This window comes from Melozone crissalis, unplaced genomic scaffold (genome assembly GCF_028551555.1).
Source record: "Melozone crissalis strain CALT ecotype California unplaced genomic scaffold, PUWL_Pcris_2 ptg000012l_1, whole genome shotgun sequence".
Lineage (NCBI taxonomy): Eukaryota > Metazoa > Chordata > Aves > Passeriformes > Passerellidae > Melozone > Melozone crissalis.
In genome coordinates, this window is record NW_026535790.1 from 16,424,878 (window position 1) to 16,566,277 (window position 141,400).

Here is a 141,400-nt window from a genome sequence, read left to right on the forward strand (position 1 = left end):
CTGATAGACTGCTGGCAGCATACCTGATGTATCATTTCAGGGCATCATCTCAGAAATTTTGTCTCTTCCTGCAGAGTGAAGGTGGCTCTCCTTTCTTTCTTTGTAGTTCTCATACAGCTTTTCTGCCTTTACTGCAACTTTGTAGTGCTGCAGAAACTGGACATTAGAGCACAAGAAAGCAGCAAGCAGCCTGGCCCCCAAGACATCCAGCTAAGAAGTTGATTTGTCTTCCACTGCTAGAAGCTGCTGTAATTCTCCCTGCACTGCTAGCACTGGGCTTCCTTTTGAGCTAATAGGAAGACTACAAGTCTTGCACATGTTTAGGCGAGAGGTTTCAGCAATAAAGATAGCTCCCCTTTGTAAAAATTCTTCATTTCTGTCTAATTGTATCTACCTTCAGTGTCCAACTACCGGACGCTTTCCATATTTCTCTCGTAGATTTAAAAAAGAAGAAAAAACATACTTTTCTCCTACCTGAAATCATCTTCTCATGTAAGGTACTTATGGCTGGTGTGAAATGACTACTTAGCCTTTCCTTTGGCTAAGTTAAAAAGATTTACTTGGTCTATAACTGTTGATTTCTGAGTAAAGTTATCCAGGACTAAATCATTCACATCTCCCTTTTCAGAAGCATTTTCATATTGACAGCAATTTTTTATTTAAAGCATTGATTCCAACAGAAGAAATTAATTAATAGTGTTTCAAATGCTACATGTAGCTGCAATAACTTTTCTTTTAATTTATATGTATCCAAAGTCTCTATGTTAGCTCCTGTAATTGTATTAACGTACTGCAGAATCTCATTCAGCTTGTTATGTGCTACTTCTTGAAATTATTTTCTGGTAAGTCTTTCCGAATTCAGTGCTCTGTGACCTAATTACGACTAACGTTTATGGCTTCTAACACAAAAATTTGCATTTAAACATGCTGTATTTGCCTCCAGAAGAGCCAGAGAGCCAGAAATGTCTAACACATTTCAAACGTTGCAGAACTGAACAAAGAACTTCTTGCGTGGGAGTGGGGAGAGTTTATCAAATTAGTAGCAATTACCTGGAAACATTCTGTCCTGGTTTACTTATCTTGACCTAAGTTTGTTTGTTTGTGTGCCTGAACACAACTTCTTGTAAGCACATGAATAATTCTACTTAATGCAGCTCTTTCTATTTCATATTTAGTCAGAATTACTGTATTTATCACAGGGACCATAAGCAAACCTGATTAGAATGATAAGCACAAGAGGCTTCATGCCTCCCAGCCTCCCAGCTAAAATCAGCTAATGGTGACACTTCCTCTTAACAACCCCCACCCTGAAGAAAGTCTGCAGCAAAACAGGATATTTATGAAAAACCCGTAACTGAAGAGGTGGTGAAATGAAAGCCAGAAATACTCCTTTTCTCTTAATCAGTTTCTGAAACGTTGTAATTATTTTACAATTTAATTCAGACAAGGGGAACTATAGACAGGCATAATCACGTGCAAGAAGTTATACATGGATGCTGTTGTCTAGCTTTGTGAAATTCATGACTGGAAGGATATTCTTGGTTATGGATCAGGTGGCTTAATCTCTTCAGTAAAACAATCCTAATGATTACTCTATCACAGCCCTTGCTAAGCATAGGGTTTTTCTTGCACACTTCTATTCAAGACTGCTTCAGATCCTTTGTTGGTTAGAAATCAAAATATTATTCTATAGTCAGGCTATACACACTTGGTCCTGTGCTAATGCTGTACTTATTTTTTTCTCCTATCCTGACATTCCTTCCCTTTTCCCCAGCTTCTTCTGAAAGAGAGATCATGATCTCTGGCAAATTTTGTTTGGTATTGTTTTTTCTTTTTTTTCCTTATAATAACTAACCCAAGCTCTTTTGAGACTGAACATTCCACCCTCTTGTTACCCCAGCTGTAAAGCTCAGTTCAGTGTCTGTGCTAGTCAAGTAGTGCAAACATTGTTCCTTCAATATTTTTTTTTACTTTCAAGAAGCTGTTTTTGTTTATACTGATTAGTGGTCTCTGTCTACAAACTCACTCTAAGTTTTCTGGGTTTCAGGCTCTTTGGAGCAGCCCTCTCCTTGCAGTGGTGTTGGGCTCATTTGCTGTGCTCAGGTAACAGCAAATAATGCAAACTAGAAACATCTTTTTAAAACACTACATATTGCTACATATATCCATAGGTCCATATTCTTCATATTGCATGTTGCCAAAAAATCATCAAATCAGAAACTTTTAGTGAAAAAGTGTAATTTTAAATTAAAACTTCATCAGGAGACAATTCAGAGAATTGAATTTTTGGTTAAAAAGAAAGAGAGTGAGCCCACAATAACCTTGTAGAGATGTAGAGTTCCATATCGTGGAAGATGTTCTTCAAACATCCTTGCATAACCCTTCAGTGAATTGGGATAATGACTAGGCCCTAAGTATTCTATATCTCCCAATGAGTGCTTTGACCAGCATCCTATCTGTTACTCTCTGTGTCCTTTTTCTGAATACGCAGAAATAACGTTGCTCCAGGAGGCCTGTGAGCTGCAAATGCCTGGAGGCTGAGAATGCTCAAAGAGGAGCATGGATGCTCTACTACTATGATTCTCTCTAAGCATATGGTTTTGACTATGGTCAGAAACAGGATTTGGGGAAACATGAACATTGGTTCCAACCCACTGTGGCTCTCTGCTGCTCTTCAATTGTCACAAACCACATGACAAAAATGCAGGAAGAAAGAAAGATAGAACACCCACACCTTCTCCCACCCTTGATAAAATTGCAGGAATTGTAGATTTCCTTTCAAGCAGGTGGTGCTTTAGTGAAAAGTACTATTTACTGCTATGAGAAGAACAGTTCCTACAGAAGAAATTATATGGCTGAGTTGGTGCCCTCTCTGGTTCAGGATCAGCTTTTGTCAGGCTGGCAGAAGTATGCAGCTAACGCTTCAACGCACTGGTAGAAATACCAACAAAATTGGTCTGAATTATTATTCTGTTCTAGATACTATCTGGAATGGGAGGAGTTGTGTGGCCTTTGGGGCTCCAGCTGTGCATTGCTGCTGCGCTGCTCTTTGGTGGAGGAAGAGGGAGAGGTAAGAGAAGATCTGGAATAGGTCCACTGCGCAAAGACAGGCACACGTCTGAGTTCATTTTTCATTCACAGACCCTTCGGTTTGCAATCCAAGGTCTTGTGACTACCCTGTCCCAGGAGCCAGTACAGCTGGCTGACAATGCCGGGCCTAGGGGACTGAGCTAGGACAAGCTGGGCACCAGAAAAAGTGTAGCCACTGCCCAAGGTCCCTGCCCTAAGATCTTACACTCATCTCATGCAGTGAAGTGTGTTACAACAGAGTAAGAACATGATGAGGAAGATCTGATGCAGTGTCAGCAAAGGAAGTACTATCAAGTAATGCATTTATTTGGTGTGCTGAGCAAGGCATCATCCAGTGATATATGAATCCAATTCTGGTCTCCTTCCTCTGCAGAGCTCTCTGGCAGCCTGAGCTGCCTGAATAACTACATGACTACAGTGAGCTGCATATGGGTAACGGAGAAGCCCATGGGCAATGGACCTTTCCACCTGCATTTCACCAAGTAAGAACTGCACACCAAGAGCTGTCTGTGGTAGCCCCAGCTCTGGCTTGGACAGGGCAGTACTGAGAAGCAGAGATGGAGCCCAGCTGTGGGCTTTACTCCCTCCACAGCAGGACACCTGTGGCACAGCCAGCTCTGCCACCCCATCACCCCAGGCCTCAGAAGCTGATCTCTACTGTGGCACCACAGCCTCAGGGGCCACAGCAGTCAAGGGCACATGGCTGCATGGTCTCCTGTCAGCTGTGGGCTCTCCATCTGTTCAGTGAACCATTCTGGCAGGCATCTCAGAGCAGAGAACCTTTCCTTCCTGGCCTCTGGATCCCCATGACCTGGGAACTTACAGAGGCCATCCTTTGTAAAGCTGTCTAATCAACTTCTAATAATTTCTTTCCTTTTTGCCTAGAAATTAAACACCTAATGATTTAATGTATATTATATATATAGATACAAGTCATAATCTTTAATAAGATATTTAGAATATTATCTGAATAATTTTTCCTCCAATAGAAGAAATCAGGGGAATAGTTTGCTAACTGATAGGATAACTTGAGTTTAATGTATTTAGGTTATGTAGAAACATTGACTTGACCACCAGTAACTATTATATGATGGTAAGCCACTCTGAGTTAGATGCCTTATATTCTACTATGGTTAAGTAAAAAATAGCCTAACTCTTATTAATACTAGATTTTAAATCTATGGAAAGAGGGACAAGCTGATAAACTGTGATATCCCAGTTTCCTGTGGGATCACATGCAATGTGAAAAAATTGCTAATGAATGGCTAAACCACAAAAAGGCAAAGCAACTTCGAACATACTTTGCTGTCAGTACTGGTTTGTTTGTAGTGAAAGAGGACTTAATGTACAGCTTATTGTTACCTTTGTGACATGCACTTGTAACCAACTGTCCATCCACTCCATCCCCCAACCCACCTGCTTTCCTGCAGTTACAGCAGCTCTCTCGCTTTCAGAGGGAGCAGGGAACAGCTACCAGATGCTATGTGTAGCTTCTGTGAGATCTGGTGCTCTCAGATCTGGTGCTGTCAGCGGTAAGGTTATAAAGGTGTCTTCTTCCTGTCCTGCCCTGCCATCCATCCAGCCAGCTGGTTTGCTTGCTGTCTGCACTAAAGAGGTTCATGGCCTTCCAGAGTGTGGTGCTGTGCTAAGGTGCCACACATGCATAAACTGAAAAGCACTTAAATTGTATGACTTAAAAGAAACTTTCAGCCTTTTTATTCTTCTAGCCTCTGGTCAAAGGGCCACAACGCCAGCTGCAAACTGACTGCCACAGAGAGCATGCAGAATAAGTACCACTGCGCAATTCATTTAGCCAGCCAGATTTTGGAAACAGATGGTTATAGAGTCTCTCTCCAGGGAAACTTCTTTGGATGTAATCAGACATACGTGGCCTTTCTAGAGTACAATCCCCGCAAGCACAGTAAGTATGAACCAGGACAGCTGAGAGCTGAGGCTCTGCCCAGCAACTTCAGGATAGGTCTGATATGCTGCCTAACAAAGGATGTCTCAAAGATAGCTCGGGAAAACAATGAAACAATCAAGTCTGCCCATCCCCAGAGATTGCACCGTGTGAACTGCATCAGTAAGGATGCAGTCACTGAGTCTCTCCATCCTGACTTTTCCCAGACTTCAGAGAGGCTGGCTCTGGAGCACCATTCAACAATACTTCTCATCTGCATCATGTTTTCTTGTGCCCTGGGTAATTTGCAATTGGATTGCTTCAATTATTTGTTCGTTTTGTTGTTTAATTTTTCTCTAAGAAATTATGTAATGAGGAGTCATGGATTTTAACAGAGTGTCCCATGGTACCAAGGAGAAATTCTCAAAACCTGTCCGTATTTGTGGTATGTTGTAAGGGCAGAATGTGATATCCAGAGTGGTTCTTTGCTTGCAAGATTAACCCTAGGGACTACTGGAGTTATCCTTAATTTATGTCAGATCTGTAGCTGTTCTGATGCTGTAAGATAACTTGGTCTACTGCTAGTGTTAGTATCCCTCTTTAGACTCAGCTTTATCTTCCATTATTTCAGCCACCCTAATATCATGCATTTTCTTTTGTGGCGTCCCAAACACTGTGAAAAAAACCCTATCTCCTCTATTTGCAGTAAAACTTGATCCACCTTTGAACATCCAGAGCAATGCCACTGCCAGCAAGTGCCAGATATGGTGGAGTATGTGGAATGTGCCTTGGTACCTCGCTGAAATTCTCCAATATGAGTTGCAGTACAAGGAGTACAGCATGTCCTGGGAGGTAACTGGATGAGGCATACAGTGATCCTACCTTTTTCTTTGGGTACAATGGCCTTGCCACTGAGCTCTGCCAGCTGGCTTAAGATGGCCTTTCTGGTTTCCCATACTAAGGCTGAGAGATTTTACATTAAACATCAATACTGAAGTTCAATAACTCTCCTTCTTATGAACCCTGCATCATTATTCAGGCCCTCTTCTTGCATCTAAGAAAAGAAAACGTGGAAAAGAAAAGAGAAGGGAAAAACCAACAAAAAAAGAGTATTTAAAAGACCATCCTTTTGCCCAATCTCATTAACAGCAGTGCTTTGTAATACTTTGCAGGTTGCAATGAACAAGACACTGCCCAGTTCACTGCCACAAGTAGAAATTGAAGCCACAGAGCTTCGCAGTGGCATTGCTTATGCTGCAAGAGTTCGCTGCAAAGTTTCTGAAAATGAGAATTCATACCACAGTCAATGGAGTGAGTGGAGCCAGACAACAGTGTTTAAAAAAGCAGGTACAAAGAATTTTCATCTCATTTCATTTTTTTATTTCTTTTAATGTCCATGTTTAAAAAAAAAAAAAAAAAAAGTGGTAAAATGAAGCTTTTCAAATCAGAGCTAGCTTTCTCAATTATTCATAGCCAAATTATTTTCCTTAAGGCCTTTAGCTGCCTGTTTCATTTGCAATCCTTGGTTATTTGGGGTTCTATTTTGACTTCCTGACTTTCTATTAAAAATTTTTATGCTGATTCTATTTCTAGATGTCCCCAAAGTCTCTGAAAAGATTCTAAATGTCAAAACTATGCAGTACTTGTTCATTCCTCTGAGTTTTGGCACTCTACTCTATTTATTCTGGAACTGCAAGCTTTCCTCAAGGTATGTGATTTTCAATAAGTTCCCCTTGATCTTTATGGCCTGAAAAGGGTAAATCAAGAGTCATTACATTATTTTTCCTTCCTGTTTCTGCTGCACAGACTCAGTCATTTCCAAAAGGTCTTCTGGAATGTGACATGTTCCTTGGCTGATGATAGTTAATGACACACTATACAGTCCTTAAGGAGACCAAAATACCTTTGAGACTCCCAAATTTGACTGAAGTCCAAGGATGATGGTATCTTAAAGTTAAAGAAATTTAAGCACATGGAAATATTTGAAGTTTCATGTAGATAAATTAAAAGTACAAGCACACAGCAACCCATAAAGGTTGTTAAACTAATGTCAAGCTACGTGTGATATTCCTGGCAGGAGTCAGTAAGTAAAATACCAATAAAGGCAAAATAAACTGACTCTGATTCATTTGAGACCAAGTTGCACAGAGAAAAAAGTGGTTTTAGAACCTTGGTTTAAAAATCCTCTGCAATTTTTTATTCTGGCAGAGGATAGGTACCTCTTTCTTTTTTACCTTGACATACATTATAATGCTCCATATACACATTTTTCGTAGAGAAACAGAATACATTATGTCCACATGATAAAACATTTTTATAGGATAGACTCCAATAAAGGGGCAAGGATATCTGGCAGAATTTCTCTGTTTAAATGTAATGAAACTAGAACTCTCTAAAATACTTTCAGAAACAGTGGTTTAGATTAAGTAAGCTGATAAACAAATGCATAAACAGCTCAGTGTATATAATGACTAACAGACAAGTATATTAAGTTTGTGACATATTCCAAATAAACTAATGAGACTGTGCTTCAGGTTAGAAAAATTAAATGCATGCACAGGTGGCAAAAAAATAATTGCATGAGAAGTCAGAAATTATGATGAGTGGGCTTCTTGTGCAATCTTACTAACAAAGTGGGGTGGGGTTCATCTAGCCAGTATCATGGAGACAGAATACAGAAAAACTCTATTTATTTAAGTGGTGTTTTCTCACTTTAGGGCAAAAAGCCTCGCCTGCTTTAACATTCCCACGCCAGCTGCTTTCTTTCAGCCACTCTATAGTTTGCACAATGGGAATTTTAAGGTAAGAAATAAATTTCATTTCTTTCTTATGACCTTCCGTTTATGAGAGGAGGATTTTTTTTTCTGGGATTAATAATTCTAGATCCTGAGCAGACTTACTGACACATGATTCTGATCTTCCTGAAAGGTTATAGTTTCTCATTTTGCTGCTTCCGCATACTAGTTAACCACCAGAGCTTCTGCCCAGCCTCTTGCTCCTTCGAAGCAGAACGCCTCCAGTGGCTCCCAGTTCACACTGAATGCAAAAGGTGCACCTTTTCAAAACCAAAGCAATACCAGCAGCTTGCATTATATTCTAGTGGTGTAATCTTGTAAAAATTTGTGAAATTAGCTGCTAGGTTTTTACCCTATTACTCTAACTTTACCTGTTGGATTTGCACTAAACATCTGCGTTATTGTGCCAAAGCTATATAAAGAAAGAAAAGTTATTTTGGAGTAACTATGCAAAATGACCCCAACTTATTGATGCTTTCATTAGGACTGGGTTGGACTGAATGAGGCTTGTAGCCAGCTTGAAAGAGAAGAGGCCAGCAACTCAAGAAAAGTGAATGCAGATAGAGTTTCTGATCTAAACACCCAAGAACTGATTTCCCAAATCTCATATAAACCTACAGGAAGCACAGATGTGGTTACTGCAGAAGGAAACTTTGCATTTGCCTCAGGTCCAAGCCAGCAGTATGTCCCCAGCAGGTACATAAGAGCAGAAGAGATAGAGATGTGGCCAGGACTACTGTTTGCACCAAACCATGCTGATGATACCGTTGGCCCAAAATTCCCTGAAATAATTAAAGACAACCTTGAGAGCCCTAGTGTTGGAAGGAATTATCCCTCTCACTCACAGCATGGAAAAGGTGACTTTCTTATGCTTGGAGAATCTTTGGGGAAAAAAGATATGTCCTTCAGTGGTAGTGACTATTGTACTTTGTGTGACAATGATACCACAGGAGGTTTGATTTCCGCTGAACTACTGAAGCTTTCTAGTCACAATAGTCATGTTAAACATCAGAAAGACCAGTGACCTTCCCTGAAGAATACTGCCTACAAAGTTCCTTGTGCTCTCCTATCACCTCCCAAGTGGCACAAAGGGGGACTATGCAGACAGTTTCAAACATGTATCATTTTAAAACACATCCTCAATTTCTGTACTTCAGAAGAAGATTGTGACTAAGTGCCATGTCCAGCAAATACTACCCCTACAGGCATTCCCTAAATTAATCTCCTGGCTGCAAGATCCAGTAACGCTCTTGTCTAAGAAGGCAGCAGCAGACCTGCTGTTTTCCTCGGGAAGAACTATTATAGTTGTGTGCCTCTTGGAATCAATCATTTTCAATATGATAAACCATGATTTAAATTCCATCCTTTTGTAAAAAATATTCATGATTTTTCACAAAATCGTGAGAAACTATTTTTGCTTAAAAAAGTAATTCTGCTTCTTAATATGATATTGATGAATTAAAGGGATTCCTGATTTGATCAGAATTTGTAATTGCTCTGTTTAGAGATAATCAAACAGTAGGCCTTGTTCTTTATTATCTTGAATGGCTGTTACTTTTTATTTTGCAATAACTAAGCCTCATGTACTGCTTTAACAAAAATTTATTTCAAGGTTAAGTGGCTGGGCTGATTTAATAGAAAAAAGTGAAAAATAAGAACAGCACAAATGACTTTTACTTAATCACAGTACAGGCCAGGCCCACTGCCTCTCCAGAGCTTCTATTATTTCTCCAGAATTCATGAGTCCTTTGCCTATCTGCACAACAGGTACAGCCTTTGTGAGCTGAATCTCTGGAGGTTTACTTTCTGCCCTAGACACAGAAAATCCTATACTTGATTAATAATCTACCAAGCAGATTTTTGGAGTCTTAGTTCCGTCTCTGAGATTTAATGGGCTCAACAGTTTTAGCAAGCATGCTGAGATATGTACATATACATCCAAACTAGCTGACACATCTATATACACAGTCACATACATTCATTCCCTCCTCTTTGGACTGCTTCCCTTGTTACTCTGGTGAGAGCACAGATTAGTTTACACAAGGCAAAGAAAGATTTCATGTAGAAGAAACAAAGTGGGTCCAGACATCCTTCCCAAAAAGTGTGCTAAACTGTTGTGAGCAGTCTTTATCTGTAAGAAAAAGAGGAACAGGTAGAGGAGTTAACATCTGATTTGTGTGATGCCACAGGAGGTGATAGCAGTGATTAGTTTTCAGTGTTGTAAGCAAAGGGCATTTCTGATACCTGAAAAATATCCCATTTCTGGTTCTTGGTGCTTTCTAACTCACAAAAACTATATTCAAGGGTGCTTCTATTACTCCGCCACAATCTAATGGCAAGAGAAGGACATGATGTTGCTGTCATTAACAGTTACTGTTATTTCCCCAGGATGAGAAAATCAGTAAAACAATGCCACATACCAGGAGGATGTTGGTGATCCCAAACTTTTAGACCCCATAGCGCGGTTTGATGTATTGTCCCAAATTTCAAATCTTCAGAATCTGAGGGACACTTTTTGAAATTGTCAGATCAATTGTATCTTAGATTCATCAGTTCTTGGCAGATGAGAACCTCGCAGACAAGGTGGGTTCCCCCTTTTCTTATGAACATGTCTGCACAGAAATATAACCATTTTCATAAAATCTTGTTTTATTAATAAGGTATTCTGTACCAGCTGTATTAGCAAAATGAGAGTGGGAACAATTATATTCAGATATGAGTAAGGAGAAGCAGGTCAGACTTCTATGGAAGGGAGAGTGCATTAAGGGAGTTTTCATTAATAAAGAAGCAAAAGAAAACTGAGATTGAATGTAGCCAGAAATTATTTGAGAGAAATGAAAAGTCAAAGACTGTGCTGCTTGTGTCCATCAGGGCAAGATAGGAAGACTATAAGAACTGAGTCTGCAGATGATGACAGGCTGATGGTTGAAAGGCTGAAATGATATTCCAACATCAGCAGTTCTCCAAGTGAAACCTCCTAAAAACTTTTAGCTACTTCTGCTTTTATGGAATTACTTAAAAATATTAGTTGTTGCAACTAAAACCAAAATGCCTCTTCTTTACAATTAGGTCTTTGGAAAAAGAAAGCCTCGTTTTTATGTAGCCACTGAAATACTACAAATTTTCCAAACCCCCCCCCCCCCCCCCCGCCGCCCCTTTTTTCCTGTTTCCTTTGTTTTTAAAATTTCTTGTACTTTTTTTGGTGCGTCTTTTTTGAGACTGGTATTAGGTTTAAGCTATGGTTTTTCACAGCTTGTTCCAGAATCTGTGATCTATTCTAAGCCTGACTTTTGCCTCTAAGAGTGATACATATCCTTCCAGTGGAAGATAGAGAACAACAGCCTAATAAGGAGACATAATATTGGCTATGGTCAAACCTGTGAAGCCTTTCATATCCTGGGACTACTAAGCACATGCTATTTGTATTACCTGCAACCAGAACAAAGTAGACAGCATTTTCCCCTTTTTCTTCTGTTGAGTTTTGTCAAAAGAAATTATTTTGGAAGATACTTTAGTAGTGCTTGTAAGCCACTAAGGAGCTGGAAGTGTTCTGTGACAAAGATTTTGGTTTAATTGTAGATATGCTTTTTGGTGGTGTGTTTGGGGGTTGTTGGGTTGGTTTGGTTTGATTTGTTTGTCTCACCTGGGACTTCTACTCACATAAACTGCCCAGGGCATGGGGACTGTATTTAGCCTCCATCTAGGTCTGAGGGACACAGCTTGTCTTCAGTTCCGTTTTTATGTCACTTCCTGTATGGCCCCTGCGGGTGGGCTTCAGGTACTTATATTTGGATAGCCCCCTTGGGTGGATGTGGTAGTGTCTCCCCCCTCCCTAGGGCAGTGTCCCCCTCTCCAGGGCACTGTCCCCCCTCCCCAGGGCAGTGTCCCCCTCCCCAGGGCAGTGTCCCCTTCCCCAGGGCAGTGTCTCCCCTCCCCAGGGCAGTGTCCCCTCCCCAGGGCAATGTCCCCCTCCCCAGGGCAGTGCCCCCCCTCCCCAGGGCAATGTCCCCCCTCCCCAGGGCAGTGTCCCCTCCCCGGAGCAGTGTCCCCCTTCCCCAGGGCAATGTCCCCCCTCCCCAGGGCAATGTCCCCCCTCCTCAGGGCAATGTCCCCCTCCCCAGGGCAGTGTCCCCCTCCCTAGGGCAATGTCCCCCCTCCCCAGGGCAGTGTCCCCCCCCAGCCCGGCCCGATGCCCCTCGGCGCGTGGCCGCCCCCTGCTGGCGGATCCCGGACGGCTCCTCCCGCGCGCCTCCCCAGGGCAGCGTTGACTTCCCCCGATTCTCTCCAAATTCATCGCATCTTCCTGAAGGCATCATGCCTCGACTTGGAAATACTTATTCAACTGCATCGTCATTTGTTACATGAAGAATGAAATAAGTAATAGCTGCCGTTCTCCAATTCTGTATGTCATTACATGCGAAAATAGCATTTATTTGCAGTAACTCACTATTAATTCATTACATAAATTCTGGTACCCTGTAGCTCTCACATCCTATTTCAATATATTGCTAACAAACTATTATTTCAGAGTTTGTATTAATACATTCGCTTTCTTTTTTGAAACACTTTACTTTGCACTCTATGTAATTCCATATTAGAGTGTATTTCACATATGTCAAAATATTTTTCCTCTTCATTTTTGTCTTCCCAAGTCACTACAATCTTTCCCAGAAGAATATCACAAATCTTGTACACATACTTTCTATTTCATTATCAAAACTGATGAAAACATTGAATCAGATCAAGTTTGAGCCTGGAATGCTCCTTGAAATGTCATTCCACTTTAACAAGGAACTGCTAATGATTAGACTCAAACACATTATCAAAAAATTTAATAATTCATTACAAGACTAGCTGCTCCCATTTAGGTCAACTAGCTTCCTTAGTATTCCTTTAAAATTGAACTGTGTCAAAAATCTTGGCAAAGTCAAATTATAGACTACCTACCCTATCAGCAGCAAGTAAACTTTTTTGTCAAAGATGGAAGTTATATTGTTTCTCCACTTGGTGTAGCATTATTTTGGGCCTTACTTTTCCTACATTTGAAAATGAGACTCTATCATTCTGAAGTCCTCTAGTTTTCTTGAATAGCTTCTCAGAAATAACTTTTAACATTGCAGAGACTGCTTCAGTTATTTACATTTTGCTTGGTTTTTTTTTCCGTTGGGGTTGTTTATTTGTTTGGTTTTGGTGTTTTTGTTTTCTTTCATTTTCCCCAAAAAATAGTTTAGGGCAAATTTCATCTGTCCCTGCAGAATTTAACACACGTGCTAAGGACTTTAACTCAGATTTTTTGTGTGCTATTATCTTGTTGAAATGAATATTATCTTGTTAAAACTAGATTGTTCACTGGAAGAAAAATGGTGTGCTCTATTCTTCAATCCATTACACATTATCTACTATTCACTCCCTTTGCTGAACAGTAATGGGCCTTTACTCTCCCTTTTTCCCAAAACTGATGACAAACTTGTAGATGTTGTGGTTGTTCCCTTTTCTAACTAATTGTAGTTTCTCAGTTTGTTTTCAACTGAACAAGAGATAGAAAATATCAACAGTCCAAGTTTTCCAGTAGGTTTGGTACCCTAAACCCTGCCAGATGAAGCCATTGGACTCTACAGCATTGTCATCTCAAAGGATTACATATGATATATTGATATTTCATAGCTTTAAATTCTACTGTGTGCTTTATTACCTCTATTCTAAAGGCACCATTTGCTTTTCTAGAAAGGAAAATGTTACAGTTTGCTGATATTAAGCAGCAGAACCTAGGAAATTGCCTATAGTGATGCTGTTGCCTGATTTGTGTTTGCCTTGGCTCATACATGCTGGAATACACATATAGTCTGTACAGATGATCCACAGCCCAGGGGAGCTGAATCAGTATCACATGTGCCCAAGTAAGCCCTGCTGGACAGGATATGAGCCTGCACAGAACTGTCTTGACTGACACACAGAGCTTAATTGAGTAGTCATGTAATATTATTGCAAGTCTGATGTTTTTGGTTCCTTCCGTTTCTTTGTGTTCACAACTCTTGGCAATATGATGTTTGAAATAGCTGTAAACTTGCTGTGTACAATCCACAAATTTTACTAGTTTTGTGATAGTTTCTGAGCCTTATAAAAGTATCCAAGGACATAAACATAAATCCAACTGCTCAAGCAGCCATGTGGACTATTATACTTGTCTAGTTAGACCCAAAACTGTAAAGAGAGGAGAGAAAATTCTTTCGAGATCACATGTTAAAGAATCTGCCTTTTTGCCAGGACAATCTCTTTGAACTCACGTGTGTGAAAACCATCACAATGTCTGTCATTCAGTAGCTACAAACAAAGTTACAGCACTACTGCCCCAAGTTATGCAAAAGGTTTGTGACACTCAGGAGAGTTTGTCTGAGAGGCCTAAAATATGGATAGTCTGAATAGCGAACCTAGGCTTACAATAAAAAGCCACATACACACACACACACTGATCCATGCATCCAACCTACTACAAGATTATGGTCAATTGTTCTACTCATCTGCAGAAGGATGAGAAAACTGTCATACAGGAAAGCTGATTTAGGCCGACTTCTTAAAAAAATCTTTCTGAAAAAAGTGGATTAACCCTGGGACACAGCGATTACCCTTACCCTCCGTGCCACTCCCATTTGAAGCTAAATATCTGTATTTTGTAGACTGTGTTGTTCAGTAAACTAGATGGTCTTTTCCTGCCTCATCCTTTTGAGTAATCCCTCACAGTTCTACGAATTCCTTGACAAACTCAATTTGCTCGCTGCAGTGTTCTGCGCCGCTGGCCCGCCCTTCCCGGCCTCTGCGGCCAGCAGGCTCGCACACGGACTGACAGAAAGCCGTTAACGGGCATAGAGGGCTCGACCGGAAAACAGCCTGTCAGAACCGGCGAGGGACGGCGGGTGTTACGCAGACACGGGGGGTTCTCAGGAGCGAACACCCGCGCTAGAATTGCATTTATGACACACTTGAGTTCCGAGCTGTGCGGAGAGGGGGCGGGCTGACGCCACCGTCCCCCGATAGCACGGCGCGCCGCCGCCGCGGCACGCACCCGGCCGCGAGGGCCCTGCCGCCGGCCCCGCCCTCTGCCGCCGGCCCCGCCCTCTGCCGCCGGCCCCGCCCTCTGCCGCCGGCCCCGCCCTCTGCCGCCGGCCCCGCCCTCTGCCGCCCCCATCACACGCAGCTTCCTGGGGGCGTCATCGCACAGCTGCGCAGCCTCTCGTCGGCTCGGGCGCTGAGGCTGCCGGGGGACGCTGTGGCCTGGCCCGAGTGTGAGTAACAGTTACCGCCACCAATGAGCGAGCACAGTGCGCGGAAGACCCACCTACGGCGGGGGGATTGTTGTGGTGACGTCAGGGGCGGGGGACGCGGGCGCCCCATTGGCTCAGGTTGGGCCGAGCGCCTAGCACGGAACGGGTGAGGAGAGGCCCGGTCCGGGCGGGCCATGGCCAGCACCGGCAGCCCCCTGGTGAGTCCGAGCGCGGGGAACGGCCCGCGGGCCAGGCGGGCCCTGGCCAGCACCGGCAGCCCCCTGGTGAGTCTGCCCGGGGCTGCGGCCCGCGGGGTGCTGGGGGAATAAGTAGGCTCGGGCGTGAGGGCCGGCCCGTGAGAGGTGGCCGCCCGTGCCCAGCGCTCTGGCGGCGGCGGGGTCGCGGTGGGCTTTCACGAACGGCCCCGCCTCCTGCGCCCGCTGCAACAGGGCGGGTGAGCGGGCGCTGCCGCCCGTGGGGCCAGTCTTGTCTCTGCTGCTCGCGGTCATTCTTCCGCCCCCCACTCCTGAGTCGCCGCGGGTCTCCGTTCTTCCCCGAGCGCGGCTCGTTTGCTGGAGGAGGTGAGGCCGATGGTGAAGGGGCCGCACTGCGGCCTCTCGCGGACCTCCGTTTTCGGTTCCGGTACGGGGCGTTGGCGTGGCTATGCCGGGCCGTCTCCCGACGGGAGAACAGGTGTTGTTGCCTTGTGGGAGTTACCTGTCACTCTGTAATCGATTTCTTTTGTAGTAGGAACAAACGCGTGAGGAAGATCGCGAGGGTCACAGTAGGACGCCGTTTCAAACGCAGTTGTTTACGTTAGTCTGACAGCGTAAACTCGGTTTGTGTGCGGTGGCAAATCTAGAAGATGGAGTTGTAACTAGTATACAGACGTTGTAATGGTAAATTTTCTTTTGTGTTTTAAGTTATACAGTTCAGCTAGCATAGACATTCCCTCTTGAAAAGAAAAATAATCACCAGCTTTCACTCGTGTTGACAAAACTACCTGGCAGTGATATGTTCCTTATCCTCGTGTGCATGCTGCTGCGCTTTTGGGTCTTGTGTTCTGTCAGTTGCAAATTGCCAAGGTTCATTCTGCAACACTAAAAACCTTTTCATCAGTTGGAATTGGCTAAGGAGGGTTTTCTGTGGAGAATAGCACAGCAGTGTTGATTCTTGACATGCTGTTTTAGTGTGCTCTCCTCTTCATGCTCAGTCATTTTTTTCATTAGGGTATTACACAAAATCATATTTATTGATGAAGATGAGAAGTACTGTGGGAATAACTCTTCAGAACACATAAATGCTACATTAAGGAGTATGAGATAAACCAGTTTTTGATTATTAAAGGAATTTGTTTTGCTTTCTTGCTAGTTGATACTGCTCTATAAAACTGCTTCTGAGCATCAGAGATGACTTCTGTTTACTTGGACTCTTAAACAGAGAGTATGCTTCCCTTTGTGTTTCTGCTCTTGCTTATTGCCCATCTTTTTGGTTTTTTTTTTCTCAAAAATGCTCGCATTTCTGTTCCTTTTCTATATACAATTTAAGTCCTTGCCCATAAGAAAAACATGCAGAGAGGGGAAAAATTAAGAATGCAACTGCTTCCTATTTAGGTGAAAATCAGGATATTTTGTCAGGATAATTCTTTTTAATTCTTTCTCTTCCATTCTATTTAATATTTTCCTGGTCAGGTGAGTGTACTGACAGGCAGTACCAGATACAAGTGGCCCAATTCAACTAACCTTTTTGTAATTAAGATGAGATCAAATATGGGAAATCCAGTATTTCTGAGACTGAGCAAGTTACTGTTAATGTTTATGTGATGGAGTTAGTGACATAATGAGTTCTGTGATGACTGAATTGTAAATGCATAAGAGGGATTAGGGAGGGGAGGTGTGAATAGAGCACAGCTTTGAAAGGAACATTCTAGCAATTCTCTGCCAAAACAGTTTTCTGTATTTTTGTATGCACAGACAATTCCTAAAATGTTCCATTATTTTCTGAAGATGTGACATAAGGAGGGAGTTGTACTTCTAAGAAGGAAAGTATTTTAGGCTTTAGTTGCGGATTCCAATGTGATGTTAGTTATTTGCTGTTAATCTTATTGTGAGTATATTGGGTTTCAAACCAAGAAGTGCCCTTCCTCTCATAATGAGAAGTCTGGAAGTATGATAATTTACATCTTCATCTGCAGCAACCTCTTCACTGGGCTGTTCAGCTGCACGAGCAGTTATTAGATTCTACCAGTGTTTCCGACCTCATAAAGCTTATAGTGTAGTCATGGACCTGGCTGAACGAAATTGCTACCTTCCTTTTGTTCCCCCAGTGGAACTAAGATGAACTACACTTTTCAAAGAACTGGGCCTGCAGAGCTTACATAGAGTAAGTTTTGCATCTATGTTGAGAATTAGATTACACTATATTAAGAGTTCTGTTTGTAGTTATTTGTACATGTAAAACTTCCTGATACATACGTAGGAATAACCCTTCAAGCCTGTCTATTTAGTGTTCTCTTCTCTTCTCCTTCTTTTCATCATAAAGCCATGACTAGTCTTTATCAGTCATGTATATGCTTTTAACTGGGATAGGTTTTTAGTAAATGTTCTAGACATCAAATTGCTTACCAAAGCAGGCTGCAAGAATAGAAAATAGTAGAAGACAAGGATGTTAAAAAGGTGCTTAAAGGTGGAAAAATCAGAAGTTTTAAGAGGAACAGTTTTATATGCATTCATATTTCTAACATTATACGTTCTTAGAGCTAGTGGAAAGGATATGATCCACAGAATAATCTGAGTATAATAGGGATGTTCTACTAAACAATGGTTCTACCATATGGGTAGGCTTTTTTTTTTTTTAACAAATTTTTCTTTAGGTTATTGATCTATTACAGTGCCAGGAGTAAAGTTTAATTTAGCTCTTGAAACTCTACAGGTAGATTACTGTAGCTGGATGTTGTAAGATACCCTGCAGGCTCAGGCTCCAGTTAGGAGGCAGCATTATCAGAAAATCATGGAAAGGGATGCTGACTATTGAGGTGCTTGCAGGAATTTTTGTACAGAAGGCATGAAACCAGGGGCACAATCACTTTGTTAGACTGACAAATGTAGTCAGCTGGCAAAGTAATAAAAATAAATTTGGTCTGAGTATTTGAAATATTTTAGTAATACCTGTTTTTTAACAGTAAACTTGTATTTTTTTATATGTATTTGTCAGAAAAGCTATACAGATTGGTGTAGGACTAGCACGTTTATGGCATTCAGAAAATATGCGAGTGACCTTAATTTAGAAAACACTATGTTTGAAAGATAAAATCGTTTTTCAAATTCCTCATATTGGACCTTTCCAAAGAATATGTATGATGCCAAGGAATTATTTCTGGTATTTCAGATGGAAAAAACTTTCTTTGCAAGTGGCCAGGTTAGATTATGTATATATAATAAGGAAGGAAAAAAGAGGAATAAGCAGATTTTCCTCCCTTCCCACTTCCCTTTCTGACATCTTATTTGCAGGTAAGCTTTTAGAAACTTACTGTAGTCTAAAGCACCTGAAAGGACTGGAAACAAAGTATGCAAAGCTAGCTATTTGGTCTAGAACCTTATTTTTCACACCATATGAATTCTACTCAAAATTGCTGTAGGAAATAAGTGATTTGCTGTGTGGCTAAATATTGAACTTGAGAATTGATTTCTGCTTTAAAAGACAAGCTGTAAATACTTCACTTGCAAATATTTTATTATTCTTTATGGTGAAAAATTGCAAGGATTAACTGGTTTAGAGCATTCTTCTGAAAAAATACTAAATTCAATGTTTTGTTCTTTAGTAATCCTGCAGGAATTTACATTTCTTGACTGTGCCATGAATCCTTCGTACATACACTCCATCTGTATACTGCCTCCTTGGTGTGTCTGCTTCTCTGTTCTTCACGCCAAGCTGTTCTCTTTTCCTCCTGTAGCTGCTCACAAGGAGCCTGGCATAGGAAACCCCTATTGTGTTTGCTAGGCTGAGCCCCCATCTATGCCATGCAGCACCTGATTATCAGTGTGCCTTGTGAGGTAGCTGGTGGTGTATTCTGGGATCCAGACTATTGCGATCACAGACAGCTTTTGTTTTCCTGTGAGCTAGCCTAGATCTGTTTATGTTAAATTAATTCTCAGTGGTTTGTTTACATTATAGCTGTTTGGGCCCTAGGCTGACTTTAGGTTCTTGGAGATTTGTGTGGTTTCCTGTTTCTGATTTGTTTTGAAGTACTAGGTAGTGGAAGGAGGGCTTAAATAGTCTGTCTCTGAAGATGATTGGAACTTAATGCTTTGCTTAGCAGTAGAGGAGGTTAGAGGGTAACTGGCTGATATGCAGGTTCTTATAAATCTTTTCATTAGCTTTAATCCCTACCTATTTTTGAATTAAAATCTTGGAAGTCAGTGGCAAGAAATACCACTGTATGTAAAGTGGTCAAATTTAGAGAAGGGCATTTGCATAAACTAAAATTTTGGATCAGCATTGCTTGGTATGTGAAAAATTAATTTCTCTAGAAGCAAAAATGATCTTGTGGATAAAATACCTTTATTCCCTAAAGGCCAAAACAATCTAAGAATGTAGAGGTGTTCTCTGTGCTTCCAAAGCATTGAGCCTCTTGGCTATATTTTTGCTAATATAATATGAAGCTGATATCCTCATTAATCACTTATGGATGAACTGTGTTATGGATTTACTGCGCAAAGCAAGAAATGACCGTAGACGAACAGTACTTCTGTTTACCACTACTGCAGAGGTACAAGCCATTTTAGGTAAAATAGTAAGTTTGAATAGGGGAAGGCTTGAAGCTTTCCTTCCATTAATTTGTACAGTCTTTAATCTAGAAATGTATTACCAGGACATGTTTTTTTAAAGCTCTTTTATTGTCTTTTAAATTATGGTTATTTCTATCAAGATATTTTGTTAAGATATTTTTGAGGGAAACAGTTTTATGCAGTACTTCAATGAGTGCTTACCTTTCAGCATTAGAGAGATTTCAAATGACACTGGGCCTGAGGGTGAGCATAGTTGTTTTGGTGGGTTAGAGCCTAGACTTCTTTAATCAGTTGGTATTGCAGTCTGTCTGGACAAGAACAACAAAAACCCACTCCTTTTATGGAGCCAAATGCTTTTGAAGTTTGCGTGGTTAATTCATAAAAATGGTCTTTAAACAACATTTTTTTCATGTGGCAACTTCTGAGATCAAAAAACTTTACCATAGATAGATATGACTTCCAATTCTCTTGCAAAATGAATTTGTGTCAAAATAGGTTTTATAATTGAACTATGAGATTTTAATATGTTCGTTTAAATATAGTAGTTGGTAACCATTTATGAACCTTGATCAAAGTATAGATTTTGACAAATTGTATGACTTCAGACTGTTTTGCTGACTGCCAGTTTCTTCAAGTTATGTGGTGTTAAAGGGTCAGTTTGTTGGCTTATGTGCTAAATTTTAAATTCACTACAGCAATCTTTGCCATTTGATGATGAGGCTTGAAAGAGTGCTGATGCAGCTCTATGTAACATAAATGCAAACCACTGTTACATGAGATCACAAGATGAATGTTTGGTGTTAATGCTTTTTAAATATCTACAAATAACTAATACATGGAGTGGAGTTTGTTTGCTGCAGTTTGACTTACTATTGTCTTCAAAGAACTCTAAAGAAAAGTGTGTCCTGTCTTTTTTGGTTTTTTTTGGGAGGCATGTTTGCTCTCAGAAGTCATGCTGAACTTCTGTCAAGCTGAAATTGTGAGCAGAGTACATGTCTTTAAATTACTGTGATGTTTTAATATGTCTGTATGTATTTTGGTGTCAAAGTTAACCTGTTAAGTGGGTGAACAGTTAAGGAGCTGTGTGATGCACTCAAAGTACTTCTGAGACTTGGCTTACTGTGAGTTTTGTCTCGTTCATTACATGCTTGATTTTATGTTACAGTAAATAGGCTGATAGCATCTAGTGACCTTTTCTAATGACCGTTTTTTTCTCTTTAGGCTAGTATTTTAATTGCCTAAAGGCAATAATAATGTTGGCAGATAGGTGTGCTGTTGAATTCTTGAGATTATCTGACAAACTTCTAAGCATATTCAAAGTGTATGTAAAGAGGGACTGGCATGCAATGGAGTTTCATTAGTCAGTACATTGTTTCTCTCTATACAGATACATGTACAATTGGTTAAGATAAAGAGGATGCTGTTGGTCACTTAGCAGAAAGTCTGACAATCCATTTTTAGACAGACATCCAGAGCATAAATAGACATGAGCATATAAGGTCTGAGAACTGATGTTTACTGCAATTTATGAAAGCACACTATCCATTATTGCTCTGGGTTTTCTTCATTGAGGGTCCTTCGCTCTGGTGCAGCAACAGACTTTATGAAAGGAAAACTGGTGTTAAATATTGATAGGGATCACACAATAATCATTACACTTCTGCAAATAGCTCCTATATGGGATTGGTATTTATTGGTGCAAACTGTACTGTGCTCTCTGCACTGAAATGTGAGGCCTTTAGTTGGATTTTGTTACTCTGAATCAGTGGGTTTGTATCTTCAGTTTCTTGTACCTGAACTACACTGCTTTTGCCTGCAGTCTCATTTTAGGTACTATGAGGCATAGTTTGAAGGCATATATTCAGGCCCATCTAAGTATCTGACCTGATCAGTTGCTTTTTCTTTTGGAATATGCTGGACTGTGTGACTGTGTTACACAGTAACCTTTGAACTGGAGACTGTCACAACTAGGTACTGGGGAACCTACAGAAGGTTAACATTTTAATTGTGGGATATGAGAGGGGAGGAGGCCAGTGGAAAAGCTGTGTGTAATATCTAGTAATTATCCCTTTATCCCTTCTGATGCTTTTTTTCAGATATGAGATGTGTGTCACATGCAGTTGGTGCATCTTTGTCAACCCTCTGAAACACTAGTGTGCCTTGAAAAGAATATATTAAATATAACTGCTTAGCTTTTAGTTTTTTCACTTTAAAACTCTAGGTTGTCAATGTTGAAATTGTAAGCAATACAAAGTAAATTTCACTTTCAGAACTTCTGGTTTATATGACAAGGTCAAGACTGTTTACAAAACAGCTCAGACCAAACCTGTCTAACTTAAACTGCCTTTAGCAGAATCTTGGGTTGTGCCAGTCTTCTAGCTTAGAGTCTCATTACCATTATTTATAATCAAAACAAATGTACCAGTTGAGGTTTAAAGGTCATGTTGCTTTGTGTAAAAAAATACTTTCCGTTACCAAGGTTTGCTTCCAAAAAATTAGCTTTATAAGTAGTTAGATTAAGAGGTTTTACGATCATGTCTGTCCTATGTCTTAATGCAGCTTGAGATTCTGTAATAGTCAGCAGTCGGACTCGGTGTTATCAGACAGCTGAGAGGTCAGCATCCTGTTCATACTGATTTTCTTTGTAATAGATCTTGCTAGTAGAATTTCAGCAATAGCAAAGATGTTCTCGGTCATCTTCAGTGTTCAACAGTGTACAACATCCTGTCACTTAGTACAGACGTAGAGGATATTGGAAGTTTTAGTTAGTTTGGAAGTTTTATTAGAAGCTCAGTCTCTAATCTAATAAAAATATTTTTTGCTGCTGTCAGTGTTGTTAGAATGGTCTCAGGAAAATAGTGTTGCAGTTTTTGTGGTGGGATAAAGCTAGTGGATATGCAGTTGTGGTTGTAGTTGCTTTAGAGAAGTGTGGTATGTGTTTGCATATAAATACATCAATAGTTCTAGTGATTGTGCAGTTGTCAAAATGATGAATTGCAGAGGGAAAAGGTATGAATCCTTTTGGATGGTGGGGAAGGAAGGAAAAACATGATCCTATCTAGTGGGTTTTTTGCATTGATTCCAGTTTACTAAAGTTTACTCTGACTATTTGCAGGCAAGTGAGGAAAAGAACAGTATTAGTACTTACTTCACGTATAAGTAGAAGGAATCCTGTTTCTAGTTATTTAGTGAAAACTACTTGATATAGATTTTGAAATGACTGTTGATCTATAGTGCCACATATATTCAGCAGATTTGTTATTTTCTTCCCTGGAAGATTTTCAAAATCAAGTATGTTGCACTAAGAATGAAACTACTTCTATATGAAAGTCAGTGAAATGGAGAACCCTTAAGGGTTTGGGAAACGGTTAAAGACTAGTTTTTAAAGAGATAACCACTTATCTAGTAATTTTGTCAGTATGGTCTATGGTGATACATGACATGCAATAGGTCAGTCTGTTGTTACCATGTGAGGATCTGTGCTTTCATTGACTGCCAGCTGAGAAATGTTGATAATTGCTAGAAGGAGAGCATCTTCAAGCTTCTGAGAATTGCAGATGCAGTTTAGAACATTTTAAATTTCAGTTACTGACTTTGTATCTCACTAAAAAATGTCTGCATCTGGCAGAAGAATGATCTTAAGTCTGATTTTTACAAAAGAGTAAGGTACAGGGTTACATCAGATAAACTGGCCTGTATTCTGTCTTAGGCATAAATGAAAACCTATATATAGAGGCATATATGGTTTCTGCAGACATGTTTTTTGGAGCCTTTCAAAATAAAACTTAGAAGGTAAATAACACAGGACAAAATACTAAAGAATACATGGAGTGTGAAAGGGCGAGTGTAGGAATCACCTTTTTCAATAAACATTGAGGTGCAGACCTAGTTACATAGTTCTGTCATTTCTTAGGTAACTGATCCTTTTAAATCTATTGCATGTTCCTCTGTCCTCCTTGTTCCTAATCTTGACTTTTCTTTGAGAAAGTCAGGGGACTAATTGATGTTATACCCTGGCCAAAAATAACCTTCTTTTCCTACAAAGTCCATTACTCCTGTCTCTTCCCTCAGGATTTTTCTATACTTGATATTCATTGTGTCTTAGTTTTCAACTACTGCGTAATGAAACACACTGCATCCAGCACCTTTTCCCCCCCTTCTCACTGTGCTCTGATGCTTTTGTGGTGGATTTTTTTCTTGCTTGTTTGCTTTTTCAAGGTGATCTTGCTAGCTGCAGAATCTAATCAGACCACGCGACCACCACCCCCCCCCCCTGCAATGCTACTGCTTTATTTACCTGTAAAACCTCATTTGTGACTGGTGCCAGTTTATAATTTGGATCCCAATATTTAGTCTGTATGTGTGTTTTATTTACTGTATTTCATTTAATGGGATGGTTTTTATACTGGTGTCACTCCAGTTGCTGAGCACTTATGCTTGTGTCAGTCTTGCTGCAGTCTTGATGGGAAAGGGTACAATCTGTTTTTAATTCTAGCTAGTGTGTATCTTTAGACACGGCTGCTGTGTGAGTAGCTGTCTGAAGGAGAAGTGATTCATCTGGGATATGAAAATTCTGGGGACAATAGTTAGTCTGCAGAAGATGTCAGGTAAAATATATGCATATAAGGCATAAAAGGAACTGTGACCTACAGCACATACACTTTAATATGTATGTGCATAATAATAATATCAGTTTTAGCAGTAAATAAAGGCAGCTTTTCTCTACTGCACAGAGCACAGCCAAGTGAGGAATCACTTCTTTGGGAGCTAGGTTCCTTAAGACCATGTGCATAAGTGAGTGCCAGTCCAACTCCCTTCCAAGGTGGTTTCTGACTAAAATGCAGAAAACTGTTTCAAATTGAAATTCATGACGTAAAAAAATTCTTTTCGTGAGAAGTAATTTTTAATTTTGTAACATGGTGTATGTTACAGACTCTCTAACATGGTTGTACAATACATCTGTTTTGAGATTCCATGATTTTCATTTAGTCATAGTTTCATTCTGCTGGATGTATGTTAGATAAAATGGTGTTAACTTTCTTAAATATTTACTCTTGTATGTTTACACACAATTTTTTGTTTTGTTTTGTTAGTGGTCGTTTAGCAGAGCTCTCCTATTTGTTTGTGTTTTCTGCCCAGTTTCAAGTAGAACATCAGAAGCAGTCCCTGACAGACTAATTGTGGTGTATTACCAAAAGGGGCAGAAAGCAGCTTCACCAGGTTCCTTGATCTTACTTAGGGAAAATTGATAAAAGGGTACCAAATGACAATTTGCTTTGTATAATACATTAATCAGTTTTAGGAGTGTGTCATCTTGTATTCTGGGCTATATCTGTTCTTTTTGTTTTGCAATTGGATTGTCTTTATGTGGCCGTATGTAGAATTTAAGTAGTGCAATCTCCCTTGTTTTAAAAGGTCATGAACCAGAGCATTCTTCAAAAAAAGTTTTAGGTGTTGCTGATTATTAAAACCTCCACCTGATCTGCCTTTTTGTGTTATGTCCTTCCCCAATGTGCACTAAAGTGAAATTCTAAGAAAAAAATTAAAAATACGTCCTTTGTCTCCATTAAACTTTTCATGTGTTTGTTTAGAGTTCATTGTAACTTGGATCTCTGAACTAATGTTACTGGTACATACAGGTGTTTATTGTATGACTAGAAATTTAAGGTCATGTTATTCATAGGAGAAGATGCCATGAAATTTGATAACTTGGTGTTAGCAGCATTTTTTTGAGTTTAAAAAAAGCATTCTTGAATTAAAGTGTTCAGATGTTTGACCTATGGCTATATGACAGCATGACCTAAAAAGAGTTATTTATCAAATTGTTGCCATTTCCAACATAAATACTTTTATTCCCTCCTAAAGAGTTTTTTAATGATAACCCTTTCAAAGAAGAATTTTTATGAACTTTGTATGGAAATTAAGTACAGTTGTGCATGGTAATTATGTCAGGTATGGGAATAATAGTTTAATTTTCTCTTTTCAGTATGATGCTGTTCCAATCCAGTCAAGCGTGGTGTTATGCTCCTGTTCATCTCCTTCAATGGTGAGGAACCAAGCAGATTCCAGCACTCCACCTGTCATTTCCGCTTGTGGCAGCAGCAGACAGGCATCTAACATGGAGGGCACAGAACCCGAATCAAGATCTAATTCAAACTCCTTGCAGCAACATACAGTACAGCAGCCTCCACAGCCTCGAAAGAAACGACCTGATGACTTCAAATTTGGGAAAATTCTTGGTGAAGGATCTTTTTCAACGGTAACTTTACTTTTTATAAGAAGTGACAGATATCTTAGATAAACTTGAAAATTTGTAAATTTGTTGTGTAAGATTGATGAGATTGAAATGTGGAGAGAACAGCTTGAAGGCTTAGTGGATTTAAGCTTGACTGTTAAAATTAAGTGTCGTCCTAAATATGGGTGGTGATTTTTTTTTTTTAAGCTCCACTTAAATTGATCAAAAGTCCTGTTGTATCCTAATGACTTGATGCTTGGATGTTTAATCAACATTGCTTTCTATGTAATTGTGATAGCCATAATAGGTTATGTAAAAAATTCGATATAAAGGATTGGAACTGATCTAGGAGCTTGTGGTAAAAAACTATGTGATGTCCGGTCAGTGGCAGGAGGTACTGCCAGATGCTTTCAAAAGAAAGAACACTGATACTTCTCCACTATTCTTGCTCAGCCCCTAGTCCTTGAGGATTTAGTGAGTCACAGTCAGTATGTTTGTGTTCAGTAGCCTTGAATGGTTTGTATCTCACATCCACAGCATTGCACAAAAATGAGTTACATAAGTATTACCTTCGTGAATCCATGAAGCATTTAATACTTTCATTTGATGGTTTGGTACTTTACCAGTTGTAAGACAATAATATTTCTGTATCTTTTTCATATGATACTTGTTGTGTACGGTTTTTGGTTGTAGGTCTCTAAATGTTAGGGTTTTCTGGTTCTTCCAGTACAGCCTACTGCAGTGTTTAGGATGCAGGCCTCTAGTACTTGTCAAAAGTAATTTGTGCTCGGACATGTAGTTTGCATAATTTACAGGTTTCCCTAAAGCATCCAAGAGAGTTGTTGTGGTTTGGGTGTACCAGGACACTTCACTTCAGTAGTACACTGTTCATTTCTGCTTTTGGTCTCTGAAAGTTAATGCCATGTTCCATGTAGGTAAAGAAATTCATAGGGCTTAGCCCAGACTCTGAATAAACTTTGTCCAGCACTCTGCTGCCTGTCTCCCTGGATGGCAGCACAGCCCTCTGATGTATCAACTTCAGAGCATTTGATCTGTGGGGTGTGTATCTTTATGTTGTCATCAAAACATCTTATTAAAAAGCATATGATTTTTTCATATTAAACACAGTTGTAGACTCAGAGATCTGACTGTACTCCCCAAGATCCTCACCAATATTTTAACCTAAAAAGTGTTTATCTCAAAAAATAGGTGCCCTCATATTACCATATATCCAATGACAGCTTCAGATTAAAAAAATATTTTCTTCAAGGTCATAATGAATGTATTCTATTTTCTTGGACTTCTGTTATGCTGCCACAAGCTCTTACTTAATGCCAGGACTGCATTTTAAATTCAACAGAGATATATATGATGTGGCTTCAGGGTTTTTCTTCAGAGGACTCTCCAACTTTGTGGGATTGTATTCTGCAGCTGCAACTTCTTGGACCCATGCCTGATATAAACAAACACACAAATGCAGGGCCTTCTACTTGTTATTCTGCTCTTTTAAATTAATGAGAATCTACTTGGTTTGTAGACAGCTTCAGGCTTCTTTCAGAATAATATCTTTTATTGGTGGAAAAATTGTAATTCTCATGATTGAGGAGGCATGTTGTGTAGCTCACCTCCTTCAATATGTGGGTACATATATATTCCACCTTGGTTTTGTCTTCACCTATAAATGAGGCATTTCTTAAAAACAGGAGCTCTAAGGAAGTGTGATTGTCTGACCAAAACCAGTTCTTAAATGCAGATTTAATCTCTAGCAGCCTGAAGTATTTGTTTAAGTTTAGAGTGGGGCATGGTCATGATGTATGCCAGGTATGTTGGCAGTTACTTTTGCTTTGTAGCCTCTAAGGGTTCTCTGCTCTATCTATGTCCCCTTCCTCTCCCCTTCCTTTGATTTGAGATGTTTAACTACATTTCTTGCCTTGCTGTTGTCTGAATTTGCAACTTATGTGTTTACATGTTCTGTGCATGCTTTTGTTTTTCTGTTCATTTTATGGCTTTTTTTTTTTAAGCTATCCAGTTAATGTCTAATTTCTTTCAATAGAATTTACATTCCTTATTGATATTACTTCTTACCATAGGGTGGATAAGATTCAGGCCCCTGATAAGAGACATTGTATTAATATGTACCTCCGAGCTGTTTTCTGTTTCTTTTTTTTTTGTGCATATCTACTGTGGTTTTCTGGATTATTAGTTAAGGGGAAATTAAGATATATGGTATACTCAGATCTGATGGGTGAGGAAGGAGCTTGAGGGTACCAAAGTAGTCCTACTATCAGGTAAGTGCTCATGTACTTAGAACACAGCTGTTTTAATGTCAGTGTATGTAGGTAATACCTGTGAAATACAATGGTAAAAAGTTGGATACAGTGCAGGACTGGAAGAGAGTCAGTCTTTAGCTTAATTTGCCAAGATATATTTTCATCTGTGTTAGCTGATACCTTCTGCCATCTGAGTATGGTCTCTGTGTATGTGGAGTTTTATTTGATAACTGCCTTTTAAACTGACCTGCTTTCAGAAGCTTTTGTGGTAGATATGGTTGATGAAACCTAGTTATGAAAATCAGAAAAGTTAAAAACATTCTCATTCAGCTGCGCATCTTATCTAGTGTTAGGTGTATACACAGAAGGATCTCAAAAATTCCTTATGCGGAGAGGCAGATGTTAAGAGACTGGTTGTTTGTAACATTTCTAATACAAATTTTCATTGATGAAATACTGTAAATGTCAATGTGGTTTTAGGAGATGAAATTTTAAAGAAAGTTAAAGCTGCCTGTTACTGCTGAACAATTTTCTAGTACTAAAGAGTGCAACTGCATGCACCTCTTTCATCTGAAAAAATGCCTTATTTAGATTTCCTAAATACCTAACATTTAGCATCAAGTGTGTGTAGTAATATTTTGGAGTACTCTGTTGTAACTGATTTTGTAAGGGATTAGAAGCAAGTCCAGTGCAGTGATTAAAAAAGATAGTGTGAAGTTGAGATTTTAGCAAGATGTTGAAATGGGTATAAACTTAAAATGCGAAAAACAAAGAACTGTACTCATCTATTGTTACAAGGTTATTGGTTGCATTCGTGCAAGAAGACTTTTCAGATTGTCTCTAAAATTGCCTTTTATAGAGTTCTGTCTTGAAAATGAGCCTGGTGTTCCTCCAAAAGCATTTCTCTTTAAAAATGTAAACCTGTTTGCCTGAAATTTCATCCTTTGCTTCTACTAATTGGAAATCTTCTGTTCCTTTTATTTCTTTTTCTTAACAAACTGTAAATAATTGAAAGTTCTGTCTCACTTCTTACTTTTGCTCATTGGATAAAATTTATCTTTCAATCTTTGCCATCTGTATTCAGCAAAGTGCTATGACAATTATTTTTGTAAGTATTCCTCAGTGTACTTGTTGCTTTTTGTTTCCCTCTTTAAGAAAATTTGGCAGTTTACTTTGACTTACATTACAATCCTCAGAATTCTTCTGTGAAAAAAATATGCGGTATTTACACTCTTACATGTGTAAGTCTTTTGGCAAAACAAACATTGATCAGCTGAATTGAATTTCTGCAGAAGTCTTGCTGAAGCCAGCATAATATTGAATACATGCTTAAATATTTTGCTGTGTTCCAAATATCTACTGGAAGAACAATGTTAATGCCTGTGTTTAGTGGCCAGTAACAATATGTTTTCTTTCCTCTGACAACAGGTTGTCTTGGCTCGAGAATTGGCAAGTTCTAGAGAATATGCCAGTAAGTATTGACTCCTTTAACATCAACTTTTTGAAAATAAAGTGTCAGTGTAGTCCAGTTATGAAATACCTGTTGAAGGAACAGAATTAGTGGTTTCATGTTAATTAAATGTAACCAAAAAACTCCAAAACAAGATGGGCTTAATTTACTTGTACCTCTTGCATTTTCACTTTCTCTTTTTTTCATTAAGTTAAAATTCTAGAAAAACGTCATATCATAAAAGAAAACAAGGTACCGTATGTGACACGAGAGAGAGATGTAATGTCCCGTCTGGATCACCCTTTTTTTGTGAAACTCTACTTCACCTTTCAGGATGATGAAAAACTATGTATCCTTTGCATATTAAAACTTGCTGTAACACTTTCTTAAGACTAATAACAATGCCCAGTTTTGATTCCTTAAAAAGTGGTCTAATGGAAATGATGGAGGTAACTGAAGGTATTTAAAGTATCCTGATGTATGTGATGCAATTTTTGTAGTCACACTTTTAACAGAAATTAAGCACATGGAATGAGTGGGTCCTCTCAGAGAGAAGAGTAAGTGTCCTGTGAGACAGGGGGAAGCAATTAAACAAATTGTCCATGTGGTAAATGTTGAAAGGTGACTTGTAACAATCCAAGTTTAAAAAGAATTTTAAAATTCTAAATTGGGTTGGGGGCGGGAGGTGGGATGTATGGGAAGTGTTTCAGAAGTGTTTTATTCCTGATGTATATATGTGTGTACGTATATCCATCTATCTATCTTTAGTAAAACACAGTAATTCCTGCATTTAAAATAGGGGTAGCCAGCTATATTTCCTCTGGGCTGCTGTTTTCCCAGCTCTCTCTAGCAGTAATTTACGAAGTGCAGTTTCATCCTGAAAGCTCATTGTTTGGCAGTTGGCTTTGGTTTTTTGGGTTTTTTTTTGTTTGTTTGTTGTTTTGTTTTGGTTTTTTTGTTTGTTTGGTGGGTTTTTTTGGGGGGTTTTTTTTTGGGTTTTTTTGGGGTTTTTTTTGGGGTTTTTTTTTTGGGGGGGTTTTTTTTTGGGTTGTTTTTGTTTTTTAAGAAGATGTTAATTATGTGAACTTCCTCTTAAACCTCCTGCTTGGAATTGGCTGTGCCAAGCATAAAGGTATAGATCAGTCTATTTCTGGGGTCAGTAAGTAGTTTTCTGGTTTTCCCAAAGGCTGCTAATAGTGCTGGCAGGCCCTATATATCATACAGTATGAGCTCACAGGGCTTCTTTTGTATTATTTGTAATTCTTTTGTATTATTTATGTAAACACTTGCTCTGGTACTTTCCAGGTGATGGGACAATTTTTAACTTCTATCAGTTACTACTGTAAATAACTCTGAGGACAATTATGTATGTAATTTGAATGAATTATCCAGATAATTCTCTGGAAAAACTACGAAGTTAACCCTTTATGTAGTTTTTGCTTTGCTAAGAAATTTGGACCCATGTCCTTGGTTGATGATATATTTAAGATATTGCTTGGGCTTGCTACTTGTAAAGTTTCAAATTAACCACCTTCTTCCCTGTTGTTCATGTATTTTTAGTAGTATTCTTCTCTTTGGAATAAGATTGTGGGGATTTTTGTTTTGGAGTGGCTTAGAGATAAACCCTTAACTAAGTTACATTCAGATTTTGGACTTAGCTATGCCAAAAACGGAGAGTTGCTGAAGTATATACGCAAAATTGGCTCATTTGATGAGACCTGTACAAGATTTTATACTGCTGAAATTGTATCAGCCCTGGAGTATTTGCATGGCAAAGGAATCATTCACAGGTAATACAGAGTTGAGACAGACATGCAGTTGATCGTGTAAGAGGTGGGTTTTTTCCTAAAAATGTTCTTTGTGAAACTAAAAGCAAAGTTGGATTTTTGTGGAAAGCTAAAGAGCACAAATTGCGTTTGATCAGCCCTAGCACAGTTAACATCAGTAGTTAAGCATAGCAAACTTGAGGAGGAGAGCCAACCGCTGTTATACCAACTGTTGGAGCAGGAAAAAGTAAGAAAACCTTCTGGCCTTGAATTAACATTACCAAAAGTTTGTCTTTTAAGCTTCTTTGGTTGGCCTGAAAACCAGAAACTGACTTTTTGTTTAACTACTTTTTTTCCTGTGCTGTTATGTTGCAAAAGTAACTAGAATTCTTTTTGTCTGTGGCTTAATGTGTACTATATAATCAAGAAAATTAATCTATATCAGTTTTCACTGAGTAAACAATTTCCACAAAGCTGCACAATAATTAGGTAAGTGGTGAAATTAGTGAAGTTTTGAGAAGTACTTACGAAGTTGTTCTTGATGTAATATATTGTTTGGATGGTAATGATTTGTCATTCATGTTTATTAACTAAAGCTTTAAGTGCTAGACATCTGACCTGCAGAACTTCTTTTTGGGTAAGAAATTTATTGTGTTTAGGTTACCAAGCAGTTGTCATGGGACACTAGATGCTAGTTGGCAAAAAAACTGACTGGTTATAATTCTGATAGCATTATTTCTTTCAGTTATTACAAAAACAGTTTTTTCCTTTTAAATAGAAGTTTTTGTGAAATAATTTGAATCTAAGAGGGATGGATGTGGAGCATACTGAAAGCACAATACTTTCTACAGGGGCAGGGGAAAAGTTCAGGAACTTCTAGTTTCCCTTTGCTTTTATAGTTCATGTGTTTAGGCTGAGAGGATGCTTATAAAATGAATGTGGCATGATTGTCAGTGTTACTAACCCTATATTGGAAACCTCCTGTTGGAGAAGAGCTGCGTTATACTTGTTTTTATATGAAGGACCCTATGAGGAGGTCAAAAAAAACCAGGAAAACTGTGCAATTGGAGAACTTAGTATGAAGTTGATGAGGACACAGCTCTAGGAATGCTTGAAAACTCTTGGGATTTTTTACTGCCTGAAGAAATAGGACATGACATAGAACCACTTTAAGATGTCAGGCTACCCTGGAAAATTTATTACAAATATCTCTATGTATTTATATATATAGCCATAGATCCATAATCCAGTATTAATGTAGGTAAAGGATATATTATATAAACAGTATATATGAAGCATGTATAGAGTACAATATATCTACATACATACATGTCTTAAAAAAGCTCTACACAAAACTGTTAAGGAATCCATTCCATTTATGTACTTTCTACCTCTCTTATAGGACAGGCACAGGAAAATCAACAGGATTTTTATGGCTTGTTGCTCTCTGTGTTAGTTTTCAGACTTTAAATTGTACAACTCATACTTTTCCATAGTAGGGGACTTTAATCTGAAGAAAATAGTGCTGCACAGTGATTGACAGAAACAGCTTTCAGTTTTTACTAGCTTTTTCTTACCAGTCAAACAAAACAACTCCCATGCTCCTAGATTTCTTTATGAGCATTCAAAGATTCGGCTTAGGAGGGAAGTATGTAGGGTTTTTTTGTATGAGCTAAGGAAACTTGATGCAAAGGCATATCATATCAGTGTAACTGAATGCTCTTAAGTTGTTTCTAATGCAGTTCTTGACATCTAACTCTGTACTGCTATCTATTGTGTTTGTGATGCTGTGAAGTCTGGTTTTATTCGGAATCAGAGGCTATGCCTATGCAAATAGTAGGCATGCATTTGAAATGCAGATTATGCGTGGAGGTGATCTACCTTACCTGGTCAGGACATTTAGTTGGGGCTGGGTTTGCCAGTGTTTGACTAACTGGAGTTTTGCAGTGAGGAAACAGATGTAGAAAATCTTAATGCCATATCAGTCTGTCAGATGTTATTTAAATTAAGGCTTTGGAGTGAATGGGCTTGGGGTTTAGTGTGTGTTTTTGTGAGGTGGGGTTTTTGTTGGGATTTGTTTTGTTTTTGAAATTTTTGAATGTGTGACATGCACAGCAGCATAGTTTTGAGATTATTATTTACGTGATGTTTAAAAAAAATGTTAATGGATTTAACAAAATCTGTCTGCAGGTTGACAGCTACATGTTAGAGAAGCTGTTGTAACAATGTTTATAGAATGTTTGCATCATTTGTTATAGCATTATGTACCTCAGTCACTAGACAGTTTTTCAACTTTAATTTGTATGCTGTTTGAATATAAAAATCTGTCTTTTCCAGGGACCTTAAGCCAGAGAACATCTTATTAAATGAAGATATGCACATTCAAATAACAGACTTTGGAACAGCAAAAGTATTATCTGCAGATAGCAGACAAGGTTTGCCATTATTCATTATGTGACACCAGTAATTATATCAAGTCATCCTTTGAAAATGTACATGTGTTTTATTTACCAGATTGTAACCTTCCGATGGCATTACCTCACCTAAATCACTAAAGGACCTTGAAACAGTTTTGACTGTCACTATGTAGATTATATCAGAGGAGTTAGTGTTTGGTGTAGTGGAATACCAGCTAGATTACCAAATAGACTGGGAAGTTGAACTACTCAGGTTGCTTAGTTTTCATTTACAAGACAAGAATGCAAACAAATAGGTACCATGGCTCACCTGATACAGTATGTTTTAACTCTGCTTATGTGTTTAACTCCAGTGGTTGAAAGAATTGCGCAAATATGAAGGTAGTAGAATTAATGTGTCTGCAGTTGTAACTAATAGCCTGTAAATAGATCCTGCAAACAATGCTTGAAAAAAGCACTAGGCTGAACTGAATTCAATTGACTTTTTTTTCTTAACTGCAGCAAACTTGTGTTGGTAGATTTTATAACTAGGTACCTAAATGCCTAGCTTCTTGAACCAAACAGGTATCCCTGAGATTGATTTGTTTCTTCCAAGCAGGTTTTGTGTATAGTTAAAGAAGTTAAATTCTCATGGGTTCTTTGCAGCATTATGTAACTTACAGTGGATTGCCTTTTGGGTTTGTTTTTTTTTTTAAACTGGGTGGCGACAGGGGAGGAAGGGGAGTATTGGCTTATGCATAAGTATATGTTTGCTTATTTCTTTCCTTAACAGCGCGGGCAAACTCATTTGTAGGGACAGCACAGTATGTTTCTCCAGAACTGCTGACAGAGAAATCTGCCTGTAAAAGGTGAGGGCTCTATATTCCAGAACTTTACTGACTCTATCAGGAAACGGTCAAATGGGGAGGAGTGGATAAATCAAGCAAGACAGCTTAGTATTTTAAAGAAACAAGATGCTTGAATATTTTAACAGAGCTTGAAAATTTTTTTCTTATTAAGTATTGCTTCTTGTCTGAGGGCTAGCTTCCTTAGTTTATCTACTTTTTTGGGTTCTACTAACAGGATTAGGTGTTTTTGAGAAGGAGGTGTGTAAGGTGAAGTTGGATTTCTCACCCATAAATAAATCAGACAAATCTGTTATCCAAGTAATATAATTATTTTTATTCCATTTTATATAAGATTGCTCAAATATGGTATTTCCTGCTGTAGGAACAACAGAATGTCACATGCTGTTCCGTTAAGGAGAAGGCTGCAGCTTTCTTTGACTTGTATTTAGATCAACTTGCAGTTATGTTTCCTAAACTGCACTTAGGATTTGCAACATTTTAAAGCTTATCTGTCTGCCTGGTATGAGTGATGCCCTTCAGAAATTTCTGAACTCATTAAAATTGTTTGTTGATGGTATCCTACTGAATGTGTATATCTATTTTACTACAATGATGGAAGAGTAAGCTAGTCGCTGACAAATCAGAAGTTAAAAGGATCATTTAGGTGAATAGGTGTAGTAATTTGTGCTAGCATTTCTTTCTGATAGAGATACTATCAGACTTTTCACATCTTCTTTTAGTGAAGAGCTTTTGACTGTTTTGGCAATGGAAAGATTTAATTAGAATATCATCTCCTTTTAGAAGTTGCATAATGCTTCACCTGTACAGAAAACTCTTAGTTTGAGTAGTTTTAAGTATTTTAGTCTTCCATGAGGGTTTTGAAGCTTTAATCAAATCTATGGGTAGCTTACCTTGAGGTAAAGTAAGTTAAAAGTGTTCTTTCAGGCCAACACACTAAAGCATAACTTTCTTTTGCCTACCACACTAGAACATAGCTTTTCCGTATCATTATAGCCTGTCTTTCTGTTTGTGTCTTAAGAAAAGCTTTAAGTAAAAAAGATAAAAAACTGTAATATATTCTCTTTTTTAAAATCAAATATTAAGAGGAAAGTATTTTGAATCTGAAGGGGCATATATTGAATGAAGTTGGATGCATCCTTGAATCATCATGTGGATAATCAATATTCTTTTCAAAGTCATTAGTTACCCATTATTTGGACTGAAAATTCACCTGTCTTCCACTTGTGCTTGGAGTCAGTTTTTGTGAGACTATTACTCTACAGTTTCTTCTTCTAAGTTGTGTTACTAGCCTATTCTTCTGTCAAGGGCTTAAGTAAAAATAATGTGGAAAATATACAAAGCAAGTTTGTCCACTGGGTTCATGCTGTGTTTTAAGTAGCAAAAAGTTAAGAATTTTTCTTTTAGATTTCATATTAAAGATTTCTTTTACAAAAAAGGTTCTGTGTTTTTTCCTCTTTGCTTTGAAGCTCTGACCTCTGGGCTCTGGGATGCATAATATATCAACTTGTAGCTGGATTGCCTCCATTTAGAGCTGGGTAAGAGATCTGAGCTAATTATTTACATGTGGATCATAAATATATTGCCTCTGATTGGATTTTTACTGTACTAGCAGTTCTGAAGTATTTTTCATAATGCAGAGCTGGTATTAATGTCATGCTGCTTTTATTTGTCCTTTTTGGTGCAATGAAGTTGCTTAGACAGTTATAACTAGAGCTCCTGACGGAGAGATTCCTTTAAGCTATCCTAGAATTTCACGTGTAATTTGTGCCATGATGGTAACTATATAACTGTACGTGAAGAGGTTTATAAGGCATATCCTCAACACTCTCTGTTGAGTCATTTGAGCTTTTGTTGTTATTTCTCAAGTATTTGGTGCTTACAGGATCATAGTACCCCTTCACCCTTGGAAGATTCACAGGAACGTAACTTAACTTGTAGATTTTTTGTTTAATATTTGTCTGGTTTATTCAGGTTAAGGTGAAAGAACCATGGAGAACCAATAACAAGAGTTAATATTTTTCTCTTCTGCAGAAATGAATATCTTATATTCCAGAAGATAATAAAGTTGGAATATGACTTCCCAGAGAAATTTTTTCCCAAGGCAAAAGACCTTGTGGAAAAGCTGTTGGTAAATATTTGTGCTTTTCTTCTTGAATGTGCTATGCTCGTTTTGATTGATTTTTTTTTTTTTTTTAAATAACTGACCAAGTAGCTAAATGCCTAACTTCTTCAACCAAAAGGTATCACTGAAATTGATTTGTCATTAAATGGTTTGATGACATTGGAAAGCATTCAGCTTATGTAGTTCTCTTTTCTGAAAGTTTCTGTGCACTCTTGCAAATCTTATAATACGAACATCTGTGAGTATTATTGACTGTGTAGGGGACTCTCTTGAAAATCAATATCTGTTATTAAACAGCACTTTGATTTTTTTTTAAATCTGAATTCTAACAAGAATTGTTAGAAGGACAAGGAATGTCTTTCTGTGAAATGGAAGCAAACAATTCTAGATACTGTGCATTACAAACAGAAATTAAGATTCAAATACTTAGGCTTACATAGTTCTCAGATTAATTGGTTTTGAGTTGTCTAAGGGATCATTTAGTTAAAAACAGCATCCTGTACGTCACAGGCAGATATATTCATTACAATATAAATCCAGTTGCCTTGCATTTTAATATGCACTTAACATGTCTCAATAGTATCAGTCTAAGAATTACTATGCCTGTGAAGGTTTGACTAGTAGGAAGAAAAAGTAGTTCTGTTCCATCAGTGAGATTATAGTCATGACACTCAAGTGAATATGCAGAGAACATTTTAGGTGTTATAAGCTTTTTTCAGTTCAACAGTCTATCATATTAGCAGGGAATGGGGAGGAAACTCTAACCTTTGTGGATGATGATAAATACAACCTAAAAGGCCTATTAGTGCATTCCCGTGTCCAAATCCGCTTCTATGGCCAAGCCAGCATCTCCTGAATGGTGAAGTCCAGGTTGTATTAACCTAGTTGTATCCTGAGAAGTGTGTCATTTTGAGGTCCTTGAGAGGCTGATGTTTAACACCACCTGTAGTTTCCACAGCTTCTTGCATCACTAGAATGTGATGGTGGACTAAACTTAAAAGGAAGTGTGCTTCATCAGGCCTTCTCTGTATGTTTGTTTCAGTCTTTACAAAGGAGCAAAACCAAAAAATTGTGTCAACTTAAAGAAGTGCTCCTATCCTTAGATCTGTGAGATGATCTAATACATAATGTTGTTGACAAGATATAGTGACAAATAACATCTTTTATTATAAACAACCTCCTTATAGTATAGGTATGTATGGTTAGGGCAGGGTGACAGACTGGTTTTGCATTTTCATGTGGTGCTTTGCAAATGTGAATAATGCTTGCCCTTTCTCATTATTTTATGCAGCTTAACTTAATTTTAATTTGCTTAGGTTCTAGATGCTACCAACCGATTAGGTTGTGAAGAAATGGGAGGATATGGACCTCTTAAGGCTCACCCCTTCTTTGAATCCATTGTGTGGGAGAACCTACATCTTCAGACACCCCCTAAACTTACAGCATATTTACCTGCTATGTCAGAGGATGATGAAGACTGTTATGGAAATGTATGTTTGTCTGCTGCTGTATTCAGCTCTGATGCTGCCTGAGACTTCCATTATAGCATAAATATTGAATACCAATATAAAGAAATAATATAAATACTAATATAAATATTTTTACTGAAACTATGAATTAGTTATATTTTAATTATTAAGAATGTAATAAATGTTGCTGGTTAAATTTTTACTTAAATCAGCATTTGTTTTCTGATAAAGTGAGTATTTAAGGCTGGCTTGCTTTTGATCAATCATACTTTTTTGCATAGAATCCTGCTGATCTATAGGGAGTAAGATGGGATTTGGCCCAAAAGCAAAATAAATTAAAGCATGCTTAAATTAAAAGCCACAGATTAATGCAAAATAAACTTTTTAATAAAAGACATTTAATTACTTCATTTTTTTTCCTCCTTTAGTATGACAATCTCCTGAGTCAGTTCGGTTGCATGCAAGTTTCTAGTTCTGCCTCTTCCCATTCACTGTCTGCTGCAGAGACAAGTACACCACAGACATCAGGAGGAAATATTGAACAGTATATTCATGATCTTGACAACAATTCTTTTGAGCTGGATTTACAGTTTTCTGAAGACGAAAAGAGGTTACTTCTGGCAAAACAAGCTGGTGGAAATCCTTGGTAGGATCTTTGGATGTAGCTAAATAACTTGCACAGCAATAAAGAATCCTGGAAAATAAGTGATTTTGATTCAAATTAATATTTGTCAATCTTAGTATTTTCAAGTAAACAATTAGCAACTAGATTTTTCTTGGCTTCTATTTTTAAAGCAATAGCAGCAAAACCCTAATATTATATTTCTAAAATTTACAAGGTCTAGAAGATGATGTAGAGTGTATTTATAAGATAGGCAGAATGATGTTATCCAGTGCTGCAGAGTCTTCGCACTACAGTCCTAAACTAGAAGAGGTTCCTCCTTTTTTACAGATGCCATAAGTTGTTGGAATTTTTTGCATGATAATATTCTGTGGATATCTAACCAGAATGCCTCCAGACTATGAACAGCATTTCTTTTCACTCTTTAGAGAAGTCTCTCATGTGTGAATTTTGGTTGTTGTTGTTGTTCCTTGGTGGGAACGGGGGGGGGGGGGGGGGGGGGGAGCTAAGGGGGTTTTTTTTTGATTGGTTGGTTTGTTTGGGTTGTTGGTTTCTGTTTGGTTTAGGTTCTTCTGTTTGATTTTGGTTTTTTTGTTTGGTTTTGATTTTGTTTACCCCCTGTCAAATTTTAAAAAAACCTCACTGGTCTGGGCTAAGGAAGAGTCCAAAACTCACGTACTAAAGTTGTTCAGGACTCTCATGGAAAAAGACATGCTAGGGAGTGACATGAAAAACTACTTGATCATTACAGCTGTTTCTGTGAGAGAATTACTTCCGGAGTAATAGTTATTTTTCTTTTTCTAAGGCATCAGTTTGTAGAAAATAACTTAATCCTAAAAATGGGTCCAGTGGACAAAAGAAAGGTAAGGGCTTTTCTTAATTTCCTGTAACAAGATTGAGCCATCAAATTTTTGCACAGCTGCAGCACAGATAAGCAGCTTGTTTTTAAGCTTCCTTGTTTAAACAATTTGTCACCTATAAACAAGTTATTTCTAAAAAATCAGTGTTTTCTTGTGAGTAGATTGATTTTTTTTTTTTTCTTGATTTAGTAATGTGCTCTTGATTTCTTGGAAAAGCCGAAGTAAATCTGCTATTGTTGCTTTCATTTTGAGATTGCAGCAAATGAGATTTGCTTGTCCTCCTCCTCCCAATCTGATATAATCTAATAAACACTTTCTTGGTGCATATCTGAATGTGGTTTGAACCAAAAAATTATCAGTGTTGTTCTCAACTGTGCTTTTTTTCCTGGATCTGACTTTGTGCCTTTATCCTGAAAGAGGCAGAGGTGATGTTAGAACAGCTTTAAGTGTTAATTTCAGCAGCTTACAGAATCAACTACAGATAGTCTGCATCAGCTTTAGTGGAAAGAAGGTTCTCTTTCATCTAAGTTAATACCTGCTTCTTCGTAGTCTTTTCTACAAAATCATGACTATTGATTTCTTTGAGAAATAGATTCTGCTTCACTCTGTGCCACCTGGCGTTTCAGGTTTTGCTAGAACTTGAACATACTTTCCTAAAATAGTACTTGTGTTTCGCCATGTAGTAGAATAATGCGCTGCAACACCCTAAAAAAGGAGTGAGGTCAAATAGGTAAAGTAAAATTAAAGACAGCCCCTGAACCCAAATATACCATCCTAGCACTGAGCTGGTTTTATCCTGCCTGTGTTGTTCAGTTCAGAGATGTGTAAATTTACATTTTTAATTCCCTCATGGATTTTGCTGGGATTTGTTTGTTTGTTTTTGCATTGCTACTTCTACTTTTCTTGTTAGGGATTGTTTGCACGTCGGCGCCAATTGCTGCTTACGGAAGGGCCCCACCTGTATTATGTGGATCCTGTCAACAAAGTTCTAAAAGGAGAAATTCCATGGTCTTTAGAGTTGCGTCCAGAAGCCAAGAATTTTAAGACCTTTTTTGTTCACACGGTAAGTTTATTTTTTGAATTTTCTTTGTAAATTGCTCTAAGGTCCTTGGGCAATTTCTGTAAGTTATCAAAAAGATTTTTCTGAATAAAGTATAGGTTTTTTTTGATACAAAATTTCATAGTCCTAATTTAAAACAAAACTAAACAAAAATCTCAACAACGTCAACCAACAAAAAAAGCACAAAATCCACACCCCCAAACAAAACTGAATAATAACAAAACAAAAAATCACACAAAATCTCACTCTGACATACATGTTTATCACAAAAATACAACTGTATTTTAATTATTAGTGTTTAAATTAGCCATAAGTGGATTTTGGGCTTTGAAGCACCTTCTTAATGACTTAACATTTAGCCCTTCTTGTATGTAGTGAATCATGAGAGGTGTATAATATATTGTCAGTTGACTGCTTAAAATGGTTAATCAGTAATGCATAATGTTATATAGCTGTAATTGAATTTAACTTTCAGAAAGTTAACGAGATAATTCTGAGTAATTATTTTATTGGTTGGTGCAGAATTACTACTGCTTTTTGGTTAAACTATGTTTGGAGTAATCATTAAAATGTTGTTCACTTATAGCCAAACAGGACATATTACCTGATGGACCCAAGTGGGAATGCTCATAAATGGTGCAAAAAGATACATGAAGTTTGGCGGCACAGATACCACCAGAATGCTGCAAAATAGGAAAGCTCATCCAAAATTTCCCAGTTTCCCTACTTGCTGCTAGAACTCCGTGTGCAGCCGATCAGAGGAATCTTTTCAACCCACCTATTACCATCTCAAGGGGAAGCATACGTCTGAAATGTTCTTGGGTTTGGTTTTTTTTTGTTTTGTTTTTGTTTTGTTTTGGTCTTTTTTTGCCTTTTGCTTTTGGTTTTCTTCTTTTGTTTGGGTTTTTTTTTTGGGGGGGAGGTTTTTTGTTATTTTGTTTGTTTGTGTGGTTTTTTGGGTTTTTTTCTTTTGTTTTTTTTGGGGGGGCAGTGGTTTGGGTTTTTTTTTCTTTTAAGAAGAAAAAAAAAGGAAGAAAAGCAAAAACCTAATGGAATTCAGGGTTGCTTTGCTCGCTCTTTGTGCTTCTATTGAGGCTTCCACTTGCATATCATTGCTGTGAAGATCTTGCTTTTGTGCACTTCAGTTCTGTTTCTGCTGCAGACTAGTGGATAGACCTTGCATTACCAGCTTCACTTAAGATGAGTTAAAACCAATCCACACGCACACATGCCGAATCATGTACCAGCCTTGCATTTTATGGGGCTGGAGTTTTCTGTGACTCTCAGATTATCATTAAACTGTGTTTCATCAGGGAGCTTTTATATGCCTCTTCTAAGTACCACCTCTTTGTTTTCTCTTCCTTTCCTCACAGTCCCCCGGCTTATTGGTATATGGCATTTATAGCCAGGTTGGTTGCACCCTTGTGTAATTCCTAACATAGTTCTGGTTGCAGGATTTGTGTGGTACTATAGTAATTATGTGAATGAATCAGATGTGTTTGTCTGGCAGACCGGCTCCAATGATAAAGCTTTTGAGAGAGAAAATGCTGAACATAGCACTGAAATTTCTAAAATTGAAATGTTGGCTTCTGAAGCCTTTTAAACATTAAGTTTAAATTTTAATATAAGTCATATGTGTGATTAATCAAGGGACAATAAACTTACCAGCATGCTTTTAACTAATGCTAACTAAAAGAGAAACTAGTTAGTATGGGGGGGGAAAAAAGGCTACTATTGATATAGTAGATAGTTTTTCACCTTTTCAGCAGATGAGGGCTGGAAGCTTTCTTTCCAGGGTATGCATGTGTTGTGCATTTTAGTGGGGCCAACCTGTTTTCTTGGGTAGAGAAGGAAATGTGAAAACTTTGTACAATTGATTACTTGACTTTTTTTTGGTCTCATTGTGTAATGAGATGTCAATTCTGTTTTTGGTCCTTGGCCAAACCTTCAGGAACTCTGGAAAAATGTAAGGAATTGAAATACAGATAATAAAGTAATCTGGTGAGAAAATCAAAGGCAAATACTGATACAAAGGGGAAAATATATGGTACTTAAAGCATATCTATAAAATGAAAATATTGATCTCCTTTATCCTCTTCAAGTTATGGCTGTTTTTTGTGGTCAAACATTTCTTGTCATGTTACAATGACACAACTTCCTGTGTGCTAAAAAAAAAAACTTCTCCAGTGGTATTTTCTACATGCTTGTGTTCCTAAACCTTGCAGAAGAGAATGACCTAGGTCTGGACAAAGGCATCCCTTCTTTTTTTTAAAAGCAGTATAAACATCACACCTATTTATTCACTCATTACATATACCATTACGTTGCATTTTGAGTTGTCATACTATGATGTGATTTTCCTTCCACCAAAGAAAGGTTTCTCTACAATGTTGAAAAAACTCATAGGCTACTATTCTCTAGAAGCAGTATTTTAAGAACAATGGCTTATAAGATTTCTCAAAAGACACATGAATGTTGAATATTTTCTTGTAGAGGGTGAAGGAGATTTATTATTGATCTCTTAAAAACTGTGTTATGTGGTTGAACTTGATGGCAGTTCAGCTTTTCCAGTCTTTAAAAGAGACAGTGCAGTGCAGTTGCCTTTTCTTTTGGAGCAACTGCATTCCTGTAGTCATCCGTATCCCATCACATACGGAAACCTGAGAGAAGCAAATCCCTGGCTTACTGTGTCTGGTATTAAGGGGGAGAAGGGGTCCTGTAAATGGCTTAGGAAGACATAAGAGTGTTCCCTTTTCATCATGAGAAATTCCGTCACGTACAAAATATACTCCTTGTCACTCAAATTTGAATAGCACACTGTACCTTTGATCTGTGTCTGTAGTAAGCTATATGTGCTGTTCTGTCCAAGATGACATGTATTTTAAGTCTGTCGCAGTGCTATCCATTTGTTCTCCAGCTGCCAAATTTCGGCCATGTATTGTGTCCACTGGAGACAACCCTACCACTTTTGGATTTAGTCTCTGCTATTGAGATCTAGACAGGTGTATTCCCAACTTCGTACAGGAGAGTTTGGCAGTGATGGGGATTCACAGTGCCACTACTGTTCAGCGTGACAAAACTTGGCCTCACATAAAAAGTCTGCAAAATGACCTTCATTGGCTTGTTAACTAGGTGGAGATCTAGATGTGCTTAAACATGTTTTCTGTAATATTTAGATTTTTAGTCATTTTACCATAGCAAATTAATTGTGTTTTTTCACACCTTGAAAATCTTCTCTCAGTAGGTTTTCATCCTGCCCACCAAAAGCATTCAGCCAGCCTTGTAGATCTTGGTAGCAGTAAGCTGTCAAGAAGGTATCTGGAAGGCTGATGTCTGCATTCTATAAATCCTTTTTTTTTTTTTTTTTTTAATTGACAATGCTGATATTGGAAAACTGTAAGCATCTCTTACAGGCATCACTCCACTTGGAGCTTCAGTATTCCTAATCCAGTCTTACTTAGCTACTGCTTTTTTGGGAAGGAACTAGAACTTTCCTGGGAGAGGTATTTCTATTTCTTGGACTATGTGTAGAATCTGTGGGTTTGAAAGGTGACAAGAGTATAGAGTAAGGCATCACAAAGTAATTGTGGATTCAAGTATGTTTTACCAGTTTGTCCACTTAAATGTGTGTTGAAAGGTGCTGCATACATACTATGAAGGGCTCGTACCCATTTAAAATGCTTATACCTGATGTGGGGTAGAATCAGGTCTTTGTCCTGAAGATCACTCCTGTGGTTCATGGGAGTTCATGGAATGAAATGCGCAAAGGAGGTTCTTCAGAGCTGCACATAGGCCAGGTGATTTTTCTGCTTTTAATCCAAGGGGTTCAAAGGAGAAAAAAAAAAATTAGGTACTTGAAGACTCTTCTTCTTACTGCAGACCTACTGAAAACTAAATCTATTGATTCATTCCATCTCTTGAAATTTCAACAGTTGTTGATCATTTATGAAGAATCTGGTCAATAATGTAATTTTGCTTTGCTTGGTATTTGAACTTCAGAAAGGTATCTATTCCATCTTTTTCTGTGGTGTGGAGCTTAAAAAAGGATGAAGTACTACTGCCCAGTCACAAGAAGTTTAGAACTACTTTAATAAACTGAGAAATTAGTTTGTTACCATTTGCCTTTAAGTCCAGTTTTGTAAAGGTTTTGTATTAAGAAAGAGTTACTTCAGATGTGATGTTGAGGCATTGCTAGCAGACTAATATTGCCTATTAGGATTCCATTTGCTAGGTACTTAAGTACTGAAAAGATCAAATTATCAGTACTGTGCTCTACTTTTCTCCTTCTGATGTGATTTAATTGTGAAGTATCTGCTATATATAAGTCTGAAAAGAATTGTGGAGTGAAACAAAGATGTGATTATTCTAATCAGCTTTCATAGTTCAAGATGCTTAATTTAATGTGCTTGATACAATTATTTTTTGTGCTGGGAACTTTGAAGAATTATGGGAATTTTCCACATGTACATTTTCTTCTGAACGATTGAGTAAAGTCAAGACAATTACTTCATTTGGCCTGTGAACAAAGCATTTGATTTCAACACCTTGCTGAGGAGAGAACTTGTGTATTAATAGTTGCCTAAAGATGTGGCCTCTGGATGGATTCTGATCATTCTTTCTACTAGTAAATGGCACAAATAGGTGCAGTATTTATATCTGAAATTTTGCTGAATGTCTGTAATGATTCATGGAAATGTTTTGTGAATCAAATGGAAGTGCTCCTGCAAAGCCTCATGATGCAGATTGTCTATCAGTTGATCAGTTGATCAACTACTACAGACAAGTAGTTCTGTAATCCAAAATGGCATGTTTTCATTTATGACTGATAATTTCAGAATGTTTCCTCTTTCATAGAAGAAATTACTGTTATGCAGCAAACAGTTGGAGAGGTTCTTAAGCACGCAATAGCCTGGTTTTAGAGTAAAGAGAATATACTGAGTTGGAAATGACCCATCAAGGTCATCAAGTCCAATTCTTGGCACTGCACAGGACTCCCCAGCAATCCCACCATGTGCCAGACACCTTGAACTCAGGCAGGCTTGATAGTGTGACCGCTTCCTGGGGAGCCTGTTCCAGTGTTTGGCCACCCTCTACGTGAAAAACCTTTTACTGACACCTAACCTAAAGCTCCTGTGACTCAGCTTCATACAGTTTCCTCAAGTCCTGTCCCTGGTCAATAGAGAAATCTGTCATATCAGCTGAGCCATGAATGTAGATGATTGCCATTTGACAAAGCTTCCTATGGCCATGTACTAACTGACTTGATATGGTGAATGTTCACAATGGTAGCAGAACTGAAAACTATATCTGACAAAAGAGAAAAATTAGGAACCAGTTTTGGTAGTTGTATGCTGTTTTCAGGTTGCTGGCAGTCAGTTACATGTGTAATATGCTCTACCTAGTTTGTAGCTGTAACTGTGATGTACAGAAAAAAAAGAAAAAACCCACCCCAAATAAATAAAACCGATGACCCTCCGTCAACAAACCACAAAACAATCTCCCCTCCTCCAAGAACTCGTGAAAACAGAAGCAAATAATGCAATGATATGATATACACTTTTGTATTTTTATTCTTCTAAGGTTATTTGCTGGCTCTTGTTGGCCTCTAGTTCAGTCTGTGTTATTTAAATTCTAATATATGAATTATTTGGATTGAATTCATGTTCGGGGCCATGCTGTTGTATGTATTGATGTACAGCCTTGAATGTGAATAATTATTGTAAACTATATTTTACACCTTTTTTCTGGCTTTATTATATAAATTTTCTATTGGTCGATGATTTAATCATATCTCATAATTTAATGACGGTTTATTCTCCTCTCGACAGATCTCTGTGCTATAGATGTGTAGTTAGTGACTGGATGACGGATTTCACTTATGCTTGGTAGTCTGTAATAAAGGCATGTAGGGTTCTGCGCGGCCTCCGCCTCTTCCTTCCGCCGTGGGGCGGGGGGCATGGGACAGAGACGGGCCCGCGGCCTCCGGCCCGGCGGCGGCCATGTCGCAGACGTGAGGGCTGCTCCCGAGGCCCCAAGCCGGAGCCGCTCGGGCGGCGGGCGAGAAGGGGCAGGGCGCCGTTCCAGCCGACGCTTCCGGTGGGCGGTGCGCCGAGGGCCAGGCAGCCGAGGCGGCCCCTTCCGGCGGTGGTGAGGATGGCGGCGGAGAACCACTGTGAGTTCCCGGTGCCCCCGGCTGGCGGCCTCGGCGCGGGCGGGCCCTGCCGTCGGTGTAGCTCGGCGCCGCTGCCCGGCGCGGGGCCCGGCAAGTGGGTCAGGCTGAACGTTGGGGGCACATGCTTCCTGACCACTCGACAGACGCTCTGCAGGGATCCTAAGTCCTTCCTCTTCCGCCTCTGCCAGGCCGACCCCGACCTGGACTCTGACAAGGTGAGCGCCGGCCCCGCCGCGCCCGCTCCCCGCTTCGGGCCCGCTCCCCTCGCCACCGCGCCCGCTCCGGGCCCGCTCCCCGCCTGCCGCGCTGAGGGTGCGCTGCGGATGGTGCCCGGTCCCGCTGTGGCGCCTGCCTAGGCGGCCGCCGGCGTGAAGGGAACGCGGGGCCCGGCGCCGCGGTGAGGGGCGGCGGGAACGACTCTGCTGCCGTGGAGGGAGTCTTCCTGAACAGTGTTGCTTAATGAGTGCTGTCGTGAGAAGCAGTTGGGTTCGTGAATACAAAACTGCTCATAAGTACAGCAGACAGCGCAGTAGCGTTTGTACGTTTGTGTAATATTTTTACGTTGTTTGACGGAGTTTAGTTTTAGTGGTTTAATGAAATATCTTCATGCATTGACGTTTTGTTATTTCTGCACTGTCATTATTCTCTTGTTCAATTACAAGAAGCAGAGCAAAGTACTTTTGATAATAATTCTCACTTAGACGTAGCATTCTGTCTTTTCAGCAATTCTTAGAGAAAAATGCATATTCTGCATAGATTGCAAGTAGTGGGTGAATATTTTGGTATTCACTCTGACTCATTTTTAGTGGGGGAAGAAGATTTAAGATTTTATTTGTGGTGTGGTATGTAATAATGGGTATAAAGTATATAGTGCTGGCTCTGAAAGAAATTTTGGAGCATCATGGACAAAAAAGTTGGGGAAAAGAAAGGAACAGCTTATAACCCTATAACCAACAGGTTGAAAATAAGGAGTTGCTTATTATACATAAATTTTGAAGGTTTTTTTTTTTTTTTTTTAGTGAGGTTAGTAAATTTCATCATTTTTTCAGGCATAACTTCCGGAAAGGATATTTGAACACTTAGGGAACAGAATGTAATATTCCTGAGCTAGAAGGAAAAAAAGTTGAAGTGTGGTGGTGTGGGAGTTGTTTTGTAGTTGTCTTTGGTTTTGGTTGAGGTTTTTATGGAGAGCTTAAATTTACCTATAAAACTAAATTTAAATATGTAGGCGACTTGCTGATACGTAAACTGTCTCCTTGGGAGAGAGTAGGAAAACATTCCTCTAATGCTTCCTAAGTAAAAGATAAAGCACTACCATATGCTGTGGCAAATGCAATGGCCAGCTGTGTCCTGCTCTGTTGTCCAGCATTGTCCCATTCTGCTCTTTTTTGGGATGTGGCCTCACTTTGAGTCCTGTAGCCAGTTTTGGGCACCTCAATATCAGAAAGATATAAGGCTCTTAGAGAGCATCTGAAGGAGGAACACAAAGTTTCTGAAGGGGAAGCCATATGAGAAATGGCTAAAGTCACTTGGCTTCTTCAGCTGGAGGAGGCCAAGGGAAGGCTCATCACTGTCTGCGTGTTCCTCTAGAGGGGCAGTATCAATCTCTGTTCTGTGTGACCACTGACAGGATCGAAGGGAACGGCTTGGAGCTGTGTCAGGGAGGTGTATGTTGGATATCAGGAAAAAGTTCTTTCCAAAGAGATCGAACACTGGAACAGGCTTCCCAGGGAATGGTCATGACCCTAAGCCATGAGCTTGACAAAGCTCAAGCACATGGTAGGAGTGTTGGGACTGTGCTGTGCAGGGCCAGGAGTTAGACTTCATCCTTGTGGGTCCCTTCCAACTCAGGATAGTCTGTGATTTTAAGAGTTCCTTAATGCTTCCTACTGTAAAGAACTGCGAGGCTTCAAGAAAGGTAGCACATTGGCCTTTAAACTGCCCTCAGGTACTAATGTTGAGTAGGGCAGCGCAGCCTGTCTCATACTCTTGTCAGGTATGTTTCCACTTGTAATGGGAGAAAGATTAATCTTTGGCACACCCTGTGGCCAAACTAGTGTTGAATGGATTAGGATAGTGACATTGACTTTCTGAATATAGTATGTTTCAGAGTGTCACTTTCAGCTTTAAAACTGTTTGAGAATCATTTCAGATTTCAGCAAATAAATGAGCTGTAGTGGTATATTTACTGTTCAGAATAAGATTTGTTTTCCATGGTACTTAAATCTTGGTTTAGAGATGAATACATAAAAATAGACAGGCAGAGCCTTGCTCACCTTGTCATCATTGTTTAATTTAATGCTTTTACTGCATTACTGGTAATAATTTACATATGTTCCTTGTTTCAGCATCTTCCTATTTTAGATATATACCAGTTTTTTGTTTGCAAACTGTTCTAGCATTCTTTTAACTTTCCCCTAAGAAGGAGATTGTCAAACTTTTGTAATAAGGTTTTGGCAGTAGTATTCATGCTTGATTTTTAATGCCTTTCTGAAGTTGGCATCAAATCTGTCAAAGAAGGAAGCATGCAAGCACTGAGTGTTTCAGAAAAGTCAAAGTCTTCCTGGTAGTGCAACCTTGACTGTCAGCATTAAGAAATATCTAAATTGTAGTAATTTTTTAAGAAGTAACAGATACATTTCATTTGTCTATGAGATTTCTGACTTGTCAGGTGGGTTGTATTACTGATGTAGTTTTGGTAAGTGCCACTAGTCTGCAGACTCTCAAAGTTTTTAGGCCACACGGTTTGTGAAAAATTCACTAGTTCAATATTTAAAAAGCACAGATGATAAGGATGGCAATTATATATAAATCCAAATTTAGTACCAAATACTACTGTGTTCCTCTGCATGTTGCTGCCTTTATAAGAACTCAGAATATGTAAATGATGTGAAATTTAAAAATTATGTAAAATTAAAATATTCCTGTTCAAGCATACAACCTTGAGCCAAGAGCTTGATGGTATGACTTGAGTGTATCCAGATCCAGTATTGATCCCAATGAAGATAATTAATTGGAAATAAATTTATGACATTTCAGCTAGTGTTTTAATGCAGTTCCTGGGGAGATTGTTAAATCTCTCCAAGAATTGCATTAGGACTGGGGAGGCATATGTATTTGGTGCACCTGCTGGAATCCTGTACTGGATCCACAATTCAAGGTCACAGCAGAGCAGTGACTAATCACAAGGAGAAATATGATTTGGTGAAAAGTTTTAAAGAACGAAACTTTTTAATGGCAAGGAGTTTAAGGAGTGACTTCTCAGTCCAGAGGGTATATACATGGAGACAAGAAATCTAATAGAGAAGCCTGTTCAGTCTAGCAAAGGTATTGTGAAATACAGCTAGCAAAGTGTCAAACTATAGATGTCCTTGTTAGAAAGTCCATAATATTAACACTGACAGTAATTATTTATTGGAATGATTAGGTTTCACTGCTACTTTCTAAAAGTTATAAATAAATTGAGTTCTTTGTGTGTTTTAAACTAAGATCAGGGTAAGTGTTCATTATGATTCCTTTGAGCTTCAGTCTCTATAAAGATGGAAGTGAAAACATTTGCAACTGAAATACATGATCATTTAGTTGCTTTGGTCAGTATTTTTCAAAGGAATGTTATTGTGAGCTACACTAACTTTTCATTGGTATGCTGAACCAGGTGATTGAAAATTTAAGATTTCCTCTTAAAATTCCATGGTGTTTGTAACTTGAACTAAACATTAGTGTGGGAGAGTGGTAATAAACAAATGCAGTCTTCACTGTACGTAGGCAATGGTGTCTTCTAAATGGTGTCCTTGTAAATATGCGTGAAAACGGCCTAGAACTTGCAGACAATGAAGAAAAAAGCTCTTCAGAGAAGAATGTAATGCAAAAGTAGAACTGGGTAAAGATACAAACAATCCTGTGATTAGCTAGCAGTTTAGGGTTGGATGTACAAAGACAACAAGCATTTTTTTTGAATTTTCTTATGAAGAATGTCAGCATTTGCAGGAAACACCTCTAAGTGTGGGGTGATATGACTATACTGAATACAGAGGAAAGTTGAATTTCTGTTTTATTTCTAATTTTACCTGCTGTTCTGGTATACAGTAACACCCGCTTCTATAAAATACATCTGAAAGAGAGAGAACTTTGAAACCTTATTAGAATATAGGTTTATCTGACATTTGTGGTATTCACCCAAAGTTTAGGAAATGGCTTCAAAATACCTACACTAGTTGTGTCAGTGAAGATGCAAACTTTCTCAAAGCTTGTAGAAAAAACAATTTACTAGTTAACAGAGGCAATTGCATAGCTGGGACATCAAAGTCCATAATAATTAAGCTAGCAAGACTAAAGCTAGTTATGTACATGCAAACTAGCTACCTCTTTTAATTTTCCAGTTCACATTGGATCACGTTTGCAATTTATTATTTTATCTTACAATAAAACAGTTTTTATTAAAAAGTGTCAAAAAGCTGATTACATGTGATTATACAGTGTGTTTTCATGTACATGTGGATGAAAACAGTCCTGATAATATTCTGAAAGACTTAGGACCTGTATTTTTAGAGTTCTAAGTAGAGCAGATAACTACGCTTCTGTGTCAGCTTGTATTGCATTTATGTTTATGTAAATATCCTTAAAGATCTAGTTTAATCGGCCTTTCTTAGTGATTTCAATATGAAGTGCTTAGCATACACTGAAGGATATTCAGGCAGCTCACTCAAGAGGAGGAGTGATAAGTAATTTTCTATAGGAAGATGCTGAGGAGGTAAATTATTTGCGCCACTCTCCTGTGCCTTATTTGTATATGGTTACAATATTCTTTACTGATCAGTTCATCTCTTGATTCTTGGCTCCCTGGTGCTAGTGTGTAGCATATCTGAGCTGTCAGGTCAGTGTTCAAGACACACATCCTCCTCTTAATTAATGCATATTTTCTGAGTCTGTAATCTGGGTAAGCAACTTTTGCATGAATTTAGATGCTTAAGTGAATCCTGTTGACAGAATTTGGTTTGCACACTGTTAGAATTTAGCCAGAGTTCTTTAACTGTTGATATTTTCTAATGTTTAAAAAAAAATCTATTACAGCAAAAATTATAGGACTTTTGTGTGCTTTTTTTTTTTATTATTTTTCAAGCCACCTTGTCTGAAAGGCTTCCACAGTAAACTATGACACTACTGAGATTTTTTTTTTGTGTGTGTATGACCTCTCATAATGTGAAATTTGAAAGAGAAGAGCTGACATAGCTTCTTCCCTTTGTGGTTTTGTTGGAAGCTTGTTTCATATATAGAAATCAACTCAGAAAAATACAATGTCAGATAATGTAGGCCTTTAAATAAAAGAGTTCAGGCCTTTTGTGAAAGGAGTGAAGTAGCCATTGTTACTTAAATTTCGTTTAGAGCTTTTAATGACTTTGCTTCTGTGACCCACCTCTCTGTCTCTGAAGTGGTGTAAAGCTGACAACCAGTATTGCTTCAGAAGGTGATGTGAAAAGACACTGCAGTGTGAAAAATTACAATCATCTTAATGAAGAAGATTATTTCTAGAGATTGGTTTTTCCTAACTCCGAAGACTTCCAGTTTTGTAAGCCCTGTGTTTCTTAATGCAATTCAGATGATGATTAAGTTCGGGGTTTTTTTCTTGAAAACAGCTTTTTTTTAAATCTGGTTTGGATTTTCCTTTCCAACCTCACTGGTTTCTTTTTCTTTACTGAATAATACTTTTCAGCCTATAATTCATACAGTTGTCAGCTATTCTAATTTCTTTGGGTTGTATCTGTAGATTGCACATTCTTGAAGTGTTTTGGTTTTGTAAATATATTTATAGATTAAATATTAAAATTAGTCTACTTTATCTATCTACTGGTTTTGATGCATAGTCTTGCTTTTGTGAGACAATGAGCTTAGATCAGAAGAAATTGTGATTAGACTTCATCAAGCATTGTCTAGTCTGAGTGTAGGTTAACTGACAGCACATTTTATTATGTTAGCATTTTCTTGAACAGGTAATATTATACAAAATTATACACTCCTTCACTTCTTCTGAAATGACACCGTGTCTACGTGTGTAAAGCATTTAATTGTAATTATAGAAAGGGTTTTGGCTTTTGTAGTTGAGGTCGTGGTCTTTTTACATTCTACCAATCCTGGTTGGACAAGTGCAGTTATTCAGAAACTAAATCTATGTACCTGAAAATACATCCTCCATGTTTTTTTCCAGGAAAACATTTTAGGAACTCTACATACTGTTAAGTAGGGAGAGCTTTCAGATATCACAGTTCAGTAATCAGATTTTTCCATATAGGCATTAATGTTCAAATGCAGACGATTGAGTCAGTAGAGTTTCTTTCTTTCACTAGCAATTATTGCTAGTACCTATGGTTTTGAGGGAGTATGATCCACAGTATTGGTAATGATAATTTTTTTAGTATCTCTTGTAAACTACTAGAATATTAAGAATAAGTAAAAAGGTATTTGGGGTGCTGCCACATCTCTCTAGGATATCCATTGCACCAAACCTCATGTACTAATAGATTAATACAGTCAGTAACCCACTTGATAGTAGAAAGGAGCAGTAGATCAGTTAGAAATCTTTCTATGAATCTTCCTTAAATCTCCAGCCCGCACAAGTATGTCAGTACTATCTTGATTGCAGAGGTTCACATATAGATTCTAAATAACATAGGAATTACCAATTTTGCTTCTTTATCTCTTTGTCAAGAATATCAGCTCTGCAGGTGAATCTCCTGAACTGTTTCACAATTCACAAAACGCTGTAGTCTGTTTGGTAAATGGAGCATTAATTTTCATCTATTCATCTATTACTTCGCTTGTCTGCATGAGATAGGTAGGAATTGCATCTTCTACTTTTTTTTTTGGAAGATGCATGTACAGCCCTTGCTTGCTATACAGCAGTTCTTAGTACTCTGTGAGTATTTGTACATTTGAGCAAAGACAAAAGCAAATGTTTTAGAGCAAAGTGTTGAAGTTAAAAAAAGTTAGGTTTGTTTGCCTGTAATTAAAAAGAAAAAGGAAAAAACTGGTATTTGAAGCTCACTAGAATGTAGCCATTGTTCTGACTTCAGGCTCCCAAACAAGATTTCCTGGTTTTAAGTGCTATTTTTAACCTTAACTTTTGGTGTTCTCACTTACTGCTTAGATCTTTCATGCTAACAATGTTGTTAATCATTGATAAGGGGTTAGGGGGATTGATCAAATAAGAGAAGTCGTGTATTAGATGATTTGATTGATCAGTCTGATACCATGACAGTTGTATTGTTTAATTCCTTTTATTGTCTTTAATAAATCCAGCTTTCAGGGGATGTGACTATATCTGCATACCTGCTTGCTGCAAGATGAATATTAGCTTGCAGTTCCCACTTGGATGTTCAAATCATTGTGAGGTTTTTGGTTTGTTTGGTTTGGGCTTTGGTGTTCCCTTCCTTTGTTTTGGGTTGTTTGTTTGGTTTGTGTTTGTTTGTTTTTCTAATCTAGGATGAAACAGGTGCCTATTTAATAGACAGAGACCCAACCTACTTTGGGCCAGTGCTGAACTATCTCAGACACGGAAAACTGGTTATTAACAAGGACCTAGCTGAGGAAGGTAAGGCATCTCTAAATATCTCATTTGCTTGCTACTTGCTTATTGTTTTCACTTCTTTTGAATCACCAGAATTAACTTAGAACAAGATGGCAAACCTTAACCAGTGTAGCATTTCTATCTGTTTCAAGCAAAACTGATAGGTATCATGCAGTTATAGTTTATGGGTTTATTTGAGCATTTTGAGTACAATTCTTGATTTCACAACCCCCATTCTCAGTTGGAACATAAGTATTCAGACAAGGGGAGATGCCTTTTATTGTGTGATCTTGTATCTTTCCTATGTAACTGTGAAATATTTGGGTTTAGTTCTCTTTAAGCAAAAGAATGCTGCCTAGGAAGCAAGCTTTAGATGTAAAGCAAACTAAAAGTGAAGTTCTGGCATGTTCAGATGTGTGGAATATGCTTTTAAAGACTGAATTCTGTCCCCAGCTTCTCCCTCCTTGTTCCCAGTTTGTATCAATTTTACCCTAATGGAGGATGACTGTTTTAGAACATACAGTAACAAAACTGTATTGATAGCATATTGAAGAAATTTATCAGAGTAATACAGTTTAACAATACTAGGGGGAAATAGTGTGAAATATAATTTCCATGTGAATTAGTTGAGCATAAGTTAAGCACAGTTAAGCATACTGCATGTGGAGAACAGGTAGGCCTTGAACATGTGAGTAGAAACAGTATATATCTTCAAGCTTTTGTTTCAGACTCTAAGATCTCAAATGACAGGAAGAAAAATTTTATGCTTGCTAACAGCTGCAGAGATTTTTCAGTAGGATTATTTAAATTTCTCCTTTGCATTCCAGCCTGAGGCAGGGCCTGAGGTATGGTAGTCTTAGCAGTCTGCTATGGAACGGTATCTGTGCACATTTTTTTGTTTCTTGTCTTGTTTTGTATGTGAAATGGCATCAGTTTTCTTTGGGATATTTTTAGGGCAATTTTTTAGAATGAGACAAACATTGAATTACATGTACCTGAAAGAAGCCAGAATTGTTAGGTTGGTGAACTGCCTTATCATAGAGAAAAGTAAATAATTTTCTGTAGCTGTTGAGAATATAATCTTATGAACTGGTTGGTGATTTTGGCCTGTAGTCTTTAGTTATACTAACTTTGTCTTCCCAAAAACTGTTTTCATTCTAGGTGTACTGGAAGAGGCTGAATTCTACAATATCACATCTCTAATAAAACTGGTAAAGGACAAAATTAGAGAAAGAGACAGCAGAATCTCTCAGGTGAGGCTGTTTTCTTGTGTTCTTTTGATTATTTGTTCTATGACAAGTAGTAAGTGGGTTCCATTTGTTTTTTTATGTATTTCCTGATTTCCCCAGTAAGATGCTGAATGGCTGCCTCCATCACTGGATGATCTGGAACCACTAGTATACAAAGATTAATATTCTTAATTGCTGGCTCCTGCCAGTCTGCTTACAAACTTCACAGATCTCTTTCAAAAACTGAACACATTCTAAGTAATTGTTCCAAAATCTTTGGTAATAGTAGAATTTGTCATGATACCATTTCTGGAAATAGTTATGTTAGAGAACTTTTGTAGAGCATAGCTTTCTCATTGACTTTTAAATGTTCTGAATATGATGAGGTTGCCTAACTATGGTATAACTGCTGTTTATACAGTACGTTTATGCAGCATACGTACAGATGCTGTTTGGTTCCTGTCGTATGTTTTTGTAGCAAAGTTGCTTTCTTTATTTGTAATGCTCTGTGATTGAGAAGGTTGCTTCTTCTCATAGCAGCTCATATTCTCCATGAAAGTGAATATGATGAAGTTTGTTCATTAACTCTGCTACTCGGGTAACTGGTAACTTCCCTGGTAGCTGAGTCTTCATGGAGATACTACAAACTTACATTGTTATTGACAAATTTCTCTTTAAGCTAGGTTGTTGGATCGCAGGGGTGCTCTGATAGCATTTACTATAGGTCTCAGCTAAAATGGCCCTAGTTATTCATTGCTCTGGATGGGTTCAAAGTGGTGTTGCTTACTTACCATTTCGAGAGAGTAAGGGCAACTTCAGACAACTCACAAACATAGTGAATTCCATGCCCTATTGAGCATCTTATATTTCTTCTTGAAGGTGCCAGTCAAACATGTATACAGAGTGCTGCAGTGTCAGGAAGAGGAACTCACTCAAATGGTTTCCACAATGTCCGATGGCTGGAAATTTGAACAGGTAAAAAATTCCAATGGGATATAGGTAATACAGTCTTCTCAGAAATGAGTATGAAGTACCTTTTGTGAAAGAGGACTATAAATTAAATTCCATGCATCTTTTTTTATTCTGTCATTTTCAGAATTTGGATAAACATACACAGTGAAGTTAAAATTTGATACTTGTGTTTTCATTTATCATAAAACAAAAGAAAAATTCAGCTTTCCAGGAGGTAAATTTTGCTGACATTCTATGAAAACATCTGCAATGTCTGAAATGTAATTCTTCAGTGTCTACACATGAGCAGTTGAAGGGTGAATCAACCAGAATTAACTAATAACTTCAAGTTTATGTGAATGATAGGTTAGATATGAAGAGCTCTGGGTAAAAGAGATGAGCTTGGAAGATAAATGTTTGCCAGGCCCAAAGAGTGGTTCTTCAGATAAAAAAACCTGATACACAAAGGAGGGTGGATTTTACCTGTGTAGATATGAAGCTTGATAGCTGTGAGCTACGTAAATGTTCTTGTTCTTTGCAGTGCATAAAAATAGCTTTGTGTGTACATTCAAGAACACACTGTAAAATTGCAAGATCTATCTGTTATCTTTGATAATTTCCGTAAGTAAGAAATGAACTGTGCAGCTGCTTTATCCTTCACATTCTTAATCCAGCAGAGTATTTAAACTGCATTGGAGCAATGAATCTGTTAACTCTGAAACACAAGTGTTCATCTGCTAGCACCTTTTTCAGTGTCTGATGCTTACAATAGGAGAAATTGAAATAAGCACAAGCCCATTATCCTGTGTAGTCTCACTGTAATAACACAACAAAGCAACATTTAAGAAATGTTTATGACACAAAGGTGAAAGAGAACATGTTGTTAAATTTGACAAAATATGTAAGGTGCTGGTAACGTGGTGACAGTCACGAGCAAATAGAATAAACAGGCACAGAGCAAGCTTTTTATGCTTCAGTACTCCAAGTATTACCAGGTCTGTTTGCCATGCCACAAGCTAAGTGTTGTTTAAGTCCCTGAAAAAAACTCACTTAATACACTACTGGTTTTTGGCTAGTGCATGGAAAAGGGTTTTCCAAGATTCTTCTTTGTCAGGAGAAACTAGCTTTCATTACAAATAGAGCTCCTTTACTTCTTAGCAGCTTAAATGACACCATCTTTTACCTATCCTTAACCCTTCAAGGATATTTTATTTGGGAGTAATACTGCTTTGACAGTGCAACTGCTGAAAGACCTATTATAATGTCTTTTATAACTGGAATCATCCAGTAGTTCTCTTGGACATTACATCCTTGTTTCATCCAGCTGTCTCCCTACTTCCTCCCTCTCCCATGTTGAATATTTTTAGACACATAGTTTGAAGTAGATAAACAGAACAGCTGTATGATCTCATAATACTTAGCGTCTCATTACCTCACACTAGCCCATTCCCTCCTTTGTACTCACTTGAAACAGGATTAGAATATTGTGCATAAACAGTTTTATTGTTAATACCTTCAAACGTTGTAGCATTTCTGTAATTTGTTCTAAGCCCATGCTGCTCAGCAGCATACTTTCCTTCAGAAGCAGTCTTTGGGCTGGTACCCACCATGCTCTGTATGTGAAAAAAGATGGACTCATCAGCTTTTTCAGAGGAGTGATATTCTTACAGATTAAGAGTCCTTGTGCTCTGAGCCACATATAACATGCTCAAGTGGTTGGTTTCGAAAAAAATGGTTTTTTACGCTTAGCATTTCAAAATTTTATAGTTAAATATGATTGTATGTGGTTATTAAATAGGAGTGGAAGGTGCTGACCTGTTGGTGCACTAATGCAGATGTATTGATGCCCTTTTCCAAAGAACACATTTGAAAGCTCTGCTAGAATAGTACAATTATGTATTAGTCCCAGTCCAAAATCTATTACCATAAATTATGCTGCCCCACTTTGCCGAGTTATTTTGTAGAGGATTTTTAGCTTCAATTGTTGCCTCTTCAGGCAATCAGAAAAAAAATAGTATTTTGGCAGTACAACAGAATAAAAAACTGTGAGCTATACAAAGTGGCTAAACAGAAATGCTTTAGACAGCAGCAGCATTGATCATGTAAGTTTTAATGATTAATGTAACCTGAGTCTGGCACCACAATTTAGTCGTATGTTCACTGTATGAAGAGGATGGTGTTTAACTGCTGTCTTCAAAATTATTCACACACAATAGCAGGATATAGATAAAGTTACTATTCGTGGGCCTTCTCATCTGTCGTAATCTCCAGTTTACTCAGAATAGGCAATTGTTGTCTAACTCTTCACATATAAATTAAGTTCTAATCTCTCTAAAGTGCACTGAAAAGCTATGCTTCAATTTAAATAGGCTAGGAATTGCCCTGTGTTATTAAGGCAAAATATGTTTTGTAATAAGAGGTTGAGACATTTAGCTGAGGTTGAATTTTAAATTATTAGATGTTTGGCCAGTGTTCTTGGTAGTGATTTTTGTGGAAACAAGACAATTTTTTACATTCCAGTTATTTTCTTGGATCTTCTGTAAATTACTCTTTCTAAAACTAATCTAGACCACTCAGTGTTTTTTCCTCTCATTGACTTCTTATGTTTCCTTAGCTGTATTTTACCGGTAGTTGCAACAAGATGAAGCTCTTTAATACCTAGGCTTTATATATTGCTTTACATAACACCCTCCAGTCTTATATCCATGCTGCCTTCTCCACTTGTCAATGTATGACAGGAGAATAATGGTTACTTTTATAACGCACCAAACTTTGTTTGTTTTTCAGAGTAGTTGGCTACAACACAGTTATATGGGGAGTTTTCTGTCTTCTTATCAGTAATTCTTAACGTCCATTTAAATTAAAAAGGGCTTTGCAACTGCCTCAGTAAATTTTAAGTTGAAATGAAAGTTGTAGCTTGATAGCAACCTGTTCTAGTGGCGAGTAAGTGTTACCTGAACGTTTGAGCTCATCTGCTACTTGTACAATTTGGATAACGGTATGTACTTCAGCTTTACAAAGGTTTCTTTTTGTGTTTTGCTTTGATTGGTATTTCAGCTTATCAGTATAGGTTCCCAGTACAGCTGTGGCCGGGCTCAGCAGTCAGAGTTTCTGCTGATAGTGTCACGGGAAATGAAAGGGGAAGAGAGATGCTTCCAGAAATGCTGCAGTGAGGTGTGTCACACCATTCTTTTTGCCCTCACAGTGATATGCTTGGCCTCCTTGCGTTTCTGCTGCTTTCAGATCATTCCACTTTTTTCTGGATGTACAGTGCATAGTAGTTTGTGTGTATTTGTGACTGGCTTTTATTTATATTCACAGTATTTCATTACACATTATGAATGTCCACATTGTAAAAACAAGAGAAAAACAACTGAACAAAAATCCCTCGGTTATTTAGTTCAAAGTTTTTCTTAGGGAGAGTTCTTACTTCCACCATAACTTCTTTTCCTTAAATTTTCTTCCAAAATTAACAGCCTTTGATCCATACATGTTAAGTAAGAGGTACAATTCAAATGTAAGGAGCCCTAAAAATACACCTTTGAGTTCAAGGATCCAGAAGGGGATTGTTTTGGTAAACTAGGAAAATGATTATTTCATCCACCAAAGTTAAGTTCTGAGTTTGAACCCTTTATTTCTGATAACTCAGAACTTAACTCTTTTTTTAGGTGGATGAAAGATGTTAAAATTTGAATAACGAGTAATGGGAGTTTTTATAAGTAAAATATGGAGGAGTGAGGGGAGAACAAAATAGACAGTTTTAAATCTTGTGTCAAGTTGAAAAAACATGCTGGGTGTTACTTTGGCTTTACTGTTTTGTTGTTTTGGGGGTTTTCCATCTTGGGAAATTTTCTTGAAATCCAAATGGAGAATCGTAGCTTCATTCATTCTCTATTTTTTTTCATCCTTCCTTTTCCCCTTGTTCTGGTTTTTTGATTGCTGTGTCAGTTCCAAGTATTTGTGAGGTTGGGAAGGATTTTTTGCTCTCAGTAACATTAGAGGCAGTTTCTGTTTCTTTAAATATCTGTGCTACATTTTGAAGTGTTGTATGTGAATTTATTTGGGAACCTGGTGCTCTGTAATTTTTTTCATCAACAAAATGCCTGGAGTACTTGTTCTTTTTCTTGCAACATATATGGTTATTAAGTCTGAAAGATGAGTATAACATTATGAAGATAACATGATAGTGAAATGGCTTAATAAAAACAAACCTTTGCTTGTGACTTTATATGTATACATAATTATGCAATACTAGATTTGAAACCTGGACTGTTACCCAGCCTTATAGCAGAATCTGCTTTCAATGTACCAAGCACTCTCTGTTTCTTGCAGTTGTATAGGTAACATTTGGAATGTGAAATGTGGGTGTTTCATACTTCTGGCAACAGAGAAAGACTTGTGGCTTGTAAGCGATGTATAGGGTATAGGCAGAGTGATGTTACTCATGCGTTCATGTCCTGGATAGCTCAAAGTAAAAGACAGCATTATAAAATGCAAGGTGGGGAGGACAGTGAAGAAATTAATGCAGGTATAAAATAAAATAAAAATTATAATAAAAAAAATAACTTTTTAAGTCTGACTATTGCATTAAGAGACCTAAAATAAATATTCTTTCAGGCCTGGTGGCAGTCATCAATGCTGAATTTTAAGAGCTGATATGTATGTATCTTCATAACCTTTTGCAAATTCTTTGGGAAGGCAGAACAAACGCATTATATGTTTAAAAGGCATAGAGTCATTTCTTAGATTCATACAACTTGATTCTGTAAAAAAAAAAATTGAGTGGAGGATTTTCTTTGATTTTATTAGCTGGTAGTATAATTAAAAATTTTGAAAGGACCATTTTTTCAAGCTTTCTAGTGTACAAGGAGTTCACCACATCTGAAATAGAAGCAGAAATATTCAAAGTACAAGAATCTTTAAAATAGTATTTGAGAATAATTGTTACAAAATTTACTTCGTTTTGAGAATTAGAGCATCACAAAATAGAGAAGGAAATTACTAGTGGTGAATAGGAAAGTTAGTTAAAATGAGTAACTCCAGTGGTAAGCCGAGGAAGAAGGAAGATGAAGAACATTGGGCTGCTGTTTGTGCAGGCTGGAGTGGTTATCCGAGGTAGCAATATTGTTGCTGATTTGTCTGGTAAATATATGATATAGATTTTGAATCAATATTATTAAAACAATGCAACAAATCTGTATAGGCATGTTACTGAAATGTGTCTAGTTTAGAGAGCTGTTGTAGTTCAGTTAGGCATGAGATTAGTTCACTTCAAAAATAAGGTTCCTTATTATGAGACAGGAAGTTCCTTCTTATGATTTCTTTTCAGGAAAATTGTGATCTCTATTAGCACATCAAGCAATACCTCTATTTCTTTTGCTTTAATAAAAATAAAAGTAATGTTGCTTTCCCATTCTTTTTTTACCTGTAGCTGACAGCCTACTAGTACGATCAACCCTTATGTCATGCAAGCAGTAATGGATCCGTATGTAATGAATGAGTGATACCCTTATGTAGTGATAAGTTGCATTGGTATTTTCCTGTGCTCAGTTCTGGTGCTGTTGGGGCTCACAGGGATGCTTAAATAGGATCACACTGCTTTAGTAGTGAGTGTAATGAATCAAGCCACGGAAGGAATAAACCAATGCAGAAAAACAGTTATATGTATGTATATATACATATGTGTATATATATAAAAGCGTTCGAATCTATGGAATTTACCATTTCACCATGTTATTTTATCCTTCCTTAAGTTCTTGGTAATTTAAGCTACATGAAGCAAATGTGGCTTCAAAACAAAAACAGTTTGTCCTTTCAGAAAGTCTGAGAAACAGTAGGCTGGATAATCTGAAATCCTTTGACCTGTTTTTCATACCTCAGATTACTCTGATGTGTTGTGGCTTCTTTTGGGGTGTGAGATGGGGGTGTTACTGTGGTGTCAGATGGACATGATAGGGATACCAGTTCATTAGCATCCTTCTTAAAGTGTTGTCACCAATACTGGGAACAGTGAAGTGACTTTTGGAATAGGAGTGCTAAAACATATTTCTGATCTCAGGTCCTGACAGAACAGTTCAGTTCTAATCTGCAATCATTTTCTATTGTTTCTTTTTCTGCCATCAGCCTTATTGTTGATCATTTCAGAAAGCTACAATGACATTTCTAGCATACAGTTGCTACTATGCAAATGCTACATTTTTGACTGCACACATATCAAACTGCCTATGAGAGCATTGTGAGTTGGAGTTTTTAGGAACTTGGGTCTCATTCTGCAAAAGTGACTTTATCAACTGTTCAGTAGTGGCAAAATGTCATTAGGTGTTTTGCAGTCAGCTAAATTAATAGTCCTATCCAACTGGCTAAAAATACTCAATCTGCCACATCTCCTAAAAGAAGACTTACATGCAATATGTTGATTTACATGATTGGATTATGAAGAATTTGTTAGTAGCTATCCACTGAAGACCTGTCAACCTGGTTGAAACAGGATTGATGATTTGGCTGATGTTTGGGTCTTGTATGGTATCTACTTTCAGAGAGGTCAATTGTTTCTTTAGAGTGTCAATAAGTATAGAAGTTTTTTTCCTTCTGGTAGTTAACATAGCTTACCTGATAACTAGTCCTTGCCATTTTCCAAGAAGAGGAGTCAACTGTATATTAATCAAATTGTATGCTTGAATTCTTCAAACTTCAGAGAAGGTGAATTTTGAGTGGCTTTATTTAAATATGTATGCAAATTTTTTTTATGTTTTCTAGCCTTTAAGTGGGTTAAAAATGTTGTTAATGTCCTACCTTTTACCTTAATAATTGGCGCAGTTACTGTATTTGTACGAAATGTTTTATAATTGCTATGTAATGTATAGTATAAACTTTGTACCACTTTGTTGGGTTTAAAGCAACTTAATTGCTATTATTTTCTGAAAATCTGTGCATATTTTTTGTTGATAGGAAAGACAATCAACAAATCATCTTAATATACAAAGTAAATTTGAGTTGATTCTGCAGCTTTTCAGTAGACTTTCTTAGTCCATCTTGTCCAACTAGTTACTCTGTGGGTTTCATGATTCTGTGTTGCACAAATACCTTATGGTGCAGACTGCAGAGTATTCATTGTGAAAGATTAGCTGATTTAACATCTCAAGGTAAATAATGTCTTTATATCCATCGGTGCTTCTAGAAAACCTGGGTGTTTGTAACTTCATTACACAGTTTTGGTTGAAAAAATGTCTTTGACGATAATTTTTGCCTGTGTTCATTGCTCTTTATATATATATTTTGCAGAACTAGTGTGATGTTAGAAGAGGAAGAGGCAGGGAAGGTTTCTGGTGTAGTTAAAAGTACGTAATTTGAGAATGATGAATTTTGATGGGCAGTGCTGCTCGTGGAAAGCTGAGCCTTGTATGCTGTAATATCATCAGGCTCCCAAAATTTTTGACAGTGCCTAGGCCTGACATCAAGTTGATTCATTATGTAGACACACTGCCTACTGCTCTTTGTAGACATTGTCTCTGTCCATCTGTGGAAGTGCTTGCTCCTCTCCGTAGAAAGTACAGTGAGGCTTTGTTTACTTTCAACAGTGCTGTATGGAAGCTACTTTTAACCTTGGACTAACTTCAGTTTTTGTTGGGAGAATAATTTTATCCCTTAAGTGCAAACTCTGGATCAGGATTTCATCTTGACTTCATGCTTTAACAAATCTTTTACTCTCTTTGGTGTTCTGCTAGACTAAGGGTAGCACACTATTTGTCTTTACAGAGGTAACTGTAGTGTTTAGAAAAATAATTAGGCCTTTTCTATGTGGCTGTTTCTAGAGCACTGAAATGGTACAGTGGAAATTGGGAAATAGGGCAGTCTTATTGTATATGTGTGGGGATTTGGTAGATAGATTCAATGTAGTTTGGGTAATGACAAATTGACACAGTGTATCTGTGCAACAGTTTTATTTTTAGGATTTTGATCTGTGTCAGTAGATCTGACATTATCTTGTAGAACATACATTATCTTGTGCTTTTGAAATAAAACTTTAAAATAAATGAACCAGCTACATCTGAATTGAATCTGGCTTGGAAAGGCAGGCAAGCATGTAAAGCTTCTAGCGTATTAGGTAAGTGTATTGTGTGTAAGGTAAGACAATTTCTGCTATTTGATAAACATGCTGCATAAGAAGTAGTAGTGATGTTGAGTATATTCTTCTTTCTCAGTAAATTGTCATTTATCATTCAATGTAGAGACTGTAGAAACTTGTAAATGTGTCACATTTCATTATACATGGCTTCTGCTTGTAGCACTTCCTTAATTAACTTCCTTGTAGCAGTACGTATGAATTTCGGATGTTAGTCTTGATGTCCCACCATACCGTGTCTTGTTGTTTTCCAGTCAGATGCAAATATTGTGTTTATTCATTCAAAATATGTTTTAATAGAAATACCATTCTTCTGTAAGTACTGATGGGTATCCCTTCAGGCTAAAGAGGATCCTGCATGCAGCCATTTACATGTTAAATCATGCCACGTTAAGGTACTGCATATAAACTTTAGAAATTAACTTTGGAGGATAGGAAGGTTTCTAGTAAATAACAGAAAAAGGGAACAGGCTACTTCTTCACTGGCCTGTCTCCACAGTCTTTTCTTTCACAGTGAATCATTAATTCCCTAACTGTTTAAAAATAACCTGTGTGTATCTTGTCATCAGAGTGTGTATTTTCAATGTATTTGTCAGCATCAAAACGTATTTGCATTGAAGTGGAGAATCATGCTTCAGGCACAGCCTACAGTCTGAACCATGAGGAATGTTTGTACTAATCATGAGACTTTGTGGAATTCGTTTTATGTGGAGATACAACTGACTTTTTTAAAAAATTTCATCTTTCAGCTGGTCAGTATTGGTTCTTCCTATAACTATGGCAATGAAGATCAGGCTGAATTTCTGTGTGTTGTCTCAAAGGAATTGCATAACACTCCTTATGGCACAACCAGTGAACCCAGTGAAAAAGCAAAGGTGAGTTACTGGGCATTGGACTAAAGAAATGATGTTGAATTGGTGGGCTTCACAAGTCATGATAAATCTACCTCTGTTCTAGACTATTATTTCATTGTCCTTTTTTCCTCCCTTGTTCAAGACTAATAATGATTCCCTGTCCATTGTATGAGGGACTGTAAATGGTACAATCAGCATGCATTTGTTATGCATGCCTGAATTATTTAAATACAATACTCTGTACTTTTTCAGTACCTGTTTTTTTTCAGGTATTGGCAATTACTTGCGCTTTACAGCTGAGAAACTAGGTTTTGTTTATTATTCAACATATAACACTGGTTCAGTTAAAAACTGTTTTTCTTGCTTGACTTCTGCTGAAGAAATCTTACTGTCGAGAATGGAACTTGAAAGATGCTATCTCCGTAAAACAGTCACATGCAATAAAATGAGGATACTTGTTAACGTTTTTAGGGTTCTACCAAGTTTAATTTCTGTAACCAGCTTTATAATAAGATTGTAATGGGCACAGTATCTCAGCATTTTACTCGGTTGTATTTCAGAATTTGTACAAAGGAAAATGTAAAACCACAGCTGACTAACCATAAGGCAGAGCAGTTCTGTAATGTAAGTGTATTCAGAGTCATGAATGGTGAACAGCTTTTATCATTGTATTGCTGCTTTGTATGAGATGATTACAGACAAACTGGATACATCTGTAGTTGTCTTAAAAGCTTTTGATTTCCCTTATGTAGATGGAAAACAATTGATAAATCATCAAAGCTTGCTTTTTCAAAAATCACCTTCAAAGAAATTGATTTTTAAATAATGCTAAGAATGGGTCTGAGTCTTGGTATTGAGGCCTCAAATAGATAAAACTTCATTACTTTCTAGGCTTTGTAGCATGCTTATGCAGCTACACATATGGAATAATTTTATACTTTGAACTATAGAAATACTCTAAGCTGTATGTTGGATTCCTAGTGAAATGAGTAATTTATGTTCATCCCTGTTGAGATAAAGCTTTCAAAGAGTTGTAGAGGATTAATGTAGTTAGGGGTAAACAGTGACACTGGGTAAGCCATGACTTACTCTTTCAAAACCCTAGTTAAGGTCTGGTTTTGCCAGGATGCTTGAGGAAGACTTTGAAAGTTGACATGTTAGAGGTGTGTGGTAATAATTTAGGGCTGAGATATCTACCTGAAATAAAATGTGGAATTCTAGAGCCTAATAAAAATCTTCATAAGGAATGGTAGTGCATCTTCAGGTAATTTTAGTAGGTGCCAGAATTACGTTGCATCCTTGATGTAATAGAAAATATGGGTCAAAAATAAGTGCTAAAGACAAAAACCAAACGCTAGTTGAGACTGAATTACAACTGTGTAAATGGAGTAGCGCTAAGAGAGGCTGTCTTAGACGTCTTCATTAGTGTGCTGCTTGGTCATTATTTCAGAGAAGAGAGCAGAGCATCATTTGACCACTGTGATGAATAGTAATTACTGTTAATTTTGGTTGGAGGTTCCTTCCTTTTGTCCTGGCAGAGTTAAGCTGTTCCTAGCAATTAATAGGCGATACTTGAAAAGTAATTCTATTATATATTAAGTTTCTAAAAGATCAAATTTTTGTATATAGGTATATGTTGTGACTGGGAAAAAAAGGAAAAATCATTTATTTTTTTCTTGAGAGGTTTCTGACAGCTGTGTTCAGGGGTCTTGACTTGGGAGATGTTGTCTCCATAGTTCCTCTTAGCAAGCATTATCCTCTCGCCTCAGTCGTGTCCGACTTGGTCTTCATGAAGTTCATATGATTGAAATTCTGGGATCCACCTTTATATACAGAATAACATGTTCATGTACTGGGACTGACTTACAAGAAACTCCTCCTATTACTTTTACAGCAGATTGAGTTAGAGAAGAAAAAAAAACAAACTGCCAATATGTATTTTTTATTGACAAGCATTTCAGTTTTAGTTAACAGTCCTGGATTTTCAGAATGGGAGAAAGTATCTTCTGATAGCCATCTAATCATGCTTCACGTTCATTACTTCTTAGGGACTTGTTTCTTCTGTTTTCTTTTTTTAGTTAACAGCATAATAAGTTATAGACAACTTCTGTGTAACCTTCTAATACCCCCAAACAAAGAAAATTCATCTTAAATGGTTCCATTGGCTTTTACTGGTAGCCATGGCACAACCAAAAGATCAGCTGTATTCCCACAAGCAGTATTCTCTTTCAAACCACTTTATGGACCTGATTGTTTGCTTCTATCTGCTGACTTCAGGACGTTTGGAAGAGGAAATTGTCATGATATCTGTTACGTTCCTTCTTGAAATGGTCAGCTGTCATACTTTTTTATACAAAGAGTGGAGGTCCCAGGTAAAAGTAAATAAATGTCATTGCCACATGCTTCAGGTGTAAGTGGAATTTACTTTTTTGCAGCTCTGACTCACTTGCAATCTCTTCTTTTCCCTTCCTTCTTCTATACGTGCTGCATGCTGCATGACACTCAGAGTGAGGATGAAGAAACGGATTACGATATGAATGACTCAGATTAAGTGTAAATGTCATGGTGAGCACTAGCTGCCCTAGGATTTTAACCAGATTCTCTTCTGCCCCATCCAATTCCCACCCCCACTACTGCTGTCCTTCAGCTAGTCCTGGTGGTGTGTGTGTGTGTTTGTGATTATAGTTGTGGCATGGTTGGCAAAGGTAGAATTTGTGTTCTGGATATTGCTTCTTTGACAGAATAATTAGTGTTGCTTTTATAAACTGTATTGTGAGTAGTACCTTTAAAGCTTTGCTGAGAAGGAAAGTTCTTCATGTAGATTCTAGGGCCAGTATTGCTTTTCATTCATTCATTTCTTTCTTATTTTATGTGCACCATCTTTTCTGTCAGATAGGCTTTTTACGTGTAGAGGCGTGTGATACAAACTCACTGTATACAGTTTCAGTAAGTGTCTGATTTGGCAATAATTTAACAAACTTGATTGAAGTGCAGCATAGTCCAAAGGTGGTCTTAACTGATAATTTTGAAATAAGGATTTTCTTAGTAAAGATGTGGCAAGTATAAGTAAATAGTGTGATCTTGGTGCTGCAGTGGTATTTATCACAGAAAACAACTCTGGGGAGGGATCCTTTCCGCTGTAGTTTGACATCTGATTGAAGATCAAGTTACATTAAAAGTCACAAGTGGAAGAGCACGAAAAAAGCTGCATTCTGAAAAAACAACTTAGGCACTTTTCCCAATGTGTCTTTAAGTACTATTCATATTTATTCCACTCTCCAGTTTCTAGAAGATAACATACCATTGAATTTTCAATGGTATGGTGTGGGTGGTCACTTGAGCCTGTATAAATTGAAGATATTTACCATCACATGAGAATAAACTTTGGCTTCTCACCTATACACCTGACCTTTTTAGCTGTAAAGCAGCCTTAACACTTATCTCTGAAGTTTGGACAGTGCTGTCAGACACATGGCGTGATTTTTGAGGTTGTCTCGTGCAAGGCCAGGATCATCACTTAATGATTCTTGTGGGTCCCTTCCAGCTCAGGATATGCTGTGATTCTATGAAGTCACTGCACATGGCTGGAAAAGAACTTATTTTCTGAAATGATGCGAACAGAAGCTACTGCTTTTGCCAGGTCTTCAGGAATGGCTGAAAGGAATCAGTCAAATCTGAAGCTTTATTGAAACAAAATAAACTGGCACTTTGCTGGAATTGAATGTAATATTCTTAAGCTGCCTGAGAGGCAAACAGTCCTTAAAACACATTTCTAGCAGCAGCAGCCTTATTTTGAGTGGGAAGAAATAGTTTTCTTATTCTTTTGCCTAAGAAACAATCACACTCAGGCCCCTAGAATATGAGAGTTCATTCAGCATTGTTTAGAATTTTTAAGCCAGCTTTGGATCTGGTGCACCTATAGGGAAAATAAAACAGAAATATGAAAATAAGGAAAATCCTCTATGCAGCATATCTGTACTAGAGTTGGTACAATTCCCAGTATCAGTACAGACTGGGTGATAGATGGATTTACTGCAGCATTGCGGAAGACTTGGGCATACTGGTGGGTGAAAACCTGAATTTGAGCCAGCAATTCTTGAAGACTAGAAAGCCAATTATCCAGGACTGCAGCAAAAGGTGCATGGCCAGGAGGTCAAGGGAAGTGATTCTCCCCCTCTCTTTTGTCATTGTCATTAAATCCCACCTGGAATGCTGCATTCAGCTCTGGGTTTCCCAGTACAAGACCTGTGAGAGTGGGTCAAGAGGAGAGACACGAAAATGGCCTGCATGCTAGAATGCCTCTCCTGTGAAGACAGGCTGAGACAGTTGGGGTTGTTAGGCCAGGAGAAGACAGCCCTAGGGCCGATGTTACTGCATTTCCAATGCTTAAAAAGCCTTATGAGAAAGATGAAAAAGGACTTTTTTACCAGGGCTCATGGTGACAGGACAAGGGGTGAGGTTTTTAAACTGAAAGAGGCTAGCTTTAGATTGGATACAATGATTAGCATATTCTTTACCGTTAAGGTGGTGAGACATCTGGCACAGGTTGTCCCAAGAAGCTGTAGTTGTTCCATCACTGGAAGTGTCCAAGGCCATGTTAGACAGGGCTTGGAGCAGCCTGGGACAGTGGAAGGTGTCCATGGCAGGGGTTTTGAATGAGATGATCTTTAGGATCCTTTCCAACCAAGCCCACTCTTGTGAGTCTATGATTTCCCTTTCAGTAGAGGTGAAGGTTACAGAAGAAGCATCAAGAAAAGTGTGTTAAAATATTGCCTAATGTAATAGAATTTTCTGCTTTATGTTAGGATTACTGGTTCAGTAAAGTGCACAAAGTTCAGTGTCCAGATCTGACTCAGCTTTATCTTACTGCATGTGTTCCTGATACTACATAAAATAGTTCTAAGGCTATTAATCCTGCAAGTACTCTTCCAGGAATGAATAAACTCAAATGCTTCATATTAAATCGGAAATACTAACAAAATTAATAGATCCAGTATTATTTTCTAGTTGCACAGGTATTTATTTCAGCCATATTTTTGTCTCTGATGGATATGGTTTCACTTACTGACTCCATTTATTGCGTCAGACTGTTATCTTCTGTTGTGGGCATCTACTCCAGCACTTTGTTCTCTGCTCTGACTGACAGCAAAGACTTGGGGAAGGAGTTTAAGTATGAAGCATTTATGATATCTGCTCCTGATATATTTCCCCACCTTCCAGTACAACTCAGTCTGTGAATTTTTCTTCAAGCCTTCGTCTAGGTCATTTTGTGGAAGCTACAATGACACTGTAATACCCTGACTTGGTGTCAGTGGCACTATCATCCGTAAGTTGATCTAGTCCCTTTGGCATGTATTAACGAGCAGTTGCTGAGTAATTTACAGAGCCTGGTTCTTCCCTACAGAATTCACTTTTCTCTTTCCTACAGTTTCATATGAATGCTTTTTGCTTAGTACACATAGTCATGTGTTACATTCATGAATTACCTTCATGAAATAAGAGGGTTTTACTTCTAAAATGTACCTTAAAGCATGATATGACCAGTGGAAAATGACTTTCTGTATTTTGGAAATTTTTCAAAATAGTTGCGCTGACATCTGGCTTCATAACTTCAAAACAATAGTGCTGAATTTGAAATGAAAAAGAACTTTGTATGCACAAAGCTAGATCCAGGTGTAGGAGGGAGTACAGTGAGCAAATGATAAAGTAGATTTTTAATTTTTTGAACTAACACCACACTGCCTCTGAACTGTCCCTGAGCTACACAAGTGGTAATGGGAGTTTCATGAACTCCAGCCTGTAAAAAATCCCATGGAATTGGGCAAAGTAGGTGAGACTTTGCATGTCTTCAGTCACTATGAAAGACATAATGGCCATTTAAGCAATATTAAAAGGAAATCAAATATCTCAGATTTTAGAATTTAAAACCATACTTGAAACTGTTGTGTGAATCAACTGCCAGCCTTTATCGTAAAAGCAAAGAGATTGAAGTGTTTATGTGTGCTGGCAGATTCTGTGGGCTGGAATGTGCTACTGAGTGTTTATTGTAACATCAGGCTACACAAAGATCATAATGGAAGGAAAATCCATCTTGAGAGAAGCTCTGCCATTGTCTAGGGATTGTGCCTTTGCTTTCTTTCAGCTTTTGAAATAAAGAGCCCTTCCCAATACTAAGAAAATTACCAAGAACCAAAAGAAAATGAAGTATCATAAGACTTTTACTTACAGATTAACATTCTTAAGTACTTATGCTCAGTACGTTTGAAGCTTTGCTTAATGCATTGTTTGCCTTTTTCATGATTGGTTCTATAGCCTACTGACACAGTTCTAGAGTACTATTCCGCCCAACAGTTCACCTCAGTATTGCTGGTTGTAATTCAGTTTAGAGCAGCAACATTAAAATTTAGTTGCTTGAACAGTCAGTCCTAAAACTTGGATCCTTTCCTTTCTGGAGGAGACAAAATAAACTGAAACAGAAAAGGACAAAAAATAGTAAAACTGGAAGTAAAATGGATGTTGTTGATTTAAATCTTGCTAGATTGTACTTGGCCTTTAAAAACTTCTTGCATCAGTGCACCCAGTATGACATTTCTGCACATTTTGATTTGCTAGTTCATGTTTTCAGTACTAATTTATGGAACACAGTTTGTATCTGAAACTTCAGAAGGTTAAGGACATTTTTCTGGAACAGGAAAAATTAAGATTAAATTCAGTTCCTAGTAAAGTACCCAAGTTAATTTACCACATAGGACCTCAGGATCTTCTCAACTAGGTTGAGGTGCAATGGCTTACTTTTTGCAATTGCCAACTCTTAAGTCTTATTAATGTATTAATGATTTATTTTAATAATACTCAATTCGTAGCAGTGTTTTACACCTGTTTTAATGGTATTTGATAGTAGACATTGTACATATCAATCTGTCTTTTTTCAGCTTTAAAGCACAGATCCCAGGAATTTCCTCGAACCAGGTCCCTGACACATTACCAGTTATTTAAAGTAGTCATTATGTTGCTCTTTTATCTCCATGCTTTAGGAATGACATTGAGCTAATTTTCATTTATAGAATTTTTATTGGTCTATTTCAGATTTTGCAAGAACGAGGTTCCAGGATGTGAAGACAGTATTGAACGGTGACAATTTTTTTCTTTATTCGAAGATGCAGTGAATTGTCACACTGAAGAGGCTTGGCTGCAAAAGAAAAAAATCTGATTTAGACAATTTTCTGTTGATCTGAGTTCAACCATATTTGCCTATAAGCTGGTGTCAACTTCTGGAAGCATTGCAAGATTACATAATGGGAATAGATGGTGTGGGAATGTGTGTTAAGTTTTGGTTGTAGTGCATGGTTGTGCTTTCTTGTTGGCTTATTGACACTGGTCATTTGAAAAGAAATGACCATGCACTCATATTTTCCTTGGAGACATGTAGCACTTAATGTCTGGTGCTGGATGACCCAATGTTGATCAGTTTGGAGACCTTTTCCTACTAATCATTGTAAACCTTAAAAGGACAATGTAATTGGTGCTACACACACACACACACACACACACATACACTTAGACACACATGCACACACACACACAAATGTTAGCCCAGAAACACAAGTATTTGGGCATACGTTGTTTCAGAATCAGTGTCAGCCCCAGTTGACTGTATTATACTGCACATTCCTTATGGTTCTGTGACATAATCTATTATGTAATAACAGCCTAGGAGATCAACTGAAACTAGCATGTGTAAAAGTTACGCAACAGAGAAAAGATTTCTCTGAAGGGTGTATATATTGACTGGATGTATAGCTTATTTCAATACCCAAAGGGAAGACTAAACTCAGAGAAAATGGCCTTCCTCTGAGTTATTCTTGATGTTCTCTCTGTTAAACAGTCTCCTGCAAAAGTTATGCTCCAGTCCTGGTCACATGCTTGAAAGTGGAATCAAAATTCACTTAAAATGACCAACTGAACATTCTGTTTCTTTGGAGGTGTTTGTACTCATATGTGTGTTTCTGCTTCTATAAAATGCCTATAAGCATTGAACTGTGGATTAGGGTAGAGATTTTTCTAGAGCTGAAGGTTTTACAGAAATACAGCTGGCTAGTCCTAGGTCCCTGTCTCTATGACTTGGATTAAAATCAATCTTAGTGTGAACATAAACTCATCCAGTTGAAAAACCTGATTACTTTGGATATTCAGGATCCCTATAATCAACCTTTCTCTTTCTATACAGTTTCAGCTATGCAGTTAAGAACAGTGTTTGAACAGAATGTGGTGCAGCTTTGTTAGTTTGTCCTTGAAAAAGGCTAATACACAAGACACACACTATGTTTTGAGCAAAATCTTTAGCACATCTTTAAAACACTTTACAAAATGGACAGTATAAAACTTGGCTTCATTGACTCATGGAACCAGTGGAAGGGAGTTTCAAAAAGCTACAAGATGGTTTTACATTTTAAAGACATTACAGTTTTCATTCTTAGTAATTTCAGAATTTATGCATATACTGCATACTGATTTTCAAACACCCAGGGTCTACTTTTTTTTAATTATTATTTGATTTTTTAAAGGACTTAGACATTGATAAAAGTTTGGCAAAACAATTTGTAAGAAACATTTCTACTAAACAGATTAAGCAATGGGCTAAATGTTTTGTCTGTGTGCCTAATGCTTGAAAGGATTTGTAATGCATTTTGTGACTTGGATGTGGTCTGCACGGGAAGCTGCTGGCCTCTCCACAACACATAAAATTTTTGTCTTTTTTTAAGAAGTTAAAACTGAATTTAATTTACTAAAACTGTAATTGTGTAGGGGGAAATGTTTATACTTTTATACTTTTTTAGGTACCCATATTTTATCAGCTTAAATTGAGCACAGACATGTCCCCTAAATAGTGACGGATTATCTTGTGTATCTGAAAATAAGCATAACAATTGTCTGTGTTAACTGCATATTAAAACATTTCCTCTGCTGCAGTAGTCACTGTGTTTTTAAGCAGTATGACTCCACCAAGATCTCTGAGCTCCCCGGCTCATTGCAGCCAATTGCAGCCAACCATGTTACTTGTTGTTTTCTTGATGGGCTCTACAGAGTAATTCAGCATTGATCTAAGTGGATTTTAATGCCTAAAATACCAGTTTTACCGTGATCCTTCTGAATCAGCATTTCTGTTGCCTTGTCTTATTAAATCCAAAAAGGACAGACTATTTAATAAAGTGAAATTTTCCTGAATGACATTGGCAAAGCATGAGTAACAAACTGAGCAATCTGAACAAATTTAGAGTGTGTAAAAGAGTGTTTTTTTTCTAAGTATGGGGGATTTTCCCTAGCAGAATATTTTCAGTTTTAAAACCTGCTTCTATGCTGAGATTACCTGCAGTTTAGTTTATATTGTATCCCTGCCATAGCTAATTTTAGGGAAATGAGTGTTTAATAATTTTTTGCACTGTTTCCAATATCTCACAAAGGTTTTAAGAAGGAAGGAAAAGAAGAACTTTAGTAGGCAGGTACCTTGTAAATTATTTTAAATACACTGTTGTTTGAGGCCACTTGAACTAACTACTTTCCTGTTCTTGCTATTGATTATTGCTTTAATTTTTGTGATCATGCAAGGCTTTCAGATAGATGGAAATGCTCTCTTCAGCTTTTTTCAAGGCATTAAGAATTTATCCCTAAATAAATTTTGTTTCTTTTTGTTTGACTGTTGCAGTTTCAAATAAAGTAATGCAAGGTAATTGCATTAGAGTCCAATCTCCGTGACCAGGCTTGGCAAACATTGCTTCATCTGTTAAGCTCTTGCGAGGAGGAAGCAATGTACCTATACAGTTAAAACTGGATTCCTTTGTTCTTTTTCTGCTGTTTGGAGAGAGTACCGTCCTGAGAATTACCTGTGACTGTGCAGAGCTGAGGGGTTCACTATCAGGCTGGAACTGCAACGCTGTACTGCAGACTGCTTGAACTTAACTCTGGACATACACAGCTCCTCTGTTGTTTATTCAGAACAGTATTCCAGGTTAGAACTTCAGATCCTGAGCTTGAACAGATCATAACAGAAGGAATAAAACAGGAAATGAGAGAGATGAAATTCTTTAAAGACATTTACATGACAGACTTCTTGCAAAACTTGTTTAAAAACAGAAGTTCAAATTTGCTATAGCAATTTCTTGCTTTGAGTTAGGAGACAGCATATTGTTGGCCTTAGGTTTTCTCAAGAGGCTATTTTTTCCTTTATTGGAGATGGTATTTTTATGTTACATGCTTTTGACTTCTTCAAGCAGCAGGTGAATCAGAATTTTTCTACAAAGAATAAGTAATTCTGAGGCCTCAAAGACGTGGATGTCACGTGGCCCATAATAACTATCCCAGTGTATACTCTGACTCAGCAGCTCGCAGCCCAAAAGTTACCTGGTATTTTGTCCTATTTACTGTGGGATTTCCATGGATTACAGCATGTTTTTAATCCCAAAGTAATTTAATTGTCTGTCAAAGACTTGATTGAATTTAGAAGCTTTTTTTGAATCTTTACTAAAGTTTCCATCAATACAATCATATACTCATAAAAGTTGGAAAATGTACTGTTTTTTTCAAACTCAGATTTCTTGTAATGATAAAAGTTCCTTTCATCCTGCATTGTAGCATTAGGAGAAGATATTTCTTAAAAAATGAAGCTCAGTGAATCCATCTGACTTTTTTGGTTTGAGATTTTCTTTAGACACTAGCTGCTCCATTTCTAGCAATGTGAATGCACAGTTAGGATTTATTAGAAACAAGACTATTTCCTGCAGATTCAAAAATTGCATCAATCTCCTCTTTTTCTGAGAGAGGGGTATTATTGGCGTTTTTTTCAGGAGAAAAATGAAAACTGGCAGATTAAACAAAAGACAACGTAATTGCAGGCATGCAACTAAGGGAACAAATCTGCTGAGTATGGTGATAACACTATCAGAAAAGTGCTTCTCATAACAGAACGCTCTCCTGTGAATGTCTGTTGAAGTTGTTGAGAGTTGTCAGTCTCTGTTTAAGCTGTAGAGAGCTCCCACCAGCAAATGAACACACATTAGTTACAAATTTTTATTAATATTACAGAAATGAACTTTGAGTGCAAAAATGCAATAGTATCTGATTCAGTGGAATTAAATAGAATCCAGATTGTAATTACCCAGGTATATTGGAATGTATTCCTTGGGAAATACTGGGAGAAGAGGGAAGTTCTCCTGGGCTTTTTGAAGAAGATGGAAGTGAAATGAAAGCCTGAAGTCTGGGGTTTTGTTCCCTTAAGATGTGATAAAATCAGAAAGTGCCATTCTCCTATTTTTTATTCTCTCTGTCACCTCATCAAAAGTTTCAAGTTCTTCAAATTAACTTTTTCAATCAGTCCTTGAACTGTAGGTCTTTTGAAAAGAGATGAAATTTTGTTATGCCTTTAACAGCGTCTGTTCTCTTAAGAGAGTAGGGTTAAAACTTGAGTGGTCATAGGAACAGTCAGTGTCTTTTCTAACACAACAGTTTTGAAATACTTAAGCCTAAGGATGATGCCTGTTACTTTGTTGTAATTTAGACTGCAGCTGTTTCCAGTTTTGAGGACAATCTTGGGATCTTACTTGGGCTTTGTGTAGAATTAGTGATTCTTTAAATAGTATGAATATTCAGTTTAAAAAAAAACCCCGGAAGGCTCTCTGAACTCAGTGTCATGCAAGTTTTCTTTTGTTTCACAAAAATCAGGAGCTGTCTTTAAAGGCTTCTTAATGAACAGAGGCTTTAAAGGGCTAAATAGATCTTATTGTCCAGTTTACCTAAATGACTGTCAGAAGGAACTCTCCATTTTCAGAGCAGAAATGCTAAGGGCTAAAATGCTTTCCAGGGCTAATTTGAGGTTCCAGGGACATGTAATATCTAAAAAACAACTAGTCTGTTTTCCTTTCAGCTCATGGACAGAAATAATTTTTACAAATGTCTGAACCAATTGCAGATCTAAGTGTTCCTATATGGCTTGGATTTTCAGTATCCAGATCTGATAAGGGCACACTAGAGAAGGCAGGACACCTACCCTCCACGTCATTATTACCTTGGCTGAAATCTGTCAACTTTTATGAACAGCACTGGCAATAGAGAAGCTTTGAGGAAGATTTTGCCCCAGGAAATTGTCACAGAATATTTCTTTGCAACTTAGTTGACATTTACTTTAGTGATGTCTACCAAGACATAAACTTCTCAAAAGTTCATTGAGTAGATACTGCTGCCAATATAGCTTTCTACAGGCATCAGAGGGTTCTCTTCAGGATGTTGTGTCTTAATAAGTACTATAATGAGAGAAACTTTTTTTAAAGGTATTTTGCTACTTTGGGGGTGAGTGGAAAGGGAAGAGGTTCTGTGATAGTGCTCTTCTTGCCTTAGAAAGCTGAGCCTATATTTTGATCTAAGACCTGTTGTGATTTTGAGGCCTCGTCATCTGAAATGAGTGAAGAGTAAGAGTAAATGTATTTATTATGTACATGATTCTTGCTGCTTATGAAGATTTTCCAAAAGCTTCTGCACAACTTTACTCACATTAACTTGGCTCATGTGTACTTGCTAGAATGAAGAAAGTGCCAAGGCACTTGTGAAAGGAATGTTACCAACCTCTCTACTGGAACTGAAACAAGATCAAACAGAAGGAGTATCAAATGGCAGCTTTTTCCACCTGCTTCTGCCCTTATCCTTACCTCAACTTAGCTATGAGAAATCAACTTCCTATGCACTCTTTAGGATCACCTACCCAATTCAACAAATGTTCTTTTTTTTTAAGCTTTTCCTCCAAGTCACTGGTCTCAAAATTAGTTGGGCAGCACCTGCTTAAGTTGTGCTTATACCCAAGTGGCCATACTGGCAACGTGTTGTTTCCTGGATAGTGGATTAGCAATAACACTTTATTTTGTGCCAATTCATTATATCTGAAGTGTTCTTACTGCAGCAAAATTTGAGTTATGATTTAGTTTTACTGCACTTGCATTAACCAAAACTCATAGCACAGACACAGACAAGAAACTAAATTCAGGGAAATTTCCCTGAAAGAATATCTGCTAGGGCTTCCCAAGTAATTTGAAGATGGTTACAGTTAACCACCACTTTCAAAACAAATGAAATGTGTATGGGTATTTTTTTAACTTCCTTTTCATAACACTAGTGTATTGTAAACTGCATGGAATAAACCTGGTTTTTCCCTTTTAAAGTGTGCTGTCTTACATCGTCTTTTCTAAATGCACTAATTGATATTAATAGTGTCATATCCTGTGAGAATTCCTAGTTTAGCACTTCAGATGTAAAATGTAGTTACATATTTCTGTAGTGATTCAAAGCATTAATGCTTTCTCCTTTGTAAAGGAGAAGTATCCTTTACTGCTGCCCCAAAAAACTTCATCACGAAAGTTAGGTCTATTCAGATACATATCAGTTGGGAAATTATTTTCCTTTGCAGTTGCTGTGACGTTCTTATTACTGTAGGAGGAAGTAGTTGTCTCTTTTATGGATATATAATCACATGAAAAAGTTTTAAGTAATCACTTTGCTTACCTTTTCTTTAGTACAACTCAAAAACCACCCTGCCTAACATCAAAGATTCTAGAATCCACTACTTTGCTTTTTAATGTAATTGCTTCCTTTGTTTGAAAAACTAAGCTAATGGAAATTGATGCTTTGTAATAAGGCAAACATATAATAAGTTGCAAAGATAGAAATGGCTGAAGGAAGTAAATTATTTAACTACAAAGTACAGGTTGTTGAAATTATCCAGGAAATTTGACAGCTGTGTCCTCTATAACTATAGAAAAGTTTATAATTGCGTATTAGTATTGAGAAGACCACTGGACAGGTCTTATTTTCTGAACTACTAGTAAGAATTTGAGAAGCTAAGACCCATGATTTTTAAATTCCTAAAGGCTCTGTAGTTACAAATGAAGTGAATTTCATCTTAACAGTTTAGTTGGTTTTAAGTGCAAAGCACATTCTATTATTTCCTTGTATATCCAGCAACATCAGTAAAATTTATTTTACTAAACCAATTTGCTGCATTTAATTGCATTTGAATTTTTCTAAAATAAGTGCTAAGAGCAAACACTGCTGTAGCAATCAAGTACAGCAATTACAGTAATTAAGCAATCAGTGTGTGCATCTGTATTTTCATCAGACTGTCCTACTAAAAGTATTGATCTTTTAGAGTCAGCCAGCATGACTTTCAACCCAAATTCCTATTCTACATATCTGTTCCTGCAAATGTTTTCACCATTTAGGAAAAATGAGAGCACAAAATGGACAAGTGTCTACCCTGAACAAAGGGGACACAAATGACTAAGTCATTAGCAACCTGTTTGGATCTTTTATAACATCTAGGGTTCATTTGGCACTAGTTTTCCTTTCAGTGGGAAGTTTAACTTCAGAAAGATGAAAATGATCTGGCAAATTCACCTTTTAGGGTTGCTGTTCATCTTTCCGTGTGCTGAAATCTTGCCTGGTAGTCATATACACATAGCCCATATGTGTATGACATTCTTAGAGACTGTAATACATACAATTTCATGAGAGAGATCCTTTAAGGCAGGTGTTAACAGTTTCCACTGCTTTTTGTAATGCCACTGGAATTGTATGGAAAGTTACACAGGGGAGTATGTGTTTATCCTCGTCTACAGTGGGCATTTGCTACTGGTGACAGGTTTCTTAGGTAGAGTGATATTCAGCATATATATTGATTAGGGCTGATTGGAATCTAGGTGATTATTTATTGAAATAGTCAATTCTGGAGTTCTTTATTACTACACAGAAAATCGTTCAAGCAACACTGACACAGACAAGCACAAGGCATAGCTAAGCAACGGTTTCAAGACTAAAAATTCCTCAGTTTCATTAAGAAAGATAAGTTCCAAGATGAGAATAGAATGTGATTCATACTCTACTTGCCACTAAAAATGCGTCGTCCCATCCCGTCCCCCCCCAGGAAAGGAAACCAAACCAAACCAACAAAGCAATGGGAAACAAAACCCAGGTCATAAATCTCGTAAAGGTCAGTGAAACCAGCGCGGGATGGAGGCGAACTGAAGACCGCCTTCCGTGCCGCCTGCCGGCTCTCTGATAGGCCCCTCCGCCCGCCCGCAGCCGCGGGAGCCCCTCAGAGCCGCGGCCCCTCCTCCAATCAGGCTCGGCCGGCACAGGGGGCGGGGCTCGGCCCGGCTCGAGTGCGGCCCGCCAGACCTGCGCGCGCCCGTCGACGGACCAGGCGTTCTTAAGTCGCAGGCGGCTCCCACGGCGCCAGAGGTAAGAATTGATTCAGCTTTCCGCCGGAGCTGGCGGGATCGAGAGGTACGAGGAAGTTCTCGGCCTTGGGGTAGCCCCGCGTGGAGTTTTTCTGGTGCTTCATACTCAGGCGTTGTTGGGGACACCTCTGGGTCCTGTGTCGCGGGGATGCGTAACGCGTGACGATAGGTTCACAGACGGATCGGGCCGAAGGACAGAGTAGCGCTTTCGCGCTCCGCGCCGAGGCGAGAGGGAGGGAAACTCCGGAGTGGAGACAAAGCAGCGGGAGCGGGAACATCCGGGTCACTCGCGCGGCCTCGATCCGGGACACGCGCGGCGGCGGCGGCTCTCGGTGAGGCCTGGCCGGGAGTGGGGCCGGGGTGGCCTCGGGGTCGGGGAGCGGAGCGGGGCTGGGTCGGGCCGGGCTGGCGCCCCTCACCTGCGATGGGGCGGGACGGGACTGGCGGCCACGGGCGTGCGGGCCTGGTGGCTCCTGCCTTGTGGCTGGGCCGGCCGGCGCACTACTGTCCGCCTGAGGCTCTGAGCACCGCGCAGGTCTCGGTGGTGGCGGGCAGAGGTCGCCGGGCAGGGCGTGGAACCGCTCGGCCTGCGCGAGCCGGTCCCGCCCCGCCGGGTATATGCCCGGGAACGTCGGGCGGGCCCGCGGTGCCCCGTGCAGGCCTTGGGCGCTGCCCCGGCCCCTCGCGGGGCTGGCGGGACCAGCGGCCCTCCGCGGTGGCGGGCGGTGCTCGGCCCTGTCCGGTTACTTGGCCGTCGAACACGGAGTCCATCGCCGTGCGGCATCTTCTGTTGTTTTATGTGCGACTCTGGTCGCCGCTCGGCCTCTTTTACCTTTCTCTTGCCGCAAGCAGAGGAGACTTTCTATCCCAGTCCAGAGTTAGCGTGCTTTGATTAAAGCTCAGACCGTGGCTTTCTCCACCTTTCTGAAAAATAAAGTTTGTATAGTTCGGGGCAAACTACTTCGATAATAATGTCTTTCTATGTTAGTATTTAACCTGCAAAGTAAAAATGTGAGGCTAGCGGTCTTAACGTTTTGGGGTCTTTTTTCTTGCTGCTTGCAATCAATAAGTCGTACTGAAAGTTCTTGAACCTCAAAGAGCATATTGTTGATGTGTTTAGAGAGTTGTTTGTGGCACGGGAAAGATTATTTGCAAGACGAGCATTTTGTATGTGAAAGTAGGTTGTTCCACTCCATCAGAAAGTCTAAATGGGTAAGATATTCTGTAATGAGGCACACAAGTTTGCATCTATGATGAGCGTGATGGTTTTATTTTGTCCTTTTTCTAAAGCAGGCAGTAACAGCAGCAAAGGCAAGCTAATGAGTAAATTTTGAAGTTTCTGTTAACTTTGAGTTGATGGCAGTAAAAGGGACATTACTAGCTCTTAATGGCAGGGGGGAATTTGGGGGATTAAACTCAAAACGTGAAAAACTGGTCTCTTCGACTTTTGTGGCATGTGCAAAAATAGGATTGAATAGACTTCCTCTGGTGCAGAATTCTTTCTGGTAATGTAGTACATTAATAGATTGGGATATAGAGAATTCATATTGACAGTTTGTTAGCAGATTGCTTTTGAGGGGATGCTTAACTAATGAGATCTTAGTTTGTGAAATGGGATTTCAGTCTTGTTTAATATTTTCTAATAGACTGATGAGGTTCTAGATGCTTGTCTGTTCTCTTCAATGTAACTGAAGTCTAGAAAGCAGATATGTGAAGCCTATTGTCTCTCATATGCACTGAAATTTTCCAGTGCTTAACTAAGTCAAATGCCTCAAGATTTGGAAACCTATTTGTAGAGCATTAGAAAAATCTTTATTGTATTAGGGCACAGTATAGTGTGTAACAAAAGTAAGTAGGATGTATGGTCTGAAAACTCGGGATTCTTTTTTCAATTACTTGAAAAGTTATTGATGTTCTGCAGCAGATCCACTCTTTATTTACTCGGTGAGAAACTGGTATTTCCCTTGAGGTTGTAGGTAATTGGTTGTTAGCCACAGGAAATGTGTTAAAAAGCATCCTGTAATGCCAACCTTTTGGCAGAAAAAGTAGTTGAGTTTGGTGAACTAAGTAAGAATATTTGGATGGTTTATAAGCAAATACGGTTTTCTCAGCCTATGATGAGAAGGTTAGTGTTAGTGCAGTGGACTACCAGGTACCAAAAGCACAGCTGAAACTGCTGTATATGCCGTTCATTTACATCTCTTAAAACATATTACAACTTGCTCACAACATGCTAAAACTTGCTGCCTGTATAATTTGGTTAAGGAAGAGATTTTTTTGTTGCCTTTGGTTTTTGTTGGGGTTTTTTTTTCAGTTTTGCTGGTATTTTTTTTCAATGGCTCTGCATTTCCTGCTTGTGAACAGATTAAAATCTGAAGTCACATGTACACATTCGCTAAGTCCTGCAAGTCTTCTGCCATAATTAAGATAGAGGCGTATATGTTGGGAATACTAGAGGAAAATTGGACTGAACGTAGGACTATTTTTGTGTGTGTGCGTGTCCACTGAGTGTGCATTGTCCCTTTTAAAAAGCTTTATTTGACACTAATTTGGTTGCTACTTTGAAAGTGAATTAGGGAATATGGCTGTCTAGGCAAAACAGGCTTAAAAGGTTGAAGAACAGATTTGAAATACATATTGTCCTAGGAACTGTATACATTGTTTATTCTGGTATTTTTAAAGATCTACCGTTCATATGCTTGTAATAGTAGTAGACTGAATTACTTCCTATAAGTAATCAACATATTGAGTGAAATTCTGCATAATTCTTAACCAGTGTGTAAGGGTTTGTTTTAATAGGGTTGAAACAGCACTTTCAGTCACTCTGTGAACTTGTTAAGTGGAAGCATTCTACTCTTCTGCTGTCAAAAAGGTTTACAAGGTACATGTGGAATTGAGAACGAATTGGCCTGACTTCTCCCATTGCCAATTATCATCTCTTAATTAAAATGTGTGGAAGTGCAGTTATAAGAAGGATTAAAAACCTTAATTGGAATTTGAACCTGTGGCTAGTGAAGCCCTGCGTTTAGATACAGTTTGACAATGAAAAATAAACTCACTTTGAGTACTGTTATGGTGAATGGAGTATCATCCCCTGAATTTGAAAGCACCACGCGTGCAATCATCCTGTTTAGAACTGTTGTTCTGTGTCATGCAGTAGTGAATGACCGGTGCTCTGCATATTTTTTCTGTAGTTGTGGTCGCCATGCTTGGCTACTACTTAGGCAAGCTACTACTTACTAGTGAAGGTGCAGAAATATTCTTCAGTTTGTACTGGAATTTAAAATCTGTCTGGTGGAATGAGCTGATGGCTCTTCCTTAGCTGAGCTCTGTGTTGCTGCCTGTTCCTGCTGTTGTCTAGAAATCTTATAGCCGCATCACTGCAAAACTGAGATGACTTTGTTAAATTCTATATCCCTGTGGCTTTTCTGGGGAATACTGGCTTTCAGTGGGAATTTACCCAAAAAGTAGTATTTCGTATTCCCATTTGCCAGAAATGGGAGAAATGCAGATAATTGCCTACAGAAGAAATTTGCCATGCCTCATGTGGTGTAGGAAGGAGATAAACAGGGTGTATCAGTTGCACAAGTAGGAAGTCTGAGCACTTTTTCCATTACTAATAGTGTTTCTGTTGTCAAGCTACTGTCAGAGTTTATTCCAAGATTGGGTTCAAATATAAAGCAGTAAGATAAGGATGGAATTTTGTTGGTCAAGTCCAGTTACTTAGAACTTGATGGCATGGGAAAACTTGATGTTATTCTTGATGATAAATTCTGCTGGCTGTGCAGAAACATGTGTCTAGGTTATTGAAGTGAAAATGAGAGGTCAAAATTACTCTTGAGTGAGCTGGGCTTTTAAACATAATGCATTGTTTATGCTACAAGTAGAAGTATATGCTAATAGCAATTACTTTTCTTGTAGAGGGACTCTGAATATGTCTGGCATAGCTCTTAGCAGACTTGCACAGGAGAGAAAAGCCTGGAGAAAAGATCATCCATTTGTAAGTATGAAAGCTACTAAATATCTGACTCTGCAATTGTTTCAGTGTTCTGGTGATGATTTTGTCATTACCCTGATAGGATTAGTAGTGCAAAGAGAAGTAACTCTGTGTAAAGATAAAATATGTCACAAAGTATTTTAAGTACATCTTGTAAAATCCTCACCATATGTCTTATTCCCTTGATTCAGGGATTTGTAGCAGTACCTACAAAAAATCCAGATGGCACGATGAATCTAATGAACTGGGAGTGTGCTATTCCAGGAAAGAAAGGGGTAAGACTTACTGTTCTCCTGATTTCTCATTTATGGTGAAAAGTAATGTAAGTTGCCTACGCATTACATTGACAATTGAGAATTTACCTTATGTATAGTTTAATAATGAAGTTTGGATCCTGCTGATACTTTAGAATTAAAAGTGCTGTGGACTAGGAATATTGGACAAAGTATAGTGTAAGCCTGTTCAACTCCTGTCACTTAGCACCTGAAGAATACAAGTTTTCAGAGGAGTGTTTAAGAGTCTTCTGGAGCTTGTCTTCTGCTTCTTCTTGCTTCTTCTGAAATACTCCTATTAATTATTTGGGGGTTTTAATTCTTTCTTTCGGGTCTTCAGTGTGGGACTTTTTTTGCCTTGCCTTTTCTACTGCCTTTTGCCAATTTGCCTAAATACCCTTTTGATGATCTTGTTTCTTAGATTCTCAGAAGAGTTTGTGTGTAGGCAAGACCTGCAGGGTCTGCGATGCTGCCCTAGTTGAATGCTGGACATAATATTGCTGTTAGAGTTAGAACTTAGTTTTGGTAGTAGTGCTCTGGGCGCAGCATTAGTTAGTTCTTAAAAAAGCACAAACAAATATTCTGACACAGTCTAAGGAAAAACTCGTCCCCTTATCTTCTGCCTGAACAAGACTATTCCCCATAACAGTTTATGTACCTTATGGAGGTGTCACTTTTAAATACTTAGGTAAAATTTATACGCCATACAAAATCTTCATGGTATCGCTTTGAAGTTTTGTAAACCGCAAAGTGGAGCGGACAAGGCCTTAAAGCTTTCTTCATGTGTACCAGAAAATGTGTCACACCTGGAAAAGATCAGTTAGGCTGATGTGATTCCTGCTAATAAAAAAATTATATTTAACAAGAAGCAGCATGACTTATTCATCTCTATCAGACCAAGCAGTTGGTCTCTATTCTCTTTGTGTTTGGAGGCATTCTGTACTGCAGCTGTTTTCCCTGAGATGAGTAGTTGAGAACACCAGAATGCTTTCTTGTCAGCCAGATTAAATATTGAAGCGGCGTTAATCCTGGGTGGATTAACGTGAACTCTGTTCACTTATGTGACAGCAAATCACTTGTTAACTACCTAAAATTTGACTCAAAAAACATCTGCAACTAGTCCCATAATGCAGTATGGTCTCGATGATACTGCTGTCATACTGTTAGCGTTAGTAGGGCTTCTGAGTGTCTGCTATCTTTCACCCATAAGGTATGTTGCTGTATCAGAAAAATGATAAAAACTTTGCCAACTGTTCTGTTCTTCTGTGTAAATTATTAAAAGCTGTTTGCCTTCCTGTGTGACTGAAAGCAAACAAAAATTTTATTCATCAAAAACCTTGTAATTTCTAAAGAGGAACTCCTCTGAGAAGGTATGGAGAATGGATTTTTCTAGTTGTTGACAACTGGCTACAGCAATTTAGAACAAGCTCTTTAAATACACTACAGCAAATAGAATAAAACTCATTCACTTCTGGAAGTGTATTATCTTATTGATTCCTAGCATGTTTTTCTTCCTTTTCTAGCTTGAGACTTTGCGTAATGAATACCAATGACAATGAAGTGATTTCTCTGTCTTCGTGTAGGTTTTTTGGATGTTTTGGTTTTCATTCAGCTAAAAATCATAGTTCATATAGGAAATAATAAAAAAATTCCTTCTGAGGTGGTCTTCAAGCGTGTCTGTCTGTGAGGATAAGATTTGATCAGTTTTTGCTTTTAAGATGTGTTAAGTTGTCATCTTTACTCCAGTTGTTTTAGAAAAATCAACCCAACATTTACTTTCATTACAGTGTTTCCATAGCAAGGGGAATTTACAGAGAAATAAATTTTATAGCTATTAGAATATTTTCTACATTTCTGCACTTCTTATCAGAACTCAGTTTGTCAGAAGATGGGCTTTTTTCTCTATGTGTTTTGTATATTTGAGACAGTCTTTTTCTCTATTGCTAGATGTTTTTTTCTTGTTTGTATGACACTTTTGAATAGTGCTGTCTTATTTGGTTTGCTCTCTGTCATGGAAGCTGCTCCTATTAGTGTCCTTCCCAGTGCTGGGTAGGGATAAAGAGCCTCTTAAATTTTCTTGTAATACAGAAAGATGGAATCTGTGAGACTACATTCTACCAAACGCAGACAGGGTTAGTTTGCACTAGTGAATCTCATTAAGTGTAGCAGTTGTACAGTTCTGTCTGCATTTTTAGTTCATTTATGGTTTTATTAACCACATTCTCATAAGGCACGAGAGAAGCCATTTACATTGCCATGCATAAGGGATGTATCCCTCTCCTTTCTTCTGAGACTTTAGTGGGGGTACAACAGCCCCTTCCTTGTTCTACATTTATAGTGTAAAACTTCAGCAGTATCCTGTTCTTAGGTATTGTGAAAATTTTACTTTTATATGAAATTACTGGTGATGACTCTGACTGTGTTGATGAGTTGACATCACTTAGTAGCTGAAGAAAAAAACCCTGTCCTTTCTACTTCAGCTTCTTCTATAGGTAGAATAGTTTACCGTAGTCCAGACAGTGTGCTACAGTGCAGGACAGCTATTTTCTGCCTTGTAGCAGAAGAATGTCTTGTGCTTTGCCTGAGAAGCTGTATTCTTGGTAAACTTTTTTCCACAATTTTGACTTTTCCTTTCTGTAACCAAATTCTACATTAACTCTTGATAGACACCATGGGAAGGAGGCTTATTTAAACTACGGATGCTTTTCAAGGATGACTACCCTTCTTCACCCCCAAAATGTAAGTAAAATTACCACAGGTAATTAAAAATGACAGGTTTATTAGAACAGTGTTGAATTAATCCATGAGCTTCTTACAAATGGTTATTACTTTCCTACAGTTTTGTTTGATTTTGTTTTGGTTTTTTTTTAAAGATACATTGCCTTTTCTTTTTTCCCCACCCACTTGCATTTCATCACAGAAAGTTGTGATGAAATCAGCTAAGTGCTTGATATATCTGAATTGAGAGGGGAGGGAGATTGGTTCTCTCAAAGTTTGGTGAAAGCATCGCTTGAAATGCTTGCTACATTATCAGCTGTCCTTAGAAACTATTATCCAGGCAAGCTTAGACTAAATCCCTGTGTTCTTACTGTTAAGTTGGTCTTCTAAGCTGAGAACTCAGAAGACAGGAACTTGGAAAAAAGGGCTCTGTAACTTGAACCTTTTAATCAACTTGCTCTAAAATATGAATCTGTTCTTTTTCTGCTACCATGTATAACTTAGTAGATCTTCAGATACCTAGTCTCCTTAAGGTTTTGAACTGAATTTTCCTAATATCATCTCAAACTTCACCTATTATAGAAACTTGAAAACATCTATTCCATTGCATGGTTTCTTGGTTCTTGAATTGGATACCCTCTCAGACCAATGACAGTGGTTACAAATTGCTCTTTTGACAGCAATTAATCTATCAACACATTCGCATATTTAATCTCTGTCAGCTCCTGGCTACTCCTTTTGTTTGATACCACCTAAATACATGTAACTCAGGGGCGAACCTCTCTGGTAACTGAAAACATTTCACATTATTTTCTTCAAAAATACCAGTTTTCACATCCTGACAGTGTTAAAGGAATTGTCAAACTTTATTGTAAGATGTATATGTGACTGAAAAAACTTCCTGCCAGTGCAGCTTCTGAAGTACCTCTGAACTTCATAGGGCAGCAAGACTGTTATGTCTTGTGAATACTTGCAATGTCAGATGGATGAGAAAACTGCACTAATATGTACATGTTTCATGTATTGCAAAGGGGAGTGTTCATTACTTTACTGAAGATGCTAGCTGTTGTAAGTCCTGTAAAGATTAAAAGCAATGCCAGAATATAGATTGAGCGGCAAAAGGAAAGCTACACAAGCCGTCAGTTAGTCTTGTAATTTAAACTTGGTTCCTTTGGTTCCGTGCATCTTGATTATACATAGGAAAATATGAAACTGAAAAAAATGCTAAGAACTTAAGTCGTCTTTGTATGAAACTTTCAATATTTTAAAGTGAGGAGAGAAAAGATGAGTGAAGGGTAGTATCTTTCCCTTATAAAATAGTATGTAAAGCTGAAAAGACAGAATTGTTTTTAAAAGGTCTTTATCACAAAGCTACTCTGAATTACTTTGTCTGTTTCCATTCCTAAACCAAAAGATTACCAGTCAGAAAGACAATGTTGGATTGCCTGGATTGATATCACAGATGTGATGGAGTTTCTGTTTTAGGTACAGGCTGAGCCAAGAAGAAAACTGGTATTAATAGCTCCAGAAATTGGTGGGGTTTTATTTGGGGCTTTTTTGCCAGTGTTGGTGTGGGGATTTTTGGGTTTTGTTTTCCCCCAACTGATTTAACCCAACTCTCTGATCTTCCTCTTAGCACTGTATGCAAGTCATTTCCTCTTCTTTATCAGGTAAATTTGAACCACCGTTATTCCACCCAAACGTGTATCCTTCAGGCACCGTGTGTCTCTCCATCTTAGAGGAGGATAAGGACTGGCGGCCAGCAATCACAATTAAACAGGTCATTAGTTGTACTTGGACATGTTCTTAATACTTTTGCTTTGCTTGCTTATCTGATGCAAGTATAAGATGTTCACTGTGTGTACCTAAACTGGTTTCTAAGGGTTTTTCACTGAATCTCTATTAGTAGTAGTCATAATATATGCTTGTTACTTCTATTCCTTTTTCCATAGATCTTGTTAGGCATACAAGAACTTCTAAATGAACCAAATATTCAAGACCCAGCTCAAGCAGAGGCTTACACAATTTACTGGTAAGTGTCTTTGCATATGAGCCTGAAAGTTGTCATATTGCTTCCAAGTGTCTGTTACTTGTAGTATAACATGTAAATGTTTTCACAAATGACATGGGTAATTTTCTTACCTTCATTACTGTATTCTGTGGAGATGTCTAGATTGTGCTAAACTTGAACAAAATAGTAGCTGCATGGCTGTTAGGCTAGTGGAGCTTTTAATAGCAAAGCAGCAGCAATAAGATGTGAAGGCTCCCTATATCAAGATTTTCATCCTGGTTCTAGACTAACAGAGTCCCTTCCCTTAAATGCCAAATAGTAACAATGTGGTGTAATGGTATCACGAGACCAGGAGAAGAGGAGACTGAATTAGGTGACAGTTCACATTTGTCAGTACAGGAGTAACTTACTTCTGCCCAGTGGTACATACCTGTAAGAACTTGTGCCTGAAGGACAAAGGAGAGCTGTGGTCAGTGTAGGAAACATGGCATCTTGGGAAAACTACATTTTCCAGAACAATAGGTTGAAAAGTACAGAATGCCTGTAGCTTTAGCAGAATGAAGTTTGCATTGATTAGGAAAGGAGATCATTTGTGAGCTAAAGAGACTTTTTGGGTTTCTTTGTTAGTTTGTTAGGGTTTTTTTTAGGCTTAGTCTTAAAAGTTTTTCCACCATTAAAAGAGGATATCTGTTCTATAATCTTTAGGGAAGCAAAGCATTTTAAACAAATGCTTTTGGCACTGGTAGCTACTGAAATAATAACCAAGGTGGAATTGTGGGATTACAGTTCTGGACAGAAGGAGGCCTCCAGGAGAGTGACAAGTTTGAAAAATAACATGAAATGTGACTGTACTTGCAAGCTATGTTAAATATGTTTTTTAGGGTCCTAGTGAAAAGCAAACATAGGGATGGATAGTGGGTTTTGCATTTAATTAATGGCTTCACTCAGTGTTATTTTTTTAAAGTACTTACTGAAGGCTTGATGGAGTTGAGTGCATATGGAAGACAGTTAAGTGGCCACAGTTGCAGGAGCCAGGAATGATGAAGGCGGCCTCAATAATATACTTCTATACATGTATAGATAGTCTGTGGTTTATTCTTTTTAATAATCTCCCACGTGCATGTATATACAAAACCAGTCTTGGCTAGTCTTGTTTCTGTTTAAAGTGCTTCCAGGGGGAAAAAATACCTGTTTAGCTTAAAATATTACAAGATTTTTGTTACTTCAAGTATGTATAGTCTCCCGTTTATGCTTTTCATGTCTCTTGGACATGCAGAGTATTTCAGATGGGTTATTATTATTCTGCAGTCTGAGAGTGTCTCTCGCTACTTAGTGAATGTCTGGTAGAAGTTAAACAGAGCAGGATTGTGCACGCATCTGTAATGTTGGCATAGTTGATAAATACTGCAGAAGATGCACCATTGTACATAGAGGTCTTTTGGTCAAGTTGTTAAACTTTCAAGAATAAACATTCAGAATAAGAATACGTATTCTCAGGATTCCTTTGGTACTGTCATTCAGTAACTTTAGCACTCCTAAGGTGCTAGCCTACTTCCTACTCTTCGCTGTAGGCATTCTGTGTCTCCTATGGAAGGCATTCTTCTCTGTGGATTCGATGGGTGCCAGACTTAACAGCTAGGCTATGTTCTCATGTGGCAATGCAATATAACTTTGAGGAAAAAATGTAGAATAAAGTTTGTAAATCTCTTCATGAGAAGAGACAGTCTTCAGTCTCTTTGCTAGCAATTGTTCATTGCATGTGACCACAACTGGTTTCATTTCTTCCCCCCAATCTGTCAAGTTCTGAGGATATAATTTGCTGCCTTTTTTTCTTTCACTGCAGCAAGCCTTGGTAGCTGAAAGTAAGTTTACTGCAAAGCTGTTTGCAAAGTCTAAGCACTCTAAACTATCTCTGGCAGAAGAGTAATGGTTACAAATTTTTGTTTAGCTCAACTCACACTTCTGATGGCTAATACAGAATGGACAACTGAATGTAAATGAATGCTTTACTACGGTGCTCCTTCATTGGCACAAGAACAGAAGACAAAGAACTTGCCCTTTTACATCTTGAGTCAGAGGCTTAGTGACTGGACATAGTTCCCTCATCAGTAGTAACTATGCTACACTTAACTGTGTTGAACTACCTTTTTTTCCCCAACTGAAGATTAGGATAAACCTAAATCTGTGAGTCAGGATCTGTAGATATAAAGGCTGAAATGACCACACCATTGTCATTCTCCTGTTTCCTAGGAGTGTTTCCATTTTCTCTCCAAAGCAGTAAAGATGATAATTTAAAACCATATGAAGTCGACCAGCCATTAGTGAATCGTTATTTGTACTGTTAGGGTATGGAATTTGTTATTAATGACCTCAGGTCTTAATGTGAGTGGGGAGTAGAAAAATTCGGATGAACAAGGGAATGTTTGCACATGAGGTACAGTTGGTCTCGAGAAGAGCAGGTGCAAACCCATTTGAATAGACTGGTACAGTACAAAGTCAGTGCAATCATTTGACAACAGGTGATTCAAGTAACTAGTTGAACAGTACCATACTTGTCCAGAAAAGTCTTTAATTTATTGTAGAGTTCCATGGATTGCTATCTAAAAGGTTTGCCTTCAGCAATGATTTCTGTTTCTCTTCATTATGAAACTAACCCTGTAATACAGCCTCTGATTTTTCCAGCTATAATTACCCTTTCTCTTTTCAGCCAAAACAGAGTGGAATATGAAAAGAGGGTTCGAGCACAAGCCAAGAAGTTTGCACCATCATAAGCATTTGTCACGCAGCATCTTAAAAAGGAAGGGATTGGTTTGGCAAGAACTTGTTTACAAAACTTTTGCAAAATGTAATGTTGCTATGTACAATTAATATCCACATAAGGGGAGGGGGTTGTATGTGTGCCATTTTCCATATTCGCCAGTTGTATACAGTTCTAAATTTGCTGAATTGCCCCCAGTTTTTTCATACAGGGTCTCTTCCTTCAGTCTTTTGTATTTTTGATTGTTATGTAAAACTTGCTTTTATTTTAATATTGATGTCAGTATTTCAACTGCTGTAAAATTATAAACTTTTATACTTCTATAAATTCACTAGTATCTCTAGTTACTTTGCTATCTGATGCAGGCATGCTTTAAAATGTTAGAACTATATTTAGCCTCTAGCTGGCTGTATGAAAAAAAATCATGCCCTCCACCCCCTTCCCTCCCTGAATTTGTTTTTTCTATCTTTCAGAAACTAGGTTGTTATTGCTTAAGAGCCTCTGAGATCCAAAGTTAGCCAGCATCCTTATTCTGCATCACTTTCTTTGTGTTTATATGGCATTCTGTCTGTGTTGCTGTTTAGAGTAAATAAACTGTTTATATAAAGGGCTTTGTTTCATTTATCTTCATTAAAATTATTAAAAGACAGCCATTTAAACGGCTCTGGACACAATTCAGTGCAAGTTGTTTTTAAGACCTGTGATGTTGCGTTTGCCTTTGGTTTAGATGTTGCTTTCATTTGTTTTGCCGGTCCCTGACCTGGAGCAGGTATGTGGCCCGTCCTTGGGCCATGTGTGGTAACGGCAGCAAGTCAATTCTGATCAGTTCCTCAAGCAGAGATCAGTTGCTTACTGTGCATAATGGGATCAGCATGCCGGTGTGACCATGTTAATATAAAAAACGTGAGCTTTAGACTGATACGAACAATAATAGAAGTTGTCCAAGGAATGCTGAGGATTTTCAAATGGCGCTTGTTTATTATTGCTAGAAGTAATTTTGTGCCTCTTTCCATTTATTAATGCATATAGCTTCTATGGAGAGGATGTGCTCTATGATCTAAGTTATACAGCTCTGTTTCCAGATCTGTTTTGCTTGTCTCCATTTGATTGCTACAGCTTAATAATGTAAAAGCATTCCCCCAAATTAGAATAGCTGCTGTGCTCACATGGTTCTCAGTCTTTTGTTATGTTGAAATGCTTTCTTGTCACTGTCTAAGAAACCCTTGCTGAAGCAGCACATTTAGGACAGATTTCATATGGGTGGGGAAGTTATTGAAAAAAACAAACCAAAGGGAACGTCTCCTTATAGAATTAATTTACTTGTCCTTCTTGTTTTTAAAAGGGAAATTGAGTATTTGTACCACCCAAACTGCTGCTGTTACTCCCAGCTCTAGCTCCAGTAGCACTAGTATTTAATCCCTCTAATAGTAGAGGGACAAGAGGAGAAAGTCCTGTGATGTGAAGAACTTTGAGTTGTGAAGGTGAGTCTACAAATTGTCCTTGGTATCTCCAATTCTACTGAATGATCACTAAAGTTTAGGTTTCAGTTGGGTGCCTGAAACTCCAAAGAGTATTCTATTTAAATATATAGAAAACAACTGCTGACAGCTCATTTTCACTATACAAACTGGCAGGCGTTGGGAAAAGTGACCTGAGATACTAGTGCTGGTATGAATCTATCACAAAGCTTTAAGGGCCAGACAGTGTTTATTTCTGACTTGGTACAGTGCCACTTTGAGTGATGAAAATGCACAGAGATAGCACTGATGAACCTGTGATGTGAAATTTCATAGTACAGTTCTGAGTATGAAGTGCCAAAAACACTGTTGTTGTTTAGGACTGATTCTAAATAACTAAAATGAACAATTAAAGTTCCTGAAAAGACATACTGAAATGTTAAAGCAGTTCCAAGAAGTGTTTTTTTCCTTTCAGGCTTAGCTCAGTTTATTCTAAACAGATGAAGTAGTTGAAATACATATGGCAGATTCAAGCCTGCAAAAAGTCAAGAGACTCCCTATGTGGTAGGTACCATGAACAGCCCAATAGCATAGTCATGTTCTCCTATTGAAATATAGACCAGAAGTTAAGAAAGTTTACCTAATATACTGTTAGTTTAATAATGAAGTTTATTATAAACCACTTTCCAGACACATCAATTAGAATACTGGGTTATTTTTTCACTTTTAACTAAGCTTCAAACTCCTTACAAAATAATTTAATGTTCCATTCTTACCTAAAAATTTAATAACCTAGAGCCTAAAAACACCTCGTGCCTAAAAATACCCACAAACCTGCATAGAGACTGAGGTTTGCTAAGCATCAAGTTACAGGTGAACAAGACACACTCAAGTAGTCGCAAAAAAATTTCTTTATACAAGACGTTACAACTCTTTGGGATTACTGGGGATTTTTATGTCTTCTGGATTGCTCTCATCAATGCTTTCGCTGCTCTCAGTGGCATCATCTGAATTGCTTACACTGTCCTCCTCAGAGTCTTCTTTCCTTGGTGCTAGACTGGAAACATTTTTCAAGATTATCAAAGCAAAATAACTTATAGTGAGTAAAACTATGGTTTAAATTAAATTTCATTACCCTGAGGAATTGACTGGCCTGTTGGGATTAGAAAATTCTTTTTCTAGGTCAACATCAAATGGATCTGGAAAAAGAAGATGAAAAAAGCATTTTCTTAATGGTCTTCCTTCATTTTCATAGATGAATGGCAGAGGGGGGAAGACACAGAAAGGCTAGTTCACATCTCTCATAAGTTTACCATAGTTGTTTGAGGAGAAACTGGGGGAGATGAGAAAATAACCCAAGTCCTGCCTGCCCAGTTTAGGCTTTTCACTCTTTTCCCTCACCCCCTGCAAGGGGTCCTGTAGCTCTTTAGAGGTGGTCCGATTGTATAATAGGTTTCTAAGGCTTTGGGTAAGAAAACACTGATTATGTTCTAAAATGGCTGTCTAGTTAGCTGATGTCCACTGAAAAGTGAATTACAGCTGTCCAGATTTAGCTCTTGCTGAGTAAGGGTAGGGCTGGGCTTACTTTGGCTGAAGTAGCTGGGAAGAACTGTCAGAAAAGTCAAACAAGTCTTGGTTCTGCAGTTCCAGAAAATACACAGGATTGTAGGTGGAAGTGTGCTTTAAGTGGCATAGCCATGTTGCCTCTTAAGAGCTGTCTTCAGTTTAGTGTACCTAGTTAGGCTTCCACCAGGAGGATGATTTAATTCAGTATCATGGCAAAGAGATCAAAGTTTAGAGCAAGTGAACGCTATTGACCATCTTCTTGCAGTATGAGCCCTGGCCTATTTTAAGGGCTTAATCACCATGAAAGGAAAATGTTAATTAGGATAATCCCTTTTCATATCTTCTTGATTATTTGCCTTTCTTTGTGCTGTCTTGAATGAGACCAAGCACTCAGCTGAATACAGCCTGAAATACTGGGATTGCAGTAAATTACTGGAAGACTTTGTGAATAAACTACTTGTACTTATTATAAATTATTTTAATTCTCTTAATAGATCTGATTTTAAACATCTTGATTGAGAACTACATAAATATGTCTATTAAAAGTCCTTCTTAGATTTATGTGTAACTAACTTGGTGTCTGACTGTATGCGTATATTTCTCTCATAGTTCCTTCTCAATTACTAGTCTTTTTACTCATACTCTGTTTTTAACATCTGTATAGAAAACAAGGAAGCATTGTATTTTCTTTTTGCTCCTAAGTTTCTATTTTGGTTAGCTGAATAAGGATAACTGCTTTACGGTTCAGCTGTGAATACTCTATGCATTAAATTGCTTTAGTCATTTCCACCCTACTTGACTTGAAAAAAATGGGCTAACAGGGACACTTAGCACAGTATAAAGATAGAACAACACATATCAGCAAAGCACCTACCTTCCACCTTGCTAATGTTTTTATGGGATTTAAGGAAAATACTGTAAAGAAAACTAGTTAGAAAAAGGGCACGTGTAGTGTTTCTCTGTTTGTCTCTTACCTACTTCTTCGTCTTTTTTTTCTTGGATACAGGCTAAGAAGTCCTTCTCAACGATTAGCATGTCGTCCTGGCAATGACAGGCTGCATATTTTTCCAAGAGATTTTTGTTCAGGTCAAGAAATGCCTTACCCCATCTAAATTTCCTTAGAAGAATGGTGGCTAGATCTGGGAATCCTAAAACAGAAAATAATTTATTAGTTTTCTTCTTTACTGTGAGATTTCACTTGGCTTACATGTTTCTAGTTAAGGATGTGCATTCATGTCAATACAATAGAAAGCTGTTTGCCAGTGTTTCTTTCAGTGTTCAGGGATTAAAACTTCTGGAAAAACTACAAATATTTTCAAATTTCAGTTTAACCTGAAACATGGAACTGAATCCAAGAGCAGTTCATAGCCTTCTAGCAAGTGCTACATAAAAGTATTTTGTACAGGTAATGAATGATTCAAGCAGTATCTCCCACAGCCCTTCAGTACAAGATCAATTGTACCATACAGTATTTTCAGAAGATAAGATTTGTCTGCAGTATGGTAGAGCATTTCTTTTATCAAAGTTCTGTGATGAGTCTGAAAAACATCACAAGAGGGGGCAATTTATTTTGTTCTTACCCAGACCTCGCCCTATTAACAGCCAGCTGCTACCTCTCATTAAGGCAATCTTGCCTAAGCATTTGTGTTCTGTCTTCTTTTTTTTTAACAGCTTTTCTAACGTTATGCACCATCCAGATAAAATGAGGATTATCAGTTTGTGTCCCATTCAGTAGCTGACATGAATACCACACGGATACCTCAGTGCAACTGGTAACACGCATCTGGAGGAAAGCTAGATAATCTGATCCCAAAGTCAAGAAAGTGACGACCCATATGACAACATTACAGTTTGTTTTGTTGCAGACCATCTCTTCTGTTTGATTAAGAATGTAGCAATTGCTAGCACCATACTTGCCATCAGACAATTGAGCCTACCAACAATGCAAAATGCTGCAGCAAAAGCTTCCACACAGGACAGCTTGCATGGCCGACCGTAGTTTACAGGATTTGCAGCCACCAAGTAAGGCAGCAACCGCGGATGACTCCCCCTCATTCTGTTAAAGGGAGTTTCTTCTAATTTGGCCCATGAGCAATCTATGACTGCAATTCCACTCTGAGCAATGACACGCCTGAAAAAAAGAAATGTCACTGTATTTGAAAAATTGTTACCATTATACTGATGAAGTGAGACTTCTAATTGCTGCTTTATATTGGCAACAAACTTGCATACATCCCCTGGTTTTTTTAATCAAACCCCATACGCTTTACAAAAACCTCTAACAGAGACTCAATGAGAAAGAATAGTAGCATGGTTTTCCTCCAAACATACAAATTGCAAAAAAAGGTTTACCCAAAAATGAAATGTGATTAATTCTAGGTTTAAAAATGTGACAGAAGTGTGATGAATAGTAATGTTCACACCTTCAACTACACTTTCAACTACAGTTCTGATTAAGGTTCTCTGCTAGCTTCTCTCTGCTTCTAAAGACAAATCTTTTCTCTGATACGTGTATCTTTATAAAAATTCTGCTGGCACATTTGAAGAAACACATTGTGTTAACACGTGTTGTCTACTGAAGAACTTAAATACAGCATGATAAAAGACACAGCAGGTAGACGGCTGCGCTCTGAAGAAATTAACCTACAAGACGTGCACTTGGATTTTTCATTGGGAGCTATAGATGCTTTTCTCATCTGATACTAGCTGTGTAAAACTATTAGGCTGATTTGATAAAACGACTCTGTTTCTCATGTTCATGCATCAGTGTAACGTAATAAGAAGGTCAATGTTATTCCATAAGAGTTTCAGCCAGGTATCAGTGGTTAAAATGCTCTCTTTAATACAACATCAGTACGGTATTCGAACGAAGTGCTCTCCCTCACAGTCTGCAGCTCCCCCACTTCCCTCGCCGCCGGGTTTTGCCAACAGGCACCGAGGCCCCACCTGTCAGCCGGAGAGACGTACTCCGTAGCCAGCGGACTCAGGACGACGCCCGGGAATCTCTGGCGGAGGCGCAGGGTTCGCAGCAACCCCTTCCGGGCGAGTTTTCTCCCGGTGCATTTCTTGGGATCGCAGTGTCCGAGCTCCCACATGGCAAGGGGGCAGGGAAACTTGGCCTCCCGGGCGCCCCCATCCGCGGCCCTCTCGCCGTCCAGGCAAGCTGAAAACAGCAGGTGTACATCAATGCCCAACGGTGACGGGGCACAGCTCGGCAGGACCCGCCTGCCCTCGCCCGCGTCGCTTCACGCACCTGTCAGCGCGGCCTCCGCTTCCGCCGCGAAAGTCTCGAGGCTGCGAGTCCCGCGCCGGCCCCCGCGCCGGCCGCGCTCCATGGCCGCGCTCGGCAGAAACACCGCCCCTGGCCTTACGCACTTCCGCTTCCCGCGGAGCAGGCGATGGCGGCTCGGGTGCTGCTTGCGGCGCTGAGCGCGGCGCTTGGTGGGTACGGGGGCCGCGGCGCGGGCGGGCGCGCCGGTCCTTTGGCCCATCCCGCCGCTCCCAACTGCTCTCTCCTAGCAGGTCTCTTCGCCTCGGCGGGAAAAATGAAGATCGTGGAGGAGCCGAATACGTTCGGGTACGTGGCCGCCTGCTCTCCGGGTCGTCCCGTGATCCACCTTCACTCGACGGGTTCGGGTCTGTTTGCCGTCGTGCACGCTCTAGCCCGTTTCTTCCAACGGGGATGTGGCGCCGGGCCGAGCCGGGCCGCTCCCGCAGACCCCGCTGTTGGCCCGCGGGCAGCGGCCGTCGGTGTTGAGACGCACAGGTAGGGGAGGATGTATGGACGCCCAGATGCATAACTCAGCCTTAAACGTTTAACTTTCCTTCTTTTGAAAGGTTGAATAACCCATTCTTGCCTCAAACAAATAGACTGCAGCCAAAGATGTCCCCGTCTGCAGTATCAGGTATATGCAACCGTTACCTTTTTTTTTTTTTTTTGGTGCCGTTTTCATCATTTAGCAACAGTTGTTTGCAGTGCAAGTAGTCTGTTTCGACTTTATGTATAGAAAACCGAATTTCACGTGTAGTTTTTTAAGCATCATGGAAAATAAGCATGGGCAAATATATTTCATTGTGCTCCTGAAGGATTAAAATGTATATTAACTTCACTGGTGGTTCCAGGTCTCGGTGCTGTTAATTTTTTTTTGTGATGGGACTATGCATACATTTTATTCTGTGTTTTTCTAGCCTGTAACAGATCATTTTGACCCATAGTACACACTCTTTTTTTCTTGACACAATCCTCAACGTCATTGAGATTATCATATAAAAGTCATCCTGTGGTCTGGTAGTACTTATTATTCAAAAATAGTTTTAGAAAAAAGTCCTAAGAGTAGTCTTGGAACCAGTCAGAGGGGCTCAGTTTCACATGCAGCCTCCGTGTTGCAACATAAATGCACCCCTTAAGCAAAATGAACAGGAATGTACAAAATTCTAGGCCATCTCTAGAGGAGAGCAGATAAACACTGAAGGCAAAGACTAAGCAAAAGGGAGTAACTCTTGTCTCTCTGCTAACCTTAGGCAGAAATTTAAACCTTGTTGAGATTCAAGAAAGGCATTTTGATATTACAACATTGAATGTGATTATGCTTAATGTTTCTTGGCACATTTTATAAACTCAAGTGTATAATTCTGCATGTACTGCATGTGAAATGTGATATAGTTAGAAATGGGATTAGTAATAGAATGCCGAATGGGAAGATGTCAAAAGTAGTAGGAGAAAAGGACAGCACACCAGAAATCCTTTCTTTGTTGTGGGATCTTACATGTAGCCGAAAATTGGGAGTGTGCATGGAACCCTGTCTTGTACGATTATTTCTTTAGCATGGAAACCATCCTTTTTCTTTTCTTCTACAAAACAGTTGGGGTAATAATTCTGGTAGTTTCTCTTCTACAGCATCTGCCCTGGAAAGGGAGACATGAGTTTAATGCATTCCTTACGGACACATTCACATCTGCTGTTTTTCATTTGCGGGGAGAGCATGCTAATCACTGAGGCACAGATTTCATGTAGTAGAGGAGCAAACCCTTTGGCCAAGCCCATCTCTACAATGAAACGCAAGATCATGCAGTCAGAAGAATACTTGGGAAAGAGCACCTGCCTGTATCCCAGTATCCCTGTATCCCAGTGGTTAAAGCATTCTGGAGGGCGTGTTTCTGGTAGTCTGACCTTTGTTTGTAGGATTGATTGTCTAGATACTTGGAAAAAGTACCCACGCAATCCTGACAGTGGGGAATTAGCGTCCAGGATGGGGTTTTACTTTATTTGCTTTGTTATCTCTTTTCTTTCCTCATTAATATTCAGTAATTCCAAGGTAAATTTCCACATACGAGAGATACTGAAGTACTTCTCTAGCACCTAGTTCAGAATTTTTCTCCCTCTTTTTAACAACAAGTTTCCAGTCTTGGATTTCCTTGGCAACAAGCCTTGTAGTCAATACAAAAAGAATAGAATTGCATCTCCTGACCTGTCTGACGGCAGAAGTTTTATCTTGTTGAATGTTACCTGGATCAGACCATGAAGGCAAATGGAAAAAAAAATATGGAGCACTGTCAACATCTTGAACAAATGAGCTTTGCTAGTATAAACTTTCAGAGTTTGGATGAATTTGGAGACAGATGCCAAGCAAGAGTTTCAGTGATTTCTATATTTTGGCAAGATCTGCACTGATGACTTCTTTTATGGACCTCACCTCCAAATGTTTTATTTTTACACAGGTTTCTCATTTTTGTTGTCAAATTAGTCTTATCTATTTCACTGGGTAGTGAGAATGAAAAGAACATGATGCAATCCAGTATTGTGCTACTGATAACTTATAGTAATTCATATGAAAGATAAAAATTTCCTTATGTACAGCAGAAAATTAAATTTGTCATGTACTCCTCACAATTTTGTCACCACAGTAGCTTGCTTAAATTTAACCAAAACATTCTTTTTCCTTTATGTCATCTCTTGTGATGTTTTTAGGCCCTGCACATCTCTTTAGGCTTGCTGGCAAGTGTTTCAGTTTTGTGGAATCCACGTGAGTAATGGATTTGCATATTTGTTTATATACTTACTGGGAATAAACTAGTTTTTTATTCCAATCTGAAACATTTCTAATTTTCTGTTTCTTTTCTCTCCTTTTAAGGTACAAGTATGAGTTTTGTCCTTTCCATAATGTCACTCAGCATGAGCAAACTTTTCGATGGAATGCGTATAGTGGGATTTTAGGGTGAGGCACTTAGACTTTTTACGTTTTAGCTATGTTGTCAGCAGGCCACTTCATAGATTGTAAAAATGAGGCTGTTTTAAAACTAAGATTCTTGCATTGGTCAGTTTAGATCATGGTAGTTCCCAACGCACTATACTTAAAAATACCCTGTCTTGAAAAATTCAGGGTTTTTTTTTTTTGGTTGATAAATATTAACCTCCTATTTTAGCTGGAGACTGATTAATAACCCCTGCCAACTGCAAGTGGGATATGTTCATGTGAAAAATTCAATAATGTCTAACTACAGCTTATATTAACACAGATTTCATGGCCATTAACTATTTGCCGTTTGGGTTAAGTACAAATATTATAAAATGAAAAAGAGTGCTTTATACCTAATGGTAGTTAAACAATATAAAAAGTTATAAAACACTCAATGTAGAACCAAAAAAAAGTATCCCAAAGTATTTAAAAATACCCTGGATCATAATACCACCAAATCATAATACCTAAAATAAATCTAAGTATAAATCAGACCATTGCTTTTCTAGATATTTTGTATATAGATATCTCTTTTTCTCCTATGTGCAGAACAGGAAGCGGGTATGTGAGGAAACTGTACATCACCATGCTGAGGGTATCATTTGCTTTAGGACTAGCAGAAGTAGACTAGCGTTTGTAGGTGCTCTCATCAGCACTAAAAATCCTGCAATCAAACTGAGTTGCACAGGGTACTTAGCCTCATGGACTTTGTTGTGGGATTGATCTATAAACTTTATTTTACTAGACTTAAACACAGATTTCTAACTGCAAATGGTTTCCAAACTGAAATTGGATCCAAAACTCTGCTCTCAAAAAGTGCTCTTGATGTGTTCTATATAGCAACATGGATAACAAACTACACTGCTTCCAAGGTGTTGGCTGTAGGAAGTGGAAATCCTGAGACAACAGAAATTAAGTATATACGCTTAAATTGAACATGATATAAGGGTATTCTTGGTTTTCTTCCTGAGGGTTCATCTTTTTCTGTCCAGTAACTTAAAACAAATTAGTGTCCTCTTTTTTCAGAATCTGGCAGGAATGGGAAATTGACAATAACACATTTGTTGGAATGTGGATGAGGGAAGGAGACTCCTGTGAAACTAAGAGCAGACAGACAAAGGTAAAATAACTTAAACTATGCTAATTCAGACAGCATGACTCTGCAAACACTTGTGAGACTACAAACGGAAACATTCCTACCCTGAAGAAGTCATCATTTAAGCTGTGATAGAAAACATAAAGATGAATTCCTTCAGTGACTGTGTGAATGACTGGAGGAGGAAAGCTAGAATCGGGATAAAATTTTGAGGATATTTACCTATGTATTCTCATTGGTTACTTACAACTCATTTTTTCCTTGAAAGAGTTGTATAATTATTACCTTAGAAATACAGTACAGTGCTTTTTAATGTGTGTCAGGCAAAATAAAGAGAAAGAGCTCTTTGCAGAATTCAAGATGCCAGCCTATTAAAAACATACAGGAAAAAGGAGGGAAAAGAATTCGGCAGTTAACAGTAGCATGCTGAGAAGCTATTTATGGTGTTAGAACAAGCACTAGGGACATTTCAAGAAAGACTTTGAGGTGATGGAGCATGTCTAGAGAAGGGCGCTGGAGCTGTGGAAGGGTCTGGAGCACAAGTCTGATGAGTAGCACCTTTCAACCAGCATTCCCACGTCTTTTTCCACCAGGCAGCTTTCCAGCTATCCTTGCCCAAGCCTGGAGCAGCGCATGGGGTTGTTATGATCAAAGTGCATTACCCAGCACTTCACCTTGTTGAATCTCTTGCAATTAGCTGCCAACTTGGCTGCCATATCCTGGCCATGGTGAAAATGTTATACTCTAATGGAGGTGGCTGCTTAACATCTTTATTTCCCATAGAAACTGCAGAAAGAATTCATATTCTTGTATGACCTTTGATATTGTGATTGAATTTTTCACTGGCATTTCATTTTGAAGACAAAAAATATTAGTGCTGCAAATCTAAAGATGAAAACAATTCTCTGCAGTCTGGATGTGTCTTATATTCTTAAATTAGCACACTGGTCAGAAATAAAATTTAAGAAGATTGTGCTTATGTTAGACAAGATTTTTAAGGTGTCCTATTCACTGTCCTTTTTACTCTCATTCTGCTGAAAATATAGTACTTAGTAGTCCAAGGAACAATGGTTGGTCGGGAGAATCATTTCCCATTAGAGAAAATAGTTTTCACATTTTACAAAATAAATGGATTATGTGCTTGCTATGATCCTTTTTCCTTTTTTTTTTTTTTTTTTTTTTTTTTTTTAATTTAAAAAGGCGCTGGAAGCTTTGACATGGCAATATGTACAGAAATGCATCTACTAGCATTGGAACACAGCAAATAGATCAGTGATGGTGTTTCATGTAGACATTTTTTGCTCATCTTTGTTTTTCCTGATGTTTAGGTTCATCTTGTTTGTGGAAAGAGCAATAAATTGGCTTATGTGTCTGAGCCAAGTACTTGTGTTTACTCTCTGACATTTGAGACTCCTCTCGTGTGCCATCCTCACTCACTTTTAGGTAAAATTTAAAAAAAATACTTTGTGGAACAGCTAGCATATACACTATCCTCAGAGTTTCCATTTTTAGGTTGAGTTAGTACCTTAGTATAAATTAGTATTAAATGTTAACATATTATATGAAGTGATTTCCTAGGTATTTCTCAACTAATTTTTTTATTTGGGATTAATTTTTTTTTTTTTGTCATTGCTAGTATAGACCCAGTGAATGATTTTTTTTATTTTTCCTTTTCTTGGACTGTAGGAATAAGCCCTGTAGTATCTGCCAATTTACTTAAATTACAAAAAAGCTCCATTAGAATTACGTTGACCAAAGGAATATTAGGCCCTGGATCTGGAAATAAGAAAAAATTCTGGTCATTCTCCAGAAACTTTAAATGTGTGAAGTGCAATTTAAGCGTAAGCCCAGCTCTTGAAAGCAGTGGAGACTGTGTACTGTAAAGAAACATTGAGTTCTTAAATATTCTTGTGTGATACTAGAGGAGGAATTTGCTAATGCAGGATAGTGCTCCTGGTTCTTATGTGGTTTGACTTCCATTTTTCAGTTTATCCAACTCTGACTGAAGCACTGCAGAGGAAGTGGGATGAAGCAGAGCAGCTTCTGTACGATGAACTAATAACCGACCAGGTTTATTAATTCTTCCAACTCTATGTGGTAAAAAAAAAATATTACTGTCAAATAGCCAAACCTGGCTTCTGTATGTAGTTTCTCCTTTATTTATTCTGCAATATGCAAATATTAATTTTTGTGTTCTGTAACTGCTATATGAAACGGTAATGAAGCTTGAGGACTTGGAATGGCCAGTGCAAACTGCAAGCAGGGATGAGAGTTGAATAGATTGATCTGTCACCTTTTGGAAACTTTCTTTTCTAGGGTTACAAAAAAATTCTGAAAGAGATTTTTGAGGAAGCAGGACTTCTAAAAGCAACAGAAGAAAATGAAGTTGAAAAACAGAGTAAGAAAATAACTCTGGGATTTGAAACAGTGGAAAAGTGCAGTAAGGTATAGAGCATAATGTTTACAATGTGGAATTGCCACCTTTTCACTATATGACAGTATCAGTGGGAGAGCATTATGTATATGCCCTTGGTGTTCAGCTGAATCTCTTAATGGAGTTATCTTTTCTGGTTTCAATATGTAACAGCCTGCATGTAGTGTGATTCAGTATCTTTATTATAGGCCCTAAGTCAAAAACAAACCAGCAAAAATGAATGGCCAGTAAGAAGATAGGGGTTATGAAGGAATTGGTGTATGTGCTTGGGTTATGAACACCCTGTAGGTACTCTTTCTGGGGAATATCAATCTGAAGACAGGAAGAAATTACTAGTGAAGATAAATGTGTAACCAACCTCGAGAATGTTGACACTTTTAATTATCTCTGTGGATAATTATCTCTGTGGATAATTACCCAGACTTGTGGAAGAATGCATTGGCTGTTGCACAAGCAAAAGGCAGAATGGCTGTATTTATTTCTGAATGATTCTTGTGTATGTGAACAGTTCTTCTACAACAGAGTTGGAATGGGGAAAACAGAGGCAGAAGGCGTGCTCAGCCTAAAAGAGCACAACCTGACCATCAGAAAAAGAGCATGGATGGGAATTCATTTATTACAATACAGAGAGGCAGTTGCTGTTTTCTTTTTATTTGGAAAAGGTAGCAAAGACAAAACACCATGTAGTAATTAATGAATATAATCAAATAAAACCAAGGTGAATATACTTCAATGTATAGATCACCGTTTTGATCTCATAAGAGCTGGAACAGTCACGTGATTATTTTTTCACTTATTATCAATACGGTATTTTATAATTTCTTTTTCTGGCTTCATCATAGCTTAATTGACATAAATTGGCTGGTTTGGTAAACACATAATCTTAAATACTTATTCTTTTGCTCTATCTTTATTTACGTAAACACCAAAACACAGCAAAAAATAGGGGCTTCTCTGAGATTTCAGGGACATATTTTGAATCTCAATAGAACTAAGCAATCCCTGTCTGTAAGGTAACAGAAACTGCTGAGAGCAAGAACATGAAGTTACTAGGCCAAGAGTTGAAGAATTTATAAATTTCCAGATGGCAGAATTACAATAATTGTAAAATAAGGGTAGTCCTGAGGCAAACTTAAGATTTGTTCTGTGATAAAATGCTAGTTACAAGACAGATTTGAAATAGTTACAGAAAGCATTTCTAATTTTTACTCTTGGGCTTGAAAAAAGCTGGTTCCTCTTTTGGCAACACAGACATGTATCTTTTTCTAAAATTTGCTCTATGTTCCTGGAACAAGCATTTTAAGTTCTTCAAAGCCAAGAGATGTAACAGCTGTGCACAGAGACATTTTTTTCTTAAAAGCTCCCAATCTAGGTATGTATTTGAAAAGTGGGAGGGCTATTTTTAATGTATTTTCTTTCTTAGGAATACAAGCAACTTTCTGAAGAAATTAAAAAACTTAGAGTTTTATTAGGTCAGCATGGTATTGCATACAAAGGAAATCTTGGTGAGTTTTTTTGGTATCATTCTTTTTCATTGTTGTCTGCTCAGAATGTGAATGCCTTAAAGCTGTTTTCAGTCACAATAACAGTCAAATAATCTGGCATATCTGGAGGTAAAATTCAGTAGTCAGTTTTTAATAAGTACTTAGATTTTGATTCCTGTCCACAAGGACTTACTTTGTCCTTAATAAATCTGTTGATGACTTGAAATTCTAGCTTTATAGAAAAATTTCGACTGCTCTTGTACCTGAAATTTGTCTCCAGTCCTTAAGGTGCCAGTTCAAAAGGAAACTGATATTACATCATTAATAGAACAAAGGTGTCTGTTAAGTAACTCCACTTCTGCATTTTAACCACAAGGCTTGATTTCTTTTATAACACTTGAAGTTTTCTCTGTATCTTTTTGGATTGTTTTTTTTCCTTTTTGAAGTTGCCTGTTTCTTTTTTCCCCTCTCTTTGATTTTTGTTAGGTAAGTACCATACCACATGCAGTTTTTAGTAGAAGAGACTGGTGCTGGCTGTGAAGGGGCGTGGCTTATCTGGATTAATTCTAGATAAGTTGTTTTTTGATTTTTTTTTTTTTTTGGAGAGGTTTGTTTGGTTTTCTGTTTGTTTGTTTGTTTTTACTTATTCCTGCCGGACCATCATCCCCTTTATTACATGAACTATTTGTCAAAGGAGAATTTAATGTCCAGGAATACATGTATATATGTAAATACATATGTCTTTTTCTTTTATAGCTATATGTTCAGAATTGGCACTTCAACAAAACAAAGAACCTTTGAGCTAATTAAATTAGCTTAAAATTAGTGACAAAATAATTTTTTCTTTTTGCTTTGAGAAACTTTTCTGGGAAAAAACTTATACAAAAATTTTGTAGAACATGTTATCTGCACGTTTAAACTATTAGCAGTGTAATTTGCACAGTATTTCTACCTGTTTGGTAGTATTGCAGTAGTTCTTTTAATTACTGCAGATTAGCACTCTATAATCAAAAGTCGAATTCAGTTCACTGTAAATGACTTCAAAATTATTTAGTGAATTCTGTGACAAAAATGTTTCGGTGTTTAAAAGCCAGAATAACTGATGTCATATTAAAACTAAATTTTACAGCTGGAAATTCCAGTGTTGAGTATGTAAGGCACCAACTGGCAACTGCAGTGGCATCAGTTCTTAATGGGTCAAAGGATGATGAGCACCTCCATGGCGATACAGGAATTTGGAATTACACTCTGTGAAGAAACTTGGATGGTACCTAATGTAAATTAAACTGAACATGTATTATGCCACAAAGATGATTTGCCTTCTTGTGAGTATTCTTGACTTTGTTTCAATTTGTGCCCTAAAGCAAAGCACATTGTAGTAGAGTGAGGGCACACCATTATGAGAACAGTTAGCTAGTTTCTGACAACATTTGTAGCACTTCTTTGGTACGACCAGTATTTGACACGAACTTAAAGATTCTCTGCGCCTAGTCCCAGCTTTTGCTATTTTTATTGATCAAGTGTGGTAGAAGTTGGAGTGAATATAAACCAGCTCAAGACCAGTGCTGCAAGGTGTTTTAAGAAAGGTACTAAATACAGTATTAAGAACATGCTATTTCATCTATATGCTAAAAAGATTTCTGGACACACTTTAGTGGAAAAAGAAACATTTTCTGCCGCAGCAGTGCAGACCATGCCACTACACCAATTCGTGTTCAAAGGTCGATGTCGTCTTTGGCTGTCAGGTTAAATGGAAGTTGGTCAGAATATGGCAGAAAGGTGGAATGAAATCACTGAGTTGTTACAATAGCATAGTTATAGTAATACCTGGCAATTCTGTAATACGGAATAAAATGGACTCCTCCAACACAACCTGTGGAAGCGTCACTGTTGCCATCGGTGAACGCCGAGCACGCCATGTGCGGTCACTATGCTGCCTCCTGTGGTGCCGTTCGGGGGCCCCCCCTGGCCCAGAGTTCTGTCGGCCTTGCCCTCACGGCGGCAGCTGCGTTGAGCCGTGGCCCAACCCACCGAGCCCTCACGCTTCCGCTCACGTAAAGCGGGGGATGATCCGGGCACTGGGTCACTGGCGGTGAGGAGCGGGCCAGGGCCGGGGTGGCTATCCCACCTCATGAGATAAAAGAATTGTGAAAAGCAATAAGGGACAGTGGTATCTGCTCCCCATAATTTAAGCAACTGCTAAAAAGTACCCTGGAAGGACATACACTCACACCAAATGACTGTAAAAATCTTGCTAGTGTAATTCTCACAGACTCACAGTATATGCTATGGGAACTCAAATGGAAAAGACTGCTTACAGGGGTACTAGCCACTTATAGACAAAGTACCGATGCAAACCTTCATACCCTTGTCATATCTAAGCTGACTGGTGACCCTCCTGATGATCAGAATGATAATCAAGTGAATTTACCCAAAAGAGCGTTAGATGACATTAAAGAGATGGCTCGCAGAGCCTTTTTCCAAATTTAGCCTGCAGGAAGTTTTGAAAAAGCCTATAATCTGATTAGCCAAGACTTGTCTGAACCATTTACCACATTTGTGGACCGGGTAATCCAAGCAGCAGAAAGACAATGTGGCGATGATATAGCTCGCCCAATAATGATACGGGACATTACTGAAAATAATGCCAATGCCGAATGTAAAAGAGTTATCATGCCCTAGGAAAAGAAAAACCCACAGTGCCTGAAATGATTGATGTGTGTAACAAAATTGGGAGTCCACAGCAAGTGGCAATTATGCAGGCAAAGGAACTCGGAAAAACTCTAGGAGAAAAAATTGAAAGGGCTTTTACAGCTCAAACAGCGCAAGCAGCTGCACAGGCAGCACAAACAGAAGCTTTACCTGTAAATCAACCAAAGATGAATGTCTGGGTTGCTTTAGCCAGGTCTGCAGGCTCCGATACCATCTGTCTATCTGACACAAGCCCTGACAAACCTTTTTCAACCTGTCTAGTTGGAGCACCTTTCCCGAAAGGTTTTGATAATGTTACTCCTGATAAATATTGGCGATATGATGATCAGCATGTATCTCCAACTCCCAGCCAGAAACACCAAAGTTATATTGATAATTCTAAAGCTGATAAATATGGCCTTCAAGAGCTAGAAATCCTAGGCTCATTAGCTATGGATACCTGTTACTTCTTTCATTTCCTAGGAGAAGACAGCCCTCATTTAAACGTTACCCCATATCACACAGCTTTATAGCAATATGACTTCTTGATGCAATCAAACTAAGCTTCTTACGTATGACGCACCTCGCACAGATAATTTTAACAAACTTCCAATTCGATTCTCTAGAGGAATCTGGCTTATCTGTGGAGACAGGGCCTGGCAAGGTATACACTCAAAATTAGATGGTGGCCCTTGTGCCTTGGGACAACTTAAAATAACTGCTCCTAGTGTCAAAGAGACAAAGTCAAAAAGAAAAGCAGAAAGATTAGATCCTCCTGGGGACATCGATATGAAGGGGTTTTTTATTTGTCAATAGGCAGTGTTTTGATTGTGCAAATTTTAAGTACAAGTCATATAAAGGTAGAAATCTAATTAATAATTTGAATACTTTTCTATAATTTTATATATATTATATATAATTATTAATATAATGCATCAAAAGAAACAATAAATATAAATGTGAATATAATTAAATAAAGTATAAATAAATCCTTTAAAAGAAGGGGTTTTTTTTATTATTTGGTTAGAGACGGGTTTTTATTTGGAATAATGGAAGTGTTATAGAAGTATAAAACTAAATATAGAAATATATAATCAATATGGAAAGATATTTATAAAAACACGACCGAACGACGCCTCCTTCGGCCGAATGGAACGAGCTCAGCCGAACCAAGGCGACACCGGCCGAACCTGACGGCCTCGAGCGAACCGAGGCCAGGCTTGCGAGGCTGCCTGAACGGAGCCGAGCTCAGACGAACCGAGCCCGCCGCTCTCGTGCGCGCTAATTAGCGCGAGTGCGGTCACAGCCCAATGAGCTCCTGTGCCACCCCGCGCTCCCGATCGTGTCGGTACGAAGGCCGGGCCGCCCGCGGGACGCGGCAGCAGGAGAGCCCCGAGCCGGGCGAGTTTAACGTGAGGCGGCGCCGCTTGCCCGCCCTCAGGGAGCCGAGCCGAGCCGAGCTCAGCCGAACGCGCACGGAGCGGCTCCGAGTTCGGCCGAATGAAGCCGAGCCGAGCCGAGCGCACGGAGAGCGGCTCCGAGTTCGGCCGAATGAAGCCGAGCCGCGCCGAGCGCACGGAGCGGCTCCGAGTTCGGCCGAAGCGAGCCGAGCCGCGCCGAGCGCACGGAGCGGCTCCGAGTTCGGCCGAAGCGAGCCGAGCCGCGCCGAGCGCACGGAGCGGCTCCGAGTTCGGCCGAAGCGAGACGAGCCGCGCCGAAGAGGCGAGTCCAGCCGAACGCAGCCGACAATAGCCGAGTTCAGCCGTTTGCAGCCGAATTTAGCCGAGCAGCTGTGAGCCTTGCACGCTTGAGGTGAGCGTGCATCATTGCCGGCTTGGGATTGAGTGAAATGCGCTGAGGAAACCAGCTCTGGGGAGGGAGGCAGGGAAATCCTCTCTTTACCTTTACCAATTCTTCCGTCAAACTCATCACGGCAGGACAGCGTGAAGACTGAAAGTGTAAGAAGATGTGGAGGGAAACAGAGAATCTGACAGGAGCATCGAACGCACAAGTGCACGAATTTTGCTTTTTGCTTGGATGTAAACTCAGAAGTTGTAAGGAATTTGGGAAGGAGAAGGGACATTTCAGAAGGAGAAGAAGGAGAAGAAGTTGTTGTTGCAGTCCTGGCAAAAGCTTTTGTTCTAGCTAATAAAAGAAGTTAGTTTAAATTAAAAAACAAAAAAAAGTGGTTTCTTTTTTCTTCACTATTATATTCATTGGTGGTATATGGTGTGTTGTTTTATTTCTTGGTATTATTAACTCTGTGTAAGTTGTTTTTTGAGCGAAGCTAACTTTGGATGGGTTGGTTTGTATTTGAGGTAGGATTAATTTCAATAGGTTTCTTTCATAGATTTCTGATAGCTATTACTGGGATTTTGGTTTTGTTTACTGTATGTATAAACATACAGATTTGGTAGGGCCAGCTCTGCTGCTGGAGTTTCGGGTGTGAATTTATTAGATGGCTTTTGCTAAACACAGAATAACTATGTAAGGTAACAGCAAATTACCCAATTACCAAATTTATCTAGCTATGTAACCTCACCACAAAGTTTTATATTTACGAGTTTTCTGTTCTTCTGCTCCAAGTAGTTGATGCAAAAAAGAAAGCACTGTTATTTTTCTAAAGAGTTTTCTTCTATAACAAGCCCTTTACTGCCCTTGAATCTGAGTGAGAGGAGCCAAACAGCTGCAGCTGCTCTGAGGGCTTTTATACCCTCAGAGGTATAAAAGGTGGGATTATATTAACCCAGCCTGGGCTGAGGGCCTTCATTCCCTCTCTGGGATGTGCTGGGGTAAGAGCTCTCCTCTCATTTCAGTGAAGAGGCTCTTTCAGCTCATCTCAGCTTCTTTTCAGCAGGTGTTTCTGGGTATCTAAAGCAACACAGGTTTGGAAGGGACTGTGAAGAAAACAGCACAGAATACAGGGATTATTTAGGTTTGTGATTTTGGGTTTTGTATTTAGGGGGTGGTAAGGTACTTGTGTATTTTTTGGTTTTGCTCAGGTTTTTTTTGTTGGATTTTTTTTGTGGAGTTTTTGGGGTTTTTTTGTTTTCTTTTTGGGGTTTTTGGTTGGTTTTTGTTCGTATTTTGGTTCTTTTTTGTTTTTGCAGGTTTGGTTTTTTGGGGGGTTTTTGTGGGTTTTTTTTGTTTTTGTTGGGTTTTTGGGGTTCTTAGGGAATTTTTTTTGTTTTGTTTTGGTGGGTTTTCAAGTTTGGGGGTTTTTTCCTTTTTGGGGTTGTTTTTGGGGGGTTTTTTGGTGGTTTTTTTTTTTGGAGGGGGGGGTTTAGTATTTGAGGAGTGCAAATCCCTGAAATTCCAAGCTGTGTCAAGCACAATTTTTTCAGCAGATTCATCGTGTCACAAGAGACATCTGCCCAGTGTCGAGGATGATGTTTGAGGTTGAGGCTTCAGGTGAGTTGAGGATTGTGATTGGGAGAGGAAGGGTGAGCAGGTATCCAGTTAGGAGTTATTGGGAGGGGGTTTGCAGGCAGCAGGGTGCAAAAGGGTGTTTATTTGTTTATTTGAGGATCCCCCCCCAAGGCTTCTCAGAAGCCTAGCAGAGGCATTCCCGTGTCTTACAGCACACAAGGTCATCCACTGCACTCGCAGCAATGCCATTTAACTTTGCCTTTCCCTAACCCAGGTGCCACTCCTAATAAAGGCCACAGCCTTGGAGTCAGGATGAAGCTGGAGCCTGAAGGAGCCAGGCACACTCAGGAAAGGGCAAGTAGCTGCCTTGCTGGGATTTGGCCCACATAACTCTGGACTCATACTTTGGTTTTGGTTTTCTTTATTGTAGCTGACCGAGAGGCTCACAGGCCATCACGAGGCCCTCTGAGGCAGACTCATTTCAGGTGCAACGTGGATCCACCAATCATCCAAAAGATAAGTTGGGCGCCACGGCCTGGAGATGGGAGAGGAGCAGACTGGGAGTTCTTGTGACAGATTTAAAAATGAGCAGAGGGAAAAGCAATCTTCTCCAAGGGCCTGTTAGGACAGCTAAGAGGAGAGGCTCTACTTTTGATGGCAGCTTTCAGGCGGGCAGTGCAGAACAGCTCTGGTCTGTGTCGTGTTGTCCGGTGTGCCGTGTTACCTGGTGTGTCTTTGGGGTCCCTTTTGCCTTCTCCCCTCGAGGCCCTCACCACAAGCATGATGTGTCGTGTTTCATGTCCCCCCTGTTTGTCACGTTCTGTGTCACGGGTGTCTGCACATATTTGTGCCGGAGCTGTTCTGCCCTGCCGCATGGCCTGCTGCAATAGGACAAGCCTTGGGGAGTTGGAATTTGTAATGTGGGCTGTACTTGGGCTCTAGATGCTATTCCTAGATTGGCATAAGGTGTTTGCGGCTTGTGAGTTATCCTGGTGGTGTTTGACATATGTTCTAACTTTCTTTCAGGTGCAGATGCATTGCATCCATGGCAGAGGGTCAGGGTTAGGAGATGCCGGGCCTTCTTAGGAGGACGGTGAGTAGCAGACTGGTGGGGTTTTGGCCGATGTGGTGCCAAGATCACGCACTGATGTTTGGTTTTCTTTAATACAGCTGTCTGAGAGACAACAGCGCTGTGCCCACAGGACCTTCCCAGCTGACGAGGTGGCCTTTCTTTGCACCTGACAGGGACCTGCATCCCCAGATGTCTGAGAGATAAGTAGAGGGCTACGAACCACAGAGGGGATGAAAGCAGGGTGCTGGTTTGGGAATTACTGGGAGGGGTTTTTGAGTCCAATTTGGAGGTGAGGGGTGTTCATGAAGTGGCCCCTTAGGCCCCATAAAAGCCAAGTCTCACTTTTGGTCATAGTGCTGAGGTGTGCAGGGCAGAGCAGTCCCAGTGTGTATCGTGTCACCTGTCTGTTGTGCATTGTATGTTGTTTGTGTATCTCATGTCTTTTACCTTAGGCCTTTGAGGGGTCTGTCAGAGACCTTGGCATCATTGTTAGCATCTGTGATCTCTGCATTCCTTGGCCTGGCACCCAGGCCATAGAACTTTTGACTCGGAAGCTCAGACAGGTATCAGACTTCCATCTCTCTTTGGAAGCATCCAGTCAGGTGTCTTTTTAGGTCTTGTTCTGAGCTGTACGGACAGCTATGCCCCACCTGGATCCATTATAGTGAACTAGGACTTGTAAGAATGTGAGGTTAGGGAGAGGATTCTGACTGTAGGATTCCTAGGCATCAATCTTTGCAGTTCTTGGAAGAGATCATTCAGTTATCATCTTCTTCCTCCAGGGTTCTCTGAGCCTCATCAGCTCACCATCGGTCTCAGCTTGGTCATTTCCTTTTGCATTCTCTCAGTCCTGGCAGCCGTTTTCCTTGCAAAGAGATTTCTGTCTGTGTCTTGTGCCCTTTGTTTGTCACCTCCTGTCTGTCCTGTGTCACGGGTGTCAGCACACATTTGTGCCAGGGCTGCTCTGCCCTGCCGCATAGCCTGGTGTAATAGGAGAAGTCCCGGGGACTTGGAATTTGTAATGTGGGGTGCAGGTGGACTCTAGATGGGATTTGTAGATAGACACAGGATATCTGGAGCCCATAAGGTATCCTGCAGCCCTTTGACTTTCATCCTAACTTTCTTTTAGTTCAGAAGGATAAAATCCAGGGCAGAGCCACCCATCCTGGGTGAGGGGATTCCCCCGTGCAGGTCAGTCACTGTTTGTCTTTGCAGAGGAAGCATAAATGGTGGCTGTTTCAGCTCTGCTCTTTGTCTTTATTGTTAGGAAGTCAAGGCAGAGAGCAGCTGTCAAGGCTGAGTGGGCAAGGTGAGCATTGAGTAGGGTACCGAAGCTGTTGTTATTTCTGAGGTCTCAGTTTTTGGTGCAGCTCTAAGTATGTATTATTCTTCTTTTTATTTTAGATTTTCTGCTTGCCATCTATCCTAGCCCAGCATGCCCATGCCAGGTGGGTGCAAGCTTAAGGTATTGGTGTGGCATACTTGTCAGGGTTGGGAGGTTGTGTTTTCACAGTATCTCAGCATGCTTTTCTGCTTTGTTTCTTTGCAGGTGCTGTCGCTGCCCTAGGCATGCCAAGGAACAGAGGAGGGCAGGTGACTTGGGGTTTAGGCAGGCTGACTCATAGGCGAGCGCTATGCAGCAGCATGCTGAGCGTGTCCGTTTTCTTTTTGCAGGTACCTTCTGGGCAGCCTCCAGAGTCAAATCAAGACTTGAGGTGAGCTGGGGCAGTGGTGCGGAGGAGTCCCGGGGATTACTGTTTTTGAGGGCAATAGTCACGTTTTCTGTTTTGCCTTAGGTACCCTGGGGAGGCTTGTAGCCACAGCTTGCAAGCGGCAGCACCGAAGCACACACATTGAGAACATCTCAACGTCCCTGTCTGACCGACGATGGCTTTTGTCCGCTCGTCTTCCAAAAGCTAAGTGTCGGGGCCAGTGGTTGGGAGAAGGGGAAAAGCCTTTACTGTCACAGGAGGCAATCTGATGTCAGCTTAGCGGAGAGGTCTGTAGTGGGACGGGCTCCCTGGAAATAAAGGGAGAGGGTTTCTCCTCAGCCTCACCAGAGCCTTTGCTGGGCAGGGCAGTTCCGACCCATCTCCACAGTGTCATGAACTTTGCGTCATCAGCCTTCCTCAACTCGGTATCGTCACAGCTCTTTCCCCCGAGGAGCTTGCCTTCAGGTCCAGAGCTATAGCCGCGGTCACCTGGCAGTCCGCTTCCTTCTCTAGGCTTGCTGAGCCTCTTGGGCATCCTCTTAACTGCTTTGGCCCTAACTTCCTTTAATGAGCTACATTTCATCATCACGCGCTGTCATCATAGGGCTTCCTTTCCCTTGGCCTCATTGGCCTCTGGCTTGTCTTGTGCTACGACTCTCGGGTCCCTAAGGGGAAAGTGCCAAGCAGTTGCAACTTGTCTCTGTGTTATGTCATCTGTGTCTATGTTATGGTGTCTGTGTTACGTAGTCTGTGTCCATTGTCTTCCACGTCACAGGCCTTTGTTACATCTCGATGCTTTATCGGCACTCTTCTGTGCCATATAGGCCGTGTTCTACTCACATTCCTTTCCAGATATCCCTTATTCCAGCATCTTTACATTTTTACTCGTTGAGACAGGAATGTCTCACAGGGACAAGATGTTCTCATCCATCTTCCTTCTCACTACCAGCTTTGGTAGTGCCTTTTTTTCCATTTTCTTGGACTTCTAGAGGGAGCATCTTACACCCTCCTCACGTGACTGCAGTAGTTCTATAGGTTCCATCTTCTCCAAGGGTATAGGGCTCAATAAGTAATCTTCCAGAGAGTTATCTTAAGTTGTGGTTTATATTGTATGTTCCTACGTTGGCTTATACTGTATGTACTTACATTGCATGTACCTATGCTGGCTTATACTGTATATACCCATGTTGGCTTATACTGTATGTACGTATATTGCATGTACCTGTGTTGGCTTATATTGTGTGTACCTATGTTGGCTTATACTGTATGTACTTACATTGCATGTACCTATGCTGGCTTATACTGTATGTAAGTGCATTGCCTTATATTGTCTGTACTTACGTGTATGTAAGCATGTTGCCTTATATTGTGTGTACTTACACTCTATGTACACTTGCACTGTATGCGTCGGCTTATATTGTGTGTACTTACACTGTACCACTTATGATTGGAGCTGCCCTGCCCTGTAGTCACAGTTGGGTAGAACAGTTATAACAACTATACTGTTCATCTGTTTTTTGTGGGAATTTGGGTAGAAAATTTATCAGTCCAGAGTGGGGACAAGTCCTAGCTGTCAGATAGCCACTTGTTGACCCTTCCTGTCGTCTCACAGGTCCCCGAGGCTGCTGATTTCCCCAGGATCTGCCATTTACCTCAAGGAGCGGCAGCCAGAAGATGTGTCAAAGCACCTTCTTCAGCATCTCAGGTAAGGGCTGCAGCGAGTGTGTAAGTGGAAGGAGTGTGTGAGTGTGTGTGAGAGCACGTGGCTGTGTCTATCTCCTCATCTCTGCGTGTGTGTGCACATGCTGACTGGATTTAACCTTGTGTATATGACTTTTGCTTTTCAGGTTTTGCAACTCATCGTTAAATTGAGAATAAAACAACCCCAGCCGCCTTCCACCCTGGCTGGTTTTTTTTTTTTTTTTTGGTCCCGGCCTAATAAAAACCCAGAAAAATACCCCAAGATAAGCTAGAAAAGACCCAAAAAACCCAGTTAAAAAACCCAAGATGGACAAGAAAAACCCAGAAAAAATGCAGGAATAACCCCAAGATGGGCAACAAAAAACCCCCACAAAAACCCAGGAAAAAAACTTCAAGATGGGCAAGAAAAAATCAAGAAAAAAGCCAGAACAATCCCAGGGAAAAAACCTCAAGAGGAGCTGGAGCAAACCCAGGGAAAAACGCGAAAAAACCCCAAGATGGGCAAGAAAAACCCAGGAAAAAAAAAACCAAGATGGGCAAGAAAAAGACCCAGAAAAAAAAAACCAAGATGGGCAAGGAAAGATCAATAAAAAACCCAGAAAAATCACAGAAAAAAAACCCAAGATGGGCAAGAAAAAACCCAGAAAAACACAGGAAAAAACCTCAAGATGGGCAAGAAAACCCGGTCGTAAAAGGTGCCGTAAAGCGAGACTGTCGTAAAACCGGCCGTAAAGCGCGACTGTCGTAAAACCGGCCGTAAAGCGCGACTGTCGTAAAAGGTGCCGTACAGCGCGACTGTCGTAAAAGGTGTCGTAAAGCGCGACTGTCGTAAAAGGTGTCGTAAAACCGGCCGTAAAGCGCGACTGTCGTAAAAGGTGTCGTAAAGCGCGACTGTCGTAAAACCGGCCTTAAAGCGCGACTGTCGTAAAAGGTGTCGTAAAGCGCGCCTGTCGTAAAACCGGCCGTAAAGCGCGACTGTCGTAAAAGGTGTCGTAAAGCGCGACTGTCGTAAAAGGTGCCGTAAAGCGCGACTGTCGTAAAACCGGCCGTAAAGCGCGACTGTCGTAAAAGGTGCCGTAAAGCGCGACTGTCGTAAAAGGTGTCGTAAAGCGCGACTGTCGTAAAAGGTGTCGTAAAGCGCGACTGTCGTAAAACCGGCCGTAAAGCGCGACTGTCGTAAAAGGTGTCGTAAAGCGCGACTGTCGTAAAAGGTGCCGTAAAGCGCGACTGTCGTAAAACCGGCCGTAAAGCGCGACTGTCGTAAAAGGTGTCGTAAAGCGCGCCTGTCGTAAAACCCGCCGTAAAGCGCGACTGTCGTAAAAGGTGCCGTAAAGCGCGACTGTCGTAAAAGGTGTCGTAAAGCGCGACTGTCGTAAAAGGTGTCGTAAAGCGCGACTGTCGTAAAAGGTGCCGTAAAGCGCGACTGTCGTAAAACCGGCCGTAAAGCGCGACTGTCGTAAAAGGTGCCGTAAAGCGCGACTGTCGTAAAAGGTGTCGTAAAGCGCGACTGTCGTAAAAGGTGTCGTAAAGCGCGACTGTCGTAAAACCGGCCGTAAAGCGCGACTGTCGTAAAAGGTGTCGTAAAGCGCGACTGTCGTAAAAGGTGCCGTAAAGCGCGACTGTCGTAAAACCGGCCGTAAAGCGCGACTGTCGTAAAAGGTGTCGTAAAGCGCGCCTGTCGTAAAACCCGCCGTAAAGCGCGACTGTCGTAAAAGGTGCCGTAAAGCGCGACTGTCGTAAAAGGTGTCGTAAAGCGCGACTGTCGTAAAAGGTGTCGTAAAGCGCGACTGTCGTAAAAGGTGCCGTAAAGCGCGACTGTCGTAAAACCGGCCGTAAAGCGCGACTGTCGTAAAAGGTGTCGTAAAGCGCGACTGTCGTAAAAGGTGTCGTAAAGCGCGCCTGTCGTAAAACCGGCCGTAAAGCGCGACTGTCGTAAAAGGTGTCGTAAAGCGCGACTGTCGTAAAAGGTGTCGTAAAGCGCGACTGTCGTAAAAGGTGTCGTAAAGCGCGCCTGTCGTAAAACCGGCCGTAAAGCGCGACTGTCGTAAAAGGTGCCGTAAAGCGCGACTGTCGTAAAAGGTGCCGTAAAGCAAGAGTGTCGTAAAACCGGCCGTAAAGCGCGACTGTCGTAAAAGGTGCCGTAAAGCGCGACTGTCGTAAAAGGTGTCGTAAAGCGCGACTGTCGTAAAACCGGCCGTAAAGCGCGACTGTCGTAAAAGGTGTCGTAAAGCGCGACTGTCGTAAAAGGTGCCGTAAAGCGCGCCTGTCGTAAAACCGGCCGTAAAGCGCGACTGTCGTAAAAGGTGCCGTACAGCGCGACTGTCGTAAAAGGTGTCGTAAAGCGCGACTGTCGTAAAACCGGCCGTAAAGCGCGACTGTCGTAAAAGGTGTCGTAAAGCGCGACTGTCGTAAAAGGTGTCGTAAAGCGCGACTGTCGTAAAAGGTGTCGTAAAGCGCGACTGTCGTAAAACCGGCCGTAAAGCGCGACTATCGTAAAAGGTGCCGTAAAGCGCGACTGTCGTAAAAGGTGACGTAAAGCGCGCCTGTCGTAAAAGGTGTCGTAAAGCGCGACTGTCGTAAAAGGTGTCGTAAAGCGCGACTGTCGTAAAAGGTGTCGTAAAGCGCGCCTGTCGTAAAAGGTGTCGTAAAGCGCGACTGTCGTAAAAGGTGTCGTAAAGCGCGCCTGTCGTAAAACCAGCCGTAAAGCGCGACTGTCGTAAAAGGTGTCGTAAAGCGCGACTGTCGTAAAAGGTGCCGTAAAGCGCGACTGTCGTAAAAGGTGCCGTAAAGCGCGCCTGTCGTAAAACCGGCCGTAAAGCGCGACTGTCGTAAAACCGGCCTTAAAGCGCGACTGTCGTAAAAGGTGCCGTAAAGCGCGACTGTCGTAAAACCGGCCGTAAAGCGCGACTGTCGTAAAAGGTGTCGTAAAGCGCGACTGTCGTAAAAGGTGTCGTAAAGCGCGACTGTCGTAAAAGGTGCCGTAAAGCGCGACTGTCGTAAAACCGGCCGTAAAGCGCGACTGTCGTAAAAGGTGCCGTAAAGCGCGACTGTCGTAAAACCGGCCGTAAAGCGCGACTGTCGTAAAAGGTGCCGTAAAGCGCGACTGTCGTAAAAGGTGTCGTAAAGCGCGCCTGTCGTAAAACCGGCCGTAAAGCGCGACTGTCGTAAAAGGTGCCGTACAGCGCGACTGTCGTAAAAGGTGTCGTAAAAAGGGTCTAGGTATGGTCTAGATAGAGTTCTTGGTCACGTTTTAGGTCACGTTCTATGTGTGTTCTAGGCACTGTTCTTGGTAATATTCTAGATCAAGTTCTAGGTCCGTTCTAGGTAATGCTCTAGGTGCGTTCTAGGTAATGCTCTAGACTATGTTCTAGATACGTTCTAGGTAATGTTCTGGGTACCTTCTAGATCATGTTCTAGACCATGTTCTAGGTATGGTCTAGGTAATGTTCTAGGTGTGTTCTAGGTGTGTTCTAGGTGTGTTTTAGGTACGTGCCAGGTATATTCTAGGTATAGTTCTAGGTACAATCCAGATGTGTTCTAAGTATGGTTGTATGTTATATAGAATTATGTATAATATATATTCATAAATATATATAAAATATATAATTACATATAATCATATATATAATATTATATATGAAGTATATATTCTATTTACAAATATTAATTGGGTTCACTCCAAGGATGAGTTCAATTTGGCTGCTCAGTCATGCCACAAGCCGGTCCTTCATCTGAATGGATGTGCTTGCTTGAATGCTGGCCAGTGCCTGATGGCTGGAAGGCAAATGAAACTTTCCCTCACAAAACTGTGCAGTGGTATCATGGGTTGACTGGGAAAAAAATAATGTATATTTTCCTATGCCCGTTTGAGTTACTGATGATTATTTTCAGATTCAGAGTAGAAGCATAAATTGTCAAAGCAAAATACCAGGTGAGAATTCTCTGAGGAAGAAGGAAAAGCCAGGCGTTTTTACAATCCCTAAAAGTTTGTGTTTTGAAGAACCCAACCATAAACTTAACTCTTGAGCATTTATGTTTATACAATTCATTGTACTCACAGGAAACAACATTAGGAATTGATTACTGCTGGTATCACCCCCTTCATAGCTGTGTGGACTAAGTTGATTCCAGTCATGTACAGAACTTGTGGCATTTTACTTCTACAATTTCAATTGTTATCCCAACCTCAATTTGAACCTGAAATGTCACCAGACTGTCCTTTTTAGGTTAAAATAGAAAATAAAATATTGGAGCCTTTTGACTTCAGTAGTCTAACTCTGCTGAGTTTTCAGGATCCATCTGTAAATTAGTTTGGCTTTCAGCTTCCACTGTCCATAACATGTTCACTGTTCATGATTTTAACTTCAGACAGGGAACTGATGTTCAGGCAAAAATGGATGGTTTAACACATAGCTCTAGATATAGCTCTAGATATAGCGAATTAGATATAATATATATTAATAATATATAATATATAAAATATATAATTATATATAATAATAGAGACAATATTATATATATAAAGCATATATTCTATATAACATATATTTCTATGTATACTATATATTTCTATACATATTTTCAACTGCTTCTCAGATGAAAATGATTCAAGAACACTCCTCTTTCCAGACCAGTGACAAAATTGGATTTTCAGCAGAACAAAACACATGTGAGCTCTCAGGTGGGGAGCTCCTGAGTCCTGAGCCCCCAGCTGATTCCAGTGCTGCCTTCTGTCTAATCCCAGCCTGTGTTGGCAATCTGCCCTCCCATTTCAGCAGAAATTCAGAGAGCTGAGCTGGAATCACTGGGCACAGCACAGTGGCTGGAGCTCATCAGCCTGTTCCATACAGAAACCAGCTCTAGCAGAGTTATTCTGCTCCTGTGGTGTGCTCAGCTGGGCTGAGGTGAACCAGTCTGTTTGAATGGATTGCCTGGGAGCATCATGCAGTAATAGTCTCAAAGTGCATTGTCACCATATCCTTACCTGCTCAAGGAAAATTCCCTGGAGCTTTGAGTGCTAAGAACATGGAGTGCATGGAGGAATGATTTCCTTCAGGCTCTCTGGTTTCCCAATATGTTTTTGGTGGCGACTGGTTCATGGAGAGGATGAGAAACAAGTATGATGTTCTGTAGAAGAAGGTTTATTAGTTCTGTTGGTCTCTGACTATATTTCTGTTATTAATCTGTTTTAGTTAGTAATTGGACAGGTCACCTGTGCATAGGACTGGGAGTTGTTATAACTCCTCTAGGTGAGGCTGTAGCATGTTTCTTCAATCCTTGGCATAGAGAGGAGTCAATACCATGTTATTTAATGGAGGCTGAAGAGTGTTTGTGCTCCTAAAATATTTGAGACAAGGAAGATCCTATCCATAGTGATTTGATAAAGGACAGGGATCCTGCCCTTTCTGTCTGTCAGTGCTGACTCACATGTGTTTGTTATTTGCACCATACCACTGCCTGTGTAGCTCTTAAGACCCCCTTAGGCATCCCCTTTGAGACACAGTCTGTATCTCAAACAGCCTAAAAATTCAATGATGGGATGAATTCTTTTGGAGAATATTTTTCTCTTATTAGGTTCCTATCTCAAGTGAACAAACTGCTTGATTTACAGCACTGTTGTTTGAGAGGTTCCCTTTTGTAGCTGAAGATTGTAATTGCTACTTTGCAGCAAATAAAAAAAATTTCTCTGGTTCAAACTGCAATTTGACTATTTCTGCTGTGTAGAGCCCATTATCAGAGCCTTGATGAGACGCAGAACAGATTTGGATGAAAATGATGAGATTTGGATGAAATGGCCCTCCATCAGGGCAGGCTACAAAGATCCTCCTCTTTGAGGTATTGGCCCTTTTGATGCATAAAATGCATGAAAATTTGCTTGAAAAGTGCAAGTTGATGAGTAAAAGAGAATTCACAGTAATTGTAGTGAAATGAAAAAAGAAAACAAGGCAAAAGCATTGGAAAGAATATGTTTAATTGCATGTAATTACTTGATATGGGTTTCAGTCAGGGAAAAAAGGAGAAAGGAGCATGCTAAATAGCGCTGGTGTGGCAATTACTCTTTGATGATTTTCTCAAATGACTGAACTTTGTGTATTATTAAAAAAAATAAAGACACAGCAACCAAAAAAAAAAAAAAACCCAACCAGGAAAACCACACACACTACTTTATGTCGTAAGAACTTTGCTGTATCAGTCAAAATGCTCTGCCACGTCTTTCACCTCATGATTTTTGCATGTGTAGACAAAATGAACTTTGTTTCCTGGTAATGCTGTGTCAACATGCTAGGTGGGATGCAAGTTTAATAATTTTAATTATCAGGGTGTGAGTAAAACATTGCCTGGGTTATCTGATAGCCTAAGCACTTTGCGATGGAGCGTCTCAGTTGAACAATTTTTTGACATGCCAGGTTTGCTGACAAGCAAATCTGAACAAGTTGCAGTCTGGTGAAATAAAAATACAAGAGAAGCGGAAATAGAGATCCAATAGAGGTGGGACAAGGTTCCTAGCACTAACTGAAATGGTTTTGTCTCTAAACAAGTAATCAGACTGTGGTGGTGTTTGAGGGTCCCCAGGACAAGGGAAGAAATGACATCTGATAATGCCTCATCTTCCCTGAGGAGGCTTCCAGTAAGGAAAGGACAAATGTGGGAGTCTGGGGCTTCCCTTCTGGGAAATTGAAAATTGAGGAAGAAAACTAGATAGGGACAAAGAAAACTGATGCTATCCTTCTGATAACAGAACTGAACTCATAAATGAATTTAGGACTGGTCCTCAGCATCTTTTAGGATTCTGTCAATGCACCTGTGACTGAGACTGGCAGTGATTGCTGTGCTGGGCAAGAAAACTGGAAGTGAATTCCAAAATGTTGAGGAACCAATCCAAGACTTTTTAACATGTGAATACAGGAGGTATTTCCCTTCTCTATCAGAATAGTTTCTTTGACTATACTTATTAGAGTTTTCCCAGGTACAAAAATACAACTTCATTTCAATGTGAAGGATTAGTCAAGGTCCAGCTGTATTTTGCTTGGAAAAAAAAATTCTGCCTGCGATATCTGCACCAGAACAGGCTTATTGGTGGAATTCTCTTCTGCAGATGTGGCAATTTTTGAGGGGGCTGTTTTTGGTCCTAATCTGGATTATTTCTTCTGGTTTTTGTGATAACTTTCACAGATAGGCAGGTAACTGGTAGTATTCTCCCAGTCTAAGTAGGTTTCTAGGAAAATGGAGTAGTAATAAAAAAGTAGGCATAGCAAGCTAAGGAAAGAAGACACCTGTGCTGCATCTTTGTAGCCTTTTTTTTTATTTCACTGTGATGGAACACCACTCAGCTGAGTAGGGAAATATTGTCCAGTTCAGACTGTAATTGAGTAGAATCTGACTTATTTGGGGCTGAACACAAAAGTGAGGATAAATCAAGGAATTAACAAGACCAAGAGAACAGACTCTACTTTCCAAATCCCAGAGTGCCAGTGCTGGAAAGTTTATTGTAATGGAATTTCAAGCCAGGATTTCCAGGCTCAGGAGGTTTAGTTATTTTGGATGCATTTCAGATCAGCAGTGCCTGCTTGGCATGCTGTCTGCTCCTGTTGCAGCATTTAGTTTTGTGACAGGTTCTGTGTGAGAAACAAGAATGGCCCATATCAGCACACCTTGGCAGCTTTATTTCAGCTGTAGCATTTTCCAGGAGAAGTTCCACAGCTGTTATTCCTTGTAACCCTGGGCCGGTGTCTTTGCTTGAAATGGTTGAAAAGGATGTGCAAACTGAAGGCTCTTCCCCATAGAAAGGCGTCAGCTCAGCTGCTCTCGCTCCCAACGTGTGCAGAGTTACAAACACAGAGCCCTGGGGCAGCAATGCCATCAGCTGGCAGTTCAGCAGTTATAATTTACCACAGGGGATGGAATGGTTTTTTTGTGAGGGTTATCTTAGCAAGGTGCTCGCTGGGGGACCCATCTGTTTCTGCTCATGTGCTTCCAAGGGTGACGTTTGCTAGCAGGGCCAAAAACCCCCAGGGAAACTGCATGTGAGCACAGTTCCCAGGCGTAACCCATTGCAACTGCATTTCCTCCTGTCTGTGATCTGCAGAACTCATCTGATAGGGAGTTTCTTTCCCAGTACTTTGGGTGAGTAGACTCACTCTAAATCCTGCTTCCTCTGTTTCTGCACTAGGGTTCATCCAGCACTGAGTACTGTGGGAATGTGTAAAATCAGAGGTGTTTGGGAAAGCTGCAAAAGGCAGGCCTCAGAGACAGCAGAACTGTGATCAGAGCTGAGCAGCAGCCATGAGATTGGTCAGCAGAAAAACTATTTAAACTGCGGAAAAGCAAGGACAAATACAACAATGGTCTGTGTATTAACACTTGCCTAGAATAACTCCCTAAGCTACAGAAAGTTTATCTAACAAGATATTAGGAAGTTCTAGGCTTAATACTGGAGCTCTGTGCATTGTGTTTAAGGCTCACAAGCGCACTGAGCGGCTCCGAGTTCGGCCGAATAAAGCCGAGCCGCGCCGAGCGCACGGAGAGCGGCTCCGAGTTCGGCCGAATAAAGCCGAGCCGCGCCGAGCGCACGGAGAGGCTCCGAGTTCGGCCGAATGAAGCCGAGCCGCGCCGAGCGCACGGAGCGGCTCCGAGTTCGGCCGAATGAAGCCGAGCCGCGCCGAGCGCACAAAGCGGCTCCGAGTTCGGCCGAATGAAGCCGAGCCGCGCCGAGCGCACGGAGCGGCTCCGAGTTCGGCCGAATAAATCCGAGCCGCGCCGAGCGCACGGAGAGCGGCTCCGAGTTCGGCCGAAGCGAGCCGAGCCGCGCCGAGCGCACAGAGCCGCTCCGAGTTCGGCCGAATAAAGCCGAGCCGCGCCGAGCGCACAGAGCGGCTCCGAGTTCGGCCGAAAGAAGCCGAGCCGCGCCGAGCGCACAGAGCGGCTCCGAGTTCGGCCGAATGAAGCCGAGCCGCGTCGAGCGCACGGAGCGGCTCCGAGTTCGGCCGAAGCGAGCCGAGCCGCGTCGAGCGCACGGAGCGGCTCCGAGTTCGGCCGAATAAAGCCGAGCCGCGCCGAGCGCACGGAGAGCGGCTCCGAGTTCGGCCGAAGCGAGCCGAGCCGCGCCGAGCGCACAGAGCGGCTCCGAGTTCGGCCGAATGAAGCCGAGCCGCGCCGAGCGCACGGAGAGCGGCTCCGAGTTCGGCCGAATAAAGCCGAGCCGCGCCGAGCGCACGGAGAGCGGCTCCGAGTTCGGCCGAATAAAGCCGAGCCGCGTCGAGCGCACGGAGCGGCTCCGAGTTCGGCCGAATAAATCCGAGCCGCGCCGAGCGCACAGAGCGGCTCCGAGTTCGGCCGAAAGAAGCCGAGCCGCGCCGAGCGCACAGAGCGGCTCCGAGTTCGGCCGAAGCGAGCCGAGCCGCGCCGAGCGCACAGAACGGCTCCGAGTTCGGCCGAATGAAGCCGAGCCGCGCCGAGCGCACGGAGAGCGGCTCTGAGTTCGGCCGAAGCGAGCCGAGCCGCGCCGAGCGCACAAAGCGGCTCCGAGTTCGGCCGAAGCGAGCCGAGCCGCGCCGAGCGCACGGAGAGCGGCTCCGAGTTCGGCCGAATGAAGCCGAGCCGCGCCGAGCGCACAGAGCGGCTCCGAGTTCGGCCGAATAAAGCCGAGCCGCGCCGAGCGCACAGAGCGGCTCCGAGTTCGGCCGAAGCGAGCCGAGCCGCGCCGAGCGCACAGAGCGGCTCCGAGTTCGGCCGAAGCGAGCCGAGCCGCGCCGAGCGCACGCAGCGGCTCCGAGTTCGGCCGAAGCGAGCCGAGCCGCGCCGAAGGGTCGAGTCCAGCCGAATTTAGCCGACAATAGCCGAGTTTAGCCGATTACAGCCGAATTTAGCCGAGCGATCGTGAGCCTTGCACGCTTGAGGTGAGCGTGCATCATTGCCGGCCTGGGATTGAGTGAAATGCACTAAGGAAACCAGCTCTGGGGAGGGAGGCAGGGAAATCCTCTCTTAACGTTTACCAATTCTTCCGTCAAACTCATCACGGCAGGACAGCGTGAAGACTGAAAGTGTAAGAAGATGTGGAGGGAAAAAGAGAATCTGACAGGAGCATCGAACGCACAAGTGCACGAATTTTGCTTTTTGCTTGGATGTAAACTCAGAAGTTGTAAGGAATTTGGGAAGGAGAAGGGACATTTCAGAAGGAGAAGAAGGAGAAGAAGTTGTTGTTGCAGTCCTGGCAAAAGCTTTTGTTCTAGCTAATAAAAGAAGTTAGTTTAAATTAAAAAAAAAAAAAAGGTTTCTTTTTTCTTCACTATTATATTCATTGGTGGTATATGGTGTGTTGTTTTATTTCTTGGTGTTATTAGCTCTGTGTAAATTGTTTTTTGAGTCAAGCTAACTTTGCATGGGTTGTTTTGTATTCGAGGTAGGATCAATTTCAATAGGTTTCTTTCATAGACTTCTGATAAGCTATTACTGGGATTTTGGTTTTGTTTACTGTATGCATAAACATAGAGATTTGGTAGGGCCAGCTGGGCTGCTGGAGTTTTGGGTGTGAATTTATTAGATGGCTTTTGTTAAACACAGAATAATTATGTAAGGTAACAGCAAATTACCCAATTGATCTAGCTATGTAACCTTACCACAAAGTTTTATATCTTGCCAGTTTTCTGTTCTTCTGCTCCAAGCAGTTGTTGCAAAAAAGAAAGCACTGTAATTTTTCTGAAGAGTTTTCTTCTATAAGAAGCCCTTTACTGCCCTTGAATGTGAGTCAGAGGAGCCAAACAGCTGCAGCTGCTCTGAGGGCTTGGTGGGATTCGCCCCCTCCCTTTTTCCGGGTACCATAGGAACAAGGGGCGGGCACAATCAGGGGTATATTAACCCCAGCCGTGGCTGACGGGCTTCATTCCCTCTCTGGGATGTGCTGGCATAACAGCTCTCCTCTCATTTCAGTGAAGAGGCTTTTTGAGCTCGTCTCAGCTTCTTTTCAGCAGGTGTTTCTGGGCATCTAAAGTACAGAGGCTTGGAAGATTCTGTGTAGAAAACAGCATGGAATGCAGGGAGTATTTAGGTTTGTGAATTTGGGTTTTGTGTTTAGGAGTGGTAAGGTGCTTTTGTAATTTTTAGTTTTGCTCTGGTTTTTTTTTTGGTTGGATTTCTTTTGGTGGAATTTTTGATTTTTTTGGTTTTCTTTTTGGGGTTTTTGGTTGGTTTTAGTTGGTTTTTTGGATTTTTTGATGGTTTCTGTGGTTTTTTTTGTTTCTGTGGGGAGTTAGGTGTTTTGGGTTTTATTGTTTTTGTGGGTTTTTGTTTGTTTCTTTTTTTTTTTCTTTGTTTGTTTTTAGGATTGTTTGTGGTTTTTTGGGTTTTTTTTTTTTTTATTAAGGAGTGCAACTCCCTGAAATTCCAAGCTGTGTCAAGCACAACATTTTTTCAGCATATTGATCATGTCACAAGAGGGATCTGCCCAGTGTCAAGGATGATGTTTGAGACTGAGGCTTCAGGTGAGTTGAGGATTGTGACTGGGGGAGGGAGGGTGAGCAGGTATCCAGTTTAGTAGTTCTGGGGAGGGGGTTTGCAGGCAGCAGGGTGAGAAAGGGTGTTTATTTGTTTATTTGAGGGCCCCCCCACACAAGGCTGTTCAGAAGCCTAGCAGAGGCATTGCCATGTCTTAGAGCACACAAGGTCATCCACTGCACTCACAGGAATGCCATTTAACTTTGCCTTTCTAACCCAGGTGCCACTCCTAATAAAGGCCACAGCCTTGGAATCAGGATGAAGCTGGAGGCTGAAGGAGCCAGGCACACTCAGGAGAGGGCAAGTAGCTGCCTTGGTGGGATTTGGCCCACATAACTCTGGACTCACACTTTGGTTTTGGTTTTCTTTATTGCAGCTGAGCGAGAGGCTCACAGGCCATCACGGGGCCCTCCGAGGCAGACTCATTTCAGGTGCAACGTGGATCCACATCACCGATCGTCCAAAAGATAAGTCTGGGACCACAGCCTGGAGATGAGAGAATAGTGGGTTGAGAGTTCTTGGGGCAGATTTAAAAATTGGCAGCGGAAAAAGCAATCTTCTCCAAGGGCCTCCTAGGACAGCTAAAGGGAGAGGCTCTACTTTTGATGGCAGCTTTCAGGCGGGCAGTGCAGAACAGCTCTGGTCTGTGTCGTGTTGTCCGGTGTGCCGTGTTCCCTGGTGTGTCTTTGGGGTCCCTTTTGCCTTCTCCCCTCGAGGCCCTCACCACAAGCATGATGTGTTGTGTTGCATGTCCCCCTGTTTGTCACGTTCTGTGTCATGGGTGTCTGCACAAATTTGTGCCGGAGGTGTTCTGCCCTGCCGCATGGCCTGCTGCAATAGGACAAACCATGGGGAGTTGAAATTTGTAATGTGGGCTGTACTTGGGCTCTAGATGTTATTCCTAGATTGGCATAAGGTGTTTGCAGATTGTGAGTCATCCTGGTGGTGTTTGACATATGTTCTCACTTTCTTTCAGGTGCAGATGCATTGCATGTGTGGCAGAGGGTCAGGGTTAGGAAGTGCCGGGCCTTCTTAGGAGCGCGGTGAGTAGCAGACTGGTGGGGTTTTGGCCGATGTGGTGCCACATTAAGGCACTGATGTTTGGTTCTCTTTAATACAGCTGTCTGAGAGACACCAGCCTGGTGCCAGCAGGACCTTCCCAGCTGATGAGGTGGCCTTTCTTTGCACCTGAGACAGACTGGCATCACCAGATGTCTGAGAGATAAGTAGAGGGCTGTGACTCACAGAGGGGATGAAAGCAGGGTGCTGGTTTGAGAATTACTGGGAGGGGTTTTTGAGTCCAATTTTGGGGATGGGGGGGGGAGATGGATGTTCATGAAGTGGCCCCTTAGGCCCCATGAAAGCCAAGTCTCACATTTGATCACAGTGCTGAGGTGTGCAGCAGGGCAGAGCAGTCCCGGTGTGTCTCGTGTCTCTTGTCTATTGTGTATCTCCTGTCCTTTCCCTTAGCCCTTTGAGGGGTCTGTCAGAAACCTTGGCATCATTGTTAGCATCTGTGATCTCTGCATTCCTTGGCCTGGCACCCAGGCCATAGATGCGATTCTGATACCTGTCTGAGCTCCCCAGTCAAAAGTTCTCTCTTTAGAAGTGTCCAGTCAGATGTCTTGTCAGGTCTTGTTCTGAGCTGTATGGACAGCTCTGCCCCACCTGGATTCATTGTGGTGGATTAGGACTTGTAATAATATGTGGTTAGGCACAGCATTGTGACCGTAGGATTCCTAGGCATCCATCTTTGCTGTTCTTGGAATAAATCCTTCAGTTAGCACCTTCTTCCTCCGGGCTTCTCTGAGCCTCATCAGCTCACCATCGGTCTCAGCTCGGTCATTTCCTTTTGCATTCTCTCAGTCCTGGCAGCCATTTTCCTTGCCTAGAGGTTTCTGTCTGTGTTATGTCCCCATTGTCGGTCCTGTCCTGTCCTGTCTGTCCTGTGTCACGGGTGTCTGCACACATTTGTGCCGGAGCTGCTCTGCCCTGCCGCATAGCCTGGTGCGATAGGAGAGGGCCCGGGGACTTGGAATGTGTAATGTGGGGTGTAGTTGGACTCTAGATTGGATTTGTAGATGGACACAGGATATCTGGAGCTCATCAGTTATCCTGCAACAGTTTGACTCTTGTCCTAACTTTTTTTTCAGATTGAGATGGATTAAATCTGGGCCAGAGGGCCCCATCCCGGGTGAGGGGATTGCCTCAAACAGGTGAGGCCCCATTTGTCTCTGCAGCAGAAGTGTATATGGTGACTCGGTTACAGCACCGTTCTTTGTCTTTCTTTTTAAGAAGTAAATCTGGATGCCAGCAGCCAAGGTGAGCAGCGGAGAGAAGTGGTTGTTATTGCTCAGCTCTCAAGAACAACAATTTTTCAGCAGCTTGATCATGTCACAAGAGGGATCTGCCCAGTGTCAAGGATGATGTTTGAGATTGATGCTTCAGGTGAGTTGAGGATTGTGACTGGGAGAGGGAGGGTGAGCAGGTATCCAGTTAGGAGTTCTTGGGAGGGGGTTTGCAGGCAGCAGGGTGAGAAAGGGTGTTTATTTGTTTATTTGAGGGCCCCCCCACACAAGGCTGTTCAGAAGCCTAGCAGAGGCATTGCCATGTCTTAGAGCACACAAGGTCATCCACTGCACTCACAGGAATGCCATTTAACTTTGCCTTTCTCTAACCCAGGTGCCACCCCAATGAAGGCCACAGCCTTGGAATCAGGATGAAGCTGGAGGCTGAAGGAGCCAGGCACACTCAGGAGAGGGCAAGTAGCTGCCTTGGTGGGATTTGGCCCACATAACTCTGAACTCACACTTTGGTTTTGGTTTTCTTTATTGCAGCTGAGCGAGAGGCTCACAGGCCATCACGGGGCCCTCCGAGGCAGACTCATTTCAGGTGCAACGTGGATCCACATCACCGATCATCCAAAAGATAAGTCGGGGGCCACGGCCTGGAGTTGGGAGAGTAGCGGGTTGGGAGTTCTTGGGCCAGATTTAAAAAACAGCAGAGGGAAAAGCATTCTTGTCCAAGGGCCTGTTAGGACAGCTAAAGGGAGAGGCTCTACTTTTGATGGCAGCTTTCAGGCGGGCAGTGCAGAACAGCTCCGGTCTGTGTCGTGTTGTCCGGTGTGCCGTGTTCCCTGGTGTGTCTTTGGGGTCCCTTTTGCCTTCTCCCCTCGAGGCCCTCACCACAAGCATGACGTGTCGTGTTTCACGTCCCCCTGTTTGTCACGTTCTGTGTCACGGGTGTCTGCACACATTTGTGCCGGAGCTGTTCTGCCCTGCCGCATGGCCTGCTGCAATAGGACAAACCATGGGGAGTTGGAATTAGTAATGGGGGCTGTACTTGGGGTCTAGATGCTGTTCCTAGGTTGACATAAGGTGTTTGCAGCTTGTGCGTTATCCTGGTGGTGTTTGACATATGTTCTCACTTTCTTTCAGGTGCAGATGCATTGCATCCATGGCAGGGGGTCAGGGTTAGGAGGTGCCGGGCCTTCTTAGGAGCGCAGTGAGTAGCAGACTTGTGGGGTTTTGGCCGATGCGGAGCCAAGATCAGGCACTGATGTTTGGTTCTCTTTAATACAGCCGTCAGAGAGACACCAGCCCGGTGCCAGCAGGACCTTCCCAGCTGACGAGGTGGCCTTTCTTTGCACCTGAGACAGGCGGGCATCCCCAGATGTCTGAGAGATAAGTAGAGGGCTGCGACCCACAGAGGGGATGAAGGAATGGTGCTGGTTTGGGAATTACTGGGAGGGGTTTTTAAGTGCAATTTGGAGGGGAGGGTGTTCATGAAGTGGCCCCTTAGGCCCCATAAAAGCCAAGTCTCACTTTTGATCACAGTGCTGAGGTGTGCAGCAGGGCAGAGCAGTCCCGGTGTGTCTCGTGTCACTTGTCTGTTGTGCATTATGTGTTGTTTGTGTATCCCATGTCTTTTACCTTAGGGGGGGCCTGTCAGAAACCTTGGCATCATTGTTAGCACCTGTGATCTCTGCATTCCTTGGCCTGGCACCCAGGCCATAGAACTTTTGACTCGGGAGCTCAGACAGGTATCAGACTTCCATCTCTCTTTGGAAGCATCCAGTCAGATGTCTTGTCAGGTCTTGTTCTGAGCTGTATGGACAGCTCTGCCCCACCTGGATCCATTGTGGTGGATGAGGACTTGTAATAATATGAGGTTAGGTACAGCATTGTGACCGTAGGATTCCTAGGCATCCATCTTTGCTGTTCTTGGAATAAATCCTTCAGTTAGCATCTTCTTCTTCCAGGGTTCTCTGAGCCTCATCAGCTCACCATCGGTCTCAGCTCGGTCATTTCCTTTTGCATTCTCTCAGTCCTGGCAGCCATTTTCCTTGCCTAGAGGTTTCTGTTCCTGTTGTGTCCCCGTTGTCTGTCCTGTCCTGTCTGTCCTGTGTCACGGGTGTCTGCACACATTTGTGCCGGAGCTGCTCTGCCCTGCCGCATAGTCTGGTGCGATAGGAGAGGGCCCGGGGACTTGGAATGTGTAATGTGGGGTGTAGTTGGACTCTAGATGGGATTTTTAGATGGACACAGGATATCTGGAGCTCATCAGTTATCCTGTAACAGTTTGACTCTTGTCCTAACTTTTTTTTCAGATTGAGATGGATTAAATCTGGGCCAGAGGGCCCCATCCCGGGTGAGGGGATTCCCTCAAACAGGTGAGGCCCCATTTGTCTCTGCAGCCGAAGTGTATATGGTGACTCGGTTACAGCACCGTTCTTTGTCTTTCTTTTTAAGAAGTAAATCTGGATGCCAGCAGCCAAGGTGAGCAGCGGAGAGAAGTGGTTGTTATTGCTCAGCTCTCAAGAACAACAATTTTTCAGCAGCTTGATCATGTCACAAGAGGGATCTGCCCAGTGTCAAGGATGATGTTTGAGATTGATGCTTCAGGTGAGTTGAGGATTGTGACTGGGAGAGGGAGGGTGAGCAGGTATCCAGTTAGGAGTTCTTGGGAGGGGGTTTGCAGGCAGCAGGGTGAGAAAGGGTGTTTATTTGTTTATTTGAGGGCCCCCCCACACAAGGCTGTTCAGAAGCCTAGCAGAGGCATTGCCATGTCTTAGAGCACACAAGGTCATCCACTGCACTCACAGGAATGCCATTTAACTTTGCCTTTCTCTAACCCAGGTGCCACCCCAATGAAGGCCACAGCCTTGGAATCAGGATGAAGCTGGAGGCTGAAGGAGCCAGGCACACTCAGGAGAGGGCAAGTAGCTGCCTTGGTGGGATTTGGCCCACATAACTCTGAACTCACACTTTGGTTTTGGTTTTCTTTATTGCAGCTGAGCGAGAGGCTCACAGGCCATCACGGGGCCCTCCGAGGCAGACTCATTTCAGGTGCAACGTGGATCCACATCACCGATCATCCAAAAGATAAGTCGGGGGCCACGGCCTGGAGTTGGGAGAGTAGCGGGTTGGGAGTTCTTGGGCCAGATTTAAAAAACAGCAGAGGGAAAAGCATTCTTGTCCAAGGGCCTGTTAGGACAGCTAAAGGGAGAGGCTCTACTTTTGATGGCAGCTTTCAGGCGGGCAGTGCAGAACAGCTCCGGTCTGTGTCGTGTTGTCCGGTGTGCCGTGTTCCCTGGTGTGTCTTTGGGGTCCCTTTTGCCTTCTCCCCTCGAGGCCCTCACCACAAGCATGACGTGTCGTGTTTCACGTCCCCCTGTTTGTCACGTTCTGTGTCACGGGTGTCTGCACACATTTGTGCCGGAGCTGTTCTGCCCTGCCGCATGGCCTGCTGCAGTAGGACAAACCATGGGGAGTTGGAATTAGTAATGGGGGCTGTACTTGGGGTCTAGATGCTGTTCCTAGGTTGACATAAGGTGTCTGCAGCTTGTGCGTTATCCTGGTGGTGTTTGACATATGTTCTCACTTTCTTTCAGGTGCAGATGCATTGCATCCATGGCAGGGGGTCAGGGTTAGGAGGTGCCGGGCCTTCTTAGGAGCGCAGTGAGTAGCAGACTGGTGGGGTTTTGGCCGATGCGGAGCCAAGATCAGGCACTGATGTTTGGTTCTCTTTAATACAGCCGTCAGAGAGACACCAGCCCGGTGCCAGCAGGACCTTCCCAGCTGACGAGGTGGCCTTTCTTTGCACCTGAGACAGACGGGCATCCCCAGATGTCTGAGAGATAAGTAGAGGGCTGCGACCCACAGAGAGGATGAAGGAATGGTGCTGGTTTGGGAATTACTGGGAGGGGTTTTTAAGTGCAATTTGGAGGGGAGGGTGTTCATGAAGTGGCCCCTTAGGCCCCATAAAAGCCAAGTCTCACTTTTGATCACAGTGCTGAGGTGTGCAGCAGGGCAGAGCAGTCCCGGTGTGTCTCGTGTCACTTGTCTGTTGTGCATTATGTGTTGTTTGTGTATCCCATGTCTTTTACCTTAGGGGGGGCCTGTCAGAAACCTTGGCATCATTGTTAGCACCTGTGATCTCTGCATTGCTTGGCCTGGCACCCAGGCCATAGAACTTTTGACTCGGGAGCTCAGACAGGTATCAGACTTCCATCTCTCTTTGGAAGCATCCAGTCAGATGTCTTGTCAGGTCTTGTTCTGAGCTGTATGGACAGCTCTGCCCCACCTGGATCCATTGTGGTGGATGAGGACTTGTAATAATATGAGGTTAGGTACAGCATTGTGACCGTAGGATTCCTAGGCATCCATCTTTGCTGTTCTTGGAATAAATCTTTCAGTTAGCATCTTCTTCCTCCAGGGTTCTCTGAGCCTTATCAGCTCACCATCGGTCTCAGCTCGGTCATTTCATTTTGCATTCTCTCAGTGCTTGCAGCCATTTTCCTTGCCTAGAGGTTTCTGTTCCTGTTGTGTCCCCGTTGTCTGTCCTGTCCTGTCCTGTCTGTCCTGTGTCACGGGTGTCTGCACACATTTGTGCCGGAGCTGCTCTGCCCTGCCGCATAGCCTGGTGCGATAGGAGAGGGCCCGGGGACTTGGAATGTGTAATGTGGGGTGTAGTTGGACTCTAGATGGGATTTTTAGATGGACACAGGATATCTGAAGCTCATCAGTTATCCTGCAACAGTTTGACACTTGTCCTAACTTTTTTTTCAGATTGAGATGGATTAAATCTGGGCCAGAGGGCCCCATCCCGGGTGAGGGGATTGCCTCAAACAGGTGAGGCCCCATTTGTCTCTGCAGCCGAAGTGTATATGGTGACTCTGTTATAGCTCTGTTCTTTGTCTTTCTTTTTAGGAAGTAAATCTGGATGCCAGAAGCCAAGGTGAGCAGCGGAGAGAAGTAGTTGTTATTGCTCAGCTCTCAAGAACAACCATTTTTCAGCAGCTTGATCATGTCACAAGAGGGATCTGCCCAGTGTCAAGGATGATGTTTGAGACTGAGGCTTCAGGTGAGTTGAGGATTGTGACTGGGAGAGGGAGGGTGAGCAGGTATCCAGTTAGGAGTTCTTGGGAGGGGGTTTGCAGGCAGCAGGGTGAGAAAGGGTGTTTATTTGAGGGCCCCCCAAACAAGGCTGTTCAGAAGCCTAGCAGAGGCATTGCCATGTCTTAGAGCACACAAGGTCATCCACTGCACTCACAGGAATGCCATTTAACTTTGCCTTTCTCTAACCCAGGTGCCACCCCAATGAAGGCCACAGCCTTGGAATCAGGATGAAGCTGGAGGCTGAAGGAGCCAGGCACACTCAGGAGAGGGCAAGTAGCTGCCTTGGTGGGATTTGGCCCACATAACTCTGAACTCACACTTTGGTTTTGGTTTTCTTTATTGCAGCTGAGCGAGAGGCTCATAGGCCATCACGGGGCCCTCCGAGGCAGACTCATTTCAGGTGCAACGTGGATCCACATCACCGATCATCCAAAAGATAAGTCGGGGGCCACGGCCTGGAGTTGGGAGAGTAGCGGGTTGGGAGTTCTTGGGCCAGATTTAAAAAACAGCAGAGGGAAAAGCATTCTTGTCCAAGGGCCTGTTAGGACAGCTAAAGGGAGAGGCTCTACTTTTGATGGCAGCTTTCAGGCGGGCAGTGCAGAACAGCTCCGGTCTGTGTCGTGTTGTCCGGTGTGCCGTGTTCCCTGGTGTGTCTTTGGGGTCCCTTTTGCCTTCTCCCCTCGAGGCCCTCACCACAAGCATGACGTGTCGTGTTTCACGTCCCCCTGTTTGTCACGTTCTGTGTCACGGGTGTCTGCACACATTTGTGCCGGAGCTGTTCTGCCCTGCCGCATGGCCGGCTGCAATAGGACAAACCATGGGGAGTTGGAATTAGTAATGGGGGCTGTACTTGGGGTCTAGATGCTGTTCCTAGGTTGACATAAGGTGTCTGCAGCTTGTGCGTTATCCTGGTGGTGTTTGACATATGTTCTCACTTTCTTTCAGGTGCAGATGCATTGCATCCATGGCAGGGGGTCAGGGTTAGGAGGTGCCGGGCCTTCTTAGGAGCGCAGTGAGTAGCAGACTTGTGGGGTTTTGGCCGATGCGGAGCCAAGATCAGGCACTGATGTTTGGTTCTCTTTAATACAGCTGTCTGAGAGACACCAGCCGGTGCCAGCAGGACCTTCCCAGCTGACGAGGTGGCCTTTCTTTGCACCTGAGACAGACTGGTATCCGCAGATGTCTGAGAGATAAGTAGAGGGCTGTGACCCACCGAGGGGATGGAAGCATGGTGCTGGTTTGGGAATTACTGGGAGGGGTTTTTGAGTCCAATTTGGAGGTGGGGGGGGTGTTCATGAAGTGGCCCCTTAGGCCCCATAAAAGCCAAGTCTCACTTTTGATCACAGTGCTGAGGTGTGCAGCAGGGCAGAGCAGTCCCGGTGTGTCTCGTGTCACTTGTCTGTTGTGCATTATGTGTTGTTTGTGTATCCCATGTCTTTTACCTTAGGGGGGGCCTGTCAGAAACCTTGGCATCATTGTTAGCATCTGTGATCTCTGCATTCCTTGGCCTGGCACCCAGGCCATAGAACTTTTGACTCAGGAGCTCAGGCGGGCATCGGACTCACTTCTCTCTTTGGAAGCATCCAGTCAGATGTCTTGTCAGGTCTTGTTCTGAGCTGCATGGACAGCTATGCCCCACCTGGTTCCATTATGGTGGAGTAGGGCTTGTAATAATATGAGGTTAGGTAGAGGATTCTGACCATAGCATTCCTAGGCATCCGTCTTTGCTGTCCTTGGAATAAATCCTTCAGTTAGCATCTTCTTCCTCCAGGGTTCTCTGAGCCTCATCAGCTCACCATCGGTCTCAGCTTGGTCATTTCCTTTTGCATTCTCTCAGTCCTTGCAGCCATTTTCCTTGCCTGAGGTTTCTGTCTGTGTTATGTCCCCATTGTCTGTCCTGTCCTGTCTGTCCTGTGTCACGGGTGTCTGCACACATTTGTGCCGGAGCTGCTCTGCCCTGCCGCACAGCCTGGTGCAATAGGGGAGGTCCCGGGGACTTGGATTTTGTAATGTGGAGTGTTGTTGGACTCTAGATGGGATTTGTAGATGGACACAGGATATCTGGAGCTCTTCTGTTATCCTGCAACAGTCTGACTCTTGTCCTAACTTTTTTTTCAGATGCACCTCCTCAGATGACTGCAGTAGTTCTTTAGGTTCCTTTTTCTCAAAGGGAATAGGGCTCAAGAATTCATCTTCCAGGGAATTATTGCAAGTCCTGGCTTGTATTGTATCTGCCTATGGTGGCTTATGTTGTATGTACCTATACATCTGTTTTCTATTGGATTTTGGGTAGAAAATTTATCAGTCCAGAGTGGGGACAAGTCCTAGCTGTCAGATAGCCACTCGTTGACCCTTCCTGTTGTCTCACGGGTCCCCGAGGCTGCTGATTTCCCCAGAATCTACCATTTGACGTCAGGGAGCAGCAGCCAGAAGATGTGTCACAGCACGTTCTTCAGCGTCTCGAGTAAGGGCCGCAGTGAGCGTGTAAGTGGGAAGAGTGTGTGAGCGTGTGTGAGAGCATGTGACTGTGTCTGTCTGTGTCTGCTCGTCTCTGCGTGTGTGAGCGCATGCTGACTGGATTTAAACTTCTGTGTGTGGCTTTTGCTTTCCAGGTTTTGCGACTCCTTGTTAAATTTAGAATAAAAAATCCCCAGCCGGGTTGTATTGCATGAACTGACATGGTATGTACCTATGTTGGCTTAAAACCCAGAAAAACAGACGAAGATGAGCAGGAAAAAACCCAGAAAAAAAACCCATGATGGACAAGAAAAAACCCAGAAAAAGCTCAGGATGGCCAAGAAAGAAATGAGAAAAAAACCCCAGAAAATAATCCAAGATGGGCAAGAAAAAAACCCAGAAAAAACCCCAAGAAAAAAACCCTGAGATGGGCAAGGAAAAACCCAGAAAAAAGTCTGAAGATGGGCAAGAAAAAACCCGGAAAAAAAGTCTGAAGATGGGCAAGAAAAAACCCGGAAAAAAACCCCAAGATGGACAAGAAATAACCCAGAAAAAAATTCCAAGAAGGGCAGGAAAAGACCCGGAAAAGACCCAGAAAATACCCAGAAAGAAATCGCAACCGAAGTATAAATATAGAAATGTTTTTCAAGTATATGCAGATATATTTATGTTATTTTATATTTTAAATTATTTAACAATTCTTTATATAAGATATATACAGTATTGCTTGTATTATGGATCGTATTGATTTATGTTTATTTCCTATAATACACTACAATATTTATATCAATTTTACATCTATCATATCTATAGTTTGTTATATGTTACTCCATATTGATATACTCTAGGTTTTTTTAAGTAGTTTAAAATAAAGGGGAGTTTTGTTTTTTATTTGGCAACAGCAGGTGTTTTAGTATAAAAATTATAAATACAAATAATATAAAGGTAGAAATCTAAGAATAGAAATAGATCATAAATAGCTAAAGGTTAATATAAAAATTAAAAATATAAGAAAAAATAAGTTTTAGCAGTGGATATGGTACATAATTAAAAAAATAATTTATCTCTATTATTTGAATAGGATACATATTATATATAGATTAATATAATGCTTAAATGTAAACTACAAATATAAATGTGAATATACTCATGCGAGCTATAAATATAAAAATATTTCAATATAGTTTAAAAGACTAGAGCTTTTTTGTATTTATTTATTTAGGATGGGATTTTTATTTTAAATAATGAAAGCATGATAGAAATGTAATTTTAAACATAGAAATATATTTTGTGCTTTTATAAATATCTTTCTATATTGATTGTATAAGTAAATATAAATAATAGACATAGACAGAATATATTATATAAATTACATGCTACATCACTGTCTACTATAGATATGCATGTGAATATAAATACGAAAATAGAAATAAAAAAATTATTTAAACATGGCTTTAAATCAAGGGGGCTTTTTTGGTTCTGGTGGGGTAAGAGGCAGGTTTTTGGCATTTATTTCAGAGCAGTTTTCGGCGGGGGTCGCCCCTGTTCTTTTTTGCCGCCTTCCCTGCCCACAGCCCCGAGGTGCGCTGCGCCCCCGGCCGGGGCGGGCGGCAGTGCTGCCGCCTTGTGGGCAGAGCGCGGTACTGCAGCTCTGTAGCTACCGGAAGCCGCGAGGCCGCCATTTTGGGAGTGGCGAGTCGCGGGTGTCGCGGACTTTTCCTTGACCTTCTCAACATGGCAGCGAGAAGGGCGGGGAAGTCGAGGGCCCGCCTCGGTTTTAATCGGCTGCCTGCATGGAACACCAACGCCATGGCGGCCCCGACGGATTTTTATGTGGCATTTTAAGTGTATAAGACACGGACTATGTGGTCAGCGGCGCTGCGGGCGGGCATATTTAGGTGGGTTGCTGAGAGGCATCTGCGTAAACCCCTATTTCTTCCGAGGGTCCTGCTCGGCCGCCATCTTGGGAAGGGCGCGTCGCAAATGTCGCGGACTTTCTTTGACCTTCTCAAGATGGCGGCGAAATGGGCGGGGAAATCGCACACCCCGATAAATCTCCTCCCCCTGTGGCCACAGAGCGGGACCGCACCCCCCCGAGCCAGCGCCCTGCCCCTCGCCGCTGAGTGCCGGAGGCGGGGCAAGGACGCGACTGCCGAGCGAGAGAAGGGCGAGGGGCGGGAGCCAGCGGCGGTCGGCCCAGGGTCTGTAAATGGCGGGGACGGGTGAAGGACAGTCGGTAGGGCAAAGGGACGCGATGGCCGAGAAGAACGGCCGCGGCGGGGGCGGCCGGGCGGGGCCGGTTTCGGCGGGCGGCGGAGGTGCGGTCGCAGCGCTCCGCGGGCCGGGGCAGCGGACGGGGGCGGGC

The 141,400-nt window shown here is 40.4% G+C and overlaps 6 protein-coding genes across 13 annotated transcripts; 5 read left to right on the plus strand and 1 right to left on the minus strand.

The window, feature by feature from the left end:
* The first annotated feature begins 2,991 nt into the window (after window positions 1-2,991).
* LOC128933632 (interleukin-9 receptor-like) lies at window positions 2,992-8,809 on the plus strand. Its single transcript, XM_054270607.1, has 8 exons — window positions 2,992-3,070; window positions 3,464-3,572; window positions 4,818-5,011; window positions 5,697-5,842; window positions 6,163-6,337; window positions 6,584-6,698; window positions 7,708-7,792; window positions 8,270-8,809. Exons 1-8 carry the CDS (start codon window positions 2,992-2,994, stop codon window positions 8,807-8,809), a joined length of 1,443 nt encoding a protein of 480 aa, XP_054126582.1.
* A 6,211-nt stretch (window positions 8,810-15,020) lies between these two features.
* On the plus strand, window positions 15,021-41,794 carry PDPK1 (3-phosphoinositide dependent protein kinase 1). Of its 6 annotated transcripts, none has more exons than XM_054271289.1 (15): window positions 15,029-15,065; window positions 15,792-15,943; window positions 25,818-26,090; window positions 29,765-29,807; window positions 29,998-30,135; window positions 31,432-31,576; window positions 33,890-33,987; window positions 34,742-34,817; window positions 36,284-36,352; window positions 36,849-36,945; window positions 38,256-38,429; window positions 38,837-39,054; window positions 39,836-39,893; window positions 40,801-40,953; window positions 41,537-41,794. In XM_054271289.1, exons 2-15 carry the CDS (start codon window positions 15,941-15,943, stop codon window positions 41,642-41,644), a joined length of 1,653 nt encoding a protein of 550 aa, XP_054127264.1. In that variant the 5' UTR covers window positions 15,029-15,065; window positions 15,792-15,940; the 3' UTR covers window positions 41,645-41,794. The 6 variants fall into 6 exon arrangements, with proteins under 6 accessions (XP_054127265.1, XP_054127264.1, XP_054127263.1 ...); XM_054271288.1 differs by lacking the exon at window positions 15,029-15,065 and adding an exon at window positions 15,178-15,262; XM_054271287.1 differs by lacking the exon at window positions 15,029-15,065 and adding an exon at window positions 15,243-15,328.
* Window positions 41,795-47,103: 5,309 nt separating this feature from the next.
* On the plus strand, window positions 47,104-74,808 carry KCTD5 (potassium channel tetramerization domain containing 5). Of its 2 annotated transcripts, XM_054271319.1 has the most exons (7): window positions 47,104-47,337; window positions 54,599-54,707; window positions 55,845-55,936; window positions 56,792-56,887; window positions 59,921-60,037; window positions 65,735-65,860; window positions 72,926-74,808. In XM_054271319.1, exons 1-7 carry the CDS (start codon window positions 47,104-47,106, stop codon window positions 72,953-72,955), a joined length of 804 nt encoding a protein of 267 aa, XP_054127294.1. In that variant the 3' UTR covers window positions 72,956-74,808. The 2 variants fall into 2 exon arrangements, with proteins under 2 accessions (XP_054127294.1, XP_054127295.1); XM_054271320.1 differs by lacking the exon at window positions 59,921-60,037.
* A 6,219-nt stretch (window positions 74,809-81,027) lies between these two features.
* On the plus strand, window positions 81,028-93,477 carry UBE2I (ubiquitin conjugating enzyme E2 I). 2 transcript variants are annotated; one of them, XM_054271192.1, is made up of 7 exons: window positions 81,028-81,115; window positions 85,036-85,114; window positions 85,303-85,386; window positions 88,050-88,122; window positions 89,772-89,881; window positions 90,054-90,133; window positions 92,820-93,477. In XM_054271192.1, the coding sequence occupies exons 2-7, from the start codon at window positions 85,049-85,051 to the stop codon at window positions 92,881-92,883; spliced, it is 477 nt and encodes a 158-aa protein (XP_054127167.1). In that variant the 5' UTR covers window positions 81,028-81,115; window positions 85,036-85,048; the 3' UTR covers window positions 92,884-93,477. The 2 variants fall into 2 exon arrangements, with proteins under 2 accessions (XP_054127167.1, XP_054127166.1); XM_054271191.1 differs by lacking the exon at window positions 81,028-81,115 and adding an exon at window positions 81,339-81,446.
* A 53-nt stretch (window positions 93,478-93,530) lies between these two features.
* Window positions 93,531-99,241, minus strand: TSR3 (TSR3 ribosome maturation factor). Its single transcript, XM_054271190.1, has 6 exons — window positions 99,147-99,241; window positions 98,840-99,056; window positions 97,831-98,024; window positions 96,868-97,041; window positions 95,463-95,526; window positions 93,531-95,384 (listed from the first exon to the last, which is right to left on the minus strand). The coding sequence occupies exons 1-6, from the start codon at window positions 99,226-99,228 to the stop codon at window positions 95,252-95,254; spliced, it is 864 nt and encodes a 287-aa protein (XP_054127165.1). The 5' UTR covers window positions 99,229-99,241; the 3' UTR covers window positions 93,531-95,251.
* A 35-nt stretch (window positions 99,242-99,276) lies between these two features.
* Window positions 99,277-109,002, plus strand: GNPTG (N-acetylglucosamine-1-phosphate transferase subunit gamma). The gene is made up of 11 exons (XM_054271189.1): window positions 99,277-99,334; window positions 99,413-99,470; window positions 99,731-99,798; window positions 101,862-101,916; window positions 102,025-102,108; window positions 103,156-103,249; window positions 104,554-104,668; window positions 105,213-105,295; window positions 105,542-105,670; window positions 107,083-107,164; window positions 108,273-109,002. The coding sequence occupies exons 1-11, from the start codon at window positions 99,292-99,294 to the stop codon at window positions 108,395-108,397; spliced, it is 936 nt and encodes a 311-aa protein (XP_054127164.1). The 5' UTR covers window positions 99,277-99,291; the 3' UTR covers window positions 108,398-109,002.
* Window positions 109,003-141,400: the final 32,398 nt, after the last annotated feature.

What these genes read in the sequence shown, in the direction of transcription:
- LOC128933632 (XM_054270607.1), top strand. Translation starts at nt 2,992, where the DNA reads ATGGGAGGAGTTGTGTGGCCTTTGGGGCTCCAGCTGTGCATTGCTGCT. An exon ending in AACAGTGTTTAAAAAAGCAG is followed by an intron (nt 6,338 to 6,583) that starts GTACAAAGAATT and finishes TTCTATTTCTAG; the next exon opens with ATGTCCCCAAAGTCTCTGAA. An exon ending in TGCACAATGGGAATTTTAAG is followed by an intron (nt 7,793 to 8,269) that starts GTAAGAAATAAA and finishes TGCTTTCATTAG; the next exon opens with GACTGGGTTGGACTGAATGA.
- PDPK1 (XM_054271285.1), top strand. Translation starts at nt 15,239, where the DNA reads ATGGCCAGCACCGGCAGCCCCCTGGTGAGTCCGAGCGCGGGGAACGGC. An exon ending in AAGTTCTAGAGAATATGCCA is followed by an intron (nt 29,808 to 29,997) that starts GTAAGTATTGAC and finishes TTTTTCATTAAG; the next exon opens with TTAAAATTCTAGAAAAACGT. An exon ending in TTGCCTCCATTTAGAGCTGG is followed by an intron (nt 36,353 to 36,848) that starts GTAAGAGATCTG and finishes TCTCTTCTGCAG; the next exon opens with AAATGAATATCTTATATTCC.
- KCTD5 (XM_054271319.1), top strand. Translation starts at nt 47,104, where the DNA reads ATGGCGGCGGAGAACCACTGTGAGTTCCCGGTGCCCCCGGCTGGCGGC. An exon ending in CAAGGACCTAGCTGAGGAAG is followed by an intron (nt 54,708 to 55,844) that starts GTAAGGCATCTC and finishes TTTTCATTCTAG; the next exon opens with GTGTACTGGAAGAGGCTGAA. An exon ending in GAGACAGCAGAATCTCTCAG is followed by an intron (nt 55,937 to 56,791) that starts GTGAGGCTGTTT and finishes TTCTTCTTGAAG; the next exon opens with GTGCCAGTCAAACATGTATA.
- UBE2I (XM_054271192.1), top strand. Translation starts at nt 85,049, where the DNA reads ATGTCTGGCATAGCTCTTAGCAGACTTGCACAGGAGAGAAAAGCCTGG. An exon ending in GGAGAAAAGATCATCCATTT is followed by an intron (nt 85,115 to 85,302) that starts GTAAGTATGAAA and finishes CCCTTGATTCAG; the next exon opens with GGATTTGTAGCAGTACCTAC. An exon ending in CCCTTCTTCACCCCCAAAAT is followed by an intron (nt 88,123 to 89,771) that starts GTAAGTAAAATT and finishes CTTCTTTATCAG; the next exon opens with GTAAATTTGAACCACCGTTA.
- TSR3 (XM_054271190.1), bottom strand. Translation starts at nt 99,228, where the DNA reads ATGGAGCGCGGCCGGCGCGGGGGCCGGCGCGGGACTCGCAGCCTCGAG. An exon ending in AGCGGAGGCCGCGCTGACAG is followed by an intron (nt 99,057 to 99,146) that starts GTGCGTGAAGCG and finishes TGCTGTTTTCAG; the next exon opens with CTTGCCTGGACGGCGAGAGG. An exon ending in TGCAGCATTTTGCATTGTTG is followed by an intron (nt 97,042 to 97,830) that starts GTAGGCTCAATT and finishes TTTCTGTTTTAG; the next exon opens with GATTCCCAGATCTAGCCACC.
- GNPTG (XM_054271189.1), top strand. Translation starts at nt 99,292, where the DNA reads ATGGCGGCTCGGGTGCTGCTTGCGGCGCTGAGCGCGGCGCTTG. An exon ending in GGCGCTGAGCGCGGCGCTTG is followed by an intron (nt 99,335 to 99,412) that starts GTGGGTACGGGG and finishes GCTCTCTCCTAG; the next exon opens with CAGGTCTCTTCGCCTCGGCG. An exon ending in CTAAGAGCAGACAGACAAAG is followed by an intron (nt 103,250 to 104,553) that starts GTAAAATAACTT and finishes CCTGATGTTTAG; the next exon opens with GTTCATCTTGTTTGTGGAAA.